This window comes from Trachemys scripta, chromosome 3 (genome assembly GCF_013100865.1).
Source record: "Trachemys scripta elegans isolate TJP31775 chromosome 3, CAS_Tse_1.0, whole genome shotgun sequence".
Taxonomy (NCBI): Eukaryota; Metazoa; Chordata; order Testudines; family Emydidae; genus Trachemys; species Trachemys scripta.
In genome coordinates, this window is record NC_048300.1 from 179,054,560 (window position 1) to 179,198,738 (window position 144,179).

The 144,179-nt window shown below is 40.6% G+C and overlaps 1 protein-coding gene and 2 pseudogenes across 4 annotated transcripts; 2 read left to right on the top strand and 1 right to left on the bottom strand.

The window, feature by feature from the left end:
• Window positions 1–3,670: 3,670 nt before the first annotated feature.
• Window positions 3,671–79,150, bottom strand: CYRIA (CYFIP related Rac1 interactor A). Of its 4 annotated transcripts, XM_034766543.1 has the most exons (13): window positions 79,050–79,150; window positions 57,636–57,786; window positions 33,885–34,027; window positions 31,450–31,529; window positions 21,082–21,203; window positions 19,881–19,986; window positions 18,716–18,852; window positions 18,554–18,631; window positions 18,141–18,257; window positions 17,975–18,054; window positions 14,388–14,514; window positions 7,081–7,151; window positions 3,671–6,329 (listed from the first exon to the last, which is right to left on the bottom strand). In XM_034766543.1, exons 4-13 carry the CDS (start codon window positions 31,517–31,519, stop codon window positions 6,266–6,268), a joined length of 972 nt encoding a protein of 323 aa, XP_034622434.1. In that variant the 5' UTR covers window positions 31,520–31,529; window positions 33,885–34,027; window positions 57,636–57,786; window positions 79,050–79,150; the 3' UTR covers window positions 3,671–6,265. The 4 variants fall into 4 exon arrangements, with proteins under 4 accessions (XP_034622434.1, XP_034622433.1, XP_034622436.1 ...); XM_034766542.1 differs by lacking the exon at window positions 33,885–34,027; XM_034766545.1 differs by lacking the exons at window positions 31,450–31,529; window positions 33,885–34,027 and having other exon boundaries at window positions 21,039–21,203.
• Window positions 79,151–91,393: 12,243 nt separating this feature from the next.
• LOC117875527 lies at window positions 91,394–92,275 on the top strand (annotated as a pseudogene).
• A 3-nt stretch (window positions 92,276–92,278) lies between these two features.
• On the top strand, window positions 92,279–94,357 carry LOC117875528 (annotated as a pseudogene).
• The last annotated feature ends 49,822 nt before the right edge of the window (window positions 94,358–144,179 follow it).

The following is a 144,179-nucleotide window of genomic DNA, read 5'->3' on the forward strand; positions in this document are numbered from 1 at the left end:
GGAGAGTAGGAGTAAAAGATACCCAAACTACAACTCTCTTGAGGCACTATTACACCAAAAGCAGATGTACTTTAATGCCAAACTAACATGAAATGCAACATTACGATAGGTCTGAGTAAACACTTTTGGGGAACTTTTTCTTCTTCAGAATATTTCATTACTTCAACTTTATATCCTGTTTTAGTACAAAGACTAATGTCAAAATATTTGATCTTCCCGTAAGATGGAAATTCAATTTTCGGTCAGCTCTACTGAAAAAAACAACGCAATTGAATTTGTCAAAAGCTCTTCAGAACAATTTGAGAGGTTCTGTTAGATCCTGCCTCTCTCCTTCAGTTTCATTTGTCCTGCCTGACCCCATGAGAGGACCAGACAGCAACCATTTCTCCAGTTATATCATTATTAATAGCCCACTGGGGATGGCACCACTGTCAATGGGAATCTGAACGAGGAAGGGAAGACACAGTTGTGATACAGAGGCCCACTGGTGTTTCACTAGTCTGTGTCAGCAACTCTCGTCAGGCTTGACATTCACCACACCTAACACAGTGTTGTCATAATTGGTATCTAAAAGATGTCAAGTAAGGTATCATATACAAACTGGTAACATGCTGGTCCTGAAAATCATTGTGTGGTGTGTGTACACTAGATGCTAGAATTATGTTCTTTAAATGTGTTTGGGCTTGTGCACTGCTTGCCAGTCTGCCCTAGACAAAGGACTGTGTATTTGCTTGTCTAATCAGTCTGGTCATCAGATAGAATGAAGGTACATTTACACATATGGTAAACAAAGCTATCAAGCAGGGAAGAAGACAGCAGGGCATCTGCATTCCAGCAGGAGTGAAAACCTTTAAGCTTATTTTTCAAAGAATAAATTTCAAAGGTTTACTATAAAAAGAAGGGGAACAAACCCCATAGTTAGTCTTCACCCGCAGAGTCCAAGAACACAAGTGCTTTGACTGCTGTGTGCTGGGTCCTGCCTAAGGAACAGGACAGCTATGCTGGAAGAATGACTGGTGAGAAAAACTTCTTTGAACAAATGACTCTAGGTTGTTGCGTTTTAGTCTCAGAAATGTATTTTTCCTTTAGTTTGTTTGCAATGCTTTCTTTTCCTATCCCTTATACTTGGTATCACTTAAACCTATGGCCTTTTCTTAATAAAATTGTTTTACTTTTACCATAAACCAACTCAGTGCTTTGAAGTGGAGGATTTCTCCACCCTACTTAATAAGCTGCTGTGTGTGGTCTCTTGAAAGAAACAGCAAAGTTAAGGAGGTTTTGTGGGTGCTACACTAGGAAGGGCTGGGCACTGCAGCAACAGACATTCTTGGGGAGAATTCAGAACTGGGAGAGTGTTGGTGTCACTCTGCAAGGAATAACCAGGCTGGCGGAAACCAAGATGAGGCTATTGTGCTGTGAGTACACTGTTGGTGTCAGGGCTCTGATATACAGGGCAGGCAGTGATAAAACCCCTTACTTGTCTGGGTTGGATCCCAAAGCGTCAAACCAGTCAATGTCGCATAGAAGTTTAGCATTCTTTTTATAATAATGTAATTTGTTTTCACATGTCCTCAGCACAGGCATCCTCAGTGTATACACAGAGAGGGAGGGGGGACGAGCAATTGGAGCCCATCGGCAAGTCCATCATTCAACAAAGGCAGTACAGTGAGTGGGCTTTGCTCTCACACAACGGAAGGAAGATCACATGGAATTTTCCTGTTTGGATTTGTTTTGTGTAAGCACCGAGTTCATTGGAGGGACTGTCCCTACCCTCTCCTGATTCCCACTTTCACTGCTAAATAAAGGCCATAACCCCTTTCCTTTCCCCTGTTCATTCCCTCTTTTCACGGGCTCCAGAGAGAACAGGAATGGCCCTCATTCTGTACATAACAGCTCTGCATTTAGTCAATCACTACAATCTAACCTCAGGCTTCAGAAAGTCACCTGCAAGGGTTAGGAAGGAATTTTTTTCTCTGATTCTCATTTGGCCAGCTACATTCTGGGTTGTTGTCCCCCCCCCTCCCCATCTGGTATTCACCCACGAAAACTTATGCTCCAATACATCTGTTAGTCTATAAGGTGCCACAGGACTCTTTGTTGCTTTTTACAGATCCAGACTAACACCGTTACCCCTCTGATACTCAACTCACTTAAGCTCCTTTGAAAATCCCATCCCAAATCTTTTAAATATATCTTGGTCAATTTAATTGGCATATACAATATGTGGTTTTGGAAAAATAAATGTTTGAATAGTTTCATTTGGCCTATCCAGCCTCTCTGTTCCAAGGGCAGCAGTTTTAGGGCAAAAGGAGAGATGGAGATGGAAAAATGTACACATTACTGCTTCTATCATGAATTTTCCTCCTCAAAAGAAATTAGCCACCCACATAGATTCAACATGCAGCCTGAATGCACCATACCCTGCCATAGCAGTGGTAGAAAGTTATAGCCACATGTGTACATTGCCTAGCACAATGGACCCTGACTCTACATTTGGTCACCATATTAAAAATGATGATTCAATTAAATATTTGAACTTTCTCCAACAAGGGTAAGCTATTTAAGACTCTGCATTGCCTCAGAGCTTATGGTAGCCAGTTTTTATTTCGTTATAATATAGGATGACATAGTAGTAATCAAATGTCAAGCAGCTTAAAAACAATTAAAAATGTAAGGTAAAAGTTGGAGGCTTTTTCTTGTATAAAGCATACCACACACACAGAAAGGTATATTATACACTCCTGGGGCAATTCTGTGCCAAAAAGTTAAAAATTCTTGTTAAAAAATTAAAAATTCTGTATATTTTATTTGTCAAAACAACACTATATAATCATGGCAGTTTCAATTATTTTGGTAATTTATTTCAAAATACCTATCAGCAACTATGTTTAACAATACAGACACAAAAAAATTCCCCAAGAAGTAGAGAGTTAAGGAAACCCCTATGACAACTCAATTCCTGTTTCTCTACCCTCTTCCACCCCAGAGCCCACCCGGGGGGCCAGACCCTCAACCATTCTTCCCAGAGGCCAGCTGCAGGACCTCCCCACAACCCAGACTCCTGGAACCTTTGCCCCCAAAGCTCAGCTGTGGCTCCCCTCCCTCCCCCCCGACACTTGCACGCACCTCCTACCCCCCCAGAGCCCAGTGATCCACAGGGAGAAACATCCTGATGCTGGGTCCTGGGCTGGAATGGAGTTTCCTGTATGCCACCTCTTTCCTTCAGGGCATGCTGGGAACTGTAGCTAGCAAGAATCCTACAGCCCCCTCCCCCCCCCCCATTCCACAGCAGTGTCTTCTATTTGTGAGCTGGGCTCTGCTGGGTCTAGCGCTCCTTAGTGGCCACTGGCAGCTCTGAAGCCCACTTCTCGGGGGGGGGGGGGGGGCGGCACAGGGAAGGGGAGGAAATTCTGAGCATAATACTAATTTCTGTGCAAATTCTACTTTGTGCAATGGTGCAGAATTTCTCCAAGAGTAATTATATAGGATACATTCAACCAGCAGAGCTGTTCAAGTGTCTAACAACTGTAGTATCTGTAATATTACTGGTATAAAGAAGTATAACATTTGAAAGTTCCATTCAATATCCCCAAATATACCCAATTTATAAATGTCAATCCATACCCTCCTTTCTTATTACCCACTGTATAAATACAGACCATCCAAATGCTGTGAATGTACCAAACTTTTTATTATTTCATACAAACTTCTGTACAAAATAATCCCGTCACACCAGGCAAAGAAATGCATGGACATTTGCAAACAGCACATGACAACTTTAAGAATGCTTTCAGGTTTACATTTTTATTACACAGCTCTCCTCTTTCGGCAAGTATTAACTTTAGGAAATTTAGCGAATAAAGAATCTACCAGATCCACTACGAATCTGTAGTCCATTTAGCTGACAATGGTGAAAGTACTTTTTTACATTTGGTAAGTATCCCTATATTAAACTGTTTCTGATGACATTTGAGTACTCAGCAGCAGCTGTATAGTAGAGTCAGAAGCATTATTAGCTGTACTACATTAGCTTCTAGAGGCCCCAATCAGAATTGAGGCCTCAGAGTAATAAGTGCTGTGTAAATATAAAACAGAAGGCAATCCCTACCCCAAGAGCTTACAAACTAAATACTACCTAAGAACTGACATTGATAAGTAGCTTTGTAGCAGTACAGTACAGTTTCTAGCGTGCAGCGTTATACCTCCAAAACATGAAAGGGCCACATTTTCTGAAGTGCATTCATGAAAACTCCAGTGACTGCACAAAAACTCCAATATGTATACGGATACACAAATCAGGGTTTATGCATATGCCTTAGAGTTTACATGCAAACGTGTAAGCCAAGCATGCAAAATGTAGCGCATGTTTTTGAAAACGTGATCCTCTCTGCTAGAAAATTCACAGCTGCTGCAGGTCACTCAGACACTCAAAAGAGCACTTTGCTGGTTTTGGCAAAAGACCTCTATTACTTCGACTGGAGAAACTAAGAACAAATGCAACTCAGTGAGGAACTCAACTTCTTGAAAGCATAAGTCACATTTGAAAACAACGGCTAAGTAAGCAACTGAAACTTCTCAGTTTTCACATGGTATTGGCTGATAAAAAGTACTAAAGGAGTTTAATTTTAAGGAAGTTTACAAATAGCCCAACTCCCAAACACCATCAAACCCTCTTTATATCACTCCTGCTCTAATGAGACCAGGTTTACACTAGAAACTTTTGCTGGTATAATAATGTCAGTTAGGGGTGAGGGTGTCTTTACAATGTTTTTGCATCAGCAGAAGGCTCTAGTACAGAGACAGTTATACCAGCAAAAAGGCTTTTTGCCCATTTAAGGTATGTCTACACTACAATAAGAGACCTGCGGCTGGCCCATGTTGTGGGGATTGAGGCTTTAAAATTGCAGTGTAGATGTTCAGGCTTGGGTTAGAACCAGTAGCGTAGCTGGGGAGCCGGGGGGGCTCCCCCACTGAGCACAAGTGGTGCCTTGTCAATTTCCTGGCGCCTTTGTACTCACCCAGGGGAGTGATTAAAAAAGCTGCGGCGCTTTTATTTTACTCACCCGGCGGCGCTCCAGGTCTTCGGTAGTGGGACCTTCACTCGCTCCACAGGTCTTTGGCAGCGGGTCCTTCAGTGCCGCCGAAGACCCCCGGAGCAAGTTAAGGGGCCGCCGCCGAAGATCTGGAGTGCTGCCAGGTGAGTAAGAGTGCCGCAGCGGGTGGTGCTTTTTTTTTTTTTTTTTTTTTTGGTATCGCTCCCCGTTCCCTCCACCTGCCTACACCACTGGTTAGAACCCAGGGTTTGGGACCCCACAAGGGGGAAGGGTCCTGGGCTCCAATCCAAGACCCAACATCTACACTGCTATTTTATAGCCCGCAGTCCATGCCCTTTGAGACCGTGTCAGTTGACCAGGGCCAGCTGCAGGTGTTTCATTTCAGTGTAGACAGACCCTTAGATTTCATTTGGGGAACTGGCATAAGCTTTCTAATTTACACAAGGCTTTAATACTTCCTCGTTCTCCAAGCTTCAGGCATTAGGCCTAAGAGTATTTTTCTTATTCAGTAATACAAGCTTGTCTGAATCTCAGGATAGTCTTGAGCTGCATTTTATAAGTAAATACATTAAACCTGAAACAGGATATTAATTTCTCAACTGCGGAACAGCAAGGGTTACATAATAAACCAAAGAGACACAATGTCGTCTTTGGCAAGAGAATGTGTTGGCTGTTATTAGCCAAGCAAGAATGAGCAGTAGGTGGTCACTTTTCCTTCTGCCTAATACAAAACATGTTGTGTCTCATGCAATGGTGCTGAACATTCAAATGACCTTCATTCCATAAAAATTCAATGGAGATCTTTATGTAAAACTAAATTTCCAACAGCACACTAAAAAAGAAATGAGACAATTTCACTTAATTCACATTCAATTTCTCCTGCAAGATTTCACCCCTAGGGTTTAGACTTTTTGACCTCCATTTTGTCCTTACTACTGCTTACTTCTGTGAAAGAGGCGGCTTTTTTGGATTAAACAAACACAGACAACAACAGACGGTTATAGATGTAGCTGAAGTAAAATGTAAAAAGATAAGGCCAACATGTAAATAGAGATTGTGCTATATAAAGTCAGTCATGTTATGACTAAAGATTCATAGATTTCAGTGATGTGAAGAACATACACACAAGTATTAACACCAATCTGTATTAAATTATGTAAACATACACATCTTCTGTGATCAATACATAGATCCACTTGTCTCAGAAGGGACTACTGAAGCATAGCTCGAATTTGCTTGGAAGTAGATTCATCATTCAGGTGTTTTGTAGTGAACCTAGGAATTATAAATACAAAGTGAAAGCGTAATATACAAATAATGAACATGAATTAGGATATCCTCAAAGCTTTGTTAGCTGTTCTGCAAATTAATATGAAGTTTTACAAAATGTAGTAGGTTTATGTTTATTAAACATAGTTTCCTCACTTTCCCTATGGAAAACAAAGCTACTGCTGGGAACATAACTCTAAAATGGAAGGTGTAATTGTATGGTTTGATATTAACACTTTCATAGAAGACAGTCAGTGGTTCCATTATCATTCATCCATTTCATCTCCATTACAAATCTCAAAACAATCTCATTAATTTTGCTAAGAAATAATCAAAATATATTCGGCTCTTTTGGAATCTTCATTTACACGTGTGCCAAATGCAGCACGCGAGCTGATTTTCAGTGGCACTCGCACTGCCTGGGTCCTGGCCACCAGTTCAGGGGGCTCTGCATTTTAATTTTAAATGAAGCTTCTTAAACATTTTAAAAACCTTGTTTACTTTACATACAACAATAGTTTAGTTATATATTATAAACTTATAGAAAGAGACCTTCTAAAAATGTTAAAATGTATTACTGGCACGTGAAACCTTAAATTAGAGTGAATAAATGAAGACTCGGCACACCACTTCTGAAAGGTTGCCGACCCCTGGTTTAGTACATCTACTTACCTTAGATGTGTGCATGCCTCCCTGCCCCCTTACCATATAGCCTGAGCACCTCACACCATACTCTTCTCTCTACTCCCATACATACCTGAGAGCATTCAGAAGGCCTTCCACGGTATCAGGAGGCTGTTCCTTTAAAACTTTTATGTACCCCTTCATCTAGAAACAGAAGCATAGGACTATTGAACAATATAGAATTTGCAGTATATGAAAACAGATAAAAACCTAACCAATACAGGTCAGCTTTATTTCCAAATATGTCTCATACAGCCAGTGAACATGAACAATAAAATGTCATTATATTAATGAATGGGCAAGGGTGGCGCCAAAACTTCCAAGAGATTGCTGGCTTGGAGAGAAGAGGAGAGGAGATTTGTCTTCTGCAGAAAACTGACCCTTCATTTGAATAGACCAGTCTGAAATACTGGAAGTACTCATACTAGGACTTGCACTTTACACTTGTAATTAAGATTTGGGTCCCCTTTGCACACGCTAAAATCTGACTTGACTATCTCCTGCCTGCCAATTCCTTTTTACTTTGTATCTAGCTACCTACACTGTTATATTATGTATTGTAATCCAAGTTTAAAGTGCCAAGCAAATGATCCCCATTCATTTGATAACAGCATTGTGAAACAATCATCATATAGATTATAGATTAGGAAAGCTATCATATACAACTGGGCTTTTGGCAAGATTTCAAGTGTTTTATTTCTGTGGCAGCATGGTCTATTGGGTAAGATACTGGAATCAGGAAACCTGGTCCCACTTCTACCACTGACCTTGAGAAAATCAATTTGCCTATATGTGCCTCAATTTCCCCACTGTAATATGGAGTCGGTGAAAGAGTCTTTGTAACGTGCTTTGAGATCTACAGATGAAATTATTATGAAAGCTAATATTACTATAAAAACAGACGCACAAATTTTTTTTGAAAGTGGTCAGTTGTTCATATGTGGGAAGGAAAGCTGTTATGGAAAAGGTAACTGTCTTTTTTTCGCTAACTGGTGTTCTTCGAGATGTGTTGCTCCTGTCTATTCCACAACAGGTGTTCGTGCTCGCCACGTGCACCGGTCCGGAAGTTTTTTTTCCCCCCCAGCAGCACCAGTAGGGGAGCGCCCTAGTGACCCCCGGAGTGGCGCCTCCATGGTGTGGTATAAGGGGCCCTGCGCGCTCAGCCCACCCTCAGTTCCTTCTTGCCAGACAACTCCGACAGAGGGGAAGGAGGGCAGGATGTGGAATAGACAAGCAACACATCTCGAAAAACACCAGTTACGGAAAAGGTAACAGTCTTTTCTTCTTGGAGTGATTGCTCATGTGTATTCCACAATAGGTGATTCCAAGCTATATCTGCTGGAGGTGGGAAGGAGTTCACAAACTCTCGGGACGGGGAACGGTCCTGCCGAACCCGGCATCCTCCCTGGTCTGAGACACAATCGCATAATGTGAGGTGAATGTGTGAACTGAAGACCACATGGCAGCCCTACAAATGTCCTGAATGGGGACATGGGCCAAAAAGGCAGCAGACAAGGACTGCACCCTAGTCGAGTGCGCCTTCACAATTGGTGGCGCAGGGATTCCTGCCAGGTCATAACAGGTACAGATGCAAGAGGTGATCCAGTTGGAGAGCCGCTGAGTGGAGATCGGCTGACCTTTCATGCACTCGGCTGAGGCGATGAACAGTTGCGAGGACTTTCTGAACGGATTAGTCCGCTCCAGGTAAAAAGCCAGAGCCCATCTCACATCCAGCGTGTGGAGGCGGTGCTCCTCACTGGATGCATGGGGCTTGGGGCAGAGGACCGGCAGAAAAATGTCCTGACCCATGTGATAGAGACCACTTTCGGGAGGAAAGAAGCGTGTGGGCGGAGCTGAACCTTATCTTTATGAAACACCATGTACGGGGGCTCGGAGGTCGGGGCCCTGAGTTCCAAGACCCGCTTAGCCGACGTGATTGCAACCAGGAAGGCCACCTTCCACGAGAGCTGTGACCAGGAGCACGTGGCTAGCGGCTCAAACGGGGGCCCCCATGAGACGGGTCAACAGCAGGTTTAGGTCCCACTGCGGGACTAGGGGCCTAATATATGGGAAGAGACAATCCAACCCCTTAAAGAATAGGCTAGTCATAGCATGGGAGAATACTGTGTAGCCCTGCACCGGCAGATGGAAGGCCGATATGGCCGACAGGTGCACCTTGATTGACGAGGGCGCCAGGCCCTGGGCTCTAAGGTGAAGAAGGTAGTCCAGAATAAGCTGGATTGGGGTGGCCATCGGGGAAACGCCCCACTCGTCCACCCATCTGGAAAACAGAGACCACTTTGCCAAGTAGGCTCGGCGCGGGCCACCTGCTTTCTAGGAGGATGTGCTGAACCCCTTCCAAGCATATCCTTTACTCCCTACCTAACCATCTAGCAGCCACGCTGTGAGGTGGAGTGCCGCTAGGTTGGGGTGGAGGCGGTGGCCCTGGTCGAACAGATCCGGGCAGGATGGCAATGGCCACGGGGGGAGACTACCAGGCCTGTGAGGGTCCCGTACCAATGCTGCATGGACCATGCCGGGGCAATCAGAAGGACCCGGGTCCTTGTCCGTCTTTATCTTTTCCAGGACCTTGCCAATCAGTGGGAATGGGGGAAAGGCATAGAGAAACTGGCTTGACCAGGACAGGAGGAAGGCATCGGAGATAGCACCCCTCCCCAACCCTCCCCAGAGCAGAACCAGGGACAGCGACGGCTCTGAAAAGGTCTGTGCACCGCCTCTGGGTGGAGAGACCACTTGTGCTGAGAGGAGAAGTCCCTGCTCAAGCGATCTGCCCACGCGTTCCGGGCACCCGGCAGATGGAAGGCCCGTAGGCAGATGTTGTGGGCTATACAAATGTCCCACAGCCTGAGGGCTTCACGGCAGAGGGCAGAAGGATTGGGCCCCACCTTGCCTGTTGATGTAGAACATCGAGGCCGTGTTGTCTGTGAGGACCCTGACCACCTGGCCCTCCGGGTGCGAGTGGAAGGCCATGCACACCAGCCGTACTGCCCTGAGCTCCTTGATGTTTATGTGGAAGGTCAGATCCTGTGCCGACCACAGACCTTGGGTCTGAACGTTCCCCACATGGACCCCTCCCATTCCAGGTCCGATGCATTGGACACCAGTTCCAGCAACGGGGTCCTGCCTCTGAACCATTGGAGCATATTTCTCAGGGACGACCACCACCGTAGGGAGGTGATCACTGGCTCGGGCACCGTGAGGACTTTATCCATCCTGCCCCTGGCCTGGAAGAACTCCAAGGCCAACCAGAGCTGGAGGGGCCTCATCCTGAGTCTGGTGTGACGGACCACATACGTTCACGCCGACATGTGACAAGAGCTGGAGGCACGCTCTGGCTGTTGTCACCAGAAACCTTGTGACTATGTCGATGAGCCCCTTCAGGGTCTCAAACCTGTCCAGTGGGAGAAAGGCTCTGGCCGATGAGGCGTCCAGGACCGCCCTGATAAACTCTATGCGTTGTATCAGGACTAATGTGGACTTGGTGTTGTTTACCAACAGGCCCAAAGTGGTGCATGTGGACAGAGGGAGCACCACGTGATCCCGCACCTGCAGCCGGGAGCTGCCCTTGACCAACTAGTCATCCAGATAGGGGAAGATCTGGACCCCCTGGTGCCTGAGGTAGGCCACCACTACCGACATACATTTTGTGAATACCCTGGGGGCAGTGGACAGGCCAAAGGGGAGGACCGTAAATTGGTAGTGTTCCCGCCCCACCATGAAATGGAGGAAGCATTTGTGCCCCTTGAATATGTGAATGTGGAAGTACACGTCCTGCAGATCGAGGGTGGCATACCAGTCCCTGGGATCCAGGGAGGGAATCACGGAGGCCAGGGAGACCATGCGGAACTTGAGGTTCACCATATACTGGGTTCAGGCTTTGCTGGTCCAAGGTGGGCCTGAGCCCCCCTTCAGCCTTTGGGATAAGGAAATAGCGGGAGTAGTACCCCTTGCCTTTGAACTTCCCCAGTACTGCTTCCCAGGAACCGCCCACCTCCTGCTCAAGCAGAGCCTCATGCGAGGGTTCCCCCAGGAGGGAGAAAGGGGGGGGTTGGCAGGGAGGAAGTAAACTGGAGGGTGTAGCCCTAGTAGATGGTGTTGAGGACCCATCGGTCTGAGGTCAGCCGCGACCACTCCAGGAGAAAAAAAACACAATCGATTGGAGAAGGGAAGCTTTATTGAGGGTGGATCCCTGATGAGAACTGGCAGGGCGCCCCTGGGTGTCCCATCAAAACCACCTTTTCCCTGCTTGCTTGCTTGCTTGCCCTTGGAGGACCCAGGCTGGGGGGCAGGCCGAGACTGCCTCTGTGGGTGCCTCTTATAGTCCTGTGACTTCTTATAAGCGGTCTTGTATTTTGATGGGTGGCCTGAGCGGGAGTCTGCTGCGGCTTGAACTTAGGTTTAGCCAGAGCCGGAACATAGAGACCCAGAGCCTGGAGAATTGTGCGGGAGTCTTTCCGGCCATGCAGCTTTGTATCCGTTTGTTCCACAAACGGAGCTTTGCCATCAAATGGGGGGGGGGGGGGTTCTGCAGGGAGGTCTGCGCCTCGCTGGAGAGCCCAGAGAGCAGGATCCATCACGCCCTTCTCATGGACACCACAGAGATCATGGACCACGTGGCTATGCCCACTGCATCCAAAGCTGCCTGCAGGGTTGCCCTGGCAGCCGCTGTGCCCTCCTCCACCAGCGCTTTGAACTCCTTCCTGTCGCGCTCCTGGAGGGAGTCCTCGAACTTGGGCAGGGAGCCCCACAGATTGAACTCATACTGGCCCAGGAGAGTCTAGTGGTTCGCCACCCATAACTGGAAACTTAAGGACAAATGCATTTTTCTTCCAAATGAGTCCAGCCTCCTTGAATCTTTATTTTTTGGGGTAGTGGCTGGTTGGCCTTGCTGTTCCCTGTGGCTGACCAATTCGACCACCAGGGAGTTAGGAACAGGGTGGGTGATTAAGTATTAATGCCTCTTGGTGGGTACAAAATACTTGTGTTCCGCTCTCTTAGAAATGGGGGCCAATGAGGCCGGGGATTGCCACAGGGCATTTGAAATTTTCGCCACCCCTTTGTGGAGAGGCAAGGCCACCCTGCCCGGTGCCGAGGAGGACAGTACATTAAACAGGGAGTCCGAGGGCTCCTCCATCTCCTCTGGTTGGAGGTTGAGGCTTGATGCCACCCTTTTTAAGAGTTCCTGGTGGACCCTAAAGTCCTCCTGAGGGACGGAGGGAGGAGAGGTTGTAATCGCCTCATCTGGGGAGGATAAGGAGGCTGGTGCAATACTTTGTGTGTCCACTGGAGGGTCCACCACCTGGTCTCCGGGCACGGTGCCGAGGATGTACGTCCCACTTACTCCTTCCCTAGAGGTCTGGTGAGGGAGGCCAATGGTCCTTCTGAGGCTCTGGCCACCGAGCAAGCCCACTGAGGGCTGCATCAGGGGCCACAGTGCCCACGGGTACCATTGGGCCGGCCACGGGGCCTGGTGCCACTGCATCTACTGTGGCACCGGCGGAGCTGGCTGTTCGGCCTGGCTAGCCTGGCCCATCAATGGATGACTATGAAGGGAGGCTGGGCTGACATATGACCTGCCGCTGTCCCTGGGCCGAGAGGAGCAGCGGTGCTGGGAGTGATGCCGACCACGGGACCGCAGTCCTGACGTGGAGGACTGGTACCATTGATAACAGCTGCTCCATGATCTGCTCCGGCGGGTGGACCTGCGATGGTGAGACACCGGCGATCAACGACCGGGGCTGTGGATGCGGTGCCGTGGCGGGGTCCTGGAGCGGGAACGACATTGACGTTCGTGCTGTGACCAGCTGCAATAGCCCCTTCAAGACTAGGACCTTTGGCGTCATCTCCCTCGGTCCTGTCAGTGTTCGCTCCTCAAGGCGGAGCGGTGCCGAGAGTCTCAGTCATATGGAACCCAAACAGACAGCCTGGTGGGCGTTGAGGGTGATCAACGTGGACTTTGCCTTGAACCATCGCTGGGCGAATGACGTTGGGAACGTTCCCTTGATCAAGACCATTACCGAGCCGGGGGCGACTGCAGAGATCCCAGTGGCGGCTTGCCTCTCGAGCGCGGGGCTGACATCGGTGGTATTGGCATGGACACAACATCCTGGGCCACCTGCAGGGCCTCCGGTGTGGAAAGCATCCAGGACATCCAGGGAGGCCTGCTCCGAATGGGCTGGGCTACTCCACTCTACTTGAGTCTGAGGCCTAGAGGCCAGTGGGGAACGAGGACTGCCCAACATGTGTCAAGCCTCTGTCCCAGGTTTGTCCTGTGGACGAGGAGCGGTGCCGACTAGTTGACGGCACCGAAGGGTTGCCACGCATCCACACCGCGGTGCCGACACAGAGCTGTGTGCTGGATGCAGGGTCAGCGCCGATTCCATCAGAGTAGCCCAGAACCTAATGTCCCTTTCTCTCTTGGTCCGAGGCTTAAACGACTTGCAAATCTTGCAGCAATCGTGGAGATGGGTTTCCCCCAAACAGCGTAAACAGTCCACGTGCTGATCACACACTGGCATAGATCGCCAACAAGCATCACACAACTTAAAACCCAGGACACGGGACATGCCCCGGCCCGTGCGCTCTAGCTAAACTAAACTAATTAAACTAACTAACTACAGGTACCATACACTGAACGAACAAGCAATTTTGGGGATGAGCGCCCCTTATACTGTGCCATGGAAGCACCACTCCAGGGGTCACCGGAGCACCTCCCCAGGGGCACTGCCAGGGGAAAAAACCTCCGGCACCGGTGCACGTGGCGAGCACGCACAGCCACTGTGGAATACACATGAGCAATCACTTGAAGAACTTTTTTTCTTTGGTCACTTGCAGTTTAGTTTTGTTGAAGGTAAGCTGTTTAACTGATTGAAGATTTAAGTTTGTCAAAAGCACCTTGGGTAAATAGGTAGGCACTTTTTCCTGTATGTATGCAAGACATTAAAGGTTGATTTCACTTCATGACTATGTTCACCAAAACTTAAGCTAAAACCTCTCAGTCAGCATTAAACAGATAAACTTTAGGCTTAGTTTGGGTCTCAGCCAAAATAGTAACCACACAAAATAGCTGGTTATTTAGATTAGAAACATGTCCAAAAAGTGAGAGTTTTAGAACTGACAAATTACAAGGTTAGTTTATCCCAGAATGTCGACACTGCAATTTTACTGTAATAGAAGAGCTAGTAAAGCAACAGAACTGGCTTCATACAAGACAAATGAGCACCAATGTCTGATACAAGATTCAAAAACAATTGAAAATGATTTGTATAAAAGCCTAAACTTCTATGGAAGAAATCTATAGAACAATATTTTGCAAATGTACCGAGCATTAAAAAAATCTTCCTTGTAAATTATGCTTACGTCAATCTTTGATGTCTTAGAAAAAGCTCCCACAGGATGAACGTGATCATAGAGAATAATAACGCCTACCATTACTCTCATGCAGAACATAAGAGTGTTTTCACTGGTGAAGCGACTTCTGTATTCTCTGGAAAATAAATAAATAAATTCTTGACTGATTCTGCATAGCACAATTTTATTCTTTCATGTGTTTCACATAAGAACTTTATTCTCAAACTAGAGTATTAGTGCACGGAAATCCCAAATCTGATATAATAGCATTAAAAGTGTAAATCAATAAGCTTTTAAGGAAACCAACACCAGTAATGATCCTTGAATCAACTTGGCAGTTGAGAGAGAGAAAAAAAGTCAGAAAGCAACTGATGGTACGGTAAAATCGTCCACTACCTCTTCAAAGATCATATTATCGCCTCTATCAAAGCATGAATTTTAGACATTTACTGGAGGTCTCCACATATATGGAAGGTTATAAAGGTAGACAATGCTCATTATTCACTATTAGAACACCAAAACAATAGGAACTCACAGTAAGGCTACTTCTGTTTAAATAGGAGTAGTGAACAGGTAACATTCCTACCAAGATTTTATTTGCCTTTTAAATGGTAGCCTCAGTATGAGGATGGCAAAGTTAAACAGTCACTACAATAGTTACTCCTTGAAATTATCATCAGGGAGGTGAAAAATGAATTGAGCAGAAAAGAGGTCTGAGACTAGTCGGTGTTATATTTCTCAACTACCTTCCTACATCAGAGGTTCAGATTAACTCCTTTATTGTTTTAATTGACGACTTTTCTGCTGATTTCTTAAATGAAAGTCAGCAATAGGAGAATGGTGAACCTTGTTAATTTCCAAAAATTAGAAGCTGTACTTTAACTTCCTTTACTTTGAATTCCTGAACTCTATTTTCTCTTGTTTAAATAATGTAGTAACAATAATAGCATATAATCAAACAGGCTATGAGCACTTATATCTGGAAATGTCTGATAACTATTCAGTTGTCTCCTTTATGATTTAAAAAACAATGTTAAAATTATGCTTTTTACAAAGTTTTTAGGTGGTATTTTCAAAAACAATCAGCATTTGCCTAACTCTGCTTCGGAAGCAGACAGGACAAGGCTGTGCAATTCTGAAAAATGTCCCATTCCTTATTTTATTGTCTTTAAAAAAAAAACAGTTGTACCAGGATGGCAATACAATCTCTTGCAAACAGTAACTAGTCAATCTAGGGATAGGCATATTATCAGTGAAAACATCTGCTCCTGACCCCGAGCGGCCAGCAAACACAAACCAAAAACCCCTTTAAGCTTATCAACTGGAATTCCATTACACGTATTAGCCACTCTAACTGAATGATTTTAATTCCTTAAATTTTCCATAATTATGCTAACTTTTTGTAAGTGCATGGGCCTACATTTTGAAAGGCAACTGATTAAGGTGTCAAGATGGGTACAAAAAATTTGATGCACTCAAAATAAAGAAGCGGATGCTTAACACTTATGTAAATCAGCTTCCTATCAGATGTCAAGATGGACAACCAAAAATTGAATCACCCAAAATAAGTCACTTTTCATTGCTCTCTTCTGAACGAAGAAGAAGTTTAACTGTAATTTCTAGAGCATCTTTTTTTTAGAAAAAACATCCAATCTTGATTTAAAAATTGTCAGTGATGGAGAATCCACCACAACCCTTAGCTAAGATTAAGGGTCACTAATATATGAAATATGGAGCAGAGGGAGGATGAATTTAAAAAGGTCACCAGATTTTTTTCACCATCAGTAAGAATAAAATATTGCATCTTACATTTTATCATATTTAAGGCTTTGTTAATTCAATTCCTAGGACGATGATAATTTTTAGTATGTCATAGCTCCTGGAATGTTAGGGTAAATGAGAGTTCACTGGAGATGTACTACTACTACCTTCTTTGACCTTCAATATCTCCTCCCCTCCTCCCACCATCTGTTTAAAAGCATCATGCTAGGACATTTTAGAACTAGTAGATAAACTGCAACAGAAGCCATAACAGTAAGTAAAATTAAGGGATTCCTTTCATAAAGATGGATTGTACAAAATAACTAAAACTAGACTACAATTAAAAAAAGCCAAAAAACAAACAGTGGCTTCCTCATTACACAATGTTTAGCTTATTTTATTTAAAGAAATCCCTTGGACCCAGTAAAATTAGTAATAGTCCCTTTCTAAAGGAGTAAGGGCATTTGAGTTAAAAGGTAAAGACAATATAGTCTACGTTCCTTTTGTCATTTTAGTATACTCTCCCTCTGTTCTTGTCAGCTGAGTACAGAAACCGAGCAGAGGGATTCTCAGCTCGAATACCAACTCCCTATATGGCTTTAGACATTTTCTTTTGCAGCCACACTTTCCCAATGTGAAAATATTAATCTAGGAGATCACAGCTGTATTATGAGGATTGAATTAACGTTTGCAGAAGATTGGACACATGTACTCCTTGCTAACGTACAACGGGGTCCTGTTCTTGGGAAATAATCAGTTATTCTGTTACTTACATCCCTCTCTTCTACAACGGGGGCACTGATAGTATTTGATGTTTATATTGTGGTAATGCCTATAGGACAAAACCCATGGTACTAGGCATTGTACAAGCATATAATGAGAAGATGGCCTCTACCTCCAAGAGTTTCCTTAATCTGAATAGGAAATAGATACAAACAAATTGGGAAGGGAGCACAGAGTAACAAATGACTATAATCAACCTGGTAAGCCATGGTCATAACACAGCAGTTTTTGTAGGCATCGAAGCAGAGGAGCATTTTGACGTTTCTTTTTTTGTTGCAGTTCTAGCTATTTAGATAAACTTTATATATAAACTGTTGCAGTGAAGGTAGATTTGGCCAAACATCACAACTGAGTGAAAACTCTCTCCATTGGCTGGTTTACAGCAAAATAGAATTAAATTTAAACAAGTTCCCTGATCAATAAAATATATACTTCTCCAGAACCTCCAGTATTTTCAGAAACAAACAAACAAAAACCCTCACCACCACCCAAAAAGACTATCTTTGTTTCCACCAGTTTGTCTATAAAAATGACATAGCTCATATTGAAGTATCTGGTTTTGTGATATCAACTACAGGAAGATTACCCCATGTACAATTGTTTGGGGATCTTCTAAGAAATTAGACCCCCAATCCAGCAAAGCACAGAGTGTGTGCATAGCTTTATGGATGCAAGTAGTCCCACTGAAGTCTACGTACCAATTCTAACACTCTTCTGAATCAGAGCCTTATGTTGTGAACCTCCCTGGGCAAAACTGTTAATTTATTAATGAAAAATATTCATACTAGTCAAGATAGAAGGCATGGACTTCTTATGTTAGTTCTTTGACTACTCATACGTCTAGTATGTAGGCCTTAAATTAAAATATCTATCTTAGATTTTTATAGAGCAACTACCAGGCTGGTTGTTCTATAAAAATCTAAGATATTAGAAAGATATTTTAATTTAAGGCATACATACTAGACTTAGTTTGCAAAAACTGCGCACATGCTAGATGGCTACTGAAACAGACCAAAAAAAAAAAAAAAAAATTGAACTGATCAATAACTTACGGTGTTTCCAACATGACTTTACATACACTGGCCATAGTACTTAAACAGTCTGTTGTATTCTCAATCGGTAGGGTTTTGTTCTAGAAAAGTTAAACACAACCATGATTATTAAACCAACTTGTACAACTAAATATTAAGATTTTTTGCACTATTTTCTATCACTTACTTCTGATACAAAGTGTGTTGTGGCATTGCTGAGTGTTTTCAGCATTGGTGTGGCTTCTGCATAAAATAGAGACATTCTGTTGGCCATTTCATTATTTACTTCATTCTCAATGTCTATCTGATGAAAATATGAAGAAAAAGTAGTTAATAAATGACACTCCTTTCAAAATGTTACCAGCAGGGAGAACAGATAAACTGCGTACTCACTGGTGAGCCGTTATTTACATGAGTAGTCCCATTACAGTCAATAGTACAACTTGTCTGATTAACTGCTCACCAATGTAAGGAGTTGACAATATGGTCTTTAATGTAGGCAGCTTGTAAACCAATGCAAAAAACATTACCACCAGGGGTGGGAACGCACATCCATAAACTCCAGAGTGGAAACAAAATGTCCAAGTTCCATTTACTTACATGCATATTGTTTATTCTGTTGCGATATATTGTCCGTCTGTAGTAACTGAAGTCATTTTGAATGGCTGGATTTCTCATCTTAATGGATAAAAAGAATCAGTATTCAAAACACTTCAAAATGCAAGGAAATGTTTCAGTGTATATTTAAAAAATATTTCTAACCTTAAGTTCATCAAAGCGGAGAGTAAAATGTAAGATTTCTGCAAACTCCTTGGCTAGAGCCTGTTCTCGTTCCAGGTGTTGAGTTGGAGTATAGGGTGGACAGGTCAATGATTCCAATAAGCTCTGTAGTGCTTTCTCTAAGGAAGATAAAAATCACACAAAATATTGTGTAGTAAGTCATGACTTCTGCATTTTTGATACAATGTCAATTTGTACCTTAATGCTTTATGCCATATGTATAGCTATTTTTGTTATAAACTTGATTTCTAAATAAGAATTTGTCAAGAAGAAAGGCCCTCTGTAACCTGCGGAGCTCTAAGGACATAATTAGTAATTGTCCATAGGATTCTAAAATGAGGGATGGGGGTGTGGGGTGGGGTCAAAAAACAAACAAAACAAACAAAAAACCTGTCTCCTCACTCTCGGCCATCACTCCCAGTTCTTCATATCATCCTGTTCTTCTCTCTCAAAAGAAACCTTCCACATCCCTAATTCTTTGACAGTCCTTCCCACACACAAATGCTAAAAAAAGATCTATTGCATCCAGTCCCTCAGACTCTTCATCCACCTTACTTCCCCTAATGGTCACCCCGCCCCACTTCCATATGAAGATGCTTCTGGGACCTCGCCAAAAAGAATCCACCCTTCGTCACCGATGCCACTGGGGTCCAACATGAGGATTACAAATGCAGAGTGAGGGAACTGGCAATACAGGATGCAGGGATAATCTCCTACAAAGGCTTTGGGAGGGGAAAGCTCAGCCAGGTGGACCTGAAGGTTCTCTATACTTGTTCCCCATTCCACTCAGGAGTCCTAACCCAGACCCTCTTTCCCAGCTCTTTCTAGATGCTCTCCCTTAGCTCAGGAAATTGACCAGTATGCATAGTGAAAACATACTCAAGGGCTGGCCAGAACCCTAAATGTTAAAGCATATAGCTTCATGCTGCTTTTAATAAATTCCCAAAATTACATCAGGATAAATTTATGTTCAGATCTGTGCAAATAGAACCTACAGGCTTCCCAGAAGAGAGAAATCTAGGCACTGTAGTCAAATTAATAGTACAACGTTTTACTGTGAAACGCTCTAAGCTTTCAGAAAAAGAGAAGCTTTGCATATCTGTATATGAAAAAATTATCGGTTAAAACAAATACATGAAGCACTCACCTAGTCTGAGTGAAAACTCATAAAACTGCTTCAGCCTCAGAACCAGAGGACACACTGAATTCCAAGCTTTTTCTTGAAGTTGGATATCATTTGGGTTTTGTATTGCCTGCAATGACAATATTACTGTAAATATATATGACACTGGAGTAAAGAACCAGGCTTTTGTAGATGTATAGATATAGGAAGATTGCCAGTATGGTAGTTTAAAATATTTCTTGAAAAAAAATCTAGAACAATTGTAAGAAAAAAAGCTGTTGAATGAAATGAAAAAAAAAAAAAGACAAAAATACAAGATCAAGGGCTTTTTAAAAAAGAGCCAACCAAAAATATCAAGGCATCTGTTTCAGCTGTGATAGAAACAACAACATTTAATGCAGTCCTGGGAACTATTTTAAAACTGTTTATTCAAAGTGCAGCACCCACATACAGGAGCATGCTTCAGAATCATCTTTTAGGTCAAAGTATCCATAGCAGAAACATTAACGAAGGCCATTTGTACTACACTCACACTGAAAAGGGTTTACAGGGTCAAAGCTTGGTCCCTTCACAGTGAATGGGAGTTCTGTCACTACTTTAGTAGTAGGTTTCGGCTGTTAAGTGACCAATTGCTCTTACTAATGATAATCATGAAGATCTTGTATCAGAGAGACCGAGACACCTATCTCGCCCTAGGCAAACGCCCTAGGTTAAGTCAGAGCTAAAGCTGACAGATACAATTCTGAATGCTAGCAGATAATTGTAGCAATTCAGAAGCTTTCCCTTAGACTATCACATGTAGAATTGTAATTGCAGTGTATTTTTATGGTGTCATTTAACAGTCTTACATAGAACAGAAACTATTTTGCATTTTTCTTATGTTTACAGTGCCTTAATGATATTGAAATATTTTTCTAAATATGGATGTTGATTTTTCCCCCATAAAGGTATATAAAATGTGTTTTCTGAGAACCAAAGTACAGTATTTAATTGTATTAATATTAAGATGTTTAAATGAAACACCACTGACAGTACTGAACCTATCATTGAAAGAGTTAATGTAATTTAATTCTAAATATCTACTGTATTTTATAAGTACAGTTTTTCTGAGGACTTTTAATATAAGTAACTTTTGTGAACTGTCTGGCATGCAAAGTAGAAATAAATACTGCAGGCTATTACTTGATGTTTCTTCAAGAGAAATGTCATTGCTATATTATCATACATCTCTTATTTCTTGTCCAGCTCCTTTGTAAGCCTGAAGGTCTGCAAGCAAGCTTTCAGAATCCTGTAAAACTGCATTGATCTGATTCCATACCTCCCTTTCTCCATCTGTAGGTTGTGCATCTATGAAACATAAAAAGCAAATACACATCACATTACAAATGAAATATGAATGTCAACATAATTCAGTTCCATTTATGGAGATAACTCCAATTGGATCAGTCATAATTGATTCTGATTTTATTCTGGTACGACTCCACTAACTTAAAAGAAGTTATTCCTTTACATCAAAGAAAGAAAGATCAGAATCAGGCTCTGATCCAAAGCTGATTCAAGTCAATTCCCGTTGATTTTGGTGGGCTTTAGATCAGAACCAGTGTCTTTGCTCAATTCTCCCCCCACTCCTCAAGTCAGTACACTCAAATGTTCAAAATATTTAGAGAGACAAGGTGAGTGAGGTAATCTCTCTTATTGGACTAACTTCTGTTGGAAAGAGAGAGAGAGACAAGCTTTCAAGCTTACACTTTAACAACAGCTCTTCATGTGTAAGCTCGAGAACTTGTCTCTCACCAACAGAAGTTGGTCCAATAAGTGATATACCCTCATCCAACTTGTCTCTCTACCATGCTGAGACTGACAAGGCTACAACAACATTGCATAGAAAAAAGTTAGAGGTATTTCTCAGAAGTAAATAAATTAGAAACTAGGACAACCTAACTGTGCTTAACCGAAAGTTTCCTTTCTTTGAGTAATAAGGTCCACAAATCCATTACAATGGCTACTTCAGCCTCCTTGCAGCTTGAGGGTAGAACCAGATCTGTCTGTCCTGGGCAACAGGAGACAGCCCCATCCATGAAATTCCCTCTATTTAGGACAACCGTGACAGCCCAGATAATTCACTTCTACTTTCCTAACTTAATACAAGACTTTGACTTAATACAGTTTTAATTAATGTTCAGCTGTAAACTTTTGAAAGAAACATATTTTGTTCAGAGTTACAAGCATTTCAGAGTTACGAACAACCTCCATTCCCAAGGTGTTCGTAATTCTGAGGTTCTACTGTAAAAGTCTGAACACAGCCAAGAGAGCCAACAAGCACCCATGCTAGATACAACTGCCCTCAGTGACACATCACCATCACTTGAAACACTTGCATCTGAAGTCTGGCTGCCTATATGCTCACTGGTTATCATTGACAGTTCACTGCATCTCTCTTGGAGGAAAATAAAATACACAGGGAAGTGAGACCTTCTTCACCAGTTTCAAGTGATGGTTGCCTAATATGAACTGCCAGCACTACTAACTGGTAAATCCTGTATCAAAGCCTCCAAAGTGGCCGGCTTTGCCTTTTACAACCTCCACCAGCAAACTGTCATGGGGAAGGTGGAAAACAACTAGTGTAACCCCTTGAGAGAAAATACTTTGTCAGCCCCGTTAGAGATAGGGAGCTGCAAGGATGTTGTTATTCAACCAGCTAGTCATGAACAAGACAGTGGTCATCATTTAGCCTGTCTGTAAGAGCAGCCTCTTTGAGGTATTCCTCAAAATGCCTACCATGGGGTCTTAATGGTCTCTGAAGCAGAAGGGACAATCCAGGCCATTTTCCTACTAACAGTGGAGTCAGATGTTCCAGGGAAGAAATCATTGCATCTCCTTCTTCACAGAGGGGAAAAAAACCCAACTTGCCCTCAGTTTCCTCAGGGTCTAACATCCCTGATTCAAATGATCTGTTTCAGACCATGCAGTTGCTGGAAATGTTGATGCATACCTGGCAGTTGCTACATTAGCTGTGCAAAAACCACCGTCAGGCAGTGCCTTGCTTATCCATCAAATATACAGAGGATTGTCTCTGTGGTGAAGCTGGTGCAATTACCTGGGATATCACTAAAATTATACGCCATGAGGATGATATAAAGCCAATCAATATATCCCGCTGTCCCTAAGAATTTGTGATGTGGACCAAATGAGGCTGGGGTAATGTGAGGTCTTGGGTGGCCTCTTCAAGGAGTTGAAAATGAAGCCAAATGAAAGTTAAAATGTCTCCTCTTGAAGCAGACTAATGTTGGCATGTCACTAAGTGAGGCATCATATCTTCCAAAAGCATCACACCTGTCTGGCTTTGATGGACCCGAACATTAAGGGAGCATAATGCCTTGAAGGAATTGCTTTGAGCCTATCTTGTCAGCACTGCCCCTTACTACATAGCTCATTACCCAGCACTGATAATACAGAGAACAGCATAGAATGAAACATATAGTATGTATGCTGTAGTCATGTCTTAAAATCACAGCAACATTGTTTCTACACCCTCGTTTATCAAAAGCAATTAGACAAAAGGTATTTTATGAGCTTGAATACCCCTCTCCCCCAGCATTACTTGTTACAACAAATACTATACTTAAGAGGACTCCAAACACCATTAAATGCAATGTATTTTTTTTTCCAAAAAGTATTAGGTAGAGATGCTAATCTCTCCATGGTTAAGATTTAAACAAAATTTCCTTATAAACTAGATTGAGTTTCCTACCTTCTAAATTAGTCAAAATGAAACCAAGCCACCTGAAATTTCCTGAGTATGATCATGTGCAAGGAACAATTTTTTTTTTATGTTTTCAGCAAAGGCATTTCATGGATGTGTTTACAAAAAAGTAAGGCAGTGGTTTTACTTTTTCTGGCTCCAACTCCAAATGCAGCTTTCACTTCTAAACTTGTTGGTCTTGGCAAGGACCAATGCACCTTTGGTGAGGATTTTTTTTTTTTTTTTGGAAGGATGAAGGAACACTTAAGGGAGAAATTATAGCTACTTAAAAGCACTTTTATGTATGTTAAAGGAACTTGCATGCCTGTTTTTTCAGAGTCTAGGAAGTTCACAACACCCGCATGCCAACTTCTTGAACTTAAAGTAGACCGGGTACTTCCACTGAGCAGAAGTACCCAATAGGCCATTAAGGGAGTGTCAACCTCATAACCCACATTACTTCCTGGATGCACTGCACTTGCAAAGCAACAGAACCTAGGATTCATGGGAGAACTGCATTCCTCAGTGTGAAGTTGCAAAAGTGGATGCCTAGGCAAAGGGCCTGGTCAATCTTGTTCATCATCCGCATGCTCTCAGGCCTTCACTGTGCAGATCTGAGGGGAATAGGAGGAGCATAAGTTCCAAGAACTTAAGACAGTTGGAACATGACGTAATATAGATATCTACTACTTCTTCCAATGGTTGATGCCTCTATTCGTGTTTTAACAGGAAACTTGATTCTCCATCCAGAAGTTGCAAATGCTTTGAGCAATGGAGCTGACAATATCTGATTTCACAGTGAAGTTGCTAGCCAGCCTGAAGAGGGGATCCTTGGAAGCTTTATGACTGTTTCTGCAAATTGTAATTAGCTGACTATCTATCTAACTGAGACCCAATAACTTTTCTAATTGAATTGAATTCAAGCTCCACTGTTTTCTTGCTCTGAAATCACTGGGATATGAATAAAAATTGTCTTGGATATCATTTTCAGACTCTAGTGTCTCAAATTAGGCACAAATTCCCATTTAGGCAGCTAGTCAGCCAGCTTGATTTTGAAAAATGTTAACACCCACAACTATAATTGGCCTGGAAGAAAAAAAAACCAGGCTGATTACTTAGATGCCTAAATACAGACCTGAGACAATCTAGTTTGAAAGCGTTGGTCTTAGGTTTAGCATCTCTTGGGAATAAAATGGTTATTTGTACTAACAGCCCCAAATTCTCTGGTCTGTCGTTCCAAAGTTCATCATAATTTTTGAAAGCCACCTGAATAGAAATGAGAACAAATATTGGCCAATAGTTCAAAAATGGAACGTCAATTTCTGTAGGGCACTATTTAACTTACATTTAGTTCCAAGTGGTTTTGGAAGTGCCCCTGCTTTTAGAAAGTGAAAGGGTTTTTTTTTGGTGGGGGGAAGGGGGGAGAAGAGAAGAGAAGTAATACATGGAAGAGAAGAACTGCTCAAGAAAAAAAAAAAACTTCCAAAATAACTTGTGAGGCTGCTATAAAACAGAACTCCTTCAAAGTTCAAAATGGACTGTTTTTGTTGCTTTAAGAAAACTCCAAAGTATTCCCAGCAAGATATTTTTTTCTTCTTTGTACCCCTGAAAAAGGGCCTCCATGGGCAGCAATAAACTGTGGCAGTAAATCCTTTAAGAGAAAGGGAAAATTCAGCGCCTGCTGAGAACAGCCTCAGGTACTCAGGATTCAGTCTACTAGCCATTAATTTAAACATGGTCAGACCCAAACACTACAATGCCCCTTGAATTAACAAAATGCACATCATGGAATTCACCATAAGTGCTAATGAAAGTTTTCATTAGTTGTGATGCCTAAGATTCACATGACCAATTCGGAGTTAAAGATTCTGTCTCTGTATCACTTACTTTATCAACACAAAATTTGATGGGGTAAGGGGAAGAACTATAGGAGGTGTCTAATCAATCCAAATCCAAACCTGTTTGAATGAAAATGCCTGCATCACCAATACCTAGTGCTTCAAGAAGAATGCTCATTTGTTTTATTGTTGTAAGTAAAGTAAGATTATACTGGTAGTCCTTTATCAAAGTGATATGGCTTACGTTTATCTGGTTTGCATCCTACCCTTACAGAAGGGCTTTTGAAATTATTCCCCCCCACTCACAGGAGATAAGACTTGCTTCCCGAAGTGGGATATCATTTGCTGGAGAGGGAGACTGTCTTGAGCACTATTTGGTTTCAAGTCTGGAGTGAAAGAAGATGATGGAAGCTGCTGAATCTACTTGGCTGTTATATTGAGATATGTGCTGTGATTAACAGCTTTGATTTTTGCCTGTATAGTTTCTTTTTTTTTTTTTTTTTTTTAAATTTGTCTAGGTTCTTAGGGCACTGATCACCACAGTACCCGCCCAACTCAGGAAAACTACTCCTGTGTACACAGAACTCCCTTTGCTTGCAAGACAATATTACAGAAAAGTATAATGGCAATTTTAAAGTATTACCTCCTTAGCTCTTACTTCCATCTCCAGCTCAGAAGTATATTTTCTTGTCAAGATAATGCAGGAAAACACCAGAAGAAAAACTACACTGATCACACAGCTGGTTACATGAAAAAAAATTAGAGAGGTAAAGGATTTTTCTGTACTCGAAATCCCTAAGCACCATAGAGGAAATGTAAGAAAATGGAGCTGGTCAACGTTTTTGAAATTGATGAAATTTCAAGATTTGGATAAAGAAAAAGTTGAGAGGATTGTCATCCTTCTCACCTATTTTTCAGCCAACAGTAGAGCTAGTCAAAATTTTACAAATTTTGAATTAAAAAGGTGTGTGTGTGTGAATTTTCAAACAAATATTCAAGAGTCCCCAGCTCATTTTTTCCACATAGCCCTAGTAAGAAAGACAAGAATTTTATGTCAAAAGAGTTTGAAACGCTAAGGACAAAAAGATGAAAAGAGCAGGCTGGTGATAGTTGTTTGAGACAAAAGTGAGATCCTTCAACTGATGAAAAGAAAGAGCAGTTGGAAGTAGACTGGAGTCTTATGTATTGTTAATTGAAAATTAAATGGTAGGATTTTTCAAATCCTAAAGTGAAGATGTCCTGCTATTAATCTGTATCAAATTATAGAATTACTGGTCAACCCAGTAATAACAGCTATGGAGAATCAGCATTTAATAAACATGTAACATGCTACTTTGCTGGGACAAGATCGTGCAGCTCATCCCTACAGCCAGCTACCTCAACCTATGGACAGTTCACATGAAGGGTGGAGAGTAAAGAACCATGCTGATCTTTGGCTTCTCTTGCCACTCAGATCTCTTACCCTGTCTCCTCACCACTTTTGACCAATATTTGCACATGTAACCTCTGTTTAGAAGTGGAGAGGGTGGAGCAATCATGTGGGTCATAGTTATATTTACTTTCAAAAAGTTTGGTTTGCCAAAGAAATCACTAGGGATTGCAATCCAGTGTGACATTTTGCATCCATGACAGGAAGTGATAGATCATCTCACATACCCACTGATTGTTCAGCTGACATATCCCAAGGGCTAGTGAAGAATTGCAAGATAAATTACAAAGATATATATTTCTGAGTTGATGCAGAGATTACATTTTGAAATTTCAGCATGTAGTTATGAAGAAAAAGAGTACAGTGTCCTGCTAAGTCACAAAATGCAGTAAACAAAATTTGCTGTCCCCAAACACCATTTTTTTAAAAGTAACATTCTCCAGAGTGTGTTCCCAAATCAGAGTGCTGTATATTTGTCTGCACATTAACTTCACAACCAAGGAAGCTAATGAACAGCAGTTATTCCATGCAAGGGTTGAAATAACATTTTTTTGCCTCAGTTGGACTTCATTTTGATCATTGTACGGAAAACAGAACCCGACAAAGGAAAGCGCTGAGCTAAAACCCTGCCCTTTTTAACGAGAAGCATCACTTTGTAGAGATCTAGCTGCCTTGGCACACCAGTGATATGTGCCTGGAATAAAACCCTGTAAATACATACATACATACAGATTATTCGTCCTCTAAATTTATCCAAGATTCATCCATGAATCTGGTAAAAAGAATATAAAACGTTTAAGAAAGCTGATAGCTCATTTGACCTATTTTATACATTGTATTTAATACTGAATGAACTGAGCTAACCAATACTGACTTTATTTATATATAGTCACACGATTGAAAAACTTTGTCATGTGGCAAGTGTTTTGCTGAACAAGAAAGGAATCTTTGCAGCCCTGAGAAAATTAATGTAAGTAACCAACTTGTCCTTATTTACCTAGATATATGTGCATATTTTCTGAAACCTATTTGTATTTCTGGTTGTCAACAAAAATCTTAACTAACAGAGTTAATGTTTAAATGCACATCCCACTTAACACAACAGCTTAAAAGTAATAAAGGAAATCATCTAACCATTCTTAATTCCCAGATCTTACCACACAATTCACAGCACAACAAACTCGTTCAATTATAACAGCCACTCGCAATGCAGACATCCAATGATTTGAGAGCACTCATACAAAACATGAACTCAGACCTGGACCAGATTAAGATATTTTGTTAGTAGAAATACCTGTAACAACATGTTTCGGCCATAAAGTATGCCTGCACTGAGGCATTGGCATATCAAGAGCTCTCCATGTGCTGCTTTCTAGACACTCTAGGGAGCCCTTCATTCACTAATGCCTCAGCACAGGACAACACCCTCCCTTTCCTATCCGCATGCTTCGCTGCTCACCTACATTCTTACACAGTCTCAGCTCACCCATTTGTCCTCAACCCATGTCTTGATTCACCCTTCCCCCTGGGCTTCAGCCCATTTTCTAAGAGCATATTTGGGAGTGGACTGTGTATTTAGTACAAGACTGTTTAAAATCCAGCCATGTTCTAGTGGTGGTCTTCCCCCACACAACTAATGCCTCCCCGCACCTTTGCAGGGTGCAGCTAACATGCTCAGGTTTGTCACATTCGGACTCCTCTTCAGCAAGCCACAGGAAGTCCAACAGAGGAAAGGGCATCCTCAGGAGCTGAACTATTAAGCTCTGCTCCTCAGGTGCATTAATCTGCAAGTCTCCCTCTCTATCAGATCTTTTACATCATCTAACAGTGAACAAAAAGTGTACACCGCAGGTCATCACCTAAACTCTAGAAGCAATTTTTTTCTTGGGATCCACTTGTAATTTGCCAGAGAGGGGCTTCAGTCTTTTGGACCCAAGCAGATGTCAGGTGCAGACATCCATTGGTGGAAGCAATGACATCTGCCAGGGCCAGGGGACTAGAGAAAGGCTAAGGTGGTAGTTGGCTTGAGTCTGTTTACAGGCAGGACTACTCCGGCAAGCCAAAAGATGCCACATCATCTTAAAGCAGAGATAGGGGACAAATTAAGGAGCACAGCTGGGGAGCAGCCCTATCAAGTAATACTGCATGTATGCCATTCTACTTTCATCATTCCACAGCTCAGTCTACATCCCCATGATCAGGCTAGGGAATTCTGAGGAGTGGCAATAGACAGCAGGGAGACAGGCCAAGCAACTGGGCTAAGAAGAAAGTGTTTGAAAACAGAAGTAATCTTACAGTGGGATAGTTCCATCTGCTTCTTTTGGTGGAAATAAAGCTTATTATGATGAATAACTTTCTTTTGTGTGTTTGCATTTTAAATTGTACTGGTGGCCTGTGCCTGAGAAAAGACACTGGTGTAGAACGTATGTGGGATAGCTCAGTGGTTTAAGTATTAGCCTGCTAAACCTAGGGTTGTGAGCTCATTCAAGCATGCAGCTACGGGAATCTTCTGGTGTATTTATTTTATACGTTTTAGATTTGGCTCAATTCAATCATGTAGTACCTTTAAAAGTAATAACAAAACCACAGCATTTTTAACCTTTCACTCAACAGTGTCAACTAATTTAAATTTGTAGGCACTTTTGCTCCTCCATAGTTGGGAGTGCCAGACAAGTGTATGCACGTACCTATAATAATTACTAGTCACTGTCCTTGGGGACTGGGTGTTCTCTGCATTACCCCACTCCATTTCTTGTTGGCAACATACTTCAGGAAAATCCAGTTCTAGTGCCAAGTTTTTAAAAATAGATATTTCTTCCTTCAAGGCCTCCTACAGCCAGACCACCTGTCTCCTGCCAAGTCTGCAGTTCTGGCAGAAGTACCTTTTTTTCAAACCATGACATGATGGTACTGATTAAACAGTGCATCCCCAAGGCAGCAAGAGGCCTTTGTAAAAAGTATAGATGCAGGTGTAGAGCTCAATTAGAATACTCTAAAGTTTGACAGACCAGATTACAATGTTTGGGACAACGGTTTGACACCCCAGTTTTACAATAAAACACATTCATATTCTTTGGACAAGAGAGAGAAGGATGCAAGGCTTACAAACTCAAATTGTTACTTGTACTATTTTTAAGTAGTATCAGCATGATTCTTCATAACGTAGTAAATTAAGATCTGGGCGGGGAAATTGTTATATATCCACATAACACTATTTCCAAGCTGTAGCCTCAATTCAGGAAAGGATGCTCTAGTGGTTTCTTGAACAGGCATTGATTTAAGATCATGCTGACCTGAGTGTGTAAATAACACCATTATTTTTAATTCTTAACAGAAAAACAATGACTAGATTATTTTTTTTAAAAGTGGATCCAATCTTTTAAAAAAATGATTTTAGAAAACAGGTGGGTATCAAATTCTTCAAGTAGAGTATTTTAAGACAAGTACAAATTTGGACTCAGACTGAAATTGTCCTTGTCATTCTTCCAAATGAATTTGACAGAAGTCTGTAATTAATTATTTCTGCCAGAACCATTGTTTAATAAAGGTATTTAAATACTCTAAGAAAAAAAGCCATGCCAACATGCATTGGTATAATTTAAAAAGGCATTTCATTTAAGTAGCAGAATTCAATCTATGTTTAAAAATGTGATAGCGAGTTTTCAAGAGAATGTCTAGCATACATGCAGAACTAACCAATAAAAAATGAATTATCTTGCATCAAGGTACAGATGTGGTTAGAAAATTAGCATGCAACACATTAATTTTTTAAACTGACAAACATGTGACAAAGAGATGCAATAAAGCATATATACAGACCACATTTTCATTTTTAGACGTTATAAAAATAGCCCAGTTTATTCAGTATTGAACAATGCAAAGAAAAGTGCCATCTGAACAATTTATGTAGTCATTGATACATTTGGTACTTATTTAAAAAAAAAAAACCCTTTTATATGATGAAGTGACAAAATAAAATATTGTGGGTTTTTTTTTTTATAAACATGATTTTTAAAAAAAGTTTAAGGCAATCAAGGCCTTTCATCAAAAACATCAGTATTTGTGTGTCTACTTTCAGGATAGATACTCCGTGCATTGAAACCAAGTCAAGATGAGACTTTACTCTTACATTTATCCTCTTTGCCCAACAAGATTTTAGCAATTTGACAGTAAAATGTTTTACAAGTATTTATCGGAATTCAATACTAAACAGAAGCCTATATCATTTGTTTACAAATCTCCTTTTAAATAGTGTATGATGCATAAACCCATACAGTATTAGGCATAAAGGCAGCAAGCCAGGCAAGAACTTTTGCTCACTTTCAAAGTCAAGGATAAAATTTGCCCCCGATCAAGCTCTGTGCAAATGAGAACTTTTAAAAAGCTTTCACATTTGGTTATTGAAAAAACAGAAAAGAAAGAGGACAGGCATCCTGAGTGAATGAATGATCTTGGAGATATGGGTTTGGATATTCTGATTCTGCTGGAAACTTGCCACTGTATTTGATCATTAAAAAGTTCTCTCAACGAGCTTTTAAGTCATGGAAAAGATTCTCTCATTGTCTTGTAATTTTTTGAACTTACTTTCAAAATCCAGGAAAAAATGTGGATAGTTTTCAATTTCCCTGGTAAGGACCTTAAGAAGATTACCCATCCCAGCAAACCTATTGAATGCAACAAAATCATAAAATAATTATACTGTATATGCAAAATTAGAAAGTTAAAACTAAGGGCTTGACACAGTCTGCAACATCTATTAAATTTCATGGTAAGTTCTGGACCTTACAGAAAACATTTATCATTAATTGTGTGGTATTTATTTACATACCAATGCAGAGAGAGTGAGGCCTTGTCTATACTTGGAAATACCTCTAATCGAGAAACAGACGGTGAGCAGTCAGGGTAGATGCATTTGTATTGACCCTTAAATGTAGGCAAAGATATGTCGGAGTTACTTCTCTTTGCAAACCTGACAAACCCTGAATGGTTGTAAATCCTCCCAATTGCTGAATCAGGAAAATTCCAAAGAAAAACAAGGTCTCAGTCCTGGATTTATATTAAATAGAAACCCAAGTAGTCATCTAATGAAAAACAAAACAAAACAAAAAAAAACACCCACCATCCATTAATCTAAGGAACAGAACCAAAAAAGTTACTGTTCTCTGTGTTTCTAAAGTTAACAAGATTTAAATAGCATTATCATTTGAATAATGAACTTTGAATGTTGAACTTTACCCCTTCATTGTAGTACAATTATTCAAAAAAGGAAAACCCCTTAAACTTCAGATACATCTTGTTAGTGATTTAAGAAACACTCAGGCCACATCTTAATGAAAAAAACTCACTGTCACAGAAAAATTTGCAGAAATTCCTGAAAAAGTGGAGTGTCTCATTGACAGACATGGAAGAGGACCTCTGTATGGCCTTGTCTTTGCTGGAAAGTTTTACCAGTTATACCAGTATAATCTTTCTACATGGAGACTCTTATTCTGGCAGAGTATAAAAAGACTTTTTTCAGGTTAGCTTAACCCCACTTCCCAAGAGACAGATAGACAAGCTAAACTGAAAAAGGCAGTTATAATAGGAGAGAGAGAGAAAGGGTTAAACTAAGTGACACTGAAAAACTTCCATGTTTCGACAGTGTCCATAGCAATCGAGGACCACAATATTTCCCCTTTACCTTCATCTACACAAGTACCTCTTTCAGAAATACTATATTATAAGATAAGTGAGGCATTATATTAATGACAATTTAAGCATGGCAAATATGTTTGTCAAACCCAATCATCCATAGATCTTCGGATGGCACCTGATAGTCATCTATTTTTTAGTTTAATATCTCTCTCTCTCCCCCTCCTCCTTTCTTAATTTAAACGAGTATTAGACCACACACGAGACTCTGACTTAAGCACACATACAGTGTTCATATACCTAATTTGAGGAGTGAGATTTTTTCCAAAGATCCTATAAACCTTATGAATGAAAGGTGACCTGGCACCTGCCTGTTACACATTTAAAGGATGCGTTTCCATGACAAGAAAGAACAGGAATAGCCTTGTAATGGAATGTTTCTATGATTTTAAAGCAGCCTTTCATAAAGTGTTATAAGTGAAATTAAAAGTCAATGATATATGATCTCACTTCATCTAGGAAGACATATTAGGCTTTAAATGGTTGTACATTTTTCATGGAATTCAACTATCCAGAAGTTTCCTTTCCAGAACACCTCTAACGAGCAGACTGTCAAGCCCTTTACAATTAGCAACATTTTGCATTCAAAATATTAAAACGTGAACATCAGGTTGTTTTCAGAAAGTTATACCAGCTCATATGCAGAAACAAAGATTACTATCTTTTTTTAAAAACTTTCAAAGCGAGGTGTGTATTATAACTACTGAGTTTAACTTTCCAATTACATTACAAAAGTGAACAAAATGCAAATAGAACCAAAATTAGTTTATACAGTACTAAATCATGTATTTCTTCAGTAATTTAACATTTCATCCCAACAACAGTAATACATTGCTACCGGCATCATGCAGAAGAAATAATATGCAGATCTCAATTTCCTTTTCATAATCGTGGAAGAAACAATGCACTGTTATTGAACCTTTGCTTTAAGAAAACAGTTAACATGACCCAGTTAGTCCCACTTTGGATTCCTCACTTCCGACTCATTTTAAATTGTGTCTTACCTCACTGTTCAGACAGCATCTGATAAAGCAATTTCTTCTAGTTCCAAAGTCAGCACTACATCCAAAGACTGGCTTGGTTGACAGCATGCTAGAAACAGCAAGAAAGCAGGCCCCTTTGCCAAAAAACAAACATGCTAGTCTGAGACTAAAACTCTTATTTCTGACCTTGGGTATTTTATGAATACACTGTAGTGCAGCACTCCAGGGCTAAGGAAAAAAAATCTAAATACATTTCCTGGACTGAAGTTACATATACCTGGACTTCCATTTTAATTTATTTTCTTTCCTCATTTGGAATAGTCAGGTAATTAAATTAATTTTCACCTCAAGTTTCATTTGTTCCCCGTCACAAACAAGGATCGTTTAACAAATAGTGATTTCATAGTGATCATTGCAGATGATTATGCTGCCACTTCTGATGTTCTAGAAGTTGATACTTCAACATCCTCTACCACTGGTGTCTAAAGCTACATAAAAACAAAACAAAACCATGAAAACTTCTGTATCAAAAAGATTTGGTGAAGCTGATTACTAAACGTTGTTCCTTGTTTTGTAGTACTAAAATCAAAAGGACAATAAAAACAAAAAAAATATGGGGCTAAAACAAAATCTTGTCTCAAGTTACTGAACTTTCAGGCTAGAATACAATGTTCAACATCCTCTTAAGGGTTTCTGTTCATGGATTAAATAGAAAATCCAACTTTAATTTTTTTTTTAAAATACTTGAACATCTCATTTCCCAATCTTCATATTGGGCCCATTGTTTCCTTCTACATAGCTCTCCACTTCCTCCACTATGAGAATAGTGAACCAAATGGAGTTAGTAGATTTGTTTGGCAGCAGTCTTTAGACTCAGACAAATACTTGATGTGCATACACAACACAGAAGCTCAACATCCATGGAAACTTTTAAAGAACCAAATTCCACCCACAATCATCCTCACAAACTAAACATGATCACAAGTCCTCACGAAAAGCAAAAGATTAAAAACAAGTTGGGAGCCTCTATATACCAAGTTAGTTTGGAGTTATAAGAAACCAAAACACACTTTAGAATAATGTTGAAAAAGTGAGATTACCTTATCTTTGAACACTCATAATTCCCCAAAACTCTATATAAGATTTGCTTTAGACATGGCAGGGAAAAAAAAAAAAAAAACAACCTGTATGTTGAGCTAAGATCATATACATGAAATTTCAGGCAGACTGGTTTAATTCTGGAGATATTGGGAGAGACCTCTAACGTAACGTCACCTTCAACCCTCTAGAGAAACTAGCATCTTTCCATTTATCCATCCTGGTGTCCCAACCTGAAACAAATATAGCTCCTCCTAATTAGAAAGCCCATAAATCTCAGGAATAAGAAACAATGTGTATCTGCTGGAAACACTGGCAAAGCCTGTCCGGCCAAGAAGTTATTGAAATTGAATTTGGATTTTAGGCAATCTTCTTAGCATATGTGCAATGTGCCTCACGTGGCATGTGACCAGGCACAGTGAGAGACAATCACACCAGAAGGGATGAAATCATGCTACGGCAGGGGTGGGCAAATTACGGCCTAGGGGCTGCATCTGGCCCTTAATATACTTTAATGTGGCCCTCAAGTTCCTGCTGGGTAGCAGAGTCTGGGACTTGCCCTGCTCTGTGCATGCTGTGGCTCCGTGTAGCTCCCGGAAGCAGTGGCATGTCCCCCTCCGGCTCCTACACATAGGGGCAGCCAGGGCGTTCTGCATGCTGCCTCTGCCCCAAGTGCCGCCCCCACAGCTCCCATTGGCTGGGAACGGAGGCCAATGGGAGCTGTGGGGGAGGCGCCTGCAGATGGGGCAGCATGGAGAGCCACCTGGCCATGCCTCCACGTAGGAGGCAGAGGGGGGACATGTCGCTGCTTCCAGGAGCTGCTTGAGGTAAGCGCTGCTGGGTGCCTGCACCCCTGATCCCCCTCCCACCCTCCAAACCCCTCAATCCCAGCCCAGAGCACCCTCCTGCACCCCAAACCCTCATATCCAGCCCCACCCCAGAGCCCGCAGCCCCAACAGAAGCCCTCAACCCCCCGACCCCAACCCCCAATTTCTTGAGCATTCATGGCCTGCCATACAATTTCCGTATCCAGATGTGGCCCTCAGGCCACAAAGTTTGCCCACCCCAAGGGACAGCTAACTATAAACAGGGTTGCTAAGCAAGGTTCTACCACAGTTTTCAGGGATATGAATAGAAAGGTTTTGAACAAAGAGGTGGGGGAAGGGTGTTTCAGAAAAGAAAAAATGCAGGACTCCCCCCGCCTTGGAACCCACTCACCTCAGGATGCCTGCTTTTAGTTTTTGACTCAAGGTCACTCAAATATTTATGTGCATACAATATTTGACTACAGTATGGTAAAAAAATGCCTGTAACTCTCTGAGCTACATTAAACTACAATTTTCAACATTCCCACCAGTCGAAATATCGTCAAAATATTCTAATATAGGAAAGGCCTATCCAGGATCCTTATTGCAGGGAGGGAGGGGGGACCAAAACTATGATGACATGAGTGTTGCTAGCATAGCGTCAACAGCAGTGTTAACAGTTAATAAATACAACACATTAATCTCGTATTTCACAATTGTTCTAGCTCAAACCTCAGACAAATACATTTGTGTGGAGAGCTGACTGCTCTACCATATTTCAGGGTATAAAAATGGAGAATTTCTACAAAGTAACTTCCACCGGAAAAAATCTCAAATGTAGTATTTTAAGCTTTATCGTGAAGGAAAATGTAGAAGTGCAAACCAGTTTGCTTGTAAAATTTAATCTTTTGTGGTAATGGTGAACTCTACAAAATAGCAGCTAATTATTTCAGCTCAGGGGTGTGAATGTAATTTGTCTCCTCAATCACACAGATTAGATACTCAAGTGAAAAGCTGATAGACTAGCAAATCATGTGTAATCATTAGTTTAGTTTTAGAAGAGCACAATGTTCCGTTTCAGTAACCTGGAAAGTATTTGCTCTCTAGTACTGTGGACTCAGTTTAAAAGATGAGCTCCAGCTCAACATACACATGATTAAAATGTGTGTACTGTAATACTCCTAAATGGGGTGCCAAATTCTGCTTAGTGTCCAAACCACTTAAAATTGCAGAAATAACTTACCTTTCAGTGGTATGCTTTAAATCAATGAATTGCTGACATCAGAATCTCAGCTATATATTTAGGCTTTCTTCTGCTCTCCAAACAGTTCAAATTTAGTTATGAATTTACACAAACATGTAAGAAAAACATCTTTTCTATTTCATTTACATAAATTTTCACGACAGTTAACAGCCTGAAATCCCAATTTATTCCTTAGGTGCTCCGAACCTGAAGCTCTAGACAAAAAACCAAATAAAAAATAAAATAAAAAAACAAACAAACAAACAAACAAACAAAAACACACCAGAGAGGTCATAATAAAAAGTAGTGAGGGTTGAGGACGTTATATCACTATATACACTTATAAATGGGCATCTGGGATCAGACCTGAAGAAGATCTCTGTGTAGCTTGAAAGCTTGTCTCTTTCATGAACAGAAGTTGATCCAATAAAAAGATAATACCTCACTCACCTTGTCTCTCTACATACATTGAAATCAATGGGGGGTGAGGGGCGAGAGGGACGTACTGCCTCAGGCCTTGCATGCATGGGGGAAAACTGACCAGAATAGCTAAATTATACAGGAATAGTTAAATCTTTGCAGGACTGGGAGTCTTAGTGAGAGTGTCCAGTCTTCAGAATTTGCTCTCACCGATACGGCTGCCTTCAGGGCATAATGTAAAATTTATTTTGTTTTCATTGTTTTAAAATAAAATTGGTTTCTAATTTTAAGACTTAATATATCAGTCGCAAAATATATGAATGTGTGCTACAAGTAATAAGGGGAAAAGTGGTCACTACATCATCACCCGCCCTAAAAATTACATAATTACTCAAATGTTTTAAGATCTACTTCCATAAATTAGCTGAAAAAGCCCACTTGTTAGAACTCTGAGAATCCAAAACACACCAAAGGATAGATAATTTCCCCCCTTTTCATTCAGTTATAGTGAGAGCAGGTTGAAATGTTTCAACAAAATGTTTTTTCACTGAACAATGATGATTCCTCAAAAACAATTATTTTGTGGGAATGCTTCAGTTTCTCAACAAAAGTTCCTTCAAGAAAGAGATTGCAGAATAGCAAATAGCCCAAGTGGTTAAGAAACTCATCTGAGTTCAAGTCCCTGTTGTGTCTGACTTGAAGGGACTTGAACCTAGGTCTCCCACACCCTAGGTGAGTGCCCTAGCCATAGGACAACTGGCCACTCTCTCTAGTTTTCTCAACTTTTTTTGAAAGATCTCAGTTTCATCCTGGGGTGACATATTTTTTGAAATCTTGGAAATTTTCAGGGTGGGAAAATGTTCCCTCCCAGCTCTAGTTTCAGGTTAGCTGAAAATTTAACCATTGCTGGGGCGGGGGGTGGGGGAGGGGAAAGAGGGACAGAGGAGAACATTGTAGATTTTTTTAATCCTTCTAAACTCTCTGCCTTAATACTAGATTGTGGAAGGATGTTCTCAAACTCCTATCAACATCTTTGTATAAACTCACCAACATCTATTCTGTATGTATCACTTATTTTACATAAAGGCTATTTTAGAAATGTTAGAGTTTTAAAATGCAATTGAGATTATTTTTTATCCCTCTGGGCTCCCCTGTTGACCATAAATCCTGCTGTATGGACCTGGTAGGAATATCTATCTAGCTATATATATATATATATATATAAAAAAAAAAAAAAAAAAACCCAACTACTACTAAAGCTATCCTAAAACAACTAAACAAAGATAACAATGTTAAAATAGTGGCCCTAGATACCTGTGTTCTATTAAAAAATTGGAAATATACTCCTGAAAAAGGAGACCTAAGGCTTCCAATCCTAATCAACTGTAAGCTATTAGATTTTAAAACCGGTTACTGACCCAGGACCAGCTATTCACTATCTAGGGCAGGAACAATAGCAACAAGACTTGTTAACTGCCTCATTCATCTCAGGGAGATGTCAACAATAACTATTTCATGCCTCATGTAAGCAAGAATGGGGGGGGGGGGGGGAGAGGGAGGGAAGGAAATCAGATTTTCACAATTTACTGAAAGTGATGTCTATTCTGGTGCACAAGCAGGTAGTGTTCGCCTGAGCTTCATCACCTACACACCAGTTAGTCAAGAAGGAGCCCAGTAAACAAGACAATGAGCACATTCAAGTGAAGCCAAACTGAAAGAGCTCAGAAACCACACAAAATCATGTTGATCATCAGCAATTATTCATACATTCACAGAGTTTAAGGCCAGAAGGAACTATTAGATCATCTAGCCTGACCTCCTATATAAACACAGTTCATATAATTTCACCCAGTTATTCCTGCATTAAGTCCAATAACTTGTATTTGGCTAAAGCATATCTTCCGGAAAACATTCAGTCTTGATTTGAAGATATCAAGAGAGGGAGAATCCATTACTTTATGTTTATAGTTTGTTCCAATGGTTAAAAACACTATTAAATTTTCTGCACAGATTTCCAATTTGAATTTTTCTGCTTTAACTTTCAGCCATTGGTTCTTGGTATACCTTTCCTCTAATAGATTAAATATCCCTTTAGTACCTGGTATTTTGCCCTCATTAAGGTACTTATACATTGTAATCAAGACACCTCTATCTTTTTGATAAGCTAAACAGAGAAATTTAAGCCTCTCACTGCACTGCAAGACATTTTCTCACATCTTTGAATCATTTCCGTGGGTCTTTCCTGCACTATCTCCAATTTTTCAAAACCCTTTTAAAAATGTTGACAGCAGAACAGGACTGAACTTTCCAGTATTTGTCTCACCAATGCTATAAACACGAGTAAAATCGCCTCCCATACTCCTACTCCCCAAAGTCACTGCTTTCCAGTATATACCTTCCCCTCCCCATTCTATAGGAATGGCCTACATTCTTTCTTCCTACACTTACGTAGGTAGAGCTTGGAAGAGTACTACCACCTCCTACCCCCGCACCTTCCAATGTGACCAACCTCAAACTGCTTAGATAGCTGAAATTTTAGTTGTAGTTCTGGGCTACGATTTCTGGTCAAGATTGAAAGGTGCATACTAACTTTACTCTATCACATTATTAGAGCAGACACTTAACAGCTAAAGTTGCAAATAAGTTTTCATTATAAGCCTGAAACTGACTCACCCTCTAGAATCCATTAAAAAAGTCTTTTTTTGGCCTCAGAACTGTTGTATTAAATCTGAAGCACAAGTAGAATTTCTCAATTTATTTTGAACAGACTCAAACAAGGGATATTGAGTCCTTTTATCTTCAATGACTGAGGTGCAAGAAAGAGACCACAGATGATAAAACCTGGAGTGGATAAAATGTGTGTGTGACGGAGATACTCCAAGACTAGACTGATTTATGTCAAAAAGGCAGCCAGATCACTTGTATATTGATTACTAAGAGCCATCAATAACAGCTGAAGAAACATGCATACAGAGGTGGGTGACCTTCTAAGAGACAGAAGAATAGCCGTAGTATGTCACCAGAATATCACTGGAACTAATCATACAGTATATAGAGAGCGTGCATTTCTCTAATAAGGCTAGAGACCGTTCCTAGAGAACTTTCATACTGCATTACCTCCACCTATACTCAGCAACACAGAGATCATTCTGATTACACACCAAAGGCAACACTATTACTCATCTCCAAAGAAGACAATCATTTCAGCCCCAGTATGACCCATAAACATATCCTTTAAAAAAACCAAAAAGGCATAAATAATTTCACAACAAAAACTAAAATCAATAATAACTGGGAATGATTTACCCACACATCAACTGGTAGAAACGTGTAACATACCTGAATTACAACATAATAAATGAAAAAAGGAAAGCAGGGCTATGTGATCTGTACAGAGTAGGCCACAAGATGGAGAGTAAGACATACATCATTGATAAAAAGCAAGTTGCAAACAAACCCCAGTATAAGAGTAACAGTTCAAAGAAGAGAGAATGCCATAATACAGAGCTAGACTGATAATGCTCCAAGTCTGGAATCCACACGCAGACTGTCGGGCACACAATCAGGAAAGCGAACTATAGGAAGCATTCTACAGATCTGAAGGGATTAACATATCACTGCTTAATAAATGGCCCACTATGATAAATAATTCCCCTGATTCCATCACACTGGAGAGCTGGCCAGTATTGTCAGAGCCTGCAACCCCAATGACAGAAATACTCACTCGAAAGATACCTCACCACAATCATGAAATAAAAAGGGATGACCTCAGATTATAATACCTTAATTTCTCTGAACTGGAAGCCTTTTGTCTAGCATTACAACCTCAAAAATGTTTTTTGTTCCACATCCAAACCCCTCCATGTATGTTCTATCTTGAGTTTCTACATACTTTGTCCTGGGCTTTGGAGGCTGCAGTGTCCCAGAAGGAGCTATCTTGACGGCATGGAGATGAGGTTGTGTCATATCTTGCTCCTGATCCACTGATGGATTTGCAGGTCAAGATCAGGACTTTATACAGTTAATAGAAGTGGAATGGAAGCCAGTGGAGGGACTGGAGCACCAGACTAATATGCTTGTGGCTGAGATGGCAGGAAGAGACACATTTTGTACAGGTTCTTTATTGCTTCCACAATTAGCTTTGTATACAGTGTATCCAGTTTCAATCTGAGGGACATACAGATCAAGTTCGCAGATGCTCATCCTGGAGAAGGGGTAAAGTTTGCAAGCAGGAAGGAAGTGAAAAAGGTTCTTTCCCATAATCCAATCATGCTTTGGCTTGCTTTGAGAAATGGGGCAGATGCCTTTGATAGAAAAAGGAATACAATGTTTTGCCTAATTCAAAGTCCCCCCACTTCAAATCAGGGATGGTGTCCCTAGTCTCTGTTTACCAGAAGCTGGGAATGGGCGACAGGGGATGGATCATTTAGGGATTACCAGTTCTGTTCATTCCCTCTAAAGCACCTGGCATTGGCCACTGTCAGAAGACAGGATACTGGGCTAGATGGACCCCATAGGGCCGTTCTTATGTAACCACATTGTTTAGACCTGGATTGAGTTTGACTCAGCTGTTCTTCAGCCAGAGAGAAGTCTTACAGAAGATATCACAGGATGTTCCTCCACTTAACCCATATCAAGATCACAGAAGCCATCGCAATAAATGCCCCCCAGAAATGTGCAATTTTAACTGTCTGAAGTGATTTATTTGGAAAATATCCTATAGACCATGCAGAGGTTGAAAATGAAAGTATCATTGCTCATCAGATGTGGTGTACAAATGCAGAAGAAAATTAGGAACAGAAGGACTTGCACAGTACTTTAATAATGTAGCTGTTCCTTTTTGTCCATCACTGGTTGTCTCATCTGTTATTCAAGCTCTTGATGGTGCTTTGTGGAGTATACTGAACTGCACTCAGAGCAAATTCAATACAAATGCTTTAAAAACAAGATGAACCTTTTCATACCCTAGAGCTTTGAGAAAAATCTTACCCTAATTCTACAGAAATGAATAAATATTTTATCACCATTGTTGTGTGTGTGTCAAAATATCAAATCTAATTTCAATCAAACCTGCCATATCAATCCTGAGGTAACTGGTGATGTGCTAATGCTTGTATTATGCCCAGTCTGAACATGTATATTATTTTATTTTTTTATTTGTAGCCTTTATGAATAAGGTAAACTATGAAGAACAAATCTGAACTAATCCTTGCAAGTATTCCACTCTGACAAAAGAAAACAAATGCTATCTTATAATGCTAAGCAAGCAATTTATTTGTACAAGAAATTCTGTGACATCATAAAAATTCTGAAATAGTGGTTATTGACACACTGTATGCAGTAATATTGCAAGACATCGTGATTAAGGATGAAATATTAAGTCTTTATAAAGACTATATATTGTTTAAGTATTTTAGTATGCATGAGGGTGACGATATTTGGTAGTTCTGTTACACAAAGTAACAAATGGTCATTGACTTCTGTGTAATATTACCCTTTCATATTCCATTGACACTTCCAGTGAATAAAATGCATTATTCTACAACATTGCAAATAGGTTAGTGGGGCACTTAGATCATACATATTTTGATTGCAACTATTAAGATTCTAATTCACCTGGCAGTTTCAAATTAGTTAGTTTAAGATCTGGCACCATTTCTGAGTGACAGCAGAAGAGAGAGACAGAACATAGATTCCTATTATTTATTATGTATATTGTGGCTTCCTTACATTATTGTAAAAGTGATTGGGGCTCCATTGGGCTATACCAAGTAAAAGGATAGACCTACTCTGAAGACTTTACAGCCTAATTTAAATCAAGTATAACTAGCACTAAGAAGGACTGGGAAGAGGGGAGAGATGAAGGAAGCAGCAATAAGAACATGCATTACCATAGGCCAGCTAGATTTAAAAAAATAAGATATGAATAACAAATATATGGAGGCTAGGTTGATGGCTTGCACCGACATTATTGATTGACAATTTATAAAGAAGGCATGAAAGGTTTGTTTTACCCTCTGCTTTTTACTTCAGAAATATCAGAAGCAGCATTCTACAGTTTTACAAGACAAGACAAGAGCAGTAATCCTTCAGCTCAACTCCGTACTGATTAGGCCTCAACTGGAGTATTATGTCCAGTTCTGGGCACTACATTTCAGGAAAGATGTGGACAAATTGGAGAAAATCCAGAGAAAAGCAACAAAAATGATTAATGGTCTATTAAACATGACCTAGGAGGGAAGACCGAAAAAACTGGGTTTGCTTAGTCTGGAGAAGAGACAACATAACTGTTTAAGTACATAAAAGGTTGTTACAAGTAGGAGAGAGAAAAAATTCTTCCCTTTAACCTCTGGGGATAAGACAAGAAGCAATGGGTTTAAATTGCAGCAAGGGCAGTTTAGGTTGGATATTAGGAAAAACTTCCTGTTAGGGTGGTTAAGCACTGGAATAAATTGCCTAGGGAGGCTGTGGAATATCCATCATTGGAGATTTTTAAGAATATTTACACAAACACCTGTCAGGGATGGTCTAGATAATACTTAGTCCTGCCATGAGTGCAGGGAACTGGACTAGATGACCTCTTGAGGTGCCTTCCAATCCTATGTTCTATGAATACCTACTGGATGTCTCAAAAGGTGCATATTGTTAACTATCCCACTTTAATCTAGGGACCAACATACTGAATCTTTAGAAATTCCTTCCTCCAAAATGTTAGCCTGGCATTCAAGTTAAACAGGTGTTAGAAACAGCCTCCTCCATCCTACCTACAAGATATAAAGTTTTAGACAGTTTAACTCTTCCCTCCCAACCCTACCCTCAATTGTTCAAGTTTAATTTTCTTGACGCTTTTGCTGTTACCGCTCAGTCTTCTCCACTGGAAGCTCAGGTCCTGTCTAATATCAGCCTAAGCAGTCTTCCCCATGGACACACTTCGAAGACAGGAGAAGTCAAAGAACAAAAACAAAAAACACTCAGGGCCATTTTCCCTCCTTGCATATCACCTTTTGCTAATTGTCACATTAGCTTCCTTAAAGGGCAAAATAAAGATCCAGCTGCTATTATAGCAGAAATCCTAGAAACTCCTAGATAGGAAAGACAAGATATCAATCTTCTTTACCTAAGTAGAATGTAAAATATCAGCTTCACAGGATAGCTTCCCCCACCACACACACACACCCAGCATGAGCAGTTACAATCTTTTATTTTTCCAAAGTCATAATAAAAGAAAATCTGCAATGTGGAGAAGGCAGCTAAACAAGCCCACAGATGGTCTGGAAATAAAAAAAATCCAGCAACTGATCAAATACAAAACACCTTTTCACAGCACACAATGAGAATTAGCAATTCAAAGTTAAATTTGTTAAAATGGTAAAGGAAATTTAAAATATGTTGACAGACTTAACTGTGGCAAATCACGATCAGAAACTACTGTTAATTTAGCTATGAAAATTGCACAGTAATTTTTTATTAAGACAATAAAATTGATACACAGTAGAACGTATGTTCAAGTTCAGCTTTGTTATACACTACTATTTTAGATCAATTCACTACTATTATTAGGTCAAATTTGCATAGTAACTAATCATATAAACCCATTTATGATTCTCAGCTTACTCCCTTCATATTACAAGATGCCCATGACCAGAAAGCTCCATTATACAAAGAAAACAGAGTATTGTTCAGTGATGTGAGAAAAGTTAAACACATGCACAAAAGTGGACATTGTGCAGTTGTTTTGACAACCCTGCAATGCTACTCAGTGGATTTCCTGTGAAGGAGACATTTAAAACTCACAGACCAGTCTATAGACATTTGCTCATTCAATATGGCTTCATGTGAAAAAGGGATAGAACAAGCTTTGGAGTAAGACATTTGTTGATTAAATAGTGCCCTCTGCTGCTTGCAAGGGCAACTACAAGGAAGAGACATATTTCAAGTATTTTTTTATTATCCCAAAAATTCCATACTATTACAGTATTACCACTGTCAAACAGGAACGACATACAAAAAGGCTTGAAGATGAAAACATATAACTCCATATAATTTTTAGTCTCTTCAGAGTATATGTTTTTTGCCAAAGTAACTTCCACAGCAATCTTGATCAGGTGGGGGGGGAGGGAGGAGAGAATCTTTAATCAATAACTCATCCTGGGTTTTGAAAATCAAATTAAATTATTTACAGTTGATGCATCAAAAATTCTGCAGTTGAAACCCAGGCCCTGTTCCAAGGCCCTCTAATGCAATTAGAAAAAAACAAAACAGCCAGGCTCATGCGAAGTAGTGGAAATGTATTTAGGGAAAAGTGGTCCAAACAACACTAAAAAACACTACCAGCACACATGAATATATTCAAGAGAGTAGAGAAAAGGAGTGTAACTTCCCCTTATTATTTGCCTCCCCCACTTCTACTAGGAAGCATTTTCTTTCATAGTATAAGGAATATATTCCATTGAGGCCACCCAAACTTCTATTGTTTTTTTAACATTAGTTTACAATTTTTTTAAAAGTGGGTGCCTAAAGCTAGCAATGGGAGTTTTGGGGTGCTCAGCACTGGAAAAAGATCAAGCCACTTATTTGAGCACTTAAAAAAGGATTTCTGAGTCTAACCATACATCCAGATTTTTTAAAGACTTTAGCTTTAGAATTCAGAAGCCATGCTCTAATAGTACAAGTCATATCAGGGTGTGTATCAATAGAAGTCACTTCGAGTGGCTTTGATGCACAAGGTCAAAAACTTCTCCTTCATCCCAAAGTATCTCTGCAGACAAGGGGAGCTGTACAGAATCACTATTCATTCCTGTCCTGGCTTGTTCCTCCAATACGCCTACCCTGGTTGTGTCCCTGCATACAGTGTCCTGCCATCATACCGGTTGCGTTTGCACTGTTTTCTTTGGCTTCCTACCATATTTGTCTTCTCCTCACCATCTTAATCTTTTTGATTGTTGCCAATCCCATATCCTGATTTCACATCCTACTCTGCTCCTAACAATTTATCTCAAATCATTCCATTTTACACCAGACATCTTTCAAAATAATCTCATCTTTACTACTTCCAGCCTTATGTCGTCTGTTTCATTTAAAGCAGTTGCTTCTAAACTATAGCGCAATACTGTTAGCATGCTTTGGAACCAAAAATGAATGTTTATAGCAGCCACTATTTTGTCAATGTCTATGCAGCACTTGTAGCTGCGGCCATCTCCTTATAACCTTTATGGAGCCATTGGCACTAAACCAAGCTTTCTCGGTACACAAGATTTTACTTGTTTATGACTTCACCGTTGCTGCATTTCAACACTGTCTACTGCCCCTTTTCCAAGATGCAACCACTTGCATCTTCTTGGCATTTATTGTAAGTACAAGTCAAGTACACAGATTTTCCAGAGTAGTGAAAAATATCATTAATTCAAACAAGCATGCCTACCAGCTGTACAATGCATAAACTAAAGAGCTCAACTCTAGTTTAGAGTTGTCACACCCTCCAACTCCTCTAACATTTTTCCATTTTCATACAGTTAAAAAACCACAATGAAAACCACATTCCCTGCCCCAATGTCTTACACTGAACTTTGACTTGAACCAGTTGCTTCATTTTCCACCAATTCTTATAGCACTGAAGGAGTCTTCATATACAGCTTTTTTAACTACAATTATCTTATCTGAAATGCCATATGATTTTGCTATTTTCGATAATGCTTCCCTCCAAACTGAATCAAATGCCTTCATAAAGTAGATGAGAACAACAAACAGCCTTATATTCCTTCTCTCTCCTCCCGTAATGTCAGAGCATAAATATCCAATCGATATGGCCTGGTCTAAAGCCACTGTTCCTCACCTGCTACTTCCCTAAAAACTGGCCTTAATCTATTAATAATTAACTTTCATCATGATTTTTGACACATTCAAAATCTTGTACCATAGCTTGCTCAGATACACTGGTATAGTTGGGCAGTGGAAAGTACTAGGGAACATACTTCAGGAAGCAATCATTGATGCACTGAAGTGATCTAATAGGGCAGATGCATCTTAACACACAATTCTGTGTTTAGAAAAAATTATTAGACTCCTCTCTAGATTTCATAACTAAAGGAGGACTCCATTAGAATTTGAAAGAACTATTTCCATCCCCATCCTGCACTTTTAAAATTTTACTTTTTGCCAAACCTCTTCTCCACTCATACCATCTTCTCCTTTTACCATAATGTTGGACCTGTGTAACATCATTTGAAAAAGTGCCACTTTTAGCATATTCTATCTAGAAATAAAAGAAAACAGTATAAAGAGCAATACACCTCTACCCCGATATAACACGACGCAATATAACACAAATTTGGATATAATGAGGTAAAGCAGGGCTCCGTGGGGGCGACGGGGGCTGCGCACTCCGGTGGATCAAAGCAAATTCAATAACGCGGTTTCACCTATAATGCGGTAAGATTTTTTGGCTCCCGAGGACAGCGTTATATCGGAGGTGTATTTAATTCTTCATAAGTGGCTGTAGTGATAGCAGTTATCCACTAAGTGGCATTATTTACTCAACTATAGCAATACAGCAAAAATTATCATCTGAACACAGTGCATTTATTTTCCTAAAAATGAATAGGCTGAAGAACAGTATTTTGGATAATCAATTTCATTTATGAATGCTGAAGATTTAAGCATTATTCCAATTTAATTAACAGGTTTCAAGCTTATTAGTAACCTGGCACTACCAGGTTATTAGTTCAGTCAACACAATTGTAAATACATAGCAGAAATGTCCAGTCACAAAGCAAACATTAGAAAGATGCAAAACAGAAATGTCATATCACGTTGTAATTTGGGAATCTGTCTGTACGATTTATAAATTATGAACTATATATCTGCATGAGGCTGCAAACTTAATTTTGAATGTGCAGCTTTTCACCTTCTCTACTGCCTGTTTGCCTCCAAGGTGGACTGAAGCTCCAATACACAGAGATACAGGGCTGAACAATAGAGGCTAGTTGACTAAGTACCTAATTGCTGGAAATCTATTCAGTCTAGATAGACTGATTCCTGCCCAGAAGGACAGGCATAGCCAGGGGCAGGTCACCTTGGCAACGAAATCATTTGACAGTGTTTGTCATGTGGTAAAGTTGGTGAAGGGTGTCAACTGAATTGGGGAGGGAGAGGGGAAAAGGTTTTAAAAGAGCAGAAACTGGTCTGCACAGGGGCCATTTTTCTCCAGTCCACAATGGAAAAGCAATCCAGCAAATGGCAGCCATGACCCATGCACTGGCACGGAAGCAGAAGAGCTCTGGACGGCCTCCCGCAGGCCAAAAAATGTCCTGAAGTGGTGAGGAACGCCAGGACACAAGTGCAGTGTTTATTGTTTTCTATCATCTGCACTCTCCTGTGCATTAAATGATTAAGAGCATAAATGTGTTCGAGAGATACAGACACAGAGTCTTTCTATAAGAGAACTGCTTCTCTACCACTGTGTGCTCCTGAGAAAGTTAAACTGTAAACGAGAAGCTTCACACCTTTTGGGTGGAATCTGGGACAGCATGTGTTTAAGCAGGGATGAATCTACTCCCTGCTGCATCCAGAGGGAGTAGGCAGCTGGAACACAGGCTCCAGCTCTCCAAAGAGGGTATCATATAGAAGATCTGTATTCTGAGAGCGTGCCTAGAAACCCTGGGACTGGGGCAGTGGCTAGACTCTGGTTCAGGTTTATGGGCTTAAAAACACCCAGGAATCCAGAGCAGCAAAGGCTTGGATTTCCTCACAGCAGCCCTAGTGAGGGGCTGGAAAGGAGTGCTTGCTAGGATTACTTACATGAGCATACGGCTAAAAATCCAATCATGGAAACAGTCAAGTCTGAATCAGTGGAACATTAGTACAATGGAAGCAGAGTGCTCAACCGAGGACTGTATAATATTTTCATACATGGATACCTCAAATTTAGAAACCTAGATGCATACCAAGGCATCTGTAAGTAAGTGCTGAAAACTCACAACTCTAGCTAATTCCAGTTGTGGGTGCTCCACACTTCTAAAAATCATGCCAGATATTTAGATGCCTAATTTTAGGCAGCAATATTGAAGATTTTGGCTCTAGTATTTCCAAAAGTTATTATACTACATGTAGAGTAAAGTATTTTCAGATTGACTAAGATGCACTCAGTGTTTACAGGCAAAGAGCTAGTTCATTAGAATTAGCTTAGCTTCTGAATGGGTCTGATTTGCCTCATGTAGTCATTTACACCTGCGAAATAATAGTGTTTCAAGTAGGTATGAAACACTATTATTTGGTTTTGGTAGCACTTTATGTCCACTTTGCACAACTATAAATGATTACACTAGGCACAAACAGAAGGCAGTGGAGAATTTGCATCAGTATATACAAGAGCACAGTGCAGTCTTGGATCTGACTTGTAGACTAGATAATAACCTCTTCATTTAGGCCCCAATTTTGCAAATACATAAGCGTGTGCATAGCTAAATTTGCATGCTTAAAACACTTCAAAGAGTGAGGCCATTCTGTTTTTACAAATGGATTTTTCCTGATTTGTGTAGGCACAGCAGAGTTCACACCAGGCCAACAACCTATTTTACACATCCACCTACCACAAACATTTGGTGCACATGAGCAAATCTACTACCAAATTCTTCACATCAATTAATTCAAGAGCTGTTTAAAAACGGTTTATTTGCTCCAGTTGGAAAGTATTTGAGGAAGAAGTCAGCAAGTTTTGTTAATGGAGATGGACACCACACAAAGGTGTGTGTTTTCAAAATAAATTAAAATGAGTGCTTAAAAAAAATTCACACTGTGCTCACTCTCTACGGCCTCTCATTTTGCTTCTGGTGACAGTTCAAAGCCCTGGTCTTACAGCATGAAAAGTCAATGGAACTTGTGTGCCCAAGTCATGAAGGTGCCTTAAAAACCCTACCCATAATATTTTAGGTCATCAATAGGCTGGGCACAAGCTGCATCAGAGAACACCTCTCCATTCATGCCCACTGAGAAAGCTCCAGTCTTGAGAGTGCAGCCAGGACGATACTCTCAAAGGTATTCTCCGATCTAGGCACTTGACTGTGGAACAATCTAGCACAGAAGATAAAATTAAGCACAAGTCTGAGCCTTCCCATTTTCTTAAAAAAAACAAAACCCTATACCTTTTTGCAACATCCTTGCTGCAAGTAACACATGACAAAGAATTACAATTACATGACTCTCCTTAAGGAAGTAAGGGGGGAGGGATATCTCAGTAGTTTGAGCATTGGCCTGCTAAACCCAGGGTTGTGAGTTCAATCATTGAGGGGGCCATTTAGGGATCTGGGGCAAAAATCTGTCTGGGGATTGATCCTGCTTTGAGCAGAGGGTTGGACTAGATGACCTCCTGAGGTCCCTTCCAACCCTGACATTCTATGATTCTATAAGGGCTTGTCTATACTTACGCGCTGGTTCGGCGGCAGGCAATCGAACTTCTGGGTTCGATTTATCGCATCTTGTCTGGACGCGATAAATCGAACCCAGAAGTGCACCCCATCGACTCCGGTAATCCTGCTCGGCGTGAGGAGTACGCGGAGTCGACGGGGGAGCCTGCCTGCCGCGTCTGGACCGCGGTAAGTTCGAACTAAGGTACATCGACTACAGCTACATTATTCGCGTAGCTGATGTTGCGTACCTTAGTTCAAATTGGGGGGGTTAGTGTAGACCAGGCCTAAGACTCACTTATGTCACAATGCCGATAGAACATTTGACAAATGACTAGACAGCAGGCATGATCAGAAAGCTGCTTATTTATTAGATATTTGTATTGAAACAGCACCCAAGAGTTCCAGTCATGGACCAGGACCCAACGTGCTAGGCACTGTACAGACAGAACAGTCCCTGCCCCAGAAAGCTTACCATGTAATGACGACACTAATCTTGATCTCGATATTGTAAGCAGTGTACAAGGTATCTAAACGTTTTTTGTCCGATACTTTACTGTAAGCTCTTTGAAAAAAGGGACTAGTTTTTCACTTTATCTGGGCTCAGTGTCTAGCATAATGGGGCTCCCATCCAAGAAGGTGGGACAGCATTTCTGTGGAAGAGGCTGCACAGCCTGCACTAGCAGTGAGGTCCCCTCATTTGCTGCTGAAATCACTGAGAGCTGGGTGACACCTCAAGAGACCGACTGGCAGAGGTTGCAGTAGAGAGGCAGGTGGCAGCAGAAAGCGATGGTGCAATGCCATCGGCGGAAGAGCAGATGGTGGAGGAGGAGCAAACGGTGGCACAACAAATGACTGCAGTGGAGTGAATGGTGGTGCAGCGGCGGCAACAGGCACCAACACAGAGTGCATGACAGCAACTGTAAGCCAGTTGCAACGGCAGCAGCAGCAATGCTGCTCGATGTTTCCCCTTGCCACCCATCCCCTCCCAGGGTGGGAGATAAACTCATGTGAGCACAACACTGAAACGGGTCTTCACTGACCAAGGACAGCAACCATGAGTGGGGTGCGGCATGTTCAAAGAACATTTGTCAGACTTTCACACTGCAAAGTGAGAAACTGAGGCAAAGGACACTGCCCAATGTACTCTGGGGCGGGTGTTTTGCTCCTGGTCAGATGTGTTCAAATCATGATGGTGGTGTTTTCCCAAATTAATGCCGGGTTCCTTTCTCCTTCTTTATTAAAAGTTCTCTGTGCTATACAGAGACTCGGCGCTTGCGATTGGGGAAATATTACCTCTTAGAGGCGCTCAAGGGTGATGTTTAAATTTTCCCAGATTACTGGATGGGGGCTTGAGCTGGTTGTATTGTATTGTTAAGTGGGACATATTGAACTCAGCCCTCGTTGCTCCACCGGGAAGAAGGGTTACACAAGATTGGGGCCTCTAGGTGTTATGACAATACAAATATTAAATACAACAGCATCAACAACCACAAAATCCACAGTAAGCAAAAACTGGCACAAGTGGGGGAAGGCTTTGAAAAGATTGCCGAATCCTATATGATCATTCCTATACCAATCTTGTTTCTGTGCATCGTACTGAGATTCTATGGTAACAGAAACAACATAAATACTTATGATCAATAAAATAAAAGTGCCCAAGAAAGCATGTGCAGTAGAATCATTTTGTCATTGAATCTGGATACCTAGATTGCTCTACAAGATGTTTCTGGGTTTATTTCTTAACCAACCTTTTTTAAAAAAAAGACAAATAGTTATGAACAGTTACGTATTTTGGTCCTTCCACTTGAAAAGGATTAGTGAAAGTTTGGGATCTATTTCAATCATTGGTCAAGAGACATTCATGCATTGTGAATGTGCCTAACACCATAATATTTGTGTGTAACAAGAGTACCACAGTTCACTTGTTAACATATTGATCTCTACGGGGCTGGCCTTACCATGAAGTGAACTGAGGTGGCCGCCTCAGGTGCCAGACTGGGGGGGCGGGGGAGGGTGAAGGCGCCACTAGAACCCAGAGTATAGAAAACTGTGTCTGCTGCTGGTGCATACGTATTCTCTCTGCTCTAGATGCACAGACATGGTGGAGTGCTGTGCTGCAGGAAGGAGGGCACAAGAGACGTAACAGACAGGCAGGAGAAAAGGTGAGAGGGAATAACAGAAGGCAGCAGGAGCTGCAGGGAGAGAGAGGAGGAGCAGCCTCTTATGTACCTCTCTAGCACCCCCAGGATCTTAGGGAGCTTCCTGTTTCCTGCTGCTTCCCTGAACCCACTTGAGGAGAACAGGCAGTCAACTGAACTAATAGGAGCCAGTTAGGCCCTTAAGACGCTGATATCTTCCCTCACTCAGGCCCTGCTGCCAGCCTGCTTATTTGTCCCCTTCTATTGAGTGTTGAGAGCCACTATAGCTGGCACAGAACAGCAATCATGAGTGAAAGAAGAGAACACCCCTCTGGGGCAGAATTCAGAAAAAGAAAGCAAGCAAGAGTAGGTTAGATAAATGTCTATCAGGGATGGTCTAGACAGTATTTGGTCCTGCCATGCAGGCAGGGGACTGGACTCGATGACCTCTCGAGGTCCCTTCCAGTCCTAGAATCTATGAATCTATGAAAAGGAAGCTTTTCTATCTAAGCAGGAAGGAGCTCTCCTGAGATACATAGACACAAATGTTCCCGGTGAGCCTTCCAGCCCCAGTGAGGATGTGAGTGGTGAGTAAATGCCTGATCTTCCAGTTAGTCAGAGTGCAGGTGACCTGACAGCTACTGCAGCATCCATATCTCCATCTCAAATGGACGTAACCATGCACATTCCAGAAAAGTGTAGATCAGAGAAGAGCGTGGTGGAGGCGCAAGAAACAGTTGCTGCCGAGTTTAATTCCTTAAGTCTAGATGATCCAGGGCTGTGGACCCACTTGAGCAGTAGCCTGAGGGACTTCCTTGTACTGAATGGGCTCAGCAAGTGAAAAAGTCATGTTCCCCAAAGACTATGAAAATAGGAGTTTCCATCCAACACATTACTGGCGTGAAATCCTCAACGGTGACGAAGTGGAGAGGCCACGGCTTATGTACTCAAAAACCCAGAAGGCTGCATACTGTTTTTTTTGCAAACTCTTCCAGTCTAATGTTCCAGCCTCACTGGGTTCTACAGGAACAAAGCTCTGGAAAAAAATGGCTAGAAATCTGGCATGCCATGAGAAGGCAGCAAATCACCAGAGAGCATTCCATAGGTGGAAAAAGCTTAAGATGAGACTAAGGTTAAAGGCCACCATAGCTGATCAGCATCAAGAGAAGATTGCATCAGAGTCTCTTTACTGGCAAAATGTTCTGAGAAGGCTCATTCTCACAATGGCAATGCTTGCTACCCAAAACCTAGCACTGTGTGGCACTTCAGATCAGCTGTATGTGCCAAACAATGGAAACTTCCTTGAAATTGTGGAGCTGATAGCGGAGTTTGATGCTGTACTCCAGGAGCATCTAAGAAGATTCACCACCCAAGAAATGTACACACACCACTACCTTGGAAAAACAATTCAAAATGAGATCACACAGTTACTGGCAACAAAAGTCAAACAGAAGATTGTGGCACATCTGAAGTCAGCAAAAGATTACTCTGTTAGTTATTCTGGACTGCACACCTGACATCAGCCATACGGAACAAATGACTTTAATGGTGCGTTTTGTAACAACAACAGAACCTAATGAAAATGTCCCAACAATGGTGACTGTCAGAGAGCATTTTCTAGAATGCATTGATATTGATGATACTACAGGAGCTGGTATGACAAATGTGCTTCTTAAAAAGCTGGAAGATACCGGAATTGTGATAGCTGACATGAGAGGTCAGGGCTACTATAGTGGTGCCAACATGAGAGGAAAGAACAGAGGAGTGCAGACACAGATCCGAGAGTCAAACCCTTGAGCTTTTTTTGTCCCATACAGTTCTCATTCATTGAGCTTGATGGTCAGTGATGCAGCATCAGGTTCTAGTGAGGCTGCTGATTTTTTTAATATAATTCAAAGCATTTATGTATTTTTCTCTGCATCAACTCAATGGCAAATTTTGAAGCAACGTCTGGGAACATCCTCTCTGACACTGAAACCACTGAGGGCCACATGATGGGACAGTCGAGTGGAGGCGATAAAGCCTATCCAACACCAAATTGGGAAGTTAGATGATGTCATAGTTGCCATTATGGAAGATAATGCTATGACAGGAACTGTTCGTGGGAGAACAGTGGCAGAGGGAAATGGAATCACCAGAAACATACTTCAAATTTCTGCGTGGCTTAGTGTTGTAGCATGACATACTGTTTGAAATAAATGTTGTAAGCAAGAGACTCCAAGGTGTTGACCTTGATATATCTGGAGCAATTGAACAACTGAACAAAGCAAAGTCATACCTACAGTCTTACTGATCAGATGAGGGATTTCATAACGTTCTGAAGAGTGCACAGAAGTTGGCAGAGGAACTTCACACTGAAGCTATTTTCCCACCCATTCAAGAGTCATCGAAGAAGACATTTTGATTACGAGGCATGGGATAATCCCATAAGAGACCCCAAACAACAATTCGAAGTTGAATTCTTTAACCAGGTGCTAGATTGTGCAATACAGTCAGCTGAAGAACGTTTCATGCAGCTCAAGGAACCGAACAGTATATTTGGGATATTGTATGATATTCCAAAACTCCTCACTATACCTGAAGACCACCTACACCAGGAATGCAGGGCACTAGAGACAGTGTTGACATGATGACATGCGTGATACTGATGTGAGTGATTTAGGTGATGAACTGAAAGCCCTTTCAAGATACATTTCAGCAGGATCAACTCCAAAGGCTGTTCTGGAATATATGCGCACAAATAAGATGTCCACCCTCTTTCCAAATGCTTTTGTTGCTCTGCGCACACTTTTAAACACTTCTTGTAACAGTTGCCAGTGGAGAACGCAACTTCTCCAAGCTGAAGTTAATAAAACACATCTATGCTCCAGCCTCTCCTGAGTCATTATGATTGGCCTTGCAGCCATCTCAATAGAGCATGAGCTGGCCCAGACTGTGGACCTTCAGAAAGCAGTTCAAATCTTTGCAACCAAGAAGGCACGGAAAGCACCACTTTGAATAATCAAACAGATAAAAATGCCAGTGTTTACCATGCAGATAAGAAAAAATACATTTGCTGTTCAGACGTTTGAAAGTTAAGTGTTACTTAAAATTTTTGAACAAGGCATTTTAAGTTGTTAGTTCTCCTTTATTGGTATAGGTATTGTGATAGACCCTCTTCTCTTTTGTTCTTCCTTCACCTGCCTATATCCTTTCCTCTTTCAACAGTACTTTCGCCTTAGTCCTCTTCCTTCTCCCCTTTGCCTCACTTTCCCCCCAAAGATCTCTGTCCTGTGTCTTAATTAATCCCCTTTTCTCCATCCCACACCCACCCCTCTACACCGACAGCCATTCACTCATTGGCTCACTCAACTTCCTCTCCCCCATTCAGTGGAGAGCAATGGCTTCTGGCTGTGGAGCCCCTCGGCTCCTGCCTGTGAAAGTGGCAGCAGCACATGAGCAGCACTGTTACCCAGCCCCCATTCCCTCTCAAAGAAGCATGAGACCTAGAATTTAATTGAGAGCAATATCCTTTCTATAATTGTATGTCTTTTTATACTTTAAAAAAATCCTGTAGAAATCTGTCAGTAATAATTTTCTGTTAAATCCTATAGGATTTTTTCATGAGGGATCCCCGTAACGCAGACCAAGAAAGAAAAATAAGTGAGACCCAAATGCCAAAGCATCTATGGTGATTACTAACTGCACCTCAGTGTGTATTTACTTATGGACCTGATAGCATCATTTTACATGGTAGAGAAGAATACTTTCCTCTACGGCAGGACTTACTGAGTGAAATTCTATTGCCTATGTTATGAAGAAGGTCAGACTAGATAATCATTTTAGTCCTTCTGGCCTTAAAAAAGTGAATCCATAAATCTGCTAGTGGTTCTATTCTAGTCTGTTCCTTTTACAGCACATCTATAATATTAGCATTGAGTTCCCTGGGTTTATCTGAGTGTGGCTGAAACAAAATCTGTTTTGTTGACATCCCCAATGACACAGCCTTCTGATGTGATGAACTCATTTGTTTCTGCTCATATCAAAGAAAAATCAGTGTTTCTTTTGGGGGGTCACTTGCTCATAGCATACCATGCTGGATAATGCACAACAGTGGTCCTGTTGCCAGAATAGGGAAGAGCTATCCTAAAGACTCATTTCCACACATCTGCGGGCTCTTTTTCTTTCTGCTAGGAGCCACTAACCCAAACTGACTTCCTCTAATGAGCCTTGTCCTACAAACAAACACTATGAAAACAAAACTGTCCCTCCCTTAAGGATCTGACAAGGAATTACTATCTGAGGGACAGTGCGCTTCAAAACACCAACATCTGCCAAAAGTTTTCCAACAAGCTAAGAAGAAGAGCTAGTGAAGAGCAGCTTGTCTCAGTCAGAGCTGATGAGAACAATTCTGTGGCACGCTGCCCCAGAACATTTCTTATCAAGAACTTGTCCATCATTAATAGTGCTAAAAGGAACATTATATTTTTCTCTTCAGTTTCTGTTCCCCTCAGGGGGTGGACAGCAGTAGCCAAAGAGCAAAGCTTTCCCCCCCAGAGAAGTGTGATGGGAGAAGTCATTGTCAAGGACAGAGTACCATGGTGTATGTAGCGTCTTTCAGACCAGGCGCCCTTCTAATTCATGATGCCTCAAAAGTCTTTTCTTGGAGGGGGACCAAGAGATCATCTATAAAGGCAACTTAGTGCATCTCAAGCTGGGGTGTAAATCTACAGTGCTGTAGCCTGCCGGGCGCTAAAAGTTCCATAGTACACTTTGTTGGCCAGCTCTTTCAAAGTTGTTCCATGCAGAGTTGTTACTGCTGTCTCTCTCGTGGGGACACTGTACCAATCATTTCAGCAGTGCAGGCACCCCTAATAAAGCCAAGCACATTTAACAAAAATACACACTCTACAAGTCTACAATATGCTACATTTCAGAATATAAATTTACTTTCATTTAAACACTACAAAAGGGAAGGCATATAAATCACACACACGGCAATCTCTTACCTAGAAAGGTAGCAGTTCCAGTTCAGGTTCAACAATCTAGAATGATGGAGTTAGAAACTCAGCATCCGTCTGTCACATAAAACACTCAGGATCACACCCAGAATCACTATGCTTTTCCTTTCCTTCAACTTTGCAGATGACACTTCCGTAGCTTAAAAAGAAAACAAATTGGGTTATATCAAAGAAAGCCCATACTCATTCTTTAAAAAGTGAAATTTGGAACATTGTTAAAACAGACTTAGAACAACAATTTTAAAGGTGTGGCAGAGCTGAATTTTTAAAATATTTAATTTGAATTTTTATTCATGCAAATATTCAATTATTGTTGAACTGCCTCAACAAATTAGTTGGGATTAAGTTGATGAATTGCTGCCAAGATTGGTGTAGGTGGTTTTCATGCAATTGAGGCATGTACACTATGTTAAGAATTCAACTAAATTATGGGAATGCTGGAGACACATGCCTTGTAAAATTTAGCTGCTTGTCATAATACCTATATTCATTTAAAACAAAATATTTACATAAACTGGAACTGCTTTTGCCAAAATCCTTTGCATACTGGAAGATTTCTGAGATCGGGCTCTCATACTTTCAGACGATTACCAAAGCTTTCAAAATCACATGTAAATATTAGGGGAAAAACAAAGTAACCAAACAAGGGTTATTTCTAGTGTATCAATATATTTTTTATAGCTAAAAATCCACAATTCATTCCATAGTCAAACAGCTTCAGTTTGTTTATGAAGTTACTTTTGAAGGCTCGTGCTTTTCCCAGCAGACGCACAAAATCAACTTTAAAAAGCCACTAAACAAAAGCTTGGAATTGAAATGCCAGTTCACCCATAACCACAAAATTTCTAGCATGGAAGTAGAAAATAGAGGTCTCTTCTCTAAGCATCCAGGTTTACTATTCCCTCTGCTGTGCAAATTTAGAGGCAGAGGTAATCAGGCAAATAAGTTACTGGGATAAAACTTGGCTCTTGAAATCCCAGAGCTGCACTTGTAGAACCTACTGTAATTACAGCTGTAAAGTAACTGTTTCCAATCTAATCACAGGTTTTCACTCAGTGAAAATTTTCATGCTTGATCTCTGTCTGGAGGTGAATTTTGTTTTCAAACTTTGAAGGGAAAATGGTTTAACTTTTTTAAAATAGTTCCTGTTTGGTTAGAGATGAATGGCAGGAAAGCTGGCAGAGCTGCCCAAGTTGGGGAACTCTCTGAAAAGATTGCCATATTTTGTGTTTTCTAGCCCACAGTGACCTAATGGAAGCAGTTTATTGTTCTGAGGCAATGGAGAGTGTGTGGAGGGTGATCATTTACACTTGAGTCAAAGCAAGTTTAGGGACTCAGCAGAGCATAGTAGGTAGAAAGAAGCCTCACATCTTTAGAATTCAACAGGGTATTTAATCAATCAGTTCTTATTGGAGATAGAGGGAGGAAAAAGAAAGCTATACACCTGCTCAACGAACAGAACCACTAAAGCACTTTAGATTCAACACTGCCTTGCAACTAAAAGAATTTCTGAGGCATTAAAAATGAAGTCTGACTAATACCAGGAAGAGGCAAGTGGCTAGATGGGGGAGTCCCTGGAGCAGGAACTCTGGCAGCTCAGCAATGGTGTGAAAAAGAGAGCCACGGTGGATCTAACTAGAGACAAGAAGCAACTGCCCATTCACCTTGCTCCATGATAGGATCAAAGGCCTCCTAATTAGAGCTCTTGAAAACAAACAGATCGATATGGAGAAAAGGAAGGAACCTTTATTGATAAAAGCCACCCATCCCCCACCACACAGAGCAGAATTGGTTAGATTCTTTCTGCCTTGGTAGTTTTTCCTTCAGTGGCTTGTCTGCCCTTTTAGAATCTCTTCTGAAGAGAAGCTGATGTAGAGCAGGGAAAAACCCTTTCTGGGAGTGGTAAGTCTGGGGGACACACATGAGTGGGACTTCATAAGGGAGTGGTGCCAATTCCTACACCATTGCTAAAGTGTTATGGTTCTGCTTGCACGTCTGCACTCCCGAACAAAACCCCATGATAGGAATAGAGAATCTGGTTAGGCGAAAGGAGACAGAGTCCAAGAATTTACTGCATGAGAGAAAACAAACAATTCTAATTAGTCATTCTATGCCAGCCTCAAAAAAGGTCTTGGAATATCATAGCCAGAATTTTGAAGTCATCAGTAGGTTACAGCACTCAACAGTACATTTTTCAGAGATGTTCAGAATGAATAGTGGAAACCATTTTCTGGAAAACAGATATATTAAAAAGCAACACTTCTGTGGCATGAGCTAAACCCTACCTCTGTATAGATGCTCCACAGCCTTCTAGACATCTAGGCAGAAACTGCAATTTGCCCAACGAGACTAATCAATTAAGGTGGGATATCAGCAGGAGGAAAAAAAAAAAACATTTGTAGTGATAATCAAGATGGCCCATTTCAAACAGTTGACAAGAAGGTGTGAGTAGACTCATAGACTTTAAGGTCAGAAGGGACCATTATGATCATCTGGTCTGACCCCCTGCATGCTGCAGGCCATAAAACCGTCCCTACCCCTTCCCTGGACTCTGCTGTTGAAGTCCCCAATCCTGTTTTAGGTGACTTCAATCGGCAGAAACCCTCCTGCTAGAGATCCCTGCCCTATGCTGCGGAGGAAGGCGAAAAACCTCCAGAGGCTCAGCCAATCTGCCCTGGAGGAAAATTCCTTCCCGACCCCAAATATGGCGATCAGTAAGACCCCGAGCATATAGGCAAGAGTCTCCAGCCTGACCCCTGTCAGCCATTATACAATTTACCTACCATTTCTTGGTTTACCTTGACTACTATGTTTTACCATTAAACCATTCCCTCCATAAATTTATCTAACTTAATCTTAAAACCAGACAGGTCCGTCGCCCCCACCGTTTCCCTCGGAAGGCCGTTCCAATATTTCACCCCTCTGACGGTCAGAAACCTTCGTCTAATTTCAAGCCTGAACCTCCCCACGGCCAGTTTATATCCATTCGTTCTCGTATCCACATTAGTACTAAGCTGGAATAATTCTTCTCCCTCCCTCGTATTAATCCCTCTAATATATTTAAAGATAGCAATCATATCCCCCCTCAGCCTTCGCTTTGTCAGACTAAACAACCCAAGCTCCTCTAGTCTCTTTTCATACGACAGGTTTTCCATTCCTCTGATCATCCTAGTGGCCCTTCTCTGCACCCGTTCCAGTTTGAGTTCATCTTTTTTAAACATGGGAGACCAGAACTGCACACAGTACTCCAAATGAGGTCTCACCAGCGCCTTGTACAACGGAAGCAGGACCTCCTTATCCCTACTAGATATACCTCGCCTAATGCATCCCAAGACAGCATTGGCTTTTTTCACCGCCACGTCGCATTGTCGACTCATAGTCATCCTGCGGTCTACTAGGACCCCTAGGTTTGTTGTAGGAGTAACAGTAGGGGAAAAATTAGCACGGGGAAAATAGTTTTTAGTTTGTGTAATGACCCATCCACTCCGTCTTTATTCAAGCCTAATTTAATGGTGTCCAGTTTGCAAATTAGTTCCAGTTCTGCAGTTTCTCGTTGGAGTCTGTTTCTGAAGTATTTTTGTTGAAGAATTGCCACTTTTAGGCCTGTAATTGGAGTGTCCAGGGAGATTGACGTGTTCTCCAACTGGTTTTTGAATGTTATAATTCTTGACGTCTGATTTGTGTCCATTTATTCTTTTGCGTAGAGACTGTCTGGTTTGGCCAATGTACATGGCAGAGGGGCATGGCTGGCACATGATGGCATACATCACATTGGTAGATGTGCAGGTGAACGAGCCCCTGATGGTGTGGCTGATGTGATTAGGTCCTACGATGGTGTTCCTTGAATAGATATGTGGACAGAGTTTGCAACAGGTTTTGTTGCAAAGATAGGTTCCTGGGTTAGTGTTTTTGTTGTGGGATGTGTGGTTGCTGGTGAGTATTTGCTTCAGATTGGGGGGCTGTCTGTAAGTAAGGACAGGCCTGTCTCCCAAAATCTCTGAGAGTGAAGGACAGTCCTTCAGGATAGGTTGTAGATCCTTGATGATGCATTGGAGAGGTTTTAGTTGGTGGCTGAAGGTGACAGCTAGTGGCGTTCTGTTACTTCCTTTGTTGGGCCTGTCCTGTAGTAGGTGACTTCTGGGTATTCTTCTGGTTCTGTCAATCTGTTTTTTCACTTCAGCAGGTGGGTATTGCAGTTTTAAGAATGCTTGATAGAGATCTTGTAGGTGTTTGTCTCTGTCTGAGGGATTGGAGCAAATGCGTTTGTATCTTAGAGCTTGGCTGTAGACAATGGATCGTGTGATGTGGTCTGGATGAAAGCTGGAGGCATCTGGGTAAGTATAGTAGTCAGTTGGTTTCCGGTATAGGGTGGTGTTTATGTGACCATCGCTTATTAGCAGTGTAGTGTCCAGGAAGTGGATCTCTTGTGTGGACTGGTCCAGGCGGAGGTTGGTGGTAGGATGGAAATTGTTGAAATCATGGTAGAATTCCTCAAGGGCTTCTTTTCCATGGGTCCAGATGATGAACATGTCATCAATGTAGTGCAAGTAGAATAGGGGGTTTGGGGACAAGAGCTGAGGAAGCATTGTTCTAAGTCAGCCATAAAAATGTTGGAATACTGTGGGGCCATGCGGATACCCATAGCAGTGCCGCTGACTTGAAGGTATACATTGTCCCCAAATGTGAAATAGAATACCCATGAGAGAAGGTAATCATCCGATTTACATGGATGGCCTTGGCTGTCATTCAGGATGCAGTTTGTAGTGACTACCTCTTGACCCCTGAAATTGCGAATGGCATGAAATGCTGGCTTCAAGCCAAATTTGGCATCATCCACCACTTGGTTATAATATGCCTCGCAATTGCGGAGTGTCAGGGTGTTAAATTTTCACTTCAGCTGATTAGGAGCGTGCTTATCACCATGCTGGCAGGCTGCGGCCTTCAATTTAATTATCTGGAAGGCCTCCTCCGATAGCCATGGTTGTTGTGCTGGATGCCTATAGCTAATCATCTGAAACATCTAGAAATAAACCGGTCATAGCTTACCCCACAGCATCAATGGCAAGTTTGTGAATCACAATCTCCTGAAAAGTGATACTTCTCATAATACTCTTGAGTGAGGGTTGCTGCAATTCCATTTCTGGAGACATTGCTTTTCAGAAGCAAGAATTCTGAAAATTAACCAGGGACACAGCAGACAGTATCTTTTTGAGTGTCCAGGTATTCCACACAGGTACTCAGCAGCTCCTTTTTTCATTTAGTTAAAAATGTGATTAGAGGTTTGCAATATTTTGTTAAATGACAAAAGTTAAAGGTCCTGATCCTCAGCTAGTGTATATCAATCTACATATTGCAGTGATCAAAGGCAACAGTCTCGCTACACTTTTGGCATTATGGGGAATAACTGGAATTTTAAGTGCATCTTCTATCTAGAAGCCTGGAAATTCTCAATCTCTGTTTAATAATAAAAATAACTAGTGTGCCCATCTCTATTGTATCTGAGCATCTGACTCCTTATTCTAATCACCCTGGATTGCTTCCAATACCAGAAGAGACTCTGGGCCAAATTGTTAGTCTCTGTAAATTGGCATAGGTCCACTATCGTCAATGACGGTATGCCAATATAGAGCAGCTGACAGTACAGCCTTCCATTGCCACTCATTAAGTTGGCTGGTTGTTATGTGGGGATCTGGAGAGGACACTTGATCTCTTTGAGAAGCTAATGAGAATGTAAAATAAAACTACCAATTTTTAGGAGGCTGTATGTTTGCTACTGTTTATGAATAATGGGGGGTGGAAGGGGAATGACATCTACTTATGTTTTCACTTGTTTCCAAAACAGATTAATAGATGTAGACTACAGCAGTTACTTCAGACCAGCTAATCCTCTTTGTTTGTTAACACCAATTTGTTAAAGAACTTTTTATTCCTAAAGAAAAGGCACCAGGCTCTAGATTTTTAAGATTTTAATTTCATAGTTAATACAAAAGTTTCCCCTCGATTCTGATTAAAAGAAATAAAGCAATGGCTCTTTAATTACCAGTGGTGTGATTTTCCAGTGGTTTACATAAATGGCTACACAAGGTACAAAGTGGGTATCAAATACTGCCTAGTTCAGTCATACTCAGACTAAGTGGCTCTTTAATGTGTCTCCTGCAGCTATTTGCAGCACATGATATTAAAACACTGATTTAATTAACAACCAATTAGGATGCTTTTACTATGTTATTAACCAATTATAGGTGATAAATTAATAATACTTGGTCAGTTATTTTGCTGAGAGAATTTTTACAGATATTATACACACACACTAAATATTTCCCCGTCATATTGTTTAAACATGAATATATACTTCACTTGCACCCTACTAAAGTAAATGAAACAATGAATTCACACTACTGTGGCTCTTTTGGGTAAAGTTGATCATTAATTTGGCTCCTGAACCACTGAGGTCTGAAAATCACTGGCATAGTCCAAAAAAAAAAAAAAAAAAAAAAAAAAAAAAAAAAAAAAAAAAAAAAAAGCTGTAACCCACTTTGCAAGAGTATAAATGATTACACAGGGTTGCAAGGCAGTAAAGAATCTGGTCCCCAATATGCAATATGTGTAATTTTTTGACACTATACAAATATTCACACAATGGAATGATTTTCTACAGCTGACAATCTATAATCACAGCTTTTTGCTACATATTTTAAAATTTCAGATCTATTTTAGTTTAAAGTAGCCAAAACAACAATGCTATTGACAAAACTGCATGATACTCTGTAAAATCCAAGTGATTCTTAAGTGATTGTGTGTGTGTAGATAGTCACTGAAACAGGATGGAAGAATGCTCTGGAAAGCTGTTCCTCTCAGCCCCAGGAGAAATGTTTCTGTGAGGTTTAGAAATGGCTTTGTGAAAGACCTGGTATTTACCTTCCACCCTCTTTACACCCAGCCCCCCCCCCCCCCAACGCCCATCAGAATCTTCTCTCATCAAAGGGAAAGAAAGAACAATTGGGCCTTTAGTTCAAAGTTGTTTAACAAAAAAACAAAATCATCAGAACAACAAAATATATTTCAATTCTGCAGATCTTCATTGAAGGTGTTACTATCAAGTATTCCCAGGAAGAATTAAATCTATTCTTCACTTTACCAGTAATATGGTCTCTCTTTTATAAAAAAAAAAAAAAAAAATTGTTACCAACCGAGATGCACAAAACTCAGGGCGGAGGGAGGGGACCAAAAAAATATCTGAGTTACTCTAGACATGTTTACATAAAATAGAATACAGCAAGCAATGTAACAGAATAAACTTCCTAAAGCGATTTTTAAAACATACATTTTTTGCCTTGTGATTCTCTCCAGTGCAAGTCATATGGTAGCGTTTTTCTCCTTTTATGGGCAAAAGAATAGAAGGAAGTCAGCACCACTACAAGAACTGCTCCCTTCAGCACTGGCATATGAATTAGGATGTTGTGAGCAGCTCTACTACTCACTCATCCCTATCTCAGGGAAAAAAAAAAAAAAAGAGTGCATACACAAAGCACAAACGTAGAACATGAAAATCAATCAACATTTTTTCTAATACATATGTAGTTACTGGTCACAAAATATGTCATGATTTCCTGGCTACACTTTAAAAACTAAAAGATGCAGGACAGGTAAGCAAATACAATTATTAATGCCATATCACTAGTACATGAATTTATCTTTTGGAATCAGATATACTGACTCAGAACTGTAAGTAAAATGCAAAACTGCATAATACAGTATTTACTATTCTACATTCCTATATGTGTTCTATAATGTTTTGGTGTCTGCCTCCACACCCTTTTGTTGAACAAATGCAGCTCAACAAAACAGGACCAGAAAAGAGACTAATAATGTAGTTTACAAAACTTTGGCCTTTTAGAAGACATTGTCAACTTAAGGCTCCAAACTGTAGAAAGGTAAATGCCATTCCACATGCCTTCAATGAGTTTTGTTGTTCTGCATTATTAACAAGACAAAGTTTTTGTCAGTTTGGGGCCTCAGTAACTCAGACGACAATTAGGAAGCCTGGCCCAACTCATATGATGATGCTCCTGACACGCAAACATTTGCCTAACTACAGCCGCTTATACAGATTACTTATAGGTCCAACCTAGCCACCAGCCCCATAGGATGTGGGCTGCAGACTCAGATCCAAAATCCATCTGTTGTTACCCAGCTATTTTCACTTAATATTGTAACCAAGCTGTCCCTGCTTTCTTGGTCACTGATGCAGCAAACAGTTAAAGTTAACCAAATGTAAGTGTTTACAGGATCACAGGCCAAGTCTTAAAGTTAAGAACATGTGTAAGCATTTGAAATAGCAGAGCCTTGGTCCTTAAAACTAACTGAAAGAGATGCAAACTTTTAACAAGGGACACTGTCAGGTCAAATATGATTCAAAATGCAGGGTTGGTGACCAGTTTAAAAAAAAACACACCACACCACTTGTTTTTTTTTCCCCCAGGCCTATCACTGCTAGTACATGAGAACCTGAAAGTGAAATTTGTTAGAAACTTACTAGTCAAATTTTTATAGCCATAGGATTTGCTCTTTGCATTTAGCAGCATAAATAGTGAAAAATGTTTTTAATTTTGTTTTAATAATTAAATATGATTTCAAACATAAACAAGGAATATGCTTCTTCAATTTGATTTTTAACCTGTCAGTAACCCTTTGATTTATAAATAAAACAGATCATACAGAATGTAACTGCGTTCACAAAACTATTAACATTTACTACAATTGTGGTGACTCAGACTGCAAGGACTTAGCAGCCCACAGTGTTCTTCTGTAGCAGAATAAAAGGGGATTTTTTTAGGTAGATTTAATTTTAGTTCAGTAAAAGACAATGTGTGACTATGACATAATGAACAAATAAATAGTCAAATCCCAACCATGCTTGTCAAAATGTAACTAACTAGTTTTACACCCATTATATTAATGGATAAGCAACTAGCCACACACCTAAAACCTTTATGATCTGTCCATAAAACCTATACAATTAAAAGGAAAACATTCATGAGCCTCTCTACTCATAAAAAAATTAATCGGTTAATCAAACAATAGAGCCCAAACTCACTTCAAAATCTGAAATCCAACAACAAATTATTAAAAGCACACAACAGAATTTTTTTTTAAAAAAAGGTAATATTTGATGCAAAAATATAAAGAAAAACTATAAAGAACCTCAAGACATACACCATATAGACACTAATCTGTTCAATACGGATAACAGTAACAGGGGTTCTCAAATGTTCCTAGCATGGACTACCTTTGAGAGAATCTCATGGACGCCGTTTTCCAATATCCCAGTCCTGATCTCATTTGTAATCACTAACTGTCCTTGTAGTAATTGCAATTGTTTATATGGAAATGTAACATTAGGAAAGTATTTAGATATTGTTTACTGTGTTTTCTATATTTGTTATTTTGTCCTTCTATTGGATGGAAGTCACACTTCCCCCCCTAGCTACCTGCAATTATTTCTCCACTCCCTTGAAATTCTGGCCTGCCACATCCCTAAAAACATAAGAATGGCGGTACTGGGTTAGACCAAAGGTTCATCTAGCCCAGTATCCTATCTACCGACAGTGGCCAATGCCAGGTGCCTCAGAGGGAGTGAACCCAACAGTCAATGATCAAGTAAGTGATCTCTTTCCTGCCATCCATCTCCACCCTCTGACAAACAGAGGCTAGGGACACCCTCCCTTACCCATCCTAGCTAATATCCATTAATGGACATACCCTCCATGAATTTATCCAGTTCTCTTTTAAACGCTGTTATAGTCCTAGCCTTCACAACCTCCTCAGGCAAGGAGTTCCACAAGAAGAACTTCCTTTTTTTTTGTTTTAAGCCTGTGCCCATTAATTTCATTTGGTGGCCCCTAGTTCTTGTATTATGGGAACAAGTAAATAACTTTTCCTTATTTACTTTCTTTACATCACTCATAATTTTATATACCTCTGTCATATCCCCCCTTAGTCTCCTCTTTTCCAAGCTGAAGAGTCCTAGCCTCTTTAATCTCTCCTCATATGGGACCCGTTCCAAACCCCTAATCATTTTAGTTGCCCTTCTCTGAACATTTTCTAGTGCCAGTATATCTTTTTTGAGATGAGGAGACCACACCTGTACGCAGTATTCAAAATGTGGGCATACCATGGATTTATATAAGGGTAATAAGATACTCTCCATCTTATTTTCTATCCCCTTTTTAATGATTCCTAACATCCTGTTTGCTTTTTTGACCGCCACTGCACACTGCGTGGACGTCTTTAGAGAACTATCCACGATGACGCCAAGATCTTTTTCCTGATTCATTGTAGCTAAATTAGCTCCCATCATATTGTATGTATAGTTGGGGTTATTTCTTCCAATGTGCATTCCTTTACATTTATCCACATTAAATTTCATTTGCCATTTTGTTGCCCAATCACTTAGTTTTGTGAGATCTTTCTGAAGTTCTTCACAGTCTGCTTTGGTCTTAACTATCTTGAGCAGTTTAGTATCATCTGCAAACTTTGCCACCTCACTTTTTACCCCTTTCTCCAGATCATTTATGAATAAGTTGAATAGGATTGGTCCTAGGACTGACCCTCAGGGGACACCACTTCTTACCCCTCTCCATTCTGAGAATTTACCATTTATTCCTGCCCTTTGTGTAGGGATATTAAAGAAGGTACTAACAGTGATTCCCCCAAGTGACAGTGACCCCCTCATAATTTGGCCCCCATACTTTAAAATCCAACAGTTTCACCAAGTACAAAAATCTCTTGGGTCTTCTGTTAAAACTTGTAAGCTACTGTCTGTAGAAACCATTGATTATATCTATCCTGTGACTACTATGTAAAACTTACAAACAAGTTAACTGACTTTGTTATACAATGTAAACAAACACTATAAGCTGTTAAGTGTCTTTCACAACTGCTCCTAGGACAGACCCCCACCCTCTGTGATTAAAGGGCCGGGAGTCTCAAATGAATTAGCACACACTCTGAAAGTGGTGGAGACAGTAAATTAAAATATGGTTAAGGGATGGAATGTATGCTGATGAATGCTTGATATACATGGATGGTTAGGGAGGTGCCAGCCTAGAAAAGGAGTATCCATCGGCCGAAGAATGTGTCAAGTGGATGACCAGAAACCCCCGGAGGGTAAACTGGGACCCACCCCATCACCTGGAAGGATGAGAAACACAAACTTTGGACAGTGTGGAGCCACCAGGAATGTGCCACTTTGGACAGGAATGTGCCATCTGCTGATTGAGTCAGCAACAGCAGGATGAAACAGCTCCCATAGACTAACATAGGAACTAATTCCTATAAGAATGGACTCTAAAGACTGATGACTTTGAGTCTCTGGTTCTGCTGCCAGCCTCCAGGAGCATCAGGTGCACCTGACACAGACTCGGCTCCATCCTCATGACCAAGATACCTGGCCAGTAACTTGGCATGAGCAACTTCTAGGCTGGTAACTATAACACCTATACAGAACTTGAATGAATGATTGTGTGAATGAATCTCTCTCTCTCTCTATATATATATATGTATGTGTGTATGTATAAGAAATAAGTAGTCAAACAACGTTGTTTACTTTTATCTTTTGCTTTATCAGTATATTTACAATAAATGTGGCATCTTTGCCTTATCCCTCTTAATAAGATCCTGCTGGTTTTTATTTTATTGGTATAACATTTGTTCTCGGTCTTTTAACCAGTTCTCAATCCATGAAAGGACCTACCTTCTTATCCCATGACAACTTAATTTATGTAAGAGCCTTTGGTGAGGGACCTTGTCAAAGGCTTTCTGGAAATCTAAGTACACTAGGTCCACTGGATCCCCCTTGTCCACATGTTTGTTGACCCCTTCAAAGAACTCTAATAGATTAGTAAGACACAATTTCCCTTTACAGAAAGCATGTTAACTTTCGCCCAACAATTTATGTTCTGACAATTTTATTTTTTCCTATTGTTTCAACTAATTTGCCCGGTACTGACGTTAGACTTACTAGTCTGTAATTGCTGGGATCACCTCTAGATTTTTAAATACTGGCGTTACATTAGCTATCTTCCCGTCATTGGGTACAGATGTCAATTTAAAGGACAGGTTACAAACCTTAGTTAACAGTTCCGCAACTTCACATTTGAGTTCTTTCAGAACTCTTGGGTGAATGCCATCTGGTCCCGGTGACTTGTTACTGTTAAGTTTATCGATTAATTCCAAAATCTCCTCTAGCGACACCTCAATCTGTGACAATTTCTCCGATTTGTCACCTACAAAAGCCGGCTCAGGTTTGGGAATCTCCCTAACATCCTCAGCCATGAAGACAGAAGCAAAGAATCCATTTAGTTTCTCCGCAATGACTATCATCTTTAAGCACTCCTTTTGTATCTCGATCGTCTAGGGGCCCCACTGGTTGTTTAGCAGGCTTCCTGCTTCTGATGTACTTAAACATTTTGTTATTACCTTTTGAGTTTTTGGCTAGCCGTTCTTCAAACTCCTCTTTGGCTTTTCTTATTATAATTTTACACTTATTTTGGCAGTGTTTATGTTCCTTTCTATTTACCTCACTAGGAGGTCTCACCTCCAGACCTATGTGCAGGAAGAAGGGGACTACCACAAGAGAGCTATGTAGTGGTAGAGGTTGCTCCTGTCTCACTGACAGCTCCTGAGACAACTGGTAGCTCCATTCTCACTGGTAGATGACAGTTCCTGTCTCCGAGGCCTTGTCTACACTACAGAATTTCATACCCACTATCCAGCACTGATACAGTTGCATTGGTGATAGTAGTGCCAGCACCAGAGTAGATAGGGTCTGACATTTTCATTACCATGTTATGAAACCCTACTCTGAGACTGTGCTGAAAATGCCTTAGCATAGTCTATGCTAGAGCTTACATCACTGATATTAAAGATGTAATGTAGATGAATATAGAACAGCTCCCATTTCCTCTTCTATGCAGGAGCTGCTTCTACTGGAGGCAATTATGGTGGCTCTGCCTTGTTGCTGCTTCTACCGATGTCCAAGCCCTTCAGATCTGAAAACAAGGCACAAAACAGCATAGAACCTCCTCTATGGAAACCACCAGCAGGCTACACCACAGTTTGAGAACTGCAGAACTACAAAATTACATAATAACGCATTAACAGAGGAAATCAAATTACACTGAGGGAGGGGATTATCAGGCTGAAGCAGCATTAGACACAAATAGTTTCTAGAAATAATGACAACTCAGAAGAGAAACAATCCTACCAATTCCAACTTCCAGATCCAATCTAGAAACAAGTCATTTAAACAAATAATATTAAATACTATGAGAAAATCCTTCCTCCCTGTTCCTGAGTTACTGATAACTCAGAAGAAAATGATCTTGAATGCTTATGAACCAATGTTCTAACAGATAAAGTACAAGATACAGTATTAGTTAGTGTCTGCTACAGACCACCAAGTCACAACAGGGAAAAGGATAACCGCCTCCTTATGCACCTATCCTTAATACATAGGAGAAAAGGTATGTGATTATGGGGGGGGCTTCGATTTAAATGATACACGTTGGAGGTCTCATGCTGCCAGTACTAAAAAATTTTCGGAATTTCTAAACATTACAGATTACGATTTCCCAACTAACAAAATTGTACTGTCAACATGGGAAATTTTTTTATTAGTGTAGAACTTGTCCTAACAAGGAGCTGATCATAGAACTAAAAATTAATATTAGCTTAGGTACAAGTGATCATGACTTGGTCATATTTATAACGTGCAAGCAGAATGAGTCCAACCCAGTAATATATATTATATTTATTGCTTTAACGGGGCCAATTACACAAAGCTGAAAACAGTCATAAGCCAGTTAGCTAGAAGGAAGAACTGACTCAAAACAATGTGAATGATAATTGGAAATCATTTAAAAACCCCTTACCAGAATCTCAAAAAGCCACAATTCAGGAAGAAAACTTAAAAAAAAAAAAAAAAAAAACACACCAGCACAATCTGACTTAGAGGGGAAGTGAAGACACTTACAAAAAAAATTAAAAATAATATATACCAAAGAAAGGGAAATATAATATAATATAATTTCATTTTAAGAAATATAAACCAGAAGTTAGAAATTATAGAAAACTGATTAGGGAAGCCAAGGGACACAAGAAGAAATCTATGGCCAGCAAAGTTAAGGACAATAAGGAGGTTTTTTTTTTTTTTTTTTTTTTAAATATATTAGGAACAAGAGAAACCTGACAATAATATGGGACCATAACAACACTACATTATCAATAATAATTCAAAAAAAGTCAGAAGTGCTCAGTAAATATTTCTGTTTTGTATTTGAAGGAAAAAATGATGTAGTGTCATCATGCAATAAAAATACTCTTCATCCTACTAGTACCTCTGGAGGATATTAAACAAAAGCTAATAAAGAGACATTTTTAAAATCAGCAAGTCCAGAAAACTTGCATCCAAGAATTTTAAGAGAGCTAGCTGAGGAAGTCATCGGAAGATTAATGATTATTTTCAATCAGACTTGGAGCACCGGGGAAGTTCCAGAAGACTGGAAGAAAGCTAATATTGTGTCAATTTTTATAAAGGGTAAATGGGATGACCTCAGTAATTATAGGCCCGTCAGCCTGACATCAATCCCAGTAAAATAATAGGACTCAGTTAATAAGAATTTAAGGAGAGTAGTAGAATTAATGTAAATCAAACTAACTTGGTAATTTTTTTGATGAGATTATAAATTTGGTTGATAAAGGTAAAAGTGCTGACATAATATACTCAAACTTTTGTAAGATATTTGACTTGGTACTGCACCATATTTTGATTTAAAAACCAGAATGATATACAATTAACATAGCACACATTAAATGGATTAAAAACTGCATAAGCGATAGGTCTCAAAAAGTAATTCTAAACAGGGAATCATCACTGAGTGGGTGTGTTTTCAGTGGCATCCCACAGGGGTCAGTTTTTGGCCCTACAATATTTAACATTTTATCAATGACCTGGAAAATAAAACTCAAAATCATCACTGATAAAGTTTGAAGATGACACACAAGTTGGAGTGGTAAATAATGAGGAGGACAGGTCACTGATTCAGAGCGATATAGATCACTTAGTAAACGGGGCACAAGCAAACAATAAGCATTTTAATATGACTAAATGCAAGTGTATGCATGTAGGGACAAAGAATGTAGGCCATACTTACAGAATAGGAGAATCTATCCTGGGAAGTAGTGACTGAGAAAGATTTGGGGGTCATGCTGGATAATATTCTGAACATGAGCTCCCAATATGATGCTGTAGCCAAAAGAAGTAATGTCATCCTGGGAAGCATGAACAGGGGAATCTGGAGTAGGAGTACAAAGGTTATTTTACCTCTGTGGGGACTAGTACAACCACAGCTGAAATACCGTGTCCAGTTCTCATGCCCACAATTCAAGAAGGATGTTGATAAATTGGAGAAGGTTCAGAGATGAGCCATGAGAATGATTAAGGATTAAAAAATATGCCTTATAATGATTGAGCTTAACAAAGAGAAGGACAGCAGGTAACTTGACTACAGACTATAATTATCTACATGAGGAATAAATATATAATAATGGGCTCTTCAGCCTACCAGAGAAAAATATAATGCAATCCAATAGCTGGTAGTTGCAGCTAGACAAATTCAGACTGGAAATAAGGTGTAAATTTGACAGTGAGGGTAATTAACCACCGGAACAAATTACCTAGGTTCATGTTCAATTCTCCATCACTGATAACTTGTCAATCAAGATTGGATGTTTTTCTAAAAGATATATTCTAGGAACTATTTAAGAAATGATCTGTGGTCTATGTTATACAGGAAGTCAAATTAGATGATCATAATGGTCCCTTCTGGCCTTGGAGCCTATGAAACCTGTCCTCAGACATTTCTATTGCAATCTATTAATTCAAATAAAATCCACAGAAAATTAAATCCAACAAGTCCCAAATAATATATTAAAGGAGAAATTCAAACTTCTAGGTGTGCACAGTAATAAGAGTTATAGGAGCTGTTTCAACATAGTTCTGGAGTCCATTTACCGGAGACAGGATCATAGGAGCTAACCACCATGCTGGGACTGCTTCAGCCCTCAAAAAACAGATTCTTCTGTATTAGAAGGATCATCAGTAAGATATTCAAGTTACTTGATTATCATCAAAAGACTAGCCAATATCATCAGACTACACAAAACCCAAAACAGATGTTCCCCATCTTTGCGCTACAGAATGGTAATCAACATATAAAAAAAAAAAAAAGAAGAAGAAATTAGGAAGTGCATTTCAAGCTTCTCTTTCCCCCAAAAAAACCTTTGATTCAGTCTATGCAGTGTTCATGTAGCTGTGTTGGTCCAAGGATATCAGAGATACAAGGTGGGTGAGGGAATATATTTTATTGGACCAGTGCCAATTGGTGAAAGAGACAAGCTTTTGAGCTTACACAGAGCTTTTCTTCAATGTGACATCCTGGATGGAACTTTGGGCTTCTGCAAAATGGAAATGATGGTGGATTAATTAGTATATGTACCAATCCATTCTCTATGAAACAAAAAACTACATGTTCAAACAGATGCCTTCAAGTGACAAGATAGCAGAAAGGACCACGGTATCAATCCAGACATGTTCAACCTACACATACACTGCTCAAACTGTGCTCTTATCCAGAGCTCTCACTAAAAACCTTCAAGAAAAAAAGTCAGTTGGTATACAAATCATCTTGTCATAATCTGGCCAAGTCTTGCCTTAGACTTACTAAAGCACAAGGCCCCTACAAGGCAATCTAGAGAGAGAAAAAATGCCATGTTTTCCAGGTAAAACTCCAACTAAAAAAGCCTCCAAACCATGCATTACTCATAAATTTACTTCAAAATGAAAGCATCAAGGAACTACAGTACACCATGGACCTGCTATGTCCTAAAATGCCAGTGTATGCCTACATTCCCCTCTTAAGAACAGTGGAACACCACAACAAGATAATGGATACTCCTGGGGAAATTTTGCACCATTGCGCATGTGCAAAATTCATGTGTCCTGCAGAATTCTTATTTTTCCTGCAGAAAATACATTCTGCCCAAAAAGCGCTGCAGTTCCTTTCCATCTTTTGCCCACCAGAAGTTGCTGTGGCATTGGAACAGCCAGCAGCATGAACCCAGCCAGCTGTTCTGACACCACAGCGGCCTCTAGTTGTCAAAAGGAAGAACAGAAACACTTCTCGGGCAGAATGTATTTTCTGTGGGGGGAAAAAAATTCTGTGCATGCACAGTGGCGCAGAATTCTCCCAAGAATAGAAGTTCATCACAGCACCATCCCCATGGAGTCACATTAGGACAGAGAGTGGGGCACACAAGGCTGCTGGGGGAGGTCACAGACTGGGGTTCAGAATGGCTAGTGTGGGGACACATTGGGGTGTGGGCTCAGGAGCCTGTGGGGTGACAGGATTGAGCCAGGGGCTGAATGAGAGTGGGGGTGCAAGGCCACATGGGGAGGGAGGCTGCAGAGACCCATGAGGGTGTGGGGACAAGGGCCCCATGTGCCTGACTGAATGGGAGAGGCTTGGGGTCAGCCAGGGTCTGCATGGGGGATGCTTCCCAACTCCCTCACAATCCCACCTCTCCCTCCCCCCAAAAAACCTGTTCCATACTTCTCCAACCCACACCCAACAACCCTCCAGGTTCACTCCAGGCTCCTTCCCCCTCTCTCAGCTCCTCCATTACCCCTGATTCTCCCAAGCCTTTGCACTGTTTCTGACAGGTGAAGGAAAGACAGTTATGTATTGTAATTTAAATTAATTACTCAAAGTTCTGTATTAATGTGCCTAGTAAGGAATCTATTTGACCAAAAACAAAACAAAAAATTACCAGAATCTTTTTTATTTGGTCTGTATTGTTACAGGCATACTTACTGAGAGATACTGTGAAATAAATTACCAAAATAATTGAAACTGGCATAATTATATTGTGTTACTTTGACAAATAAAATATGCAGAATTTTAAAATATGGTGCGCAGAATTTTTAATTTTTTGACGCAGAATTCCCCCAGGAGTAAATGGAGTAGGAAGGTTTGTGAATGCAAAAATCTAAGGCCCAATTATGACTCGTTAATTGACAAGTCACCACAGAGCACTAGAGAACTAAACCCAGGAATCTCCACAACCTATACAATCAATCATTATCAAACCACATCAATATTGTCCTCCAGATCAAAGTAGGAATACGTTCACAAACTGGGCCAATTTTTATTACCACAATAAAGGGCCACAACAAACAGGATTGCTGATAGACCATTCTATCCAGAACTACTATACTAGCAGAATTGTATCGTAGACCAGTGGTTCTCTAACTTTTTTTTCCCCGCAAACCACTTAAAAATTGCTGAGGGTCTCGGCGGACCACTTACTGATCTTTCCAAATGTTGTTTGTACCGTTAGTTAACTATTGTAAAGCGCTTTGTATAAATGCTCTATATTAAAAATAAAAAAACCCCTTAAACTGTTTTTGATTTACAAATAAAAGCACACAACTCATATTTTAATATCAGTATTCTTACCTTTCTAATGCAATGGAAGTGTTGTGATTTTGATTATTATTACATGAATTAGCAAATGAATGATCAAACTTTATGTATGCAGCTGAAAGGGAGTTTCTGAATGTAGTCATTAAAATGATTTTAAAGAAGGCCACTGGTACTTCGCATCATGCCCAACACAAACAAATTACATTAAAAGCTATTATTACAGGATATTCAGATTTTGCATATAAAAGTGACTGATAGGAGAGGACTAACCAGTTTGAGGTTATTTGTACATCAGCAAAAAAGGACTTCTATTTTAAGGTGGAAATTTTCATTCTAGTCTAAATGATTTGCACTGTGTAGTCCAGATACTTCGGAGATGTATTTTTAAACACTAGTTTTAAACAACATAGTTTTTTGGCCTGAGAAAAGCAGAGTGTTATGAAGACATTCTAAACCTCAGCACACTGACAATGAAAAATCTCCCCAGCACTATGACAATTACAACTACTCTGACCACCACTAGAGTGTCAATGTTTGCCAATGGTTACTATGCAATGGTATCCAACTAATCCAACATTATTACAGTATCCCCCTATGTATTACCTTTATTTTTTCTTTTGACTAACAAGTACTCACTTTTTAATGGCTTCTAACGTATGGATTTTTTTTTTTTTTTAAATTGAGGGCGGAAGGAAACAGGAATTCAAGAGTTACTACATAAAGGATACAAGAGGGTAGCATAAAAGGAAATTAAAAAGGGAGTGCACTAAAATATGAAGTACTCAGAACGCAAAGGAATGAGTGAAACGCTTAGATATAGTTAGCTGCATTTAGGTATAATCTTATAAACCAGATGTGCTGCAGTAGTTAGGCAAAAATGTAGTGTTTGGAAGAATTTTAGCCTTAACTGTTAGTTTCCACTTTTGTGGGTTTAGGTCAAGCTCTTAATGTTACTCTCATATAATCTGTAATTTTCTTTTATACCCACGAACAAATTACAGTATAGCCTTGGGAGGTTTAAGAAATTCCTGATCTCTATAGTGCTTCATAGTTTTATTTATTTAAACTAAACATATGGGGAGTTAGTAAAGAAACTTCATATTCATACAGAAATCATGTCTAAGAGAAAAATGACAAAATTGCTGGTGTACAAATATTCTCTACATTTTACCAAAAAGGAACATTTAATAACATCACACCTTACAAAACAGGCAAGGAATTAGCTTTATTTTTCTCCACCTGGCATGAGGTTTCTCTGTTTCTTTGTAGGCAAGTGCTAGGTACTCAAAAGGCAATCTTATGTCACAAATGGATTTCATTCCTCCAGGTAGGAGCTCAAAGTGAAAATGAGGTTTAGATTATTATACATTTCTAACTAAGCAGCTGCAGAGATGCTAGGAAAAGGGAAGGGAAAAATCAAAATAATAATAAAAAAAGACAGGACAACATGAAAATAAAAAAGGGAGAAAAATGAAAAGTGAAAGTCTTTCTAGCGCTTTATGGAACATACACAGGATGTCAGTACATAAAACAGGAATGCTGAGAGCTTAGCATACTGAAAGCCAGATCAATAAAATAAAACTGAGACTGCCTTGAAGCTAAATTTAAAAAAAAGAGTAAAATCAAGTGTGGTATCAGTTCAATGTCAGAAACATCACTATACAGAAAGGGGTTTAGGGATTCAACCAGGAAGGTGGAGCCAATGTTACAGAAGTCTTTTCCACCCATCCTCATAACTAACTTCAGTATTCTCATGTTTAGTCTAAGAAAAGCCTTCTCGAGACACTTTATAGTCAAATGTCACCAGCAGCTAGAAGGAAACTTTTTTCAGTATAACCCGAGAATGAATTAAAACCAGTAGTTATACCGGCAGTATACTCTTCATTCTGGTGCAAGAGGCAGTTTTTGGTTTAGTTTACGTTACACTTTGAAAGAAGGTTTAAGCTAAAAAAGAAAACCAACCTAATACCAGAATAGGAATGTCCTCACAGGGCTTATACAGATATAACTATACCATAACGGATAAAACATCCCTGCATTGTCCCCAGTCTCAATGATTCACAGGGGGACAATAAAAACAAAGTAAATTTTGTTTTTCAAAGAGGGGGAATGGAGCCTCAGGTTGGTACTGCCTCACCCTATTTATAGGCAAATGGTGAGTTCAAAGCGTAAAATACATTTTGCAGTGTGCTGGATGCACAAACTATAATAAAGGGGAAAAAAATACACATAGAGCCCAGTGGACGTGAAGGACCCTCTCCTTCACCCATCTAACTACGTGTGCGTTATTCCCCCACACACCCTACTTCTGCTTGCCTCATCCACCTGCTATAGTTTGAAATAAATGTGTCAGCTCTTTGAGGAGGTGACTGCCCACCTATTTGCTTAAGTGTCTGTGCGGTGCTAGCCCCTCACTGGGGGCCCGCGGGTGCTCCAGGAGAGCAGACCAGGCCCTGCGGCCCCCCCGGTACGGGGAGCAGACTGGGCCCTGCGGCCCCCCGCCCCACCCCGAATAACAGGGGAAGAGACACGGGCTAGCCCCACATTCCCCACCCACACCCCAGTGAAGTGGCGGGGGGAGCAGCCGCCCAGTACGCTGGTTGCCACCCGCCTTCGCAGCGAATGAGGTGGGGGGAAGCCCGGAGCCAGCAGGACCCCCCCGGCGGGTGAGGCTGGACTCCGAGGCGGGGGCAGCTCGCAGGGAAGAGCGCGGCCGTACCCTGGTCTGCGCCCACATGTCCCAGCGCCCACCCGCACGGTCTCCCGGGGCAACGCAAGCGGCGACGCGGGCCCAACGCCACCTCTCCCCGCGCGGGGCGGAGGGACCTCGCCTGGCCGCACCCCGCTCACGCCTTACCTGAGCCGCTGTGCTCCGCCGGCAGCAGGCACCCGCACCAACGCTGCCTCCGCGCGCGACAGCAGCCCCAGCGCCCGCCCAGCCAAGGAGGCGCGGCTCACACTGCACCACCCCCTCCGCCTGCTGACCTATCACAGCCGCCCAGCCCGCTATGGGCGGGCACTTCGCCCCCAGCCCCGCCTCCTCGCCCCTGACAGACAGGGCAGCGGATTCCCACCTTCCCCCTCACCGAGCTAACGGGCAGACACCGGGGACTAGGACCTTCCCCAAAGCCTGGGTAAGGGGGCGGAACAGGCTCTGGAAACCCCAATCCCCCAACTGCAGTGTAAGGGGGGAAACTGGTACTGGAAACCCCAAAACCTGGTGTAAAGGGGGGACAGGCACTGGGACTCACCAATCCCAGTGTAAGGGGGGGGAAACAGGCACTGGGACCCCTCAGCCCCAGTGTGAGCGGAGGAGTAAACCACGCACTGACACCAGCCTTCTCAGTCAATATTTCCTCAGCTTTTCCGGTAGGGTGACCAGACAGCAAGTGTGAAAAATCAGGTGTGGGGGGGGGGGGTAATAGGAGCCTATATTAGAAAAAGACCCAAAAATCGGGATTGTCCCTATAAAATCGGGACATCTGGTCACCTTATTTTCTACCGTCATGGCAGGTACCATTTCATTGCATAGCTTATCAGCGCTCATCTCACCCAGCATGCACAAAGCATTCCCAGTTTGGCAGCGTGAAGCAGTTGTTCTTCTCTCTGCCTCATTGGCCATCATTCCGACCCATACGTCATGGCTGACCTAATCGTGTTTTTTTAGTTTTCTTTGCATATTCTTGTCACAGAGAATTCCCGTCAGCTCCCTCCATTTGCATCAAGTGCTCTTCTTGTGACTTCTAACATCCAGAGTCAGATTTCCATCATAGCTCAACACTGAACCAAAATATTTAAATTGTTGCACAAACTTTACAAACCTCACAGTTGTATTCTAACCTGATAAAATCTGTAGTGAAGACAACACCTATGACTGGAACTGGAGTAGTTCTAATGGATAAGAGAAGTCAAGATTTGGGATGCCTATTTTGGGGCTGTGTATGATGCTGGGAAGGTCGGAACTGCTGCTAAATGGATTCTCTAGCCCAACATTTCTCAAACAGGGGGCCCCAGCCCCAAAGGGGGAAGACTGACAGCTGCTGGCCAGCTCCGAAGGCAGCGCTGCCACCAGCAGCATCGCAGAAGTAAAGGTAGCAATAGCATATCAAGCCACCCAAACTTCTGCGCTGCTGCTGGCAGTGGCTCTGCCTTCTGAGCTGGGCGTTCCATGACAACAAGGCTGTTGTGATTGTGTCACTTCCCTAAGCAATGGCCTTGTTGTCATGGAACGTGACCCTTTTGTAGCATATTTGTAAGCAGGGTTTAAATGAATTCTCCCCTGACAACTAGCTGGGCGGGGGAGAGACTTCAGGAGCAGACTGTATTTACATAAACACCCCTACTCTGCTTAGATATCCAGCAGATAGAGCAGTGTTGCTCAAAGTAATCAACTTTGGCTGGTGTTGGGTTACAAATCACTTGCAGGGGTAGTGAAATGCTGTTATCAGTGTTGTTGTTGTCGTTATTGTACGAATAAAGGGGAACAGAACTGTGCTTAACCTGTCCCAAATGAGGGGGTCACCCTCAGCTGAAAGAACCTTGTTAAGCCAGGGGCTCGAATGCCAGAGCCCTGTGAAAGTAAGAGGTGGGGATAGGTGTCCTAGCTAGGAAATGTGGACATTCCCTAAGGTTCCCCAGCCTGGTTTAACCTATTCCTCCCCACTGTTCAAAGATAGAGCTAAATAAGCTTTAGGAGGAGCCTTTTTGTTATGTTAAAGTGCTCAAATGAGAGGTGAAATTGCTTCTGATGGGGCAGTGTTTCTGCCCAGCCTGCAAAGAGCTGACAAGCACTGGCCGTGGATACACTGGCAATTCACAGCGCTGCACTTGCTGCACTCAGGGGTGTGAAAAAACACCCCCCCTGAGCGCAGCAAATGCAGCGCTGTAAAGCACCAGTGTAATCAGCGCCTGCAGCGCTGCACGCTCGCTCGCAGCGCTGCAAACTATTCCCCTCAGAGAGGTGGAGTACTTGCAGTGCTGCGACAGAGCTCTCGCAGCGCTGGCGGCGCGACTACACTTGCGCTTCACAGCGCTGCCTCGGCAGCGCTGTGCATCCATGAGTGTAACCAAGGCCTATGAGACTGACCTGCAGAGGTCACAGCAGAGAGGCAGGTGGCTGCAGAAGGTGACTGACAGTGAGCTGGCGAGGCGGCCAGGCAGCGAACCAGAGCAGGCGCTCAGATGGCAAAGCAAGCAACGTGCCCTCTTCCCTGGGTGAGAGCTGTACTGACACACATATGCACCTCTGAACCCCGGGGTCCTCATTGACCAACAGAGACAGGCACAGAAAAGGAACTTTTGGCTCTAGACCTCAAGAACATGAGATGGAAGGCACTACCCCACGCAGTCTGCGTGGGCACCCTGCTCACAGTTTTATGATTATGAAGCCTGCTTGTGGCATTTTCCCTAATTAATATTGGGTGACTTCTCTCCTTTTATTTAAAGTTTTTTTTCTACACTCAGACTCTGTGCTTGCAAGTGGGGAAGTATTGCGTCTCAGAGGTGCCCAGGGGAGGTGTGTAATTTTCCCAGGTTACTAGGTGGGGGCTCAAACTGGTTCTGTGTTGCATTGTTAAAAAGGAACCCCTAGATATTGAATCCTGCCCTGGTTGCTGCTTGCTCCACCTGGCAGAAGAGTTACATATTGTTGAAGACAGCCAGCCCCCACTCTAAAAGCAGGAAAAAATAGGCAGCAAAAATTTAAAAAAATACAGTACTGTAATTTCTTAAATAAATTAATTTTGTTAAATGGATCATTTTATTGTACATGGCTTGAAGAGGAGAGCTGAAGTCGACATAGATGGTGGAGAACAAGAATTAGGAATCATAAGTGTGGTAAAAAAGCCCCAAAAACAGAAAATACTGGTTTTTATTTGGCATTTGGATTTACTTACACTGGCTCAGAAGACATTCCAAGTCCCCGGTGTGTTTTGTGCAGTGAAGTTTTGGTCAATAACAGCTTAAAACCAAATAAAATTTAGTGACTTATATACATTGAGAAGTCTGTGGAATTTTTTAAAAGAAATCTTCATGAACTTGAGCAACAAAAAACTGTTATACGTAAATAAGCAACTGTGACACCCAAAACTCTGGAGGCGTCTTTTGCTGTTTCAATTTTAATCACCAGGGCAAAAAAGCCTCTCTTATTCTTCCTGCAGCTAAACAAATATGTGAGATTATGATTGACAAAGATTCTGCCACTCAGCTGAGCTCTATTCCACTATCAAATGATACAATGAGTTATCGTATTGACAATATGTCCAATGACATACGAGAGCAAGTGATGGAAAGGATTAAAAAGAGCAAGTTCTTTTCCTTACAGATTGAAGAATCCACTGGTGTTTCAGGAGCAGCACAGTTACTGGTCTATGTTCAGTACATTTGAGAAAACACAGGTAAAGAAGACTTTCTCTTCTGCAAGGCACTGCCGACATATACTATGGGAGAGGAAATATTTAAGCTCCTTGATGCCTTTATAATGGGGGAACACATTAACTGGAACAGCTGTGTAGGAATCTGCACTGATGCTGCAAAAGCTATGCCTGGTACCAAGAGTGGACTTCTCGGCAGACTTACAGAAGTGGCCCTAGAAGCCTAGTAGACACTGAATGATTCACAGGGAGGCTCTTGCTGCAGGAACATTGATCCCTATCTTAAATCAATTTTGAATTAAGCTGTAGCAATTGTTATTTTTATTAAAGTAAAGCCACTGAATTCATGACTTTTTAAAAGTCTCTTTGGAGAAATGGGATTGGAGCATCAGCACTTATTACTGCACACAGAGGTTCGCTGGCTGACACAGGAAAGAGTTCTAACTCATCTGTTTGAATTGAGAGATGCAGTGCGTTTGTTTCTGACTGAAGTGGATTCCTCCCCAACGAAGCATTTAAGTGACATCAAATGGCTGGCAGCACTCGCATATCTATCACACATTTTTGATTGTTTAAATTCATTGACTGAGTCACTGCAAGGAAAAGAAACTTACATTCTCAAACTCAATGACAAAATTAATGCCTTTGCTAAAAAACTGGATCTGTGGAAGTCACAAGTCAACAACAAAAATTTTCAAATATTTTCAACACTGAACAATCTCCTGGAATTCTCATCCAATGATGTCACTATTGGGGATATACAAGAACAAGTAACTGAACACATGTCTCTACACTCTGAGCCCAGTTTCTAAAATATTTTGCTGATTATGACCTAACCACATTTAATTGGATAAGAAATCCATTTGACTGCCAGTTTTCTCCTAATAAAACTCACCTTGAAAACTCAAGAGAAATTGATTGACATCTCATGTGATTCCGTTCTGAAGCAGCAATTCCAATCCCAGCCTCTGGCTGACTTCTGAGTTTCTCTCAAAGCAGCCTATACCCAAATCTCAATTGCAGCAAGTCATGTGCTTCTCCCATTTCCAACCACTTACTTATGCAAATCTGGTTTCTCAGCTTTGATGTACTTAAAGAATAAATACTGGGCAAAACTGATGTAAGGATATCAGTTCTCTGGATTAAAATAATTGTCCTTAAAAAAGCAGCATTAAGTATCCGGAAACTTATCGTATATAGTTGCATATAAAGCCACAATCCTTGGGACAATGTTATGATTATTGCCAAAATCATTGGAAAAGGCTTCCAGCTCCCCAAACTTTGTCCTGTTGTCTATTGCACCTCCCCAAAAAATGTGTTTCTTAAATGTCCACATATTTATTCCTGAAAACTATTGCTTTACACTTTTTGAAAGTCTTCAGCGTCTTTGACTGCAGGGATAATAATTACATGCTTCATTTAGTGCTCTTATGAGTATGTACAGTAATTTGCTATCACTTTTGGGGGGGGAGGTCGCAGCCTGAAAGGGAAATTTTCAAAGGGAAGCCCAACAAAAAAAGTTTGAGAACCCCTGCTCTAGCCCTTCATCCATATAAAAGCAGTATGCTAGGTTTGCTGAAGCTACTATAGCTCTACTTGCTTTGCCACATCATGGCCATAGGTGAACTTTTCTTTTAAAACCCCAGATTTCTTCAGTATCTAACTAGAATACATGAAATGAATGGAGGGGATAGTATTAGATACTAAGAGGATATCCATGTAAGGCATACTTAGTGGTCCCCTTCACCATAGTGTCTAAGCTCCTTATAATCTTTAATGTGTTTGTCCTCACAACACCCTTCTGAGGCAAGAAAGTACTATTACCAACATTTTATAGACAGGGAAGGGGCACAGGGAGGCCAAGGTCACACAAAAAGCAGGAAATTGAACCCTGGTCTCTCAAGTCCCAGGCCAGTGTGATAACCACTGGACCATTCTTCTTCTGTATTAAGTTTAAGACCTTGACATTAAGAGCACTACACTACACTCTAACCACCTAGCCAATCAACAGATACAAAATGATATCAGTATTAGAGAAGAATAAACAATTTGAATCTGACCAGTTGTCTCTGGCTGGCCTTTTGTGTCTCACCTAATGCTGGCTATTTTAAATCCGATACAGTGCTGGAAAACTTTTTTTTTTCCATATGAGTCTTTGCTTCAGAAGTGGTTCCAGACTTGGTGAAACCAATTTCTATTCACAACATAATATTTTGGAGCCATTATAAGAATAAATTTTAAAATCGAATGCACTTTTATTGAGATGGATGAATAAAATATAAATGTATGCACAGTAATATGGGTTTGTTATAATGGAAGACAAATACACCTCTACCTCGATATAACGCTGTCCCTGGGAGCCAAAAAATCTTACCACGTTTTAGGTGAAACCACCATGTTTTATTGAACTTGCTTTGATCCACTGGAGTGCGCAGCCCCCCCCTCCCCCGGAGCACTGTGTTACTGCGTTATATCCGAATTTGTGTTATATTGGGTCATGTTATATCGAGGTAGTGGTGTATATATTGTTTTAAATTGAAAATTGAATTAAAACAGAGATAACAGTAAAGAAGAAAACTGAAGAACCACAAGTAAATGTTGTTAGTATTGACAGTAAAGTTTAGATTTTGTTTATTGCACAGTTCTTCTTATAAACCTGTTAAAAGAGAAGGAGAAATATGTTTCCCTCTTGTTATTTTAATGAATTGGTAACACTGCTCTACAGCCAAAATGCTTCTGAAATAAATGTAGTCAAACTTTACTAATTCTGGGTCACTGAGAACAAAAATTATGCTTAAAATTGTTCATTTGCTCTAGTTTTCAAGATATGCTATTGGGTCAGTATATACGACCCTTGACTTAGGAATGGAGGAGGATAAGTGAGTTATAAAGAGAAGGGATCTCAATTTAAACCAGAAATTACTAAAATACATCTTTGACTGGATCTATGAATAAATCTATGACTGTGTTTGGACAATACTTGCTTTTTAGGCAAAACAATGAATGATGCAATCTGAAGCTGGTATTGCGTCATACATGATATGAATTGCATCATGTTATTCCTAGAAGTCATGGATGATGCAATCATAACAAAGCTTACATCACTCTGCTGAACAAACTGCCCTATATCAGCTCTAGAAATCATACAGTGTCGTGCTCTCTTATTTGTCAGTGTTTGATTTTGCAAAGGGACACATTTCTGTTTAGCCAAAGTGAGCAGAGATGCCTCGTACTTGTGGCAGATAACTTCTGCTATGTTTGTGGTGAAGTGACTTTTGCATCACAAAAGTGCAGTATAACCACTATGGTTAAGAAAGCCTACCACCTTTATTTGGCAAAATTGGAGATCAGGACAAGAGGTGGGCCCCACACATATGCTGCAACACTTGTGCAACAAATCTTCGCCAGTGGTTGAACAGGAAAAGGAAATCTATGCCTTTTGCAGTGCCAATGATTTGGAGAGAGCCAACAGATCATACCAGCAATTGTTACTTCTGCATGGTGCCTCCAGTTGGGAAAGGTGTGTCAAAGAAGAAAAAGTGGACTGTGCATTATCCAAACATTCCATCAGCTATACACCCAGTACCCCTCGGAGAAGGACTGCCGGTTCCTGATGCACCAGAATCATTCTCGCTTGAGTCAGATGAGGAAGAGGAAGAGGATGAAACTTCTGGTCCTGAACCATCAAGGTCACAGGACCCACATTTTCTCCCATCCTCCTCCTCTGAACCACACCTCATAACACAAGGTGAACTGAATGACCTTGACGGGAATTTGGGACTACCCAAGAGTAAGGCAGAGCTGTTGGGCTCCAGACTACAGCAGTGGAATCTCCTGGCAGGTGATGTTAGGGTTTCCATGTTCCGTGACCGTCAAAAGGATCTTGTCCCATTCTTCTTCATGGAAGGTGATCTTGTAGCCTGCAACAACATCGATGGTGTGATGGCAGCCCTCAACATCGTTCATGATCCAGATGAGTGGAGACTGTTCATTGATTCATCGAAAACAAGTCTTAAACTGTTTTACTGCATAATGGCAATGTTTTGCCATCAATTCCAGTTGGTCATGCAGTCAATATGAAGGAAACCTATGACAACATGAAACAACTTTTGAGGTGCATAAACTATGACCAACATCAGTGGCAGCTTTGTGGCGATTTGAAGGTTGTTGCTCTCTTGCTTGGTCTGCAGACTGGATACACAAAGTACTGCTGTTTTCTCTGCGAATGGGATAGTTGTGCAAGAGATTCCCACTACATCAAGAAAGATTGGCCACTCCGACAGTCATTGGAGCCTGGGAGGAAAAGTGTTCAGCATCCACCACTTGTTGAATCAAGGAAGATTTTGTTACCACCCTTACACATCAAGCTGGGTCTGATGAAGAACTTTGTCAAGGCCATTGACAAAACACAAGCAGCTTTCAAGTACCTCCATGGAAAATTTCCAAGGTTAAGTGAAGCTAAGATAAAGGAAGGTGTCTTTGTTGGTCCTCAGATTCGTGAACTTCTTTGAGATGATGCATTTGACCATGCACTGCGTGGCAAGGAAGAGACAGCATGGAAAGCCTTCCAGTTAGTGGCAATAAATTTTCTCGGAAACAACAAGGCAGACAACTACAGGTTGTTGGTGGAAAACCTCCTCAAGGCATACAAAAGCCTTGGTTGCAACATGTCACTAAAGATACATTTTTTGCACTCTCATCTAGATTTTTTTCCACCCAACTGCGGAGCACGGGGAGTGACTTCACCAGGACATTGCAACAATGGAGAAACGCTATCAGGGCAAATGGAGCCCATCAATGCTTGCAGACTATTGCTGGACAGTGACAAGAGATGCTCCATTTAATGAATACAAGAGACAAGCCAAGAAGCGCCAAGTAGACACTGAATAGGACTAAACTATGTACATAATAGTTTTTTGCCTTTTGTTTCATAATAAATTTTATTTATATAACCCTTTTGCTGATTTTTAAAGTGTTACATAAACAGGTTAGGTGAAATATTATCATGTAAAGCAACCATAAACACATGAAAAGACCTAGGTTTACAATTTATGATTAAAACTCTACTATCTACACAATATACATAGACATAAAATGTAAAAACTTAAATATCTTAGAAACAGTAGCCAATCAGTTGTTTTAATTGTCATATTTGAATTCAGCACATCAAAATACATAATAAATAGCACATTTTATCTCTGAAGCAGACGACTTCTCAAAAATTGTAGACCAGTGTAATTGATTGACAATTATTTACCAATATGTTATACATGCAAATTCATTTGAATGGAAACACACAAAGTAGAATTTGCGTAATATTTATTGGGCCATATTCTCAGATAATGTAATTTGCTGTAATTCCATTAATTTAGACCAGTTGAATATCAGGCTCTTGGGCTTGGTCCTTGTCATAACTATAAAGGGAAGGGTAACAGCTCTCCTGTGTACAGTACTATAAAATCCCTCCTGGCCAGAGACTCCAAAATCCTTTTCCCTGTAAAGGGTTAAGAAGCTCAGGTAACCTGGCCGGCATCTGACCCAAAGGACCAATAAGGGGACAAGATACTTTCAAATCTTGAGGGGGGGGGAAAGCTTTTGTTTGTCTTCTTTGTTTGTTTGGGAGTGTGTTCGCTCTCGGGACTGAGAGAGGGACCAGACATCAATCCAGGTTCTCCAGATCTTTCTAAACAAGTCTCTCCTATTTCAAACTTGTAAGTAAATAGCCAGGCAAGGCATCTTAGTTTTCCTTGGTTTTCTCAACTTGTAAATGTACCTTTTACTAGAGTGTTTATCTTTGTTTGCTGTACTTTGAACCTGAGACTAGAGGGGAGTCCTCTGAGCTCTTTAAGTTTGATTACCCTGTAAGGTTAATTTCCATACTGATTTTACAGAGATGATTTTTACCTTTTTCTTTAATTAAAAGCCTTCTTTTTAAGAACCTGATTGATTTTTCCTTGTTTTAGATCCAAGGGGGTTGGATCTGTATTTACCAGGAGTTGGTGGGAGGAAGGAGGGGAATGGTTAATTTCTCCTTGTTTTAGATCCAAGGGGGTTGGATCTGTTTTCACCAGGGAATTGGTGAAAGGTTTCTCAAGGCTTCCCAGGGAGGGAATCCAATTGGGAAATGGTGGCAGTGGACCAGAGCTAAGCTGGTAGTTAAGCTTAGAAGTTTTCATGCAGGCCCCTACATTTGTACCCTAAAGTTCGAAGTGGGGATACAGCCTTGACAGTCCTCAGCTTGTGTAAAGTTGTACAGTTCCCTGGAAGGAAATTGAGTTATGCTCATTTACATCAGTTGAGGATCTAGTCTATAGGCTTGATTATTGATATTTAATCAATTTTTCCCTTTTACTTCTCATTTCATCCAAAGAGAGCTCAACCCTGCTCACAATGGAATAACCAAGTTACGACCCTACCTGTTTCAGTAGCTGCCCATACAGCTCAGTCCACTGACCTTCAGAGCATAGTACAAAGATTATCCTTATAGATAGCCCTTGGCTGGTACTGTTGGCTTAATGTTGTCCCGTGAATTAGAAACAGCTAACCAATTTGAACTTGCACTTAAAACGGAATGGAAATCATAGGCATCTGTGATGGGGTGACCACCCCTACACAAGGCAGAGTAGGTTAAATTAGGTCAATTAAGCTTATATTCTGCACCTGGAGGAGAGCCAGGGAAAAGTAAACTTAATGGAAGACAAAGTTCAGCTGGGAAGGAGCAGATTGGGCCTGTATAAAGCGATTAAGCTGCGAATAGAAGGGCGCTGGACTACAGGGACAGACTTAAGGTTTACTTGTTGGGGTATCTGCTTAGGAGTTTGATGGATGACATATTAAAGCCAGGACTTTCAATAAATTGTGATTGGTTGCTGTGTATGTGTATTTGACATAAATGTGGACTTCCTCATTTTTCATGTCTGGGTGGTGGTTGTACTTGAGCAACCTTTACTGTTACTTGATTTGAACACCCAAACAAAATATTCTGTAAGTTTAAGAGCAAGGTTTTCACCTTTGCATATAGAGGGTCATGCCATGCCCTAATGACTCGGGCCCCAATCTTGAAATTGTTAATTCCAAAGCACAGTCTCCAGACTCCTTCAAAGAAGAGAACAAAAATAAACCAGTTTTGGAAAATCTTAGAAATGTGCTTAATTCTGGTAGGAAAAAAAATGCCAAAAATTTGCTAGAACCCTCTTCAAGTCCAAATACTAAATCCTCCTAAGCATACAACCTAACTGAAATCAATAGATAATGAAGACCTAAAGAAAAAATGTTAAACTCCCTATGTGCAGAAGGCAAGAAGTTGGAATGCTGTTGCAGAGACACAATAATTTCAGTACGACAATAACACCTTTGAGTCATATTTCAGAATGGAGCAGCAAGGGAGTCCCTTCTGACAGTGAAAGGTCAACTGATTGGAACAGCAGCATTGAAATATGTTAGGTCACCTTCAGAGAACATGTTTTTTAGAGCGGAGACTAGATAAAGGAACTAGAAAAAGAGCCTGTTCTATATACTTCTAATTCCACAATGCTAAATTTCATCAGAAATTTGAATTATGAATCCAGTGAAGACTTAGAAAAGAACATATTAACAAACAACTAATGAATGTGTAAGTGTCCATACGTCCCAAATATGCAAATCAAAGGAATTGCCACAGTGTGAAATCCAAATCAACTGAATGCATGGATCCTGCTAGAGTTCTAACATTAGATATCTATCAGGAGAAGTTTGTGATGATACAGGCATATTGGATAAAAAACTATTACTAAGAGATCTGGAAAGAGGAGGAAATCTCGGTTATTTGATGACACTCTAAATGGAGAGAGAAATCAGACTGAGAATACTGCAAAAAAGATTCCGTTTTGGATGGCATTGTTTCTTCGAATGTGGTTTCAGAAAAGATAAACAAGTCAGAAAGAAAAATTAAATTTAAACAGACTCCTGAATGGAATTCTTCCACCTTGAGAAACCAGGACATAAAGGTTGGATCAAATCACAAGGGACGACCTAAAACTGAATCTGACAAAAGTAAACAACTACAAACTTCATCCCCATTCAGAAGAAGATCATTTAAAAAGAGTCAATCTTACGCAGTCCCTGTTTCTCCCACTAGTTTGAAGAGTCAGGTAAAAGATTCTTTATCAAAAAGACAGTTTATCCAACCTGTGGTAGCAATAAACAATAAAACCAAAACCCAAAATATTTCACCACACCTTCTGGTGAAAGCAATGTGGAGACTTCCAAAGTTTCCTCTACTGATAACACAGAGAAGCACCACTTGCTCACTTTCTGAAAACTGAATCCAAGACAGCAAAACGTGTAAAAATGGAGCTCTGATGGAGGAGCTCTCTTGTGTACTGAAGGGATTAAAAATGGAAAAGTAGACAAATCAACTGAAAAACAAACAGGTTCTGATTTAGACAGCTCAGAGCTGAAAAACTTATCTCCAGATCTACAGTTACAACTAAAGTTATGGGATCTCTCTTTAACCACACCAGCAAAGCATATGCTCGTGCTTGCTCTTTAAGACAAGCAGATGTAGAACCCACCACCATTAATAAGGACTGTTTGTTACCTAAAATAACATCTTTACAACCCCCCAACAAAATGAAATCTTCCAAGATAATGCTAATAGAGCAATTAATACAACCTCATCAACATGAAGAACAAATATTGTTATCAAACACAGAGATCACATCACCTTGTAAAGATTATAAATATCCCTTAAAATCTGATCCCAAAGAATCAGAATTAGAGCAGAATATGCATTCTCAAATACAAAAAGAAGGGAAAAAGACAAAAAACAGGAGAGTCAATGTCTACAAACATGCAGTGTAACAAAAGCAATTTAGAAAACATACAGACATTAGAGCAAAATATTGTCAATGTTCAGAAAAGCCCAAGTAACACTTGTAATGTTTTTGATGGTAATAATGAGAGCATTTTCGAGTCCGCATCTGACATGAAAAAGTTTACTGAAACTATCAAAAATCTAGGTTTCAGAGTAGCAGCCGTGTTAGTCTGTATCTTCAAAAAGAACAGGAGTACTTGTGGCACCTTAGAGAGTAACAAATTTATTAGAGCATAAGCTTTCGTGGGCTACAGCCCACTTCTTCGGATGCATATAGAGTGCATCCATATAGAGTGCATCCAAAGAAGTGGGTTGTAGCCCACGAAAGCTTATGCTCTAATAAATTTGTTAGTCTCTAAGGTGCCACAAGTACTCCTTTTATCAAAAATCTAGACAGATCAATTTGTATAGCCTGTAAGAAGAAAAGGCCAAAGCTTCCAAAGTCTTCCGCAATCACTTTACAATGTCTCCAATTCATGAAGACAATTTAGAGAAAGTATTTAATCCGAGTATATTTAGTTTATTTTGTGAATAAAAAGAGAAAAAGCCCAGGATCAGGATGTAATTTAAAATACAAAGCCTAGAAACTGAAGCCAGAGTCAGACCCAAGCGTGCATCTACAGAACAAAGTATACTTTTCAAATTACTCAAGTCATCCAAAAGAGATTAACCTGCACTGATTCAGGAAGTAAATGGAAAAGAGAACAAGGATGGTAAAGATGGTGAAATTAAGCAGTTCCGTCTGGAAAAAGTACTGTCTTCTCAAGCTTGCTAATATTTACAACTAAAGAAAAGATATTTACTCCCTTTGTATCCTCAATAAACAGCATCAGAACAACTTTCACAGCTGACTCCTAAGGGATGCCTGCTTTACAACTTGATGCAGCCAGACCATTCAACATACCTCAAAAGTCTGAGTCCCTTTCAGGTTCAAAAGTTCCAAGTAACATGGAAAAATATTTGCATACTGATAATGGGAAAAAAATAACTAAATTTACAAATGCCAAACTATGAAAGCACTGACAAAAATTTCTCAAGCTCATTAAAGTCTAGCTGATGTGAACCAAATGTCTCTGCTGGTTTATTAGATGGGGAGGCATTTTCAGGAAACAGCTAAAATAAAATCCGTCCCAGACTTGACCAGATGCTGAGATTTAGTGAAACAAACTTTCACAAGAATGGTACATAGTTAAAGCTGAATTCTGTATGAGAAACCAAATTTTGAAGGACCTCTATTCCTCTGGAGGAAGGAGAACAGGAACTCACTAATATTTGGGGTGAAAATACTTCAGAAGAAAAAGATTAATGTATATTTGCTAAGCTTGCAGTGACTAGTTAAATTAAACATGTAGTAAAAGATTTGCCAAATTAACTTGTATATGAAACCAGAAGGGGGTAGGAATTGTAACTTCATTTTTTGACAACAAAGAGGAAACACATATATTTGGCACAAGACAGCAGACTTGTTCTCTAAAAGTAAATTGGAGCATAGGACTAATTTATGAAGAACATGGTTTCCAGGGAGTCCCTTTAATGTTAGAGCCTGGTGAATATCCTAATTTAGTGTTTTGGGAGAAGATGGAACTATAGATTAGGTTCATGAGATAGATCCCTTGAAAATGCATGGCCACAAAATTGGAGAACCAAAGGTAATAATTTATGTGAACTCTCTCTTTGAAGGTAAATATATGAAACTGGGACCAGAAATACACTTACTGAGGAAGGAAAGCAACAAGAAGTACCGTGAGAAAAGAAGACACTGCTATTTACATCAGTTGGGTCCATAAAAGTGTTCGGAGGCGTTTGGATTCCTTACAATAAATTAGTTTGCAGGTCATCATTTGCTGGAGGAAGATATGTACCAAAAATGGAAAGATTGGGGTGGTTACAGTGAAGAGCTAGGAGATTTCACAAACCCCCATATGATAACGTTCAGTGAAAAATGCTTTGGGAGTAAAAGTTCCAATATTAATGTTTTAGGAATTATTTCCAATTTGAGAGACACTTGGAATGGCTGAGGACACAATCCATAAACGTGTTAAGTGGAGAGTGGGTTGTCTATGAGAATCCTGACTTTACAGGAGAGCAATACATACTTGATAAAGGACTGTATCCCAGCACTGAGGCTTGGACGAGCCACTAATTGTAAGATCTCTTCAATTCAGTCCATAGTTGTGGATACCATCAATAGCCAAATGGGGAAATTTAACGTCCAGTTATTTTCATAACCAGAATTCAAAGGTTACAGCCAAATATTTGAGAAAAAATCAATTATATTGATGTTTCATTTGCTATAACGTCTTCAAAGATTTTGGGTGGCAGCTGGATTGCATATGATAAAGAAGATTTCTCTGGTAGTCAGTATGTGATGGAAGAAGGAACCTATCCTAATTTGTCTGCAATGGGATGTCCACCCCAAACAAGACTTAAATCTCTATATGTTATAAACATTAAGCTTTCAGAGCCAATCATATCCTCTTTGAAAAGGAAGGTTTCAAGGGGAAGAAAATTGAATTTAATACAGAAATCTTAAATCTTCAGTTCCAAGGATACAATCCTCAAATAGTTTCAGTTCAAGTTCTTAGTGGAATGTGGGTAATCTATGAGTACAGTAATTATAGAAGGCATCAGATGCTGTTGTCACCAAATGAAATCCCAGACTGGTGTAAGTTAAGTGGCTATTACCAAACAGATTCTCTACATACTTTATTACAGAAACATATATACTTTAGAATTTGAAATAAGGAAACTGGAAAGTTTATGTCAACTGATAGAAATATAGATCATTTGCTTCTCAGAGCACAGGTTACAGAAGATGCTAGGTTAGATGACCAGGTCTGGGGTTATCAAGAGGGACTCAAATGCAGGATGGCTGACTATTTCTGCTTGACAGTTGTAGGAAATCTTATAATTCCTAGGCCTTTCACTCAAGCAGAGTGAAGACAATATTAGCATGTTAATCTTGATGCCAGGATCTATAGCAAAGGGAGTTTAAGAATTTAATTGAAATTATATAATAATATGAGGAAAGGGAATAATGGAAGCAAGCAGTGGTTATACCAATAGGAGAACCTGGCATTTTACATACAAGACCTGCTGCATATAGACCTATTGTCCTCACATCATATGTGGGCAAAATTATGGAAAGAATGATAAATGAGAGCTTAGTAGCATATTTGGAAAAAATGAAATTATAAACTGTGTCCTGGTTTCGGGAATGGAATATGCACAGTTGATAATATTGTAAGATTAGAAACCAGGAGGAACAGAGAGTTCACTACAAAAGCAATTTTCCCTCTCTTAGTATTGACACCTCCTCATCAATTATTGGGAGTGGACCACATCCACTCTGACTGAATTGGCATTGTCAACACTGGTTCTCCACTTGTAAGGTAACTCCCTTCTCTTCATATGCCAGTATATTTATGCCTGTTATCTGTAATTTTCACTTCGTGCACCTGAAAAAGTGGGTTTTTTTACCCATGAACGTTTATGCCCAAATAAATCTGTTAGTCTTTAAGGTACCACCAGACTCCTTGTTGTTTTTGTGGATATAGACTAACACAGCTACCCCTCTGATAGAGAGTTTATGATAACTGTCTTTCTGGACATTGAAAAAGCATTTGACATGCTAAGGAGGAAAGGCTTGCTGTACAAACTAGCAGGAAGTGGAATAAAAGGAAGACTGTTCTGGTGTGTAAGAGACTTTTGAAGTAATAGAACTATGCAAAGCTTTGTCAAATATTTATAAACTTATTAATGGCACTCCGCAGGAGAGTGTTATCAGCCCACCCTGTTTAATATTATGATTAATGATTTCCCAGGGAATATACAGGCAGGAATAGGTATTTGTGGATGACCGTGCTATATGGGCCAAACATAGAAGACTTAAAATAGCTATGGAGAGAACCAGTGAGGTGCTATGGCAGATTTCAGAATGGGGATATACTTGGGGATTTAAGTTCTTACTTGGTAAAACAAATGGAAAGATCTTCACAAAAAGGAAGGTTGGGGAAGAATGGAACCTATATCTCTATATAGAAAAAATACATATAGTTCAAAATTTTGCATTCTTAGGAATTATGTTCGATAACAAACCAACTTGGAAGGATCATATAAAGACTAAATAAAAAGGCAGCATAAATCTGCTTAAAAGTATTGCTGGGAAAAATTGGGGTGCAGATAAGAACACATTGCTGATGCTGTATAGGGTATTAATAAGACCAGTTTTACATCATGGACGCCAATACTTTAATTCAACTTCTAAATCATCAGTTAAAAAATTAAAGTCAATCAAAGCCCAAGCTCTGTGAATCGCATGTAGTGCTAGTATTATAACTCCGTTATGTGTGCTGCAGGTAGCAACCAGAGAAATACCTATAAATTTAAGAATGAAATTGTTAGATTTAAACTTTTGGGAGAAGGTTAATGGAAATAGTGAAGATAAGAGTACTAAATGGATATACGAGGATTGTTGGGAAGCAGGAGCCACAGATTCTTCCTCAAAGTTGGGGGCCCATGAGGCCCCACCCCCCCTCCGTGGCCCCGTCCCTGCCCCTCCTCTTCCCCTGAGGCCCTGCCCTCCTGGCCAAGTTGGAATCTGGAACTGGGCCAGGGATCCTGAGCCCCTCCACCTGCCTGGGGTGGGGAGGCCTGAGAGCAGCCCCCGACCTGTGCCCCAGAACAGGTGGAGGGTCCAGGGCTCACTACAGCTGCCCACACGGCTCTTATTCCTGACCCGGCCAGGGCCGGCTCCAGGCACCAGCTTCTCAAGCAGGTGCTTGGGGCGGCCGCTCCGGAGAGGGGCGGCAGGTCCAGGTATTCGGCGGCAATTCTGTGGACGGTCCCTCACTCCGCCTGGAGTGAAGGACCTCCCGCCGAATTGCCACCGAGGATCGCGATCGCAGCTTTTTTTAGATCGCAATGGCCGCTTTTTTTGTTTGTTTGTTTTGTTTTGGCTGCTTGGGGCGGCCAAAACCCTGGAGCAGGCCCTGGACCCGGCTCCAGATTCTGGCCTGGTTGGGAGGCAGAGCTTTGAAGGGAAGAGGAGTGGCAGGGGGCTGGGCCTGGGGCAAAAAGTGTATGGTCCAGGCCTCTTCACTTTCAAAAGTGGGAGGGCCATGGCCCCTTGACTCTCCCTGTTCTGGAACCCCTGTTGGGAATTAAGTAGACAAGAAATAACTGGGCACCACAAATTAACAGGATGTGTAAAAAATTTGGATGAAAAGAAATAAATTAAAATCTCTACTTAGAAGAAATCAAACTATATCTGGACGGTTGGCTCTCCAGTTTTGGATTTGGAATTATACAATAAAACAAAGAAGAGCAGGACTGTCAAATATGATGACTAAGGTTTATGAGATTATACATAGCAAATGAGGTCAGCATTGACAACACTGGTAGAGTGGAAACGGACTTTTGTATCCCTGAATTTGGAATTAAAGATCTATGGGACCATCTAACCTTGTGGCCATTATGATGGGCATACTGTTGGCACTGATCTGAATAAGGGACATATGCCCATCTGTGACAGTCTACGCCCCTAGGGTCAGGGCAGCGTGGCCTAGCGGCCAGAGTCTATAGGGCAGCCCTTAGGTTCAGGGCAGCGTGGCCTAGGGGCCAGAGTCTATAAAGTAGCCCTTGGGTGCTGGCCAGTGTGGCCTAGCGGCCAGAGTCTATGAGGGTAGGGCGCCCACCAAGGGATGTGGTGGCCCCAGTAGTGGGGCCTGTGCCCACCTGACTCCACCAGGCCCCAATCCAGGGCCCTAACAGTGGCACTGCAACTTGCTACTGACTCAGCAGGGGGGTCCTACCGAAACACACTGAGGTTTCCCAGGTGGGAGGTACCACTCCATCACCCTTCCTGGGTCACTTCCTACCAGTATCTGCGTTGGGGTCTTCCATGAGATGTCAGGTTCTCTGTGGTCAGTTGGGCCAGTCGCCTCCGGTGGCTCCTCTAGTCACTGGGGTACAGATGGTCCAGGGAGGCTCTGATTCCTGGCACAGTCAGGGGCTGTGGCTGGCCCTCCACAGGAGCTTCCCAGACAGGTCCTTCCCCTGGGGCCTCCAGCCCAGAATGAGCAGGGCTTCCTTCTTTTATACTGCTAGCGCATTTGGAGCATGCCCAGTCCCGCCTGGGAGGCGGGACTTCCACTGTCAGTAATATGGGCTTGACCCTATTTGGGCTAGTGCAGGGTAAGCAGACCCCGTCACACCTTCTATGACTGATATCCTATCTGAATCTTTATTGGGTATAACAGCAATTAGAAAGGGAGCCCTGGAAAACAGGAATGACATAATACTGTTCTTAAATAGGGAGATAATACAACTAGGTATACATATATTAATAGTGTGGATTCCAGTGTATATCGGGATACTGGTCAATGGAAAGGCAGATAAAGCAGCTAAAAGTGCCTTAAAAATGAGGAGGTTGATATAAAGATTCCTCTGAGTACACAGGACTTCAAAAGTTTGGTTAAGAGTGAAATTAAGGAACAATGGCTAGAACAATGGACCAAAGAGAAAAAAAGGATGAAGATTCTGTGAAATATGTCCTAAACTTGAGGATAATGGTATACTTAATAGCTATGATAGAAGAAGCGAAATAACTATATTTAGATTGCCAACAGGTCACTGTGACCTGAATGGTAATTTATATTTACTAAACAAGTACAAAGACTGGTTGTGGGACACATGCAAAGCCAAACAAACAGTTGAGCATCCGCTGTGGCAATGCAGTGAGAATTGCACAGAAAGAAAGATTCTTTATGAAGAACTGAGATCCCTCAAGGTGAAAGAATATAGTCTGAAAAGATTAGTGAGAGTACCGGGAAAGTAATAGCATTAATAAAGCATTGCTTTTGCTTTTTTATGGATACAAGACTGGGTGAGAGGAAATAGATTTTTGCTTATGTGAAAACTGCAGTGGGTGGTGGTCATAACCCCCCACATGCTAGGGGCTGAGAAAAGAAAAGAAAAGAAAAGAAAAGAAAAGAAAAGAAAAGAAGGGGACTGCAAGGGAAGTAGTCTGCAGTCACTTCCTGGGAGAAGGTAGGTTTGTTTGGGGCTACAGAGTTTGGCAAGAAGTCGGGACGGGGGGAGGAAGTAGTCTACAGTTGCTCCCTGGGAGGAAGGAATTTAGGTCAGCAAACCCAGAGGGGGATAGGGCCATAAGGTAGAGAAGGAAAGGAGGAAGGAGTCCAGGGAAATAGCGATGTGGACTGGGAGCAAGTAGACCATAGTTGCTTTATATAGGGGTCTCTGGGCTGGAACCCAGCATAGAATGGGTGTGGGGGGAGAGAGGGAAACCTGCATTTCCCTACCTGGTCCGGCGAGGCTACCAAGGGAGACACATAGTGATCTAGCTAGAAGGCTGAGTTGTGAAGAGGGAGCACTGTGAATTATGTTAAGAAAGACTACTGCAACAGTGGAGCGACCATTGGCAGGGGGCAACATATGGGATGAAAGCTGCTACACTATGCCTGGCCAAGAGGTGGCCATCACAGCACCATCCTCCCCTACTGATATTAATATGAGTTTTGACATCCATTGATTTTGATGAGAGTAGGAAAGGGACCAACAATAAATAGATAGTAAGGATACATTTATAAAACAATCTAAAACATGATTTTTTTAAAATCTAGTGATTTGCTGGAATATAGACTTTGAATGATTCTTGAGTATGAATCAATTGTAACATCATCTTGAAAATAATGGCAAATGACTACTCACCTGGCTTAGCCTTTTCTGTCTGGCGGGTAGGATGCCTTGCATATTTCGTTATGCAAAACCACACCAACAGCCATCTGGGTGCAAACAAAGGCCCCAGAACAGATGGGAGACTGAGTTATTTGCTTTTGATGTTGCACAACTAATAGATTATTTAGTAGTTTTCCTGAGCATTACATCCAGGGAATAAAATGACAACCTAGTTAATGCTCATTTTGCCTCTCTGTGAAGGCCAAAAAGAGGTAATATCACTTTAACAAAAAGATTTAGATCCTGATCCAAAGACTATTAAAGTCAATCTAAACACTCTCATCAATGTCATGACCTCTGAATCAGGTCCTTAATGACTCCCTCAGTCTGTGAGGACCCTAATTTTGTGGCTAAAATGGAAAAAAAATGAAGCTAATAAATTATACTAATATCTAGCCTGAACCTACCAACCCTTGCACATGTGACTTTAGCTGGAATTGTGGGAGCTTAGCCTTTCTGAAAAAAAACCACGCTCAGAGCTGTTTTCCGGAGTTGAGGGGCTTGATTCTTTTCTCAGCTCCAGTGATGTAAATCAGGAGTAACTCCACTGAAGCCATGGATGGAATTATATCCGTGCAAAACCAATTAACTGTATGTGAGGGATGAATCCATTTTCTGATGTCTCTGAATTGTGCGGAGCAATTGGCTTTTGCTGTCTAGTATCCTTTTTCAATACTGTCATGCATTTTTCTGTTTCAAGAATAGGTTTTCCTGTGTTTTTGTTAAATCCTTTCTCTCCAGTCAAGGAAGAAACCTATTCTTTGAGAACAAGGATGAATCCTGAGCTCTCTTCTCGCTCCCCAAAGGGAGCAGAGAGCTCCTGGATCGCCATTGCTGGGGATTCCTTCAGCATGAGGTTGTCCCCAGTGGGCACACAGTTAGCATAATAAACTCCTAGGCTACTTCCTTTTGAGGCATCCAATGTAGGAGGTGAGGAGGGGGCATGGCCATAGTGTCTTCTGACAGTCCAAGGTTGGCAGTGGCCTCTTGGGCTGGGGGAGAGGGGTAGTTCAGTCAGCCAGTATAAAATAGAACAGCTTCATGTTTGCTGGGGCCAGGATAGGCATAGAACTGGATGCAGCTGAGTATCTAAGCTTAAGTTTTTCTGCCTGTTTGGAAGTTATGGCAATACTATTTCTAACCATCTTTATTTTGATCTAAACAGCTCTCTTTATTCCTTATCTAACATTGTAACTGCAGTACAATTTTTAGCTGTATAAATTCATGTTCATCCTTCTGGAAATATTAAAAACATCAGTTTTTAAAATGACAAAATCTAATTCATTCAGCAAGATTTATTCAATATCCACATGCTGGCAATTTAAACAGCACACACTACCAATGTGCATGTTTTTATACATTAATTTCCAATTGCCCTCATCAGTGATTTGGCATTAGCTCATTCCTCTCGCTCAATCTTACACAAATTAAACAATTTCCCCAAGGGAAGTGATAGTTAATTAACTTGTATAGGGTTTTAAAATAAGCCCCTGTGTGTATGTTCAATTTGTAATCATTTAATATTTCTAAAGTATATTATTAGCAATAAAAATAATTCTATTTCTTCTGATTTTCATTAATAAACAGGAATAAGTAGATTTAACACATTAAAAATTGATTATAGACTCTAGTAGGTGCAGGGTCAAAACCTAGGAAAGCACTTTTGCTTACTAACTCTCAGCTGTGATTCTACAAAATATGTATCCATTGACAATATAGTAGTAGTGTTACTATATAGGGCTAGTTAAATATTTGTTGTTGGTGCTGCTTCTTTGGGAGGGGACGTTGCCTTGCAATCAACATTAATGAATGACTAATTTATTGTACAAGGAAGTGCATCTAGAAGCTGAAATAGAATACTTACCCTTACAATATGATCCTTCTATAGTGGCACCTGCACTGCAAAAAGGTTATTAATGGAATTATAATTACCTTTTAAAATAGTTCCATTTTTCTTGAAATAACATCACTAATGCAAAAGTTATTTTTCATATTACTCAGAATGAATAGCCAGAATTTTAGTAGCTCAGTGGGTATATATCATTTCACTTACCACTAATGTTAATATGAATTTTTTTGAGTACCAAACTATTTTTAGCTGGTCTGCACAAACACAGTTACATTTGCATCTAGCAAGATGTATCCTGGCAACAGTATATTTTTAGATTCCTAACAATTTAGTCTTTTCATTTTATGCAAATGATCTGCTACTGCAAGAATAATGAGAATTCAAGATGGCTGACTTTTATAGCTAAGAGCTATAGATGGAATCTAGGAGAATGGTATATTATACATTTTCCTCAATATGCCTGCTCAATAAAAACTGAAGGCTTGATTCTTGATTGAGAATTTACACCCAGCCCTGTGTGTTGCATAAGTGGGCCACCCTGGGTGGTGCCCTGAGAAGGAACTATTAGCCAAAGTCTGAGTTCCTCCTGTGCACTCCCTTGATCTGATCTGTGGGGAGGAAAATAATTTATTGTAGCTCTTACTATGGTACAGCATATTTCCCCACATGCACAGTTACAGCTCTGCTGGCCAGCACTTCGGAGGTGAGGGACGGAACTAAAGCTCTACCAATTTCCCATCCTTCTGCATTGCTATCCTGTCCATTTGCTATCAAGGAAAAGTATTTGTCCCACAGAGCCTGCTCTTTCCAATTATAAACACTAACTCAATCAGTGTCGGCTACATCACAGACCTTAAGTAATGCATAGGCCTTTTCTAACCTATAGCACAGATATGAATTTCACCCATGGTTATTTTATAGACAAATATTCTGCCAATCTGTAGACTGTTTGTGTGTGTGTATTTTATATATGTATTATAGAGGGAACTGGTAGAAACCCCTATATTTTGGTTGATTTAACACTTTACATTATAAAAGATTATAGAATTTTTTTGTTAAAGATGCTTGAACACATCCATTGTTTGCAGCAGGCTTTTGAAATTCAGCAAGGACAAAGCCCTATGGGTAGATATGTACCTTTCATGCATCCCATAATCTCTGTTCAGGTTTGGATGAATTATAAATTTATTTCCTTTTCTTGCTTGTCTTCTGCCTGCAAGTTACAGCTGTGTGACAGAATAGTAACTAAATGTGAACATTCTAAAGAGCCAGACCCATGCATGCTGATGTCAAAGCAGCAACAATGTTGGGAGCTTCTGTAGCAGCAATGGGGGAAGAGGGGAAGAGAGCTGGGCCAGGCTCCCTCTAATAGCCCCTCCAGATGTCCCCACTCTGGATAACAGCTTTATTCTGCCAGTTAGTCTTGTAGCTCAAGTGGTAGAAGTCTGTGCTGCAGTTCAGACCCTGCTGGTGATGTGCAGGTTGTTACATTTATACATAATAATTTGTTTTTACCTTAAAAAATAAAAGTCCTAGGGAATTACATATAAATACTACATTAGACTAATGTTTTTAGTGTTGAAAATTGTGTTAAAAATTTCAGGGGGTTTTCCTGGCCCTTCTTGCAGGCTAGGGGGCTCTGTAGAGAAGCGTGCAGTTTGGGCCTAGCAGGAGTTAGTCTGTAGATAGCCAAGCTAGATGATGTAAATTGTGCCTCTCTGTTTTAGGAGCCACCTGTTTTGTCTCTCTCTGATTTGCGTTTTTATGTGTTACTCTGAATGCTAAGAAATAAAGAACAGTTCTGTTGCAATATTCCAGCAAGAGTATTTCATGATTTTATCTGTTTGTGTGCAGTGAAAACTAACATTTAGGTTGCAAACTCAAGCACTTGACATTTATGAAATACCAGAATTGAGACCATCCTTATGCATATGCACCATGAAAAAGGGCTTAAATCAAGTGGCATACTCTTTTTTTCCACAGAACCCCATTCAGTGTACAGGATGGATGCCCAGCTAGACAAAATTAAGATTGCATTGGCATCCTACATTCTGGCATTTTCTAACTGGAGCGCTTGACTTTGCAATCTAAATAAAGTTTTTCATGTAGTTTTTATTTATAGAATACAAACACCTACATTGTGCATTCTAAAGAATAGAATGGCAAAAAGATGGCTAGACAAATGGTGGGTCTGCTGGAGTACAAGAGATTAAATATTAATTGAATTAAATATTTTAAGTCCTAGTGCTGCAAAGAAATACGGGATAGTGTATAGGATAGCAACCTTTGCAGGATCACGACTATACTCTCTAAAATAATTAGAAGGATAGTAGGGCTTGAGAAATACAGAATTGATTCTCCACTTCCTTACCCCCTGTAGTCACTTAGACCCCTATTCGCAAAACTTAAAACATGCACTTTACTTTAACCTGGGACTTTAACAGGTACTATAGTGCTTTGCAGAATCAATGCCTTCCATCTGTGCAAAGTAAGTGCAGAACGAATGTAAACCACTACTGTTCTGATTCAGTAGCACTTTACACCCATTTTTCACAAGGTGCAAAGTGGTGAAGAATCAGGCTCTAAATGTTTTGTTTTCCAATTTTATTTGGCAGCAACTAGGATACACAACTTTAAATCCCCCTTATGTGTTTTTAGGCCATGGCTACACTTGCAGCTTTAAAGCACTTTGGGTTAAACCAGCCTTCGGAGAGCGCACTAGGGAAAGCGCTGCAGTCTGTCCACACTGACAGCTGCAAGCGCACTGGCATGGCCATGTCTGCGGCATTTGCAGCGGCATTGGGAGCAGTGCATTATGGGCAGCTATCCCAGCGTTCAAGTGGCTGCAACGTGCTTTTCAAATGAGGGAGTGAGGTGGAGTGTGCTGTTTGTATGTGGGGGGGGGGAAAGAGAGAGAGGGTTTTTGGAGTGCTGAGAGTGTGTCAGCATGCTGTCTTGTAAGTTCAGATTCCCCTAGCCCCCCTGCCTCTCACTCACTTACTCAGTAAACATTTGCTTTGCCCCGTTGCAGATAAGCAGCCGCTGTCTGAAACGGAGCTCTGAAAAGGCACTTCCGTATTCCTCAGCCGATTTCACAACAAAGAGAAGAGAGGCCATTTGACTTAAGGGGATTATGGGACGTTTCCGGAGGTCAGTCAGAAAGGGTTTCCATATCAGGAACAACTAAAATTAAATAAGAACATCCTCAGCATCTGGGTGACGACAGGGAAGGAATGAAGTTCCACTCTGTGTATTTAATTTTTCTGCTTAGCTATCAGAAATAACAAACCCTGAAAGTTTCCTGAGAGCCCTTCCTTCTGAGATCTTAGAAGACTAAAGGGTCAGAAGTGTGAAGGAACCCACAGTAAACAACATAAAAGAGTAAATTATGCTGTGACAAATGTCATTTCAAATCTCTTATCCGTTATGCCCCTACGTCTCTCATCACCACTGGCCAGGTTTCTTCCTCCCACTGAAAATCTGCACTTTTCCCAACATGCATCACATTTCAGATTGAATCACATTTTATTTTTTGCCCACCAGGAAACCATGCAATTGAAAGATGATGCCTGATGCAAAAGTATCCATGAAGTGAGGAGTGTTTTATTCAAATAAGCAAATTCAGGTCACAGTATTAGATAAACATTTCCAGCTCTGCTACCCTGGCAGTCTATATTATTAATCAAGCATCACCAATGTGCACATTGCTGTACAGTGCATAGATGATGACATGATCTTTGCTGTATGGCTTTTGCAATCTGTTGCTTAACTTGATGCTAATGAGAAAAACAGAGGGATGGGATTACAAATTGCATATTTACCTCTTGTGGCCTATGAACTTTATGACTTCAGGGTTTTGTTCTTCAGAGTTTGAGTCACCGACAGTCAGCTCATAGCAGCTTTTTAGAGGATTCCTCTCTCTTCAAGGGTAATTGCTGTGTACAGCTCTGTGAAAAGAAGCACAGATAGGCATATTCAGTTTTGTATACAATAGCTCCATTCTCACTGTCCGGTCAACAGTCAAGTTCAGTATAACTCCTCCCTCCATTTCTGAATCAGGACTATGGAAAGGAAGAGCTTTTTTTAATAGAGCAACTCTGCTGTGAAACAACTCTATCCTTACTGATAGCTTTCTACCCAGCAGCATTACATAGCTCATTAATTCAACATTTCAAAGTTCAGAGAGAATATCAGATCTTAGTGAGAGCTTCCCCATCTCATCTGCTCTTTGCAGGAATATGATTTTTCACTACTCATAGATTTGTAAGACGAGCAACATCTATATGCTGCAGCTGTGGCAAAAATCAATTCATATTCATGCATTTTTTATTGCAACACCTGCCATCTTTTAAACCGATTTCCAACATTTGTGCACCTACATTCAATTGTGTTTTACAATTTATAAATATAACCTTTTACTGCTTGCTAACCTGATTCTCTGACTCAGTCTGAAATGTCTTTGTTTCGCTTTAACAAATTTTGTTTTCAGGGGTTTGAGTCAGCAGCAAGTCTTGTTATCACCCTGGAAAGGATCAGTTTCAGTGACTGATATCATCAGACAGAATTCAATTCATGCATCACAGACTAGAGGCAGGAGAGATTATTTTCTGACTCAGAGACTCATAGGGCAAGTCTACACTACAGTGCTTCATCGGCGCAGCTAAACCAATGCAGCTTAGCTGCTATAGTGTGTGTGGTGAAGATGCACTATGCTGATGGACAAGCACTCTCCCTTCGACAGAATTACTTCACCTCAGCAAGAAGTGGAAGCATGTTGGCAGGAGAGTATCTCCCGCCGACATAGGGCTGGTATGGACAGCATGAAACTTGTCTCACACAAGAGTGGGGCTTCACATCCCTGAGCAACACAAGTTGTATCCACTTAGGCTGTAGTGTAGACCTGCCCATAGACTTTAAGGCCAGAAGGGACCATCATGATCATCTAGTCTGACCTCTTGCATATCAGAACCTTACTCCACAGAACCTTACTCCCTCACTCCTGAAATAGACCCATAACCTCTGGCTGAGTTGCTGAAATCCTCAAATCCTGATTTAAAGACTTCAAGTTATGGAGAATCCACCATTTACACTAGTTTATACATGTAAGTGACCCATACCCCATGCTGCAGAGGAAGGCAGAAAACAAAAACAAAAACAAACCCTAGAGCCTGTGCCAATCTGACCCAGGGGAAAATTCTTTCCCGACCCCAGATATCATGGTTAGACCCTGAGCATGTGGGCAATGCTTACCAGCCAGACACCTGGGAAAGAATTCTCTGTAGTAACTCAGAGCACTCCCATTGGGGTCATTGGGGAATCAGTGCACTCATTGACATCAACTGACTTAGGGCTGGATCCTGCAAATGCTTACTGACATAACAGCATGTTAGTAAGTAGAAAATTGTAGCAAACCTTAAAGAGTCGGTGCACTACAGTTGCAATAGCACTAGCCAGGACACATGGCAGTTCACCATAACACTAATTAAAATCAGCATCCAACCTCATCCTTTGGTGATTTTGAATTTAAAACAAAAGTATAAAGTATGCATACCTATGGCACTGTATAAATATAAATTAGTACATATTAACAACATATAACCCTGAGCAAATCCTTATTAACCTTTTCACCACTTAGTGGGTATTCTTCCAAGATGCAAAATTTGCAGATTTGCTTAACAATTTTTCATACAGTTTTCAGTAACTTCTGTTACAATCACAGCCCAATTTTCAAATATAGGGGTCTTAATAGAATATTATATGCTTAATAAGTAAATGGCCTTTCTCTGAAAAACTCCTTTGTGTAGATATCTAACTGCCAATCCACAGGCAGGGTATAGGTGTGCCCTGCAACTCCAAAATGAGTTTTAATCCAGCACCTGAATTCTGCATCCCTATATTGGGGCTTGTGGCTTTTGGATCCACATAATTGTAGAGTCATTGGCTGCACTCTTGCCCCTCCATTACATGCTTCCCCCTGAATGAGCCTACAGATAATTGATGGGGAGCTCAGCTGTGAAGGGGATGCATAGCCTCCAGTCTTCATCTCTGCTTCAGCTATGCAGTGGAACCTATGCAGTTCTGCTGCACTGAAGACTTTCTGGAGTCCTTACTAGAATAAGTGAGTTTTACCCCAAAGTGAAACATTTCATAAAAGCAGCAGAGACCAAGACTCTAAAATTAATATATGTTTAAGGAATAGTGTTGTTAACTGACGTTTTGGGCAACCATTTTTTGTTCAAATGTACTCTTCCATATCAGCTTTTGAGGATTATTACATACACGTCCATTTGCACAAAAAATATTTGCTGCCAAATATTTATGGCTAAATTCTGCCCTTTGACATATGCCCACAGCTCCTAATGAAGTCAATGGGAGCTGAATGCTTTGCATTTAAAGGAAGGATTTGGCCTATAGCCTTTTTCTGGAGTAAACCCAGCCATGATTTTTTTTTTCCTATCAGAGTTTCCAATTTCTGTACATGAAGTTTATGCCCAGACTTGTTTTGGTGCTTCCCTGAAATGGTGTGCAGCACATTGTGTCAGGTGACAGTAAAATACAATAGGATGCCTGTTAACCAGAGCGCACTTCCTTCTACACAATCATTACATTTATCATGCTAACTTTCCATATCCTGTAGATGTGAATCTCACCTCAGGCAGGAAACACGTGTGTGCACGTTTTTGTCATTAAAACAAAAAAAAATGACAAGCAAACTCAACCAGTGCTAACATTCAAACACGCATTATCATGTAGTCACAAATGTACTGAAGAAAAGGTTAATATCACAACTAGCAGGTGGGGAGTTTAAAAGGAATTTTCTGGGTGGCTATGCACAGCTTTATAATTCTGAAAAGTCACAGTGAAATTTATTTCAAGCTGTCTTTAATAGGGTTGTTTACATTGATTTGCTTTGTCTGCTTTCTATAATGCCTTCCCTGCCAAGGACTACATTCTGCTCTCATTTACATCGGAACCTAAAACAACTCCATTGAAGATAATTTGGTCTGAATTCACAATTTGAGTACACAATAGTTATGTGTAACATATCAAGGGCCAGATCATTAGCTGATGTAAATTGGGGTAGCTCCACTTGAGGATCTGGCCCTTAACGGCTTCATGTATGAAGAAAGAAAGAAAGAAAGAAAGAAAGAAAGAAAGAAAATATAATTAAGGGATTAATAAAGGGTCACTCTTCTCAAAAGAATTGTTCTCTGTATCATAGGCATTATGCACCCCGGCAGGCTGAGTTTTGGAAAAGTTCAGGGGTAGGAGAGAGGAAAGAAAAAAAATCAGGTTTCTAATGGAAAAGTTATGATCAGGTTCACTCTGAACAGGCTACCTCTGCATAAGACACATAGATGAACATAATTTGTTGGGGAAGAGTCAACATGATCTACTAGAATTCTTTGAGGGGGTCAACAAGCATGTGGACAAGGATGATCCAGTGGATGTAATGTACTTAGATTTTGAGAAAGCCTTTGATAAGGTCCCTCTTAAGCAAAGTAAGCTGTCATGAGGAGATGCGCTTATAGATCAGTAACTGGTTAAAAGATAGGAAACAAAGGGTAGAAATAAGTGGTCAGTTTTCAGAATGGAGAGATGTAAATAGTGGTGTCCCCCAGGTGTCTTTACTGGGACCAGTTCTATTCAAGATATTCATAAATGATCTGGAAAAAGGGGTAAACAGTGAGGTGGCAAAATTTGCAGATTATACAAAACTATTCAAGATAGTTAAGTCCAAAGCAGACTGTGAAGAGCTACTGAGGAATCTCACAAAACTGAGTGATTGGGCAACAAAATGACAGATGAAATTCAATGCTGATAAATGCAAAGTAATGCACATTGGAAAACATAATCCCAACTATACTTATAAAATGATGGGGTCTAAATTAGCTGTTTCCAAAAGAGATCTTGGCGTCATTGTGGATAGTTCTCTGAAAACATCCACTCTGTGCAGTGGCAGTCAAAAAGTGAACAGAATGTTGGGAAGTATCAGGGGGTAGCCTTGTTAGTCTGTATCTACAAAAACAACAAGGAGTCTGGTGGCACCTTAAAGACTAACAGATTTATTTGGGCATAAGCTTTCGTGAGTAAAACCTCACATCTGAAGAAGTGAGGTTTTTACTCACGAAAGCTTATGCCCAAATAAATCTGTTAGTCTTTAAGGTGCCACCAGACTCCTTGTTGTTTTTGTAGAATGTTGGGAATCTTTATGAAATGGATAGATAATAAGACAGAAAATATCATATTGCCTCTATATAAATCCATGATACACCCACATCTTGAATATGGTATGCAGATGTGATCGCCCCATCTCAGAGAAGATATATTGGAACTGGAAAAGGTTCAGAAAAGGACAACAAAAATGATTAGGGGTATGCAAACAGTTTCTGTATGAAGAGAGATTAATAAGATTGGGACTTTTCAGCTTGGAAAAGAGATGATTAAGGGGGGATAAGACAGAGGTCTATAAAATCAATACTGGTGGAGAGAAAGTAAATAAGGAAGGGTTATTTATTTTGGCAGAGCGTGACGGAGCAGAGCAGGCTGAGGCTGGGTCACTTGCTGATGCCAGCACCAGGCCCCCTGTTAACTCCCCAGGCTGCCCTGGACCCCACGTCCCGAAGTGCAGGACCTCCCAAAGTTGTTGCCCTGTGGTTGCCCTGCTCTGTCCTATGGATGGGATGGCTCTGGGGGTCACCAAATGAAATTAATAGGCAGCAGGATTAAAACAAACAAAAGGAAGTATTTCTTCACACAAGACTAGAATATCAGGGTTGGAAGGGACCTCAGGAGGTCAGCTAGTTGAAACCCCCTGCTCAAAGCAGGACTAATCCCTGACAGATTTTTGCCCCAGATCCCTAAATGGCTCCCTTAGTGGTTGAACTCACAACCTTGGGTTTAGTGGGCCAATGCTCAACCCACTAAGCTATCCCTCCTCCCCCAAGAAAGTGGTTTTTCACCCTAGATGGGACTTGAACCCACAATCTTTGGTTTATGAAGCTGATTCCTTATCCATTAGGCCACTGATGTTCAACTTAAAATTGCTACCCAGGCCCCAGCAAGATTTGAACTCATAACCCCTGGTTTACAAGACCAAGGCTCTAACCCCTGAGCTATGGAACCACAGTCAACCTGTATAACTCTTTGCCAGAAGATGAAGGCCAAGATTATAACAGGGTTCAAAAAAGAACTAGATAAGTACTTGAAGGATAGGTCCATCCATGGCTATTAGCCAGCATGGGCAGGGATGGCGTCCCTAACCTCTGTTTGCCAGAAGCTGGGAATGAGCAACAGGGAATGGATCACTTGGTGATTGCCTGTTCTGTTCAGTCCCTCTGAAGCACCTGGCATTGGCCACCATTGGAAGACAGGATACTGGGCTAGATGGACCTTTGGTCTGACCCAGTATGGCCATTCTTATGTTCTTATAATAAGGAACACTTGGGCATTCTTGGTCCCTTTTTTCCATTCACAGTTTGATGTGTGATGACTATGTTGCTTTATTTATGTCTCATTACATTATTAATGCCAGTGACCAGGAGTAGTTGAGAATAGCATTGCATGGTCCAGGAATATCAAAAAAAAGCCGCATTCATGATCTCTAGAATGAACAAAATGATTGTTCTTTGGAGGGGGAGAAAAAAGTTAAAGTAAACATGGGTTTGGCAAAAAGTTTTAGAACATAATATTAACTTCCCTTTATATAGCACCATACATCCCAAAGCACTTAGCCTCTACAAACACACAGCCTCTTTACAGGGAATCACCACTCGTAGAGGGCAGTGGTTAACTAAGGCCAAGTCTCCACTACAAGCGAGGGGGTGATTCCCTTACTCGTGTACACATACTCATGCTAGCTCTCATTGAGGTAGTCTGAGTATATATAGTAGCGTAGCCACAGCTGAGTCGTGCTGAGTATATACACATTGGTTTCTGGCAGGTTTGTACTCAGCCCACCTCAGTGGTGCCTCCATTGCTGCTACCAGTGCTACTGTAGCTACACTGCTATTCATACTTGTACTAGCTCTTTTTGAGTTAGCATGAGTTTGTGTACACGAGTAGGAGAATCACACCCCTCGCTTACCAGGCAGATATAGCCTAACATACAGCATGCTGTAAGATGTGAGGGACCAGAGATATATTTGGCTAAGAACACCAGGCAAACCTCTAGACCAGTGAAAAGGGCCCTGGGATCTTTACTGAACAAACAAAATAGGGCAGAAAGGATTTCTTCCATTTAAGGTCACATCAGAGGATTCTTTCACTGCCCACAATAAACTGTGTGGTACTCAGGAAATTCTAAAAGATTTGTGGTGGTGAAGAAAGCTGGCTACATATTGAAAGATTTGGGATTTGAATCCAGGTGTAGTGCTAAAGTCAACTCCATTTAAGGTTTAATACATATTGAGGGCTATCATAAATAAATCATGAAATAAATCCTAGAGAGAACAAGTTTCCAGATGAGAGTTTTTAAGGCCCATATTGTGACAGTGATGGGCCTCTTCCTCTTGCACAGGCCTGTCATAGCTGCAGTCCCTGCAATTGGCAAAACATCCGGACAGCTCTCTTGCAGCCTGATGCAACACCTGTTGAAGGTGGAGGACTCCCATTGGCTTAACTGGGTTTTGGATTTGTTCTTGTTGCCCAAAAGGTTCGAGAAGGGAACGTGGGGACATGACTTAGACATTCCCTGTGCTCACCAGGCCACTTGATAACAGATTGTGTCCTGGAGAATACTTCCTCCCCCGTGCTTCCCGTAGGACTATGAAATGTGCATTGCCCCTTAGTCAGGCTAGCTGCCAAATGCCACAGTATGGCCCTAATCAGATATTAGGGGCTTGATCCTGCATCACTGAAGTCAATAGAAGTTTTGGCACTGATTTCAATAAAAATAGGGATTAGGTCCTCTATCTGTAAGTCTCCCTGAATCTTAAAATCAAAAGCACAAGGGAGACACACTGACAGTGAAGTGGAACTTTGGGGCTTTCTTTATCCATTTCTACAGAAACCCGTTCATAAATGGTCAAGTTCCTTTTGTGTGTTTGAAAATATGCTATATAACGTACCTTCCAATATGCAAAATTGGCTTCTTGGGACACAGGAGTGGTCATATCCCAATTTAGAATCTGAGGTTTGTCAGCCAGTTTCCATTTCCTTCCTTCCTCATTGCATTCCTAAATCCCTCCTGTCAGATTGAGAGGAATGCCCTGTTATAGTCTCCTCCCTCCCTCTGGGCCAGGATGCTTCATTGCCTTTTAAAGAAATACTTCTCTTTTTCTTAGGTTACGTCTTTTTTCATGACTTGAACTTGTGAACTCTGGTTCTTTTTTTCACAGGTAACAATTAGGAAGCTGCTGTAAATATATACTAAAATATACAAATAATTGAACAGTATAATTATATTACTGCTACATGACAATAATATGAATTCATAAAGGGTGTACTGTAACTACATTGGAAGATAGTATTAAATAGCAGCCCAATTATAACTATTTTCAGCCTCATTCCTGTAATACATTTGAATTCTGCTGGAAACCTGGCTGAAATTTTACTAGACCCGTGGTAACCGTTATGTAGGCAATGCAAAAACTCATGAATTTTGGTTCTTAACAGTTATATGAGAAAGCACAAATCGGTTGATTTTTATCCTTTTATAGTCATTAAAAGAGTTCATGGCCCTTTTTATACTAAGTTTTCTGTTTCACAGCTCCTACAAAAGATGACACTTCCATCAGCATAATCACATCATGTTGGGTCACTGGTCCATTCCTTACTCAGAGTAAAGTGTGCCATATACAGCAGTACAGACAATCAGGTACCACAGAGAGAACAGATAACTGATGTGGAAAGGAAAGCTGCCCAACCTCAAGTTCTGTTGTGAGTCATTTGTGAGGCCTTGTAGTCTTATTGGAAAACCCGGGAGGTGGGTGGGCACAAGCCCGCTCACTTCTAAAGGCCCCTCCCTCAGCCTAGTGGGAGGGACCACTGGACCCAGGGACCAAATGAATGAGGGGGACAACTAATGAGAAAAACAGGGACTGAGGTGAAGGTGGGGATAGAGGGTTTGGGGTTCCCCCAGGAGGGGAGACCCAGATTGTGGGTTACTGCTTGGGGCAGAACTCTGACTTAGAGGGGCACCAGGGTCTGGGAGGGACACGGGGGCCAGCGGCAGGCGAGACACCGGCCTGCAGAGGGCGCTCTGGGCTGGAAGAGCTAATTCCCAGGATGACCAGCAGGAGGTGCCACGCCGGTGAGTCATCACACCGCTACAGGCCTAATAAACAAGTCAGTTTTTGGTATCGTTTTACTTATCCAAAGTTAGGTACAGCCCTAATGGGGTTTTGTTCATAAACACAGTAAAAGGAAAGTATCAAAGTATAGGGCTGGTGCCACAACTGCAACCAGAGGGGTCACTCAAGAGAAGGCTTAGCTGTTCAAAGAACTGGCAAATTTAGACCTTGGCAGCTGCTATGTAACGAGGGCTCAAAAGCCTTTACAAAGGCTCTAGTGAAACAGAAGCTACTTAAAAATAAATATATAAATAACTGCACGTACTGAAGTGCTGGTTGTAGGCAGTGAAACTGGGAACATTAGAAGTTTGTCTCATAGCCAACGAGCACAGCCCTTGAGAGTCATTGCACGTCTTATAACTGTCGCTACACTTTTTCTTTTTTTGGAGGCTCAGTAATGAAGTTACCCTTGTTATGGCAGCAGTCAGTCTTCTGGAGCTATTCATTTCAAACATTGTCTATATTTGTACCTGAATATTTGTATTATTCTGAGGCCTCCTGTCTTATTTGAAGATGATTATTTGATGTAGGCCATCCTTCCTTTGATTGATTTTTATTTTAAAAGGTGTTCCTTATATCCCATGACCTTCCAAATGCTTGATTCATCAGGTGATATCAGGATGCAAAATATGGGACAGTCAAAGTACACACATTACAACATGTAGAAAAGTAGAACAATGAATGCATATGGCAATAACCTTCTTTAAAACAATTATAGAAGAAAAACAGACATTATTATTCTCCGACAACACCTTAAATATCCCTGTAGAATCACAATTTATTGTAGGACCATGTAATGCCCAGGTGTCTGAGGTGGGCTAGGCGGCAGTCCAGAGCAGTAGTCAAGTGTGTGTGATGGTTGGGTAGCTAGTACGTCAATCCATATCAAAGGCTGTACAGAGAAATGGTCACGGTTCTCACAGGGGTCACTAGATGAAAGATCCAATCCAAGGGGCTGGGTCAGTGGGTTAGGGAAGCGAGATTGGACGAGGAGGCAAGGCAGGGTCAGGCCAGCAAGATAGGGTCAGGCAAGGCAAGGCAGTCTGAGGAGCAACCAGCAGGCAATGGTCTGTTGCTCAGACAGCTTCCTCTTCCTGTTGGAGTCTTTAGATAGTCCAGGTACCCAATGAGAGTGCTGCTTGTCCATCCAATGAGTAGCCTGGTGTGTGGCTGTTGTGAGCCTGTAGGCCTTTACCACTAAGGCTGTTGGTCAGGGGGTACCAGGTCAGGGCATTGCTCTGGTATAGTAGCTAAGGTGGCAGCATTAGGACCTAGCGCGCCTGGGCTCAATTACCAGAGTCCCAATGGACCATTCCTCCCAGGCTACTGGATCTTTAGCTGGTGTTTTCTCTACATCCCTTACTCTGTTTTATTCTCATTTTACTTCCTTTCTATTCTGCATCTCAGTATCTTCATCTTCTTAGTTTTCATTTCATATAAACTCAGAGTGTTAACTGATTATCATTAACCAACAGTCCATCAAATTGAAATGCTAATACTTTAATTAAAGTTATGTATTTAGTATAAGGCTACACTATGCCTTTAAGGAACAGTTCTACATTGTGGGTGGAAGAGGTAGAATCTCTTCACCCACCTAGGAGCTGCTGGAGATTGCTTCACCCCATTATGTGACCTTATGTGAACTGTTTCTGTAAACGTGTAGCAGGGTTTCAGGCAGAAAGGAGCTGAAGAAGGTTCAGGGCAGAAGCTCTGTAATGAAGAAGACAGAGAGAGTGGCTTTATTAGAATAAGGAAAAACAGTATTATCCCTAAAGTCCCCTTTTCAGTATTGGAAGGAAGTGACTCTTTCAGTCACTCTTTCAGACTTTCAGCAAGTTGATTCAGTTTGGACCAGTATATACTAAAGGAAAACAAAATGCCCACCCACAAGCAAAATACTGCATCAGCCTAATCTAAATGTAACTAATATATGGTCTCTAATCATTATTAAGCTGCAGAAGCATCATCTAAATTCTGCCAATCCAGCAAAAATAACCCATAAATGATAGCATTCAAAAGACAGATAATAATCTAAGGTAAACCCTAGATTTTAAATTATGGAGCAGGAATATTCAGTTTAGAATGAACAGATAACATAAATGATGAAAGCAAATAAAGTGAATACACCACACCTTTTCTAGTTTTATCTGTCAGGTTTAATTCACAGTTGCTCTGCACCTGGTGTAGTCACTTGTACCAATGGCAAGTTGGTTTTAAATGCTACCAGGTCAGAAACAGTAGTCTTTTACATGTACTTTGAACTCACTTAGGTGTAAATGCCTGTACAAAAGTATAGGGCAGTGGTTAATTGGGCCTGTCAAGTTTAAACAAGAAAAATGCCTCTCCCATGATTAACAATTTCTGCAACAGCTTCAACACAGAGGGCCAATCTGTGTATTTATCATGTGGCTCTTGATCCATTATTATTTGTTTTCTTATTGTTATTTTTCATAGGGAGCTCTTCCTGTTCTTTAAATTTTGACCATTCTATGCTAATCTTGTTGAATCATTTTGGAATGTTATTCTCCAACTTCAAAAGAGAAGTGCTAGAAGTGCAGAGAAATAATTCTCAAGTGCCCTAGACTCGCTCACATTTATTTAGAATCACTAATGCTTTTCTCCCTTTTCTCAAAACCATTATCTCATGTTGTGTATCAGTATTATAATAAATTCCATGGCTTACTGGAAATATTTTAAGCTATATTGTACAAAACTTTATACTAATGAAAATATTTATATAACATATTGGTGAGCAATACAAAAGACTATTTCTAATTAAACTAAAACATAAATCTTTGTATGAGTTCAATCATTTCTATCCACAGTCTAAGCTAATAAATATATATTTCGTGTCCCTTTATTTACATCCTTTATATATGTTTATACATACAAGAAATACCTCACAATACCGTGCTCTACTGAAAACAAAAACATGGAGCACAACTGAATACCTCATAATCCAGTGATTTTAACTGACTTCCTTCTGGGATCTTTGAAAAATGATAATAAATTATTATTATGCGCAAAGACCATACTCCCCATAGTAGTAATTCCAAATAACATTCAGAGTCCGGAGTACAACTAAACACCCAGGTGCTGTTCTCACAGTTTACTGGGCTGTAGCTAGTCTGTAGTTTGGTTTGCAAATCTGGAACAAGATGTATTCATCTGTTGATTGTGATATTGCAACAATCACTAGCCCCAGATCTAGGTCAGGCTTCCAGTTTATTAGTCTCTGAGACAGTTCACTCTGTACCGATGAGCATGCATGTTAGAGCATTCATGGCTTAAAGGGTTATGGTAAGATCATCCCATAACATCTGCAGAATGGGAGACTTGCTGCACACAGTATTCCAGGGTCCTGGCCTATCTCCAGAATGTCATGTCTGGAGGTCACACCACCAAGAGTTGAGTTGAGAAAACATTTACCAAGCCTTGGATTGTACCATCTACTTCCTGATCCAGACAGGATAGAAACCAGGGTCTCATTTCCTTTTTCTGCTGCCATTAAGAGGGTGGCTACTGGCCAGCGGCTTTCTTGGAGAATGGACTTCTCAGCTCAGTGTGGCCTTGATTCCCAAAAGTGGGACCTCAAGTCACTACAAGAGTGTAAGTAACAAATAAGTAGTAAGGAAGAGGAGAAGAAAAAAAATCTTAAATTAGTGAAAAGATTTTTTTAGACAGTTCCTTGAGATGTACTTATTTCTCAAGCTCCTTATCTCATTATTGAGATATGTTGTGTATATAAGCGCTCATAACACTTTCGCTTTCTATCATACTTTCTAAATTTAGACCATTTATAACAGTTTTATATAACACACACTACATCCTCTCTGCCCTGCCTTCAACATATAGGAGATGAAAGTAACCATTCAGTATTACAGAGGTCCTAACCTAGCGGTCTAAGTTCTGCAGCAGAAACAATACAAAGATAGATCAGCCTTGATGTTGTGGAGGTTTTGTATCAAGATGTAAGTAGCAGAAAATCAGACTTCCAGTTATGTAGACTGCACGTATCAAAGTGCTTTTCTTAACCGTGTATTTAGCAATTGCTGGGCTCTGCTGGAAGCATGGTTGTCTGCTCCAACTTGGGATTCTTCGAAGTGCATTGCACGCTGGAGAGAACAGTTGAAAGAAGTGTTAAAATGGACTCAGGATGTTTGATCCACCCTTGTGAAGAGTTTTCAGAGCTTCTGTTCTGGCCTCATTTAATCTGTGTATTTCAATAACAAAATGCATCATAACTAATGTGGACAAAGTGGCATTTACATTCTTATGGAAGATAATAAGAAAAAAGCCCTAACACATGAAATGACAGATTGTGTGAATAACCCTCTGGTCTGTGCTGTGGATGGAGGAAAGTCACACTGCCCCAAATTACCATCTCTCAGAATGCCCTAGTATGCTGCCCTTCTCCATGCCCAACCAGTTCCACTGGTATGACCCAGCCCCTTTGCATTCTTATATGCCCAGAAGGTGGCCCCTGGATGAGAATGTATAGGCTCCTGCATGCACTCAGATAGGGACATAACCAGTCTAGCCTCAAGTTCACAGCAGCTTAAAAAAAGTTAACCACAAAAACATTATTAAAAGAAATAATGTTTTGGCAAAGACCAACAAGGAGAAAAGTGCCAGACAACCCTTGAAATCATCTGGGGACTTTTCTTTTGCTATCAATTTTACATGGTCAGATATTGTGTGATGGGTGGGAGTATAAAATCCAAGATAGGTTGATAGACAGACCAAAGACATTCTTCAGTGAAACACCTGAGAAAACCTTGTACTTAGATATTCTCCCAGCCAATAAGAAAGTTACTCCCACCTCTAATATTCCAGGCAATCAATTGTGAAAGTAACATCATGTTTCCCAAACAAAATAATATAAATTTAGGCCAAGATTTTCAAAATTGGGAGCCTGAAGTTATTCCTCTACATCCATTTAAACACCTAAACAGGGATTTTCCAGAGGTGCTGAGCTCCTGCATTACTATTGAAGTCAATGGGAATGCATGATACTTGGCTTCCTCCCCACCATTTTTGGAAAAAGGTGGCTTCCTGGGGGATTCACAGAAGTACTGTACAGTCCTTAAGTGAGGATTATTAAGTTATAATTGTCCCAGCTCCTTATTCAGGAGCACAGAGGTGAAGATTTCCTGCGCTCCCACAATCCTTCCCACTTCTGGAAAGGCCAGGGATATTTTATCTCAGAGTAAGCAGTAGCTGTCCTACTGTCAGTGTCAGAAAGGATGGGAAGTTTCTACAGCAGAAACTACCTTAGCATTTTTGGGTATGCCTCAGAAAACTCTTCCGATCCTCCCCATCCCCAACATAACAATGTCCTGTTCCCCATGATCACACCATTACTCGTAGCATCACACGGAGGTTCTGAGGAGTTTTAGTGAGATGATTCTTTGGAATACACCCAAATTTAATTGACTCGTTTTACATAAAACATGTAAAACGTGTGTGCGTGTTTGTGCATTCAGGACTTCCCTTTCTGCTTCAGAAAGATCCGTTCAGTCCTAGCAATCAGTTTATATCAAACCCATCTTCACACGGAAAAGGGCTAGAATGACAAAGATTTTGGATCAGGAGTGGGAAGTTAACATTTTTGAAGCTGTAAAACAGCAACCTCAATTTCAATGTTCAGTGATAATTTGAATTAGTTCTTCTTTAATCTGAACCAGTTCATCAGTCCTTACTTCCAACCTCTGACCTTCTGTTTGGTAGCACAGGGCCAGATGTTGCACTGCTGAACTGCTTCTGTTCCCTCGTTTCCCTTGGCTTACTTCATTCTCCAGTTTAGCTAGTTTTACATATTAAGTCCTGTCCTTGTCCCCATTGAACCATCTCCATTCATTTTCTTTTTATAGACCTGCATGTTTCCTATACTTGTAAGATTGTTTTTACAAGGAGTGTGTTAATTGTTATTGACTTAGGTATACTACTTGGTGTAACTCAGGTGGTGTAAAGTAGTGCCATCTGGTGGTGATGATTAGTTTTATAAATATTTCCTCACGTTTCTGTTGGCCAAATGGCCAAAATTTTAAGGAGCATCCACTAATTTTTTGGTATTTCAATTTAGACATCCAAAAATTGAGGTCCAAAACTGAAAGGCCACTCCTGAAAATTTTAGCCCAAGAAAACAATAAATTGCAGCTTCCCTGCTTACCGTAGAGTATGTTAAGATATTTCCTTTTCTTTCATTTACCACAGTTCAATAAAATAAGGATATAAATTATCAAAGAGCTTTTATAACTATTATTTTTTAAAAAGTTGTTTGTAAGAATGCCATGGAAATGTGTTATGTTACCCGTTGAATCTAACAATCTACCCTGATAAAAATGGGATGCAAGGAAAATAAATTCTCCATATAGATCAAACTTAAGGAATACATGTTAAAAAGGAAGGACAGGTTGTCAAAATACTTCACATATGATAACATACAAATTGTTGAAATACCCTTTTGCGTATCATTTATTTCAGAGATGTGGAACTATGTGGCCTTTTTATTTCTTTAGTGTTCTGTAACTATCTTAATGAGAATGAGGGCAGGTGACCTATCCTACTGTTTGTAAATGTAATGGACACCCATAATAATGATAGCAAAGTTTATACAAGTGACTGGTAATCTGGAATCTTGGGATCAGTTCTCGGCTCCCCATGAGCTTGGGAAAGACACATAAATTGGGGGTTTCAAAAGCATTCAGCCTTGGCCTAATTCTGCCCCAATACAATCATTGCTAAAACTCCCATTCATTTCAATGAGAGCACAGTTAGGCCAATGCTGAGTGCTTTGAAAATCCCACCAACTGCCTATTTGTACCTCCATTCCCCTGATCTGGAAAATGGGTGTAACACTTACCTGCTTCATGGGTTTTCCATAAACATTCATTAATTCTTGTAAAGTATTTGGATAAAAGATGCTAGAGAGGTGCAAATATTATGCTTACAATGTCTTATTTTAATTGCTGAATGTCTGGTCAGTTACTATTCAACTGGAGAGGTTTTGGGGAGGAGTTCTGAGGTAGAAAACAGATATATCTCTATCATGTGTAGTCTGTTGAAGCTGTTACAATATTAATAAATAATACTAGCTTAAAATAAACTCTACACAGTAGTAAGTAGCAACTAAATAGTTACTATTTTTTGCATCTCGTCTCTGGAGGTATAATTGCTTCAACCACAACAATATTACATAGATAACATAGATGATAATAAAAGCAGAGTGTACCTTTCATTATCATGCCCATGCTTGTAGCAGCACAGACAACACCACTTTGTGGTTTGTATTTCCTCTCAATATGTAGGTGTAGTGTATTGTTCCATGTCTATTGCCCCATTACCATCAATGGAATTACAGAAGTAAGTTGCTCACACAGGAAGAAGCTTAGCTTCTTGCATCTCTTTCTGTATCTTAACATTTTCAAAGCCATTTCTCCTGAAGCACAGTAGCAATTACATGTGGCTATCTGGTGTATAGTAAAAGTAAATGACTCCAGTGCTACCAATTTAATGCTTCAGGTACTGGTGGTATAAGAGATGCGTGTACTGTATACTCCAGCCAGCCATACATTATTGCTTACTAGGCCAATTGGTCTTCAAGCATAAGCTACATTTCTGTGCTTGAAAATGACTGGATATTTTTACTCAAGCGTTCAGAAAAATATCACCCCCCGTCTGAGAAAAAAAGTGTTCCAATTTTTAGCCCAATAAGTAAAAGTTATAAGAAACTGAAAAGGACCCTTTAGAATGAAAACATTTATGCATCTGTAGCTATAGGTATTGCTACACACTCCACATAAAATAAGAAGGCTGAAGTGTTTAATGCCTGTTATTTCAACAATTTGTATGTCACTGTATGTCCTGCACTTTGACAACCTTTTTTCTTTTTAGCATGTATACCTATTATTTAATACCTTCAGTTTTCACTAAAAAGGTAAATTGTAACCAGATACTTAACACAATTAATATAAACAACAAAGGGAAAGGAATGCAAGCCAAAATAAGGAAAAGGGTTAAAGAATATTTAGATCAGTTTGATGTATTCAAGTCATCAGGGTCTGATGAAATTCACCCTTAGGTAATTAAGGAACTAGCTGAAGCAATTTCAGAACCATTCTTTGAGAACTCATGGAGGATGTGTGAGCTCCCAGAGCACTGGAGAAGGGCAAACAGTATGCATCTGTAAAAAAGACGACCCAGGGAACTATATACCAATCAGCCTAACTTTGATACCTTGAAAAAATACTGACACAAGTTATTAAACAATCATTTGTAAGCACCTAAAGGATAACAGGGTTATAAATAATAGCCAACATGGATTTGTCAAGAACAAATCACGCCAAACCAACATAACTTCCTTTTTTTCCACAGAATTACTGGCCTAGTGGATGGGAGAAGTTGTAGATGTGGATGGGAGAAGTTGTAGATGTGGTATATCTTGATTTTAGTGAGGCTTTTGATACAGATCTACATAACGTTCTCATAAGCAAAGTAGGGGAATGTGGTTCATATGAAATTACTAAGATGGGTCCAAAACCAGTTGAGGACAGTGATCAACTGTTTTCCATGTCCAGTGAAGGTAGGACAAGAAGAAATCTGCTTAATCTGTAGCAAGGGAGATTTAGGTTAGACATTAGGAAAAAGGGCTTTCTAATTATAAGGATAGTTAAGCTCTAGGATCAGCTTCTAATGGAAGTTATGGAATCCACCTTATTGGAGGATTTTAAGAACGGGTTGGATGAACACCTGTCAGAGACTATCTAAGTTTACTTGGTCCTGCTTCAGCAAAGGGGGCTAGACAAGATGGCGTCCTAAGGTCCTTTCTAGCCCGAGATTTCTATCCATTTAGGTGTAAACAGTTTTTTTTTTTGGCCTTTATTTTGTATTTAAAACAATGCTATTATCACTTCTGAATTACATGCAAAAACAGATAAATTAAGAGAATAATTGATCAAATTACTTCTCCTGGGGACAGTGCAACTCTTTTCAAATCTTTGGTCTCTGCTATGTTCTTCCCTGAGTTTTCTCCATTCTCATGTTGTCAATCACCTATCTTTTATCCCTTGTAACTTTGCAGACTTAGGTACACAAATGAGGTAACTTAATAAACTATCTATTCTATACCCCTAATTAAAACATTCTCATGCATAAATCACAATAACTAATGAAAACAAATACATTTTTGCTTATCCTGGTAAAACTTACTTTTATCTGATTCAAGCCATTCCTGTCATTTATTCTCTGCTGTCAACCCAGTTGGTTTCATCCAGTTGTTTTTAATCTTACTGGTCTATTTTTGTGGCCTTGGGGTTTTGCTTATTAGCTTGTCTGGTTGAGGGACAGCGCATACCTAATAATTCCCTACGAGCACTCTGTTGCTGCCTGCTGTATACACAGTCCAAAGATTTTACAAATAAAATACACAGCCCAGGTTTCATGGTTCAACATAACCCTGAAGCTTTTTCAGCTGAGTTCTGAAATGCTGCATCAGCAGACACACATACAAATGCAAGAATTCCTTTCTATTTTCTTAAAATACTATATACAATATTCATTTCTCCAACAATACTATTTAGTACATATTTGACTAACACAATTCATTACACGGTTTTCTAACAATTCTGTAAAAAGAACAGGAGTACTTGTGGCACCTTAGAGATTAACAAATTTATTAGAGCATAAGCTTTCGTGGACTACAGCCCACTTCTTCAGATATGCCCTTTTTTGGTGTGCTCACAATAAAACTCCGAACAGAAATAATTTATTCATCTTAAATAAAATGTGTGTGCTACTGATTCCCTCCAGTGTAAATCCCATGGAAGAGGGAAGGTTACTAGGGAAATTCTTGGTTAACATTTGCTGTAATCCAGAGGGATCAGTGTGAGGTATGTTTTGTGGGCATATAGATGGGGCAGGTGTGTTAGTTTTCAGCATTTCAAAGACATTCCAAAGTCCATAGGGAACTCCTACAGATCTCGGACTGTCCACATGGAGCTACTCCCTAGGATTTTCTCTCCCTTAGACATCCCTAATGGCTATGGGCTCCCAAGCTATGCCTGTTCTCCCACATCAAGTTGATCTCTGCCTACTTTGGTAAATGAATCTGTATTTAATAAAAATGAATAATTACTGGACATTGGAATAAAATTACATAGAAAAAACACACCGAAACAAGCTTTCTTTTAAAATTAAATAGCTGCAGAGATTCCTCAGATACCCCAAATAACTTGGAGAGAAACAGAACAAAATGGAGTTTATGAAAACTGCAATCTGACTGGTCTGGAGCATCTGAAAATATTTTGTAAAATCTGTAAAATAGTCTGGTGCAGTTGTTCTTAGCTGAAGCACCTTCTACAGATATGGCCCTGTTCTGCCATGAGTTCCCACTGATGGCAGTGGGAGTTGCGTCTGTCTCTACGGGAAGATATCTTCCCTTGCTGGCTGAGAACACAACTAGAAAAATTCCAGTCAGATTGCGAATCTCTTGCTCACACTGATGAGCAGTTACTCCCACAAGTAGTTCCATTAAAGTCACTACTCATGTGACTAATGCCTCACCAGAATGAGTAAGGGATTCACAACTTAGCCATAAATGAAGCTGTTCTGAGTGGGAGTAACAAAGAGACTTATGAATCTTGGAGAATGTTCTAATGTCAAAATTGCTCTTTCAAGACTCATTATTTTTTTTCCACTTTATAAAAGGTCAAAAAAAATTAAAGGTGCAAGAGAAGCATCTGGCTAAGTGAATAATGAAGGTCAAAACAGCAGTAGCTTCTGAAAGGGACAAGAGAAATACTTGGGATAATAAAGGTTTCACTGCTATTTGTGATGAATCATACAAAAAGCAATTTGTCTGCTGTATTTGGGGGAACAGAATTTAAATGAAAATTCCCAACAACACCCTGGAAGAAAAAAAAAATTCAATGCACATAAAACTTTTAGCCTTTCTACAACCTCCATTAAATATAAATTCCTGAATTATGTGAACCTTTAAAAAAATCTGTTTTTACATCTTCTGCTTCCTTTCAGGGTCTTCCATAGTGCAAAAGGCTACTTGCATACTTCTATTTTAGTGTGGTTTAAGTGCAAGTACAGATTCTGCTTTGTAAATCAGTATGAAACATTGAATGTGATGTTGCCAGTGTAACCTTTATTAGGACGTCACCAGTGTTTCTTATTTAACTTCATCTAGGTACTCAAACTAAAAAGATAATCTAAATTGTCCTTGACAATTACACCTGACAGAGAAGCAGATTGACACTGTTCGGTTTGATTAGTGGGAGATTGTTCCTCGACTTTAGCAAAGCTTTTGATACAGTCTCCCACAGTATTCTTCCCAGCAGGTTAAAAAAGTATGGATTGGATGAATGGACTATAAGGTGGATAGAAAGCTGGCTAGATTGTCGGGCTCAACAGGTAGTGATCAACGGCTCGATGTCTAGTTGGCAGCCGGTATCAAGCGGGGTGCCCTAGGAGTCGGTCCTGGGGCTGGTTTTGTTCAACATCTTTATCAATGAACTGGATGATGGGATGGATTGCACCCTCAGCAAGTTCGCAGATGACACTAAGATGGGGCAGAGGTAGATATGCTGAAGGATAGGGATAGGGTCCAGAGTGACCTAGACAAATTGGAAGATTGGGTCAAAAGAAAGCTGATGAGGTTTAACAAGGACAAGTGCAGAGTTCTGCACTTAGGACTGAAGAATCCCATGCACCGCTACAGGCTGGGGACCGACTGGCTAAGTTCTGCAGAAAAGGACCTGGGGATTATAGTGGATGAGAAGCTGGATACGAGTCAGCAGTGTGCCCTTGTTGCCAAGAAGGCTAACGGCATATTGGACTGCATTAGTAGGAGCATCCGATGCTCCGAAGAAGTGAGGTTTTTACTCACGAAAGCTTATGCCCAAATAAATCTGTTAGTCTTTAAGGTGCCACCAGACTCCTTGTTGTTTTTGTAGATACAGACTAACACGGCTACCCCCTGATACTTGACATTAGTAGGAGGGAAGTGATTATTCCCCTCTATTCGGCACTGGTGAGGCCACATCTGGAGTATTGCATCCAGTTTGGGACCCCTGCTACAGAAAGGGTGTGGACAAATTGAAGAGAGTCTAGCAGGGGGTGGGGCACATGACTTACAAGGAGAGGCTGAGGGAACTGGGCTTGTTTAGTCTGCAGAAGAGAAGAGCAAGGAGGGATTTGACAGCAGCCTTCAACTATCTGAAGGGGGGGTTCCAAAGAGGATGGAGCTTGGCTGTTCTCAGTTGTGGCAGATGACAGAACAAGGAGCAACGGTCTCAAGTTGCAGTGGGGGAGGTCTAGGAAACACTATTTCACTAGGAGAGTGGTAAAGCACTAGAATGGGTTATCTCGGGAGGTGGTGGAATCTCCATCCTTAGAGGTTTTTAAAGCCCAGCTTGACAAAGCCCTGGCTGGGATGATTTAGTTGGGGTTTGGTCCTGCTTTGAGCAGGGGGTTGGATTAGATGACCTCCTGAGGTCTCTTCCAACCCTAATCTTCTATGATTCTATTAAATAATTGTTAGAAGAACAAAGTAAGCATAGAAAGAACAAAGGTGTGTTTTTCTCCTAAAGTACAATGTGGTAGGGTTATTGTTAGAGTGGCTAAGAGTTGTGCCCTGTATATGGTTGTTCTGGCTCTGCTTAACATTAAATAGGAAGTGCTGGCAAGTTGCATATATGACCATAGGAGGGATGTAACTTCGTGCTCCAAGACAGTGCCATTTGAATTCCTCATGGCTGCATATGGTTCACAATAAGAGTGGAAGGATGGTATAGAGGTTAGGGTGCTACGCAAAGACCTGGATCAAATTCCCCATTCTTACATGGATTTCCAGTGTGACCTTATATAAGTCACTTAGGTCAACATACTTGGACTCATGAGGCTTGTGCTACTCTGCTTAAAAATAGCTGTGGAGACAGTGTTTTTAAGTTGTACCATGGGCTCGGAAGTGCTTCCCCCACCATGCTTCAAAGCCAAATTCCAGTCCAACATCTTCATGGCTATTTTTAATGCTATTAGTGCGATCTCCCACAAGCCCAAGTCTGTCAACCCAGACTTGGAGCCTTGCTGCTGCAGGTTGTGTAGACATTCCCTTAGGTGCCTAACCCTCAGATTTAGGTGCTACTATGATCCATAGAACCCCTGCCTAAGTTTTTGTAGTAAAAGTCCCCAACACACTTAAGTTTCTGCCTTGAGGCAGGCACCTGGATGGCTATCTTGCACCTAAACCCTGGTATGAGCCTCAAACCACGTGGAGACAGGCCTTGCCTCACCTAGCTGACCTATGGAGCCCAATCTGGTAGACATTCTCCCAGCACCCCTAACTCCACACAAAATGAAGACAGAAGATTACCTTTATCCTAGTTGTTAAAGCACTTATTGGGATGTGAGAGCCCCCAGTTCTATTCCTGCCTCTGCCTGATAAGGAGTAGGGGTTTCCCACTTCTCAAGTGGCTGCCCTAATACCTGCACTACAAAGTTGCTCTTGCTTTGGTAAAATGCTTAGGTAATAATTTAATACACCGTGGAACAACATTAATAAAAGAGAGATTGAGAGAGCCTTCTATCAGCGTATCAGGGATGGGAAACCCCGGTTCACATTCCTTCTCCTCAGCAGCAATTGAACTCAGGTGTTTCTCATCCTAGGCAAGTACCCTAACCATTGGACTAAAAGAATCGCACTGCTTCCTTCTCCTGGCCCTTCTGTGTGGAATTAGATACAATCTGAGCATACCAACCAGATCAGGCCCCGCAAACATGATAGTTGAGGCACTGCCTATCTTCACCTTGTTTGAGGGTTGCACTGGTGCTTAGACAGGAGAAAGGAGTCCTAGAATGAGGGAGCAGTGCGAGTGCCCAGAGGCAGAAACTTAGGCATCTAGTAGACTTCCAGAGTGAAAATGTATGTGCTGCATGAGTTTAGGCAGCTTATAGTGTTAGGTGACAGTCGAGCAAGAGTTTTGTGAATTGCAGGAGCACCTAAATCTGGGTTTTAGGTGCCTAAATCTGGGCTTTAGAAACATAAGACCCTTTGTGGATCTGGGCTTTAGTATTCAGAAATCACTCTTCTAGTGGTAGTCATTTCCAAATTTGGAGGAAGGTGATTTTTTGTTGTTGAATGGTTATTTAAAATAAATGCAGTTTGCCATTTGTTAGTGTTGATATCTGGAATACGTCAGCGGTACCACTGATGCAAAAAAGAAAATTAGAGAGAGGAGGGCTGAGTCGTAACAATTCTTATTGAACCCATCACAGGTTATTGTCTTTTGTTTTCGAGGAGAAATGAGTCCAAGATCAATTTAGGATATATAGATTCAGAATATTTTACTTCTGATAGCCAAAAGATCAATAGAGTACTTGACTGCCATACCATGACCTCTTAGACAGGAAGTAAAACAATAAATGGAGATTGAGAGCTTTCTAAGAGCTGGAACCTTGACCTTTTCAGAGTAAGCCTGAATTTATTCCTGTCCCATATAAAGTCTTTCAGTTCTTCCGTATGATAAAATGAGATTGATTATCCTGTCTTGGTACAACTAATCAGAAAGGCAATACTTGATTAAGAACAAATATAAATAATTTACATAGGGAAAGGAAATTCTCCTCTGGAATATTCATTAAATTTAAAAGGAGGATTGAACTAAATCTGTAGGACCTGAAGTTCAGGTTGAAGGCTTTCCACTGTGAGAAGACAAGGGCAGAAGACACAGTCAGATGAGGTCTGGAAGTTGATAGTCATGACTGATTTTTTTTCTCGGGGAAATTTCTAATTTAACATTCCTATGACCTTTATTAATTTGAAATAAGCAGCCATTTCCAGTAGCCTCCTTATTTCTGAGTTGAGTCTGCAGGATTCTTGTAACAGTCCCTTTTGCTGTTGGGGTGCTCTGTCCTTTTAGCTCATTGTTGCTGGTGTTGTGAGACTACTGTCCTGCAGTTTCCTTTTTTGGCCTTCTTCCCTGTGATGCCTCTATTTTTGCTGGGCATGGGATAGGAGGTGTCAGTCTGAAGCATTAATTGGGGCTGCAATACAGTATAGCGGCACTATCTCCTTATTCCCTATGTCCTATTTCCATATCTTTTCTCAGACCTAGCACTGTCTTTACTGTGTGTATTGAAAACAGCCCTTGTTTGGTGAATGGATGGGCTAGGGTGGGACTGTCATTGTGACAGACTGACACTATCCTGGACAAATCATGTGAAATTAAGATAAACTTCACTGAATTAACCTAAACCTTACTGAATTAGGTTTAGTACATTTGGTGTCCACTGTATTAAAAATGCAATTGTTTATGTGTTATTGTATGTAACTTTTCTAGGGACATGCCTAATGTAAATGCAAGAACTTCAAAAGACTTCTGTGGGTGAAGGGAATGCAAAGAACCCATTTTGAATCCATCCTTTTGAAGCTACACCCTGATGAGAGAAACCGATTATCTGCTAATTACCTGGTCCTGGAAACTCCAGATCAAACTAACCATATAAAGGGTGGACTAAACATGGCATGAGTGTAATTGTTCATCACAGTCTCAGCTCAGAACTTGAAACCCCTGGGGGGTGTTTGGAAGGACTGCTCCTGCCAGAGCCCATGGCAGGTTGGGGTGATCTCTGGTAAGCTTATTAGCATGTGTATAGATTCTTTAATTGTTTTTTCTGTAGCCAGAAGCCTGAAGTGTGTGCCCTTGCTGGACCACAGAGGGGAGATACACATGCAGTTGCCCTGAACTGGCAGTTATCTCACAACATTTTGAGACAGGAGTTTTTGGTTTGTGTATCGGTAGTTACTAGAGCTGGTGGTAATTTTCTGATAGACTGTCTTTCCCTCACATTTCATGGACACGTAGATTTCAACCAAATTTTATTTTGGAAAAAAACCTCAAAAATCAAAGAACAGAGCATTCTGTTTCAGAAAGTTTCAATTTTCCATTTCAAAATGGCTTTTTGTTTCAATTATTTATTCTACATTAGAAATATGAAATTTAAAAATCTGTCAAAAGCAGAAGAGTGTTTCAATCTACCTGAACCCAACTCTTTTTACAGAATTTTGTTCCATGGGAAATTTTGAAATCTTTGCTGGTTTCCTTCTGTTTCACAATTGGGTCAGTCAGATTTCCTCTTGGGAACTCTGAGGGAGCCACTACCACACCTGGAGCTCTACCACAGCATGCTGGCAAGTACACATGAAATGTAATGATCCCATTTTCAACCCATTCCCCTTTCAGTAGTTAGCACTCATAAGATGCTAACTAGGAGCAGGGACTATGCCTTCCCACTTTAGATTCTGGCCACCTCCTGCAGAAGGTTGGAAGAGATTGGAGAAAAGTCTTTTACCTTGCCCCATCCTCTCTGCATGCTACATAGGGGCTGCTAAGAATCTGACACACAAAGAGTATGATACCTTCATTTGATTACTTTTCATTCTAACACTTCAGCTACAATATGTAATGTGGTGACATGCAAGTGCTTAATAGTATATAATGTGTTTGGAAGCAGGTAGCAAAATGCATTTCAGCTGCATATCTGGGAATAAAATGAGAATTTATGTGGATATTTATATAAAACATTCTGAGTGTACTTATGGGCACAGCCTGCTTTTCCGTCTTTGAGATCAATTTCTCTTTGTTAGTGTTAGTAAATGCACACCTTGTCCAGCAGATGGTGCTCATTGCTAGGGGGAAAAAAGGGAGGAAAAGAGAAAAAAATCCACTTTTTTTGTTTGCTGCAAAATCATGTTTATATTCTCCTTTTAATTAACAATTATTTGGATGTCATTTTTATGATTCACCATCACTCCATAGCTAGTGTTACAACGTCTTACACAACCAGTCATAATAAGATGTGGGTCTGTTGTTGCTGATTAGCTGCTGAAAGCTCTTTGACAGGCTTATCAAGGGCATCATGTGGACTTTAGACTGCTGTAGGGACTCTTATAAAGAAAAATCTGTCATTATGCAAGCTGAAAGTATAAGAAAACACATGCTTAGGACCAGATTTTTAAAGCTACAATCATGGGCATGCAGATTTTCACATTTAAAAAATCTGGCCCTTAATTTAAATGTGATAGAAGGCCTTTAAAAACTCTTCCAGTGTTTTAGAATATTAGTTATGCTACATTAAACAATACTTATGACTTACTGTATGTAGAATTTCACATCTTCATACCATTTTGGAAATGTTGACATATTAACCTTCAGAACATGCCTGTGAGGTTAATTAGTATGAAATTGTTAAATACTGAACCCACTATGGTCCATATTTGTGATTAGCTTATTTCCCATTAGATTAGATGTTATATAGAATCATAGACCTGGAAGGGACCTTGAGAGTCATCTAGTCCAGTCCCCAGCACTCATGGCAGGAGTGAGTATTATCTAGACGATCCCTGACAGGTGTTTGTCTAACCTGCTCTTAAAAATTTCCAATCATGGAGATTCACAACCTCCATAGGTAGGGTGACCAGAGGGCCCGGTTTTATAGGGACAGTCCCAATTTTTGGGGCATTTTCTTATATAGGCACCTATTACCCCTCACCCCCATCCCGATTTTTCACACTTGCTGTCTGGTCACCCTATCCCTAGGCAATTTTTTCCATTGCCTAACTACTTTGACAGGAATTATTTCCTAATGTTCAACCTAAAGCTTTCTTGCTGCAATGTAAGCCCATTGCTTCTTGTTCTATCCTTAGAGGAGAACAATTTTCTCTCTCCTCCGTGTAACAACCTTTGATGTACTTGATTATATATATATAGAAGATAGATAGATATAGATATAAAATCTCCTATATATTGGTTTGCTTCCCTTGAGGCCTTTAAATAAATGGGATTTGAGAGCAAATGGGGAAGTGACCAGTAGATTTTGAGAAGGTTGTATGCTGGCCCCGTCTCACAGTGTAGTGAAGAGAAGGTCATTGTGCCACCTCTGCAAAGGACATACTTTTCAGTGAGCATGGAGAAGTGAACACTGGCTGGCTTTTCAGAAGTTCTTTAAAAGAGACCACAATCAGAAGCTACACTAGAGTGAGCAAGTTGCATGGTATTATCTAGGTATTCGTATATCTGTCAAACTTGAAAAAGCGCTTTGGTTCCCTGTTCACCACACTGGTCCCCTCTCCAATATAGGATCCTACTGGACATCCTACTCTTGAGAAAATCCCAGTGAAATATTTTACTGTTTTTCCAAGCAGCTCTAGTAGGCAGGTTGTCACAGATCTCATTGAACTGACCCTCCTGGACACTAGGCACACTCTTGGGGTGCCGATCCTGTCTAGCCTTCCTCTCCTGACAGTCAAAACCTCCTGGTCTAATTACCTAGCCCCTAAGACTAGTGTTGACTCCTCAGATTCCCCGGTGGCTTATACTCTCTCTCTCCCTGAACTCCAGTTGGGTGGGTGCTCTGGATTCATAGGGGCACCTAATAAATGCAGCATGTAACAGACACGTAGAAACAGACTTTGCACATGATCCTAAAACACCACTCTGCTCTTTACTTGCAAGATAAAGCACAAGAGAATACTGATCATCTAGGAAACAGACACCCTGACCACAATGCCCCTCACTCTAACTTACCCTTCCCTTGTGAATCCTTAGATAAGCAGGGTTCCCACCACTTCATCAGGCTTCTGCAGCAGCTCCCTTTAGCTTGAGCTGGTGAAAATGGGTGAAGACCCTGAATAGAGCAGCTCCTGTCCTTTTATAACCTTTCAGTCCCATCTGACTTCACGAGCAGCTTCCTCAGGTTACCACAGACTCTTCCCAGCTGACTACGTTGCCAGATGACTTTTCCCCTGGGTAGGAGCCAGCCTTTTGTCTTGGATTCTTGTATTTGAAGAGGGGACTATCCAAATGTAACAAGCCTCTCTTGTCAGCCCTGTATCACTACCTCCAGGAATTTCAGTGCAACATGGAGGCAGAAGGACAAGAGAGAAGGCAAATGACTTCACATTCAAAATGGAGTTTGCAGCTTGATAAAGATACATCCAGAAAAGTTTGTAATCTCACACCAAATTCATAAATTGTACACAGAATCCCTAAATTGTCATCTCATTGGTTAATTTTAAAATATATATATATATAGTTGTCCATTGGATTGAGGCTCCAAAGTGCCTAAATACTTTCTGAAAATGAGATTCAGGCACCTACATCAGCTAGACATTGCAATGCTGAACACCGCAACACCTAAATACCTTTAAAAATCTGGGTCTTAGGCACTTTTCAAAAATTTTATTTTTAGTGACGAGAATTAGTTGGAATTTTTCCAAAAAAACTAAAATTTCTTCAATGCCGATGGTGGGGGTGGGGAATACTGGCGTGTTTTGTTTTGTCTCCTTCCAGCTGTGTGACTGCGGAAAAGTGCCAGGTTGGTTAACATGTAGTGATGAACCTGTAACTCTGCTAACTGAACAAGCATTCAACATTAGCTAATCATTCAACATTAGCTGCCCCCTGCCTTCTTTGACTTCAGTGTCTAGCCAACGCAGACTAAATAAATGCATATTTACAAAGCATGCATTAACAATTCTCTGTCAAATCTGTGATGAAGTGACATTTTAAAATCATGACTCTACCATAACATTTATAATGGACCAAGGAAATAGTTAAGCAATAGCTATCAGAACAAAGAGCATTTTCTGGAGCTTAATGAATGGCTAGGAGAACTGATGGCCTGAAACAAAGCCTTGGGCCATTAACCCCAGTCAAGTCATTAATTCCCTAGGAAATGCCTTGTGCTTTGTTCATTATTGCTATTGTAGCTCCCTCCCAGAATGCAAGTAAATCTGTACTTAATCTTTATCTTTTTTTTTTTTTTTTGCTCTGAAGCAATGACAATGCTTTGAGAAAGATGGATTTCCAATATTATTGCGGTTGCTATTTACATGTTATTTTTATAATAAATCACCCCCAACAGCAGCTGATCAACTTATCACATGACCAGACTGTAGTCTACCTAGATGGTAATACTTGCTATTTTAAAGATCACAGAATTTATGCAGAAAAATCTAGCAGGTAAGATGTTTTCAAATTCCAGTATCATTTATTCATATAGTCTGGGGGCGTTAGTTCCAGCCTGATTAGAGTAGAAATTTTAAAATATCCACAGTGCCACCAAATTAACCCTTGTGTAGTTTGATTACAATTTCAGGACAAAGCATTGTCTCCTTGCTCCAGTAGCATGATTCATAATAATGTTCGATATTATTTTCCACTTCATTGTTGTTTTTTGGCAGTAAACATCTGACACATGAGGTGGAGAAGAAAAATGACAAAAAGAATATGAATATAGTCTGATAGATGGTCTGCTGTAAAGTATTTAGAGGTAACACATTAGATTAATCCAGGTTGCTTTATACATAGAGTAAAATTAAACAAGTTGGCCTCTTTTTTAATACTTTGACTACACTCTCTGCTTTTACTCTGGTGAAAAGTCGTAGTTCAATGTCCAGATCTTCTCCTTCTTCTATATCTGGGGAATTGGCCACTGGCTTGCCATTCAAGTAGTTGATTAAAGTACTGCCTCCATATATTGAATAGTTTTGATGTCTTCTCTCTGAAGTTGCGTTGTTCTGCTCCTGTTTCTAGTTCTTGTTCCAGCCCTGCTCCATCCTACCTTGTTCTCACTCTAGCCTTCACTCCTGTCTGCTCCAGTCGAGTCCTTGCCTCCCTGCTCCTGATTCTGATGCCACATATGACCTTTGGTTTGGCTTCTTGACCCTGATTCTAGCTTCACACTCAGCCTGGTACCTGACTCCTGGGTTTACACTGACCATTACTCCAAACTGAAACATGGAATTCCCTCCTGGAATGACCGTAGCGGGAGCTCAGCTCATTGTTGCAGACTTAGCGCAGGCCGTACAGGGATTGCAAACCCAGGTTGCAGCACTTTGAGATCATAAAATGGATAGTGATATATATTTTCTCTGCTAGATTGTAGATCCCATTATTAAATATTTTCCCTGTATAGATACTTATAGATTGTAATCAAGTCACCCATTAATCTTCTTTGTAAAGCTAAATAGATTGAGCTCTTCGAGTCTATCACTACAAGGCATATTTTCTAATTCTTTAATCATTCTCATGACTTCTTTGAACCCTCTCCAATTTATCAACATCCTTCTTGAATTGTGGGCACCCAAACTGGACACAGTATTGGTTTCACCAGCAATGGTTTCACCAGTGTCAAATACAGAGCTATAACAATCTCTGTACTCCTGCTCAAGATTAACCTGTTTATGCATCCCAGGATTGCATTAGCTGTTTTGGCCACAGCGTCACATTAAGAGCTCATATTCAGCTACTTGAAAAAGATTTGTGGGTCATGGTGGACATGAGTCACACCTTCCCAGGATAGAGTCTTCCATCCTGTATGGCCTATATTCTTTGTTCCTAGATGTACACATTTATATTATGCCATATTAAAATGAACATTGCTTGCTTGCTCCCAGTTTACCAAGTGACCCAGATTACTCTGAATCAGTGACCTGCCTTCTTCATTTACCACTCCCCCAATTTCACTAGTGGTGATTTTGTTTTCTTCAAGATCATTGATAAAAATGTTAAATAGCGTAAGGCCAAGAACTCATGTTTGTGGGACCCCACTAGAAACACATTTGTTCAGTAATGATTCCCTATTTACAATTACATTTTCAAACCTATTCAACAGTTTATAATCCATTTAATATGTGCCATATTAATTTTATATCTTTCTAATTTTTTAATCAAAATGTTGTGCAGTACCAAGTCAAATGCCTTATAGTAGTCTAAGTAATTACATCAACACTATTACCTTTATCAACCAAACTCATAATCTCAGCAAAAAAGATATCAAGGTAGTTTGACAGAATCTATTTTCCATAAGCCCATGTTCGTTTGCATTAATTCCTTTACCCTCTTTTAATACTTTATTAATAGAGACCCATATAAGTTGCTCTTTTATCTTGTCCAGGAGTAATGTCAGGCTGACAGACCTATAATTGCCTGGGTCATCCCATTTACCCTGTATAAAAATTGGCACAACATAAGCTTTCTTCCAGTCTTCCTGAACTTCCCCCGTGTCCCAAGACTCATTGAGAACCAACATTAATGGTCCAGGAGGCTCCTCAGCCAGATCTTTTAAAAGTCTTGGATGTAAGTTATGTGAACCTACTGATTTAAAAACTTTAGTAGTTTTTGTTTAATATCCTCCAGAGATAGTAGTGGAATGGAAAGAGTGTTATCATCAACATATGATGAGACTGCTTGATCTCTTCGCCCCCTCCCCCCCAAAAAACAACAGAAATATTTATTGAACACTTCTGCCTTTAATGCATTATTTGTGACAATTCTACCATTTCTATCTTGTAATGAGCCAATGACATTGTCAAGATTCTTTTAGTTTCTAATATATTTTTAAAAATCCTTTTTATGTCCTTAATTCTGCTAGCCAAGGAGCTCTTCTTATGTCATTTGGCTTCCCTTAACAAATTTCTAAAATTCCTAACTTCTGATTTGTATTAATTAGTATTAACTTGCCCCTTTCTTCTATTTGTTAATATATACATTTTCAAAGAGGATTGTTATTTTCTGCCGTCTATTTATATAATCATTCAGCAAAGTATTATTTTCACAAAACTGCAATGAAGTATTCATGTGAAACATTGAAATTAACAAATATGCTGTATGCCTATTCCTTAAAATAACAAAAATATTTTGGCAATTATATTTGAAGTACCGTTTTGCCAACTCTCATGTTTGTCTTAAAGGCATAATTCCTGGAATCATGTTATTACATGAAAATCTCAGTTTTCATTAAAAAAAAAATAAACTCCTAGTCCTATTTGGAGCGGAGTGCTTGAAAATATGACCTAAGTGCACTCTCTAAAGGCTCAAAAACAAGAAGACAAATAAAATGACATTTATTATTTTAAATTTTATTATTTTTAAGTCAAATTAATGACTGGGGCCTGACTCATGATTTTTGAACACTTAGGGAAATACTGATATATGCTAATACAGATTTAGCCTTATGACCAACTAAAACCTCATGAAATTTATCTGAGAAAGAAGTCTTCAGCCAGCTATATACACCAAAAGAGAAACTTGTTGATTTGTAGATATGTGCCAGTTTGCATGTTTTCTGAGTCTTTGACATCTTCTATCATTTCTATGAAAGATAGTTTTGCAGAATTTCTCCTTTAAAACAACTGCCTCCTTTGACTGATTTTCTCCAGCTCACACTCAGACAATTTGGGTCACAGTAAGTCACCCATGAAACATACCCTGTCTCCTGAAACATACACCTCTACCCCAATATAATGCTGTCCTCGGGAGCCAAAAAATTGTACCGCATTATAGGTGAAACCACGTTATATCGAACTTGCTTTGATCCGCTGGAGCGCACAGCCCCACCCCTTTGGAGCACTGCTTTACCGCGTCATATCTGAATTCGTGTTATATCGGGTCACGTTATATCGGGATAGAGGTGTACCAGCAACACTCAAACAATGCAGCTGTACTGAACATTAAAATTACAGCTCTGATTATTAAAAATGCTCCTAATATTTTCTTCATAGTGTTCCTGCTTAATTATTCATCATAAAACACACAATTACAAAACAAAACAAAAAAGTAATAGTATGATGCAAAGGCAGATAATCACTAACAAATGTCCATTAGGGTCTTAACAGCAGCACCCAAAGATTTGAAGAAAATGTGTTTTACTAATTAGCAATGGATCAGTTAATGCCTAATAGCTGCTTTAGTGATTGCCATGGTTTTAACATAAAGATCCTTTCTGATCTGATGAGTTTTTAAAAATCTTCCAGAAGTTTTGTACTGATTTCTTTTTATTAAAAATATGGAATGAGGTACTTTGAAATTTAAAGTCAATGATTTTGTAACTATTTTTTAGTGACAGAATTTAAATAACCCAGATATGACAAAGAAGATTTTGTTTATAAAAACAAAAGCTTTTAACCTTAGTGTTTGCAAAGGAAACTTCCAAATGGGAAACAAATGTAAGCCGATGCAATGTTTTTAGAATTTAGAGACTGATCCTTTAGAACTTCCCCAGTTGTTCCCAGCTCTCCCAAGCCCCAGTGGAGTGTAATTGAGAACACTTTGGTCAGTTTCACAGCTCCTGTTCAGAACTGTAACAGCGTGGCACTCGCCTCTCACAAATGCCCCTTCTCGTTGGGTGTGTCTGCAGTCTTTAAACAGCCCTGGCCCTTGAATTGGGTCATACCCCCAGGGCTTCCTCCCTGGAGACAATGGCTTTGCTATCCAGATGGGCCACTAAATAGTTCAGATCTCCTTTTGGGGGCTTATTGCCATCCAAATGTAGGCCACTTCCCCAGTGGTCTATAGCAGGGACCCAGGCTCGCCCACTACTCCAAGTCTCAGCCCAGGGACTCAAAGAATAGCAGCCATGTGCCGCCATGTCCCTTTAAAAAAACTGCTTTCAGTTCCCTGAGCCAGTTCCTCGGGGCCCCAGCCTTTACCAAAACTTCACCCTTATCTCAAGGCTCTTTTATGTTCAGGCCCAGAAGCCAGCCAGGAGCTCTTCCTCACTCCCCTGGTCCCTGCCAGCACTTAGCTGTCTGTGGTGCTGCAATTCCCTTTGGCTACCCAAGCACACCATCTGCACTCCTCTGGCTCTGCAGTGATTTTTTTATATGGCCCTCCTGGGCCCTCATTGGTTGCTCTCTGCAGCCTTTCTGATTGGCCAGCCCTTCAGTCTCTCTAGGCTGCTTGGTGGACTTAGCTCCACTGCTCCTTTCCTGGAATGGGTGTGGCAAGACCCTGAGGCCTCCAGCAGGGGACCTCTAGGCCTAGTCCACCCCTCACAGGAGCCTTATCTTCTTCCATACAAAAAGATCATAACAATACTTTCAGTCAGGATTCCCTTTACTTTAAATTAAAGAAAATAGGAAAACAATAAAATCTTCCATGAAAGAGTACAGACAGTGTGTGTGTGGGTGAGTGTGTGTTCTATACATCAGTCTGCACTGAACTGAACACAAGACAGCTGCCTGTCTCTGAAGTCTTTAGAGAGGTGAAGATGCATGTTAATGTAGTTCTAAAGCTATTTACATTGCTTAAGACACCACAGGCAGCAGTGAATCTAACAGGAACCATGTCACTGTTACATGACTGCTGTCTGGAAATATCTATGAGCAGCAGAAATGAGCATTAAGTATTCATTTTGGAGAAATACTCATAAAAGGGAGGCCAGGGAAGGTTAGCATAGCAGAACGCCAGGCTCTCAGCACCAAGGAGGTTAGGAAGAAATAGCATAGCAGAGAGCTACCCCTCACATTTGAAACCTACTAAGATGCCTAGGAAGGGTAGAGTATCTGACTGCAATTCTTCTCCCTGCACATACTAGGAGCAGTCAGTAACTAAGGGTGAGATCTTAAAGTATTTAGGAACCTAATATGCAGATAGGCACACAGTGGAATTTTCCAAGTGTTTAGGTGCCTGATGCTAGTGGTATCTCAGAGCCTGGGTCCAACCTGAGCCCAAATGTCCACACTGCATTTTATATCTCACAGCCTCAGCCCTCCAAGCTCGAGTCATCTGACACAGGCCAGTATACACATACCCTAAGAGACTAAGGGAGAGGTAGAATAGCAGAGATAGCCCCGACCTCCGGTGTATTTAGTATGTGGGATGGAGAAAGAAATAATTCCACTCCAGTTCAAGCAGCCAGAGCAGGGTTTTCAAACTAATTCTGCACCTACTAGACACACAATGATACTTCTATCATATATTCTTTACAATTTCCTCAGAGTTCACTATAACAAGGTACAAGATAGCCTCCTTGCTAGACTGCTTCCTTATTATTTGTATTACGAAACTTCTATACAAAATTTCCAAGAATATTTGGCTAGACCTTGTTGTCCTGTTCCTGTTTCCAGCTTACATAAGTCTCACAGGACTGGATCACATAAATGCTTTCCACAATTCTCTAGCGAATATTTGTTCCTGTGCCTTGCTCATGTCTGTAGGTCTATAACAAATTTCAGTAAAGAGACTCTCAACTTTCCCCATTTTTTCCTTGATTGGATCCACAATGCTGACTCCTCATGTATTGTCACATCCTCTCTTTTTCATAATTTCAGAGCTAAGATAGTAAGCAGGGCAATGGTACACAGCCTTGTAAAGCTTACCTATCAATAACACTATCGTTTTATGATCAGTGGAATGGAGTCTAAGGGCTCATGGTCCTTGGAGGGTCCGTTATTAATGGGATCCCATGAGAATAGGGAATGTGGTGAGTTTGACGTTCATCTGGAAGCAAGTCAGCCACATAGACAGAGTAGTGCACAGGGTTTAATAAAGATCCACTTGTTCAACTTAACCTGCATTCAGTTTCATTCTTCACTAAGCATGGCAGGAACATCAATGGTTGATTTCACATTCAAGCTATGCATTGCTTTACCAATTTGACTACACCAATATGTAGCCTTATAAAAATCCCCCACACTAATTATGTCCTGTCTTGTGCTAGAGGAGTTTATAATTTAAAGTCAGCCCATGAATATTTGAACTAAGAAGTAAATAGTGCTCCTATTCAATTAGTATCCTTCTAGTACTAGGTTACAGCTAATCAGGTAACAACTCCAAACAAATAAGAGAGAAATCGCTTTCATATAAAGGATACATTTTGTTAAATGGGAATTTGTTTCTTGTGGAAGTGGCTAGGTTGACAATACAGGAAGCTGAAGCTCACTGTTAGTACACAGAACAGAGAGCAGAGACAGCATCTGTGTAAGTTCTCCAACATTGTTCCCCACAAATACCTCAGCCCTGAATTTGAGGGACCACTTCCAGGGATGAAAGTGAAATTGGTTTCTATTACTGTCCATTCATTGGCCTCCTTGCTGAGGCAGCCATAAAAGGACAGAGGGCCAGATTTACAAAGGTATTTAGAGTGCCTAAAGATGGTGGTAGGCATCACATAGGATTTTTAGGTACATAAATATCTTTGAAAATCTGGCACAGATGGTCTCATAGTTTCAATGGTGGTGGTTGTTTTTGTAACTGAATTCTGTAGGTGAGAACATAGGGAGAAAGCTAAAGAGCAGGAAAACCAAAGGAAAGCAACTGAGAGAGGGGGAACTGAGAAACAGAACAAGGGGGTCTACTGGATAAAGATGACTCAGAAGTCTCAAACATTCATGGATTGTAACTATTCCATAGATGACCTTCAAGTTCAGGACCATCATTAATGGGCCAGATTCTCAAACCTGGTTATGCCCCCTTTCCACCACTCAGGGGACACAAGGGGGCTGTCATCATTCCAGAAATTGCCAATGGGGAATTCCGTTGGTGTAAGGGAATTTCATGCTGACACAATCTGTACCCCTACACCTGTGTGTGTGTGTGTGTGTGTGTGTGTGTGTGTGTGGCTGGAAAGGGGTCTGTCAGGGTATGTTAGTGCATTAAGGACTCTCTGTCAGTGATGTCCCTTAGCTCTGCCTGGCATGGAAGCCAGGGGCAGCCCTCAGGATCAGAAAGCTTGTTCTGAGGTCTAGTATACTAGAGACTGGTCTGTGTCACAATTAGCACTTTGATAACTGTACATAATGAGGATGCTGTTAAGGTTGGTATGCCTTGTGTGGGGGTGTGTGTGGAGGGGGACTGGAAAGGGATCTGTCAGGGCATGTCAGATCCAGTTGGTACAAGTGGCCAGATCTGGGATGTTTCCAAGACACTTCAGTTGTGGCTTTGTCTGGAAGAATGAGTTTGTGAAATGTTTTGGTCAACCTGAATCTACTATTTTCAGTGGGGAAAAAAAAAACATTTGGACAACAATGTTTGCCCAAGTGTAGTTGAAATTATTCATACACTGAAGCCTTTCTTGGAAAGAGCTGGTTGTTGAAGCTCATGCACTGCTTTATCAGCTTGATGCACAGGCCCTTGCAATGGATGGAAAGATTCCATTCTAGATAGTTACACAGCCTGAACTAAAGCCCAGTGAAGTCACTGTGAGTCTTTTCACTGACTTCAAAGTGCTTTGGATTAGACCTAGAATCTTTCACATTTCCACCTCCAGTGATGGCTCCGAGGTAGGCCACATCACCACTGCCAAAGCGCCTACTGTTTTCTAACCAACCTGTTCTGAAAGATGGCATAGGATTCTGCCAACATACTTCAAACCCCATATGTTAGCTGTGTTAAGAGAGACTTGAGAAATCAACATTTGTGTTTGAAATGCAGTGTCTTTACAGTATGTAACAGGATACATAAACATTAATAACCTTGGAAGCTGCAATTCTCTTTCTAAAGCTAAAACTAATCTGAAATGAAACATGTAATATAACTTTTAGTTCAAGTACTTCAATAATTAAATTAAATGTCACCCTCTATTTATTGAATACATCACTGTCTTTAAAAAGAGAGATAGAGAAGCTTTTTTTTCTGTATTAAATAAAGCTGGTCAAACTTTTTAATGGAACTGTTTCCTGTCAAAAATAAAGTTTAATCTAACCTGAAATGTTTTGCAGGAACATTTAGATTTTGATTACATTTTCTATGGAAAAGTGTTGAAATGACTCATTTTGACTGTCTCATTGCAATTCAATAATGAAATATTGTGTTGACTTTATTATTTTGTTTTAACTATTTTATTTTATATATTGTTTAGCCCTTATCATAAAACCTTTTGATGTTTCTAATCAAAACTTCAGAATTTCGGTTCTACAAAAAATATTTCAAATTTTCATTCCATTTCATTCGGAACAAAAAATAAATTTTGAAATGTCAGAATTTCTTGCAAGATGGAAATTCTGTTTCCAACCAGCTCTACTATTAAACATAGCTCAAGTTTTTATTTAACAAAACAAAAACCCTCATTAAATGTGTGAAACAAATGTAGGGCTGCATAAGCAACCTAATTAAAATTGTCAACAGGCTTTATGGGTTTATTTGTGTATTGTCCTAACTTCGCTTCCTTAGAATTCCCATTAACTTTAATAAGAGCAGAGATACGAGCACTCTTGAAAATTCTGCTTAATTTGGGTAATGTTACAGAACTGTTGCAGCGGATTTCATGATAAAGTTCATGAATGTTTCATTAATGCCATCATGACTGTTTTTTTTTTTTAAATGGACATGCATATTTAATTCATAGACAGCAAAGGATATGGAACCATAACACACCAGCTTGTGCTCCCATCCCATATCACCACAACAGTGGCAATTCAGCTCCCCAAACCCTTTACCAAATCCCTTACAACCTAAGCAAGATTCAGCCTCATCTTTAGTGTTGATGATTCAGAAGATGACACTCTTTCCTTTGTGTCTGTGTTCAGCTAATACACCTCTATGGTATTAAGGACAGTTGTGTTGTTGGAGGTGCCACATGTCGGGCAACATACAAGGGGAAATAGAATCATTGAGAGGAAATCTCACTGCTGCTTCTTATCCTCTAAGCCCTAGGGTGGGAGAAGAGTTCTTTCCACAGAGCTGGTCCAGGCATCGGTTGCACTTAGGATTCTGCAGCTTGTTTTGTTGGGTGCATTCAACTCCCCTGAGCACATGGTGACCTCAGTTTTATATATGTAATTTCAGGGCTCGGAGGGAGCCATCCTCTGATTTCTATTGCCAAGTGTGTTCTCAGATTTCAGCTTAGTTTCTCAGCTGCTTCAATTGGTATCCAGTAGGTGGCAATAGCGAATAAAAAATGTACTTAATATTTTTCTTATCGGAGGCCTTTTTAAGTTTGACTCATTTCAATGGTTGCTTAAAAGGGGGGAATCCCAACTGATAGTAGGGGCAAATAATGAAATACAAAGTTTCTTAATATATCAAAGTTACACCCTATTTTATATCTTTTAACATTTCTCCTTCCTTCTGCCAGGCAATTCCTGTTACTTCTAAAGTGCAACAATTATTTACAATGAAAACTATCACAATCCTTATAACCTTCTAAATTTGGAGGATGTATATAATCAAAGAACGTATGGCAGATAAGCATTTCACATTATTTAGGACTTACAACAGAACAAGAGATATTTTTAACATTTGTAGAAAGAAGTAGATCTGACTCACAAAGGAAACAAATGTGCAGATTGTAATTTGGGGTGAAAGATTATTCATGGTATAATAGATTTACAAGGGACATAATGTATAGTTTGTAGGTAGTTTGGGATGAAAACACTGCATAGAAAGCAGGGTGTGACCCTTGCTAGGCTATTTTTAGCTAGGTTGGGAAGGAAAAAGAGGTTTATAGATATGAAAATTATTAAAGATTCTTGTCTAGGTGATTAACAATACCCTCATTTAGCCATTTGAGTTTCTGTAGATGGGGAGGGGGACGCCAGACCATGGCTGATCTGTGGGTCCTTAGGCCAAGTGTCTCACATCATGTGAGCCATTTTCTTATTGTCTTCATATGTGGATCCTTTTTTTGGGATAAACAGAGGTGGATATCTCTTTTAATTTCTGAGGGCCAGAAGGAATTATTAGTTATTATTAATCATTCAAGGCTCATCTGTCCGATATATTCCTTACAATGCTCAAGCATGGACTTGGAAACAACAAGTCTACAAGCCCTGGTCCCACAGACTTGGGCTTAGTGTGCAGTGTAGACATACCCTTACTCACATTGAGTAGTACCTTACTCCACACATATAATCACTGAAGTCAATGGTACTATTCCATGGGAGAAATCCAGGCCCCACTAAAGTCAATGTGATTTTTGACTTTTACTTTAATAGGGTTAGGATTTCACTCAAATGAGCAACAAAATAAGGATCTGGGACCAGGTTTGTAATGGGAATTAGGTGCCAAAAAAATGCAGATACCTGCCCAGAGAGATTTACAAAAGAATCTGGTTTCCCATTGAAACCAGAAGC

Coding starts and splice junctions, on each gene's coding strand:
- CYRIA (XM_034766542.1), bottom strand. CDS start 31,519: ATGGGTAATCTTCTTAAGGTCCTTACCAGGGAAATTGAAAACTATCCA. Junction 14,515..17,974: donor AAAGTCATGTTGGAAACACC/GTAAGTTATTGA, acceptor TTTATTTTCCAG/AGAATACAGAAGTCGCTTCA. Junction 6,330..7,080: donor GGCCTTCTGAATGCTCTCAG/GTATGTATGGGA, acceptor TATAATTCCTAG/GTTCACTACAAAACACCTGA.